Source organism: Hakea prostrata, chromosome 1 (genome assembly GCF_041222555.1).
Source record: "Hakea prostrata isolate BN-2017 chromosome 1, UWA_Hpros_2, whole genome shotgun sequence".
Taxonomy (NCBI): domain Eukaryota; kingdom Viridiplantae; phylum Streptophyta; class Magnoliopsida; order Proteales; family Proteaceae; genus Hakea; species Hakea prostrata.
In genome coordinates, this window is record NC_142600.1 from 71,509,492 (window position 1) to 71,618,912 (window position 109,421).

Sequence of the window (109,421 nt, forward strand, 5' to 3'; positions counted from 1 at the left end):
AGTTGAGGAAAGTGCAAAGATGGAGCCGTCGCAAAGGATCAAGTAGAGGCAGAGGAGAAGTTTCGCTTGTATTTTGTTAGTTTAGCAAAGTTTCACATGAATTTTGCTAGTTTGCTGGAAAATTGCGGCAATTTTCTGGTGACATATTGCTATATTGTTTTTGGTTGTATCCAACAATTTCCCTTTGGTGAAACAACCGAAATTCGCCGAATTTCAGGTGAATATCAGTGAATTGTTTTACCTTACTCCTTCCTCCCCACATTCTTTGGTGGTCTTGGCTCTCCTACTTCCCCTTCTCCTTGCTATCTTCGGTAGTTGGATGTTTATTCTCTGACCTACCCACATAATCAAGCCCTTTCCTTCCTTCTTCGCCACTCTTTGGCTTTTGTAACAACATGGTGGCTTGGCGCAACAATCTATCATCTAGTATTGCAACAATCTATCATCTAGTATTGTAGTACCCCTAACCTTACATTTAGCTATTTTCCTTTTGACTCCTTTGCTTGTTTTCCTACTAGCTTTGTCATGGTTGGTGAGGTTCATGCATCTTTTATCTTCACGCCCCCAAGGTACTACAATTATAACAGACCATTGGGAGTTCTCGAACTTAACCTCTATCACCTCGGATCCACCACTGCTCCTCTTGCATTTAATGTGGGTTTTCTATGGCTTCCTTATATCATCATTAACTCTAGCTCTGTAGAAGTGAATGTGTTCCCCAAACTAGGTTCCCTTAACTTCCATAACTGAATCCATATCATCATTCATGCTCGCTATCTCCACTAAAGTGTTGGTCTCTCTCATCTCCATAGGAACTCCATGCAATTGTATCCAAAACTTACAATGCTAAAAGGTCCACTGCTTCTCTTCATTCTAGTGCTCCATGACCAAAAGTTGGCCAGACATTGCCCATGGTCCTTCCTTCATAATACCATCCCTGTCCATCTTTTGAGCAAACTCAAAAAGATATAGCCTCTCTTCTATCATCGAAATTTCCACAACGGACCTTGTATTCCAAATGCGTGATAGACCTTCTAGCACTACTTGCCTCCTGTATGGTTTGGCATCCAAAATATATCCAACCAAAGCATTATCATTCTGTTACAAGTATCTTGCATTAGTTTCCCTATCAGTAACAAAATCATCCTTAGAATCTGAAGAATGCTAGTAGTCTGATGAGTCCTCCGATGTGAATATTTCTTCCGTCTATTGTAGATTCGAGATGGGAGGGAGTGACAGTAGCTTGTTATCACTATGCCGGTTCCATTCCATCAAGCAGATTAAGGAGCACACTGAAAAGACAAAAGAAAGAAAAACAAATGGCACGCACTCAGGCCAGGGGGTTCACGCACTCAAGCAGCAATCTCGGGATCTAGATCTTCTTTTGCATTGGTAAAGGAAGTTGTTATCCGTTTGGTCCTGTGCCTTCAATAGTAATGACGACAAATTATAACTACTACCCCCCCCACACACACACACACAAAAAAAAATCACTCAATACTTCAATGAACCGATGGCTCATTTTGTGTCTATTTATATAAATGATCATCTTAAACAATAAAAAGTAGTGTACTAACCCTCTACAAATTATTCTTAACAATCCTCCCCCTCTTAAATGAAGTCAAGACTATAGCTAGAGTTTGGAACAAAACCCCAGAAATTGAGGACTTGGGAGAGCTTTAGCAAGAAAATTGGCCAATTGCCTAGTCGTACAAATGAAACGTATGAAAAGATCCCCTTTAGAAATATGGTCCACTACAAAATGAGAGTCTATTTCAATGTTTTTTTTTTTAGTATAAAACAATAGATTAACTGAGAGATAGGTAACTTCAATATTATCACACCATAAGATAGGAGCATCCTGAATAAAAATCTATAACTAATGCAATAGGAATCGAATCAAAATGAGCTACCCAAAAAATGTAGCCAAAGTTTTATGTAAATTGGCTTACATGAACTTCAAATAATTTTTTTTTTAGAAAAAAAAAATGCCCAACTTTGACAAACAATTATCGCATAAGATCATTGTTTTTTTTTTTCTTTGGGAAAATGAACTTTTGTGCATGACAAGAATTTCCTTGCCGTAGAAAGGAGAACGGAGGAATGGAAGAGAAAGTGTTAAAAACAGAGACTCAAAAGAGAGGGATAAAACAAACTCTCTGTTTTATTCTTTATTCACAATCCCCTATTTATAAGGTAGCAATCCTATACAATCATCGACATTCCCACTTACGCAAAACAATTCCCTCAAACCCTAACACTCCCACTCACTAACTGAACTCTACTTCTCTACCTTACACAATATAATCCCTAAGAAGTGTCTATGGCTTCCCAACATGAGCAGAACGACGAAGAGATGCCCCAACAACCGCACAAGGAACTGAGCCTATGTCTCCCATATTAACTCATTGGCCCACATGACCCATCTCTACCGTATCATTCCTTCCCCCATGGAACTCAACCTTGCCCTCAAGGTTGAACGCATGATAATGACATTGGAATTCCTCACAATCAACCTAGGTGGCATCCTCCAAAAGCATATAAGCCCATTGCACCAATAGCTGCTCAACAGAGAGCCTAGCACGTAAAACACGTCGAACACCCACTACAACAAGAAGAACAAGCTCTTGTGGAAGCAAAGCAGGAGGAACAGCCGACTCCTCGACTTGATCAACACAAAGTTAAGCACAGAAATGTGAAAAACAGGGTGACTGCGAGAACCCTTCGGCAGTGCGAGGCGTTAAGCCACCTTCCCAACATGTTCAATAATCTGAAAAGGCCCATAAAACCGCTTACCCAATTTGGCATTCAATCGTAAGGCAACAAAATTCTGCCGATAAGGACGCATTTAGATACACCCAAGCACCCACAACAAATTCTCAATCTAGGCGACGACGATCAGCCAAAGCTTCCATACGACCCAAAGCAAACACCAAATTTTGATGCAAGGTTGCAAGTAATTGATCCCTATTGCGGAATTGGTCATCGACCATGGCATTCTCTATAGCATTTGGCAAATATCATCTAAGAATAGGGGGTGTTCACCCATATAGTTCCTCAAATGGCGTAGTTTGAATTGCAGAATGATAGGCAGTGTTATATGAATATCCAGCCCAAGCCAAAAATTTCACCCATTCTTGTGGTTCATCGGAAACAAAAGTTCGCAAGTACATCTCCAAACAACGACTGAGCACCTCAGTCTGCCCATCGGTTTGGGGATGGTAGGTTGTACTTAATGCCGAAGTGGTTCCCTACAATCTATGCAACTCCATCCAAAAATTACTAACAAATAGAGGATCCAATCTGAAACATTAGACTTGGGAATTCCATGGTGCTTGATGACCTCAGTTTAAAATACCTTTGCCACCCACCGACTAGTGAACCCTTGTGATAGAGGGAAAAAATGGCCATGTTTGGTAAGTCGGTCAACAACCACCAATATAGTTGTCTTCCCCAGGGACACTAACAAACTTGTTATGAAGTCCATTGCAACATCTTCCAAAACTTTCATAGGTATCAGCAATGGCTGCAAAAGTCTGTTGGATTAGTGTTGGAAGGCTTGACTTGCAAATAGACATGACATTGTGCCATAAGATCCTTTATCTCGCATGACATGCCCTTCCAACAGACATTTGTGGAGATATGCTTCAAAGTGCGGTGATACCCAACATGGCCCCCAATTGGAATATCTTGAAATTCCTTGAAAGATGTAGTTTCAAAGACGAATTGGGTTGTAGAACCAATCAGTGAATGATGGAAAAACAATCCATCCTTGTTTCTATAACCCAAATATAGCAATGAATTCCTTGCAAGCTCTTCTTTAATTGACTGGAGTTTCGGAGAAGTAGTAGTCTCTATTTTCAATGTTTGCAAGAAGCTTGAAGGCAACATGGCAAATGTAAAAGTGAAACACAAACCATCAGGTGCTCTAGAAAGGGAATCCACAACTTGGTTCTCCTTTCCCGGTTTGTATTGAATCTCAAAATCAAGTCCCAACAACTTAGTTAGCCAATAATGTCATTCAAGTGTTTGAATAACATGGTAAGCTCCTTTAGACTTTGATGTTCAGTGTGTATGATAAAACACCTTCCCAAAAGATATTGTCTCCATTGTGCTACAAACTGTTTAATAGCAAACATCTCCCTAGCATAAGTGGAAGCTGCCTGAAGATGATTGGACAATTTCTTACTATAATAAGCCATAGGACGTCCTTCCTAAGACAATATTGTCCCCCACACCTCTGCCTGAAGCATCAGTCTTCAACAGAAAAGGAATCTGAAAATTCAGCAAAGCCAAAATAGGAGCTTGGGTAAGACTTTCTTGCAAAATCCGAAAAGCTCGTTGGGCTTCCTCTCGCCAACTAAAGGTCCCCTTTTTCAACAACTTGGTCAAGGGTGCTGCTAGATGTGCATATCCTTTGATGAAACGGAGATAGTAACCAATAAGTCCTAACCCCCCCCCCCTCGATTTCCCTTACATTGCTAGGCATTGGCCATCCCAACACCGTTGCTACCTTGTTTTGGTTCACCTTCAAACCATTTCCCATAACAATATGTCCCAAATACTCAACTTCTTGCTGCCCAAAAACACATTTACTTCATTTTGAAAAATTGATGTCATTGTAATGTCTTAAGTACTGCTGCCAAATGCTTCAAATGTTGATTCCATGTAGCACTATACATCAAGAGGTCATCAAAAAATACCAGCACATACTTATGAAGGAAAAGGCGAAAAACCTCATTCATCAGTGTCTAGAATGTTAACGGCACACGTTCGTCAAACTGAAAGGCATTATAAGAAATTTGTAATGTTCGTCATGTGTTTGAAAGGCAGTTCTAGGCACATCTTTAGAACAGATGCAAATTTGGTGCTATCCAGAGTGAGGTCAAGCTTCGAAAAATATGATGCTCCATAAACCTCATCAAACAACTCGTCAATTGTAGGAATAGGAAATTTATCGGAAATGAGCTTTGTAATCTATGCAAAACCTCCAAGTATCATCTTTTTTTTTTACTAGAAGCATGGGCGAAGAAAAAGGGCTTATACTATGCTGTATAATTCCACCATCCAACATTACTTGCACTTGTCTTTCAATTTCACCCTTTTGAAAATGCAAATATATGTACGATGTAACACTCATAGGAGCAAAACCCGGTTGGAGATGTATAATATGATCACTTTCCCTGTGATGGCAACCCTTGAGGTTCCTCGAAAACCACAAAATACCGCTAGAGGAGACGAAGCAAATCTGGGTTATTGTCCATTGCCATAGGCAATTCATTTTGTACTTCAACGTTGGATGTGGCCCCCTTCTCCATAGTTATTTTGAATAATTCCACATAATCTTGGGCCTCCAATCCATGTCTAAGCCCATGATAATGCAATTGGGTTGGAACTGGCATTGTCACCCCTCTAAGCACCACCGGTCGATTTGCATCCTCAAACTGCAAGGTTAGTTTATGATAATAAAGAATAATCGGTCCTAAATGGACCAACCACTCGACTCCCAAAATGATATTCGCTCCAAAAACCGGCAACATGTAAGATTGATAATTTTGAATTACAAGAGGAATGTTTGAAGCATACCTTCGGAACTGCATGTGTTCCCCATTTCCCACCAAAACCGACATTCCTGAGACTTCCTCAATTTCAAATCCCAAACGTTTGGCCAACCGATTCTGAATGAAATTATTCGTGCTGCTCCTCATCAACAAGAATTTGAACCAACTGACCTGCTATTGACCAGGTGGATTGTATAGTGGTCAGCAAGGGTTCTCCGATGAGCAAATGATAAGACATAACTATCACTATCTCCGACTCTTCCAAGGAACCACTCACTTGAATTGTCATCTCCCGTGTTTCAGATCCACCAACGATTTCCTCTTCATCATCCTTCTCATACTCCAGGAGCAATAGTTGTCACGCCGCCTTGCATCTATGACTAGGAGAAAACTTCCTCTCACAATTATAAGACAAGCCTTTCTCACACCTTACTTGCATTTTGGCCGGAGTAAAGCGTTTGATAGGTAAAGTAGTCTTTGGGGGTGCTGGTAGTTGCATTGGTTTATTAAGCGGAAGTACTGCAGGGGTTGGCAACAATGGTGGCCGTGTCAACACTTGTATAGGCCGCAAATATCCTTTCTGAATTTCTTGCAACTTTGACTCATACAACCTTGCAAGTCCAACCATCTCTGCCATCTTCGTAGGTCGGTTTACCATAATCTCATGTCAAATCTCCAACTCCAATCCCAATACAAAACAGATGATCAAAAACAAATTTGGAACTCCAATTATACGGTTTGCAAATACTCAAACCTCAACTGATACTCTACTACAGAAGTAGTCTGTATCATTTTGGTCAACTCAACTTGTGCATCATCATATGACAATGCTCAAAATTGGAGATCCAAAGCCTTGATAAATATTGTCCAACTTCTAAACTGTCCAGTTTTGTGCATCCATTGATACCATTGAAGTGCAGCTCCATCCGTGTGAAAAGATGTCACTTGTAAGCATTGTGCATTAGGCGTTCCATGATATTCAAAGAATCGCTCAGCTTTAAACGTCCATCCCACCGAATTTGTCCCGTCAAAGCGAGGAAAGTCAAATTGGATCATTTGCATTTGGATTCCTCCAATTTACGTCGGAGTATCAGGTTCTGACGAACTTCCTGCTCTCCACCGCTATGCTGGCGAAGAATACAACCACAAAGTCTTCTCCAACTTTCCGTCCATCGAAGTGATCTTCAAAATTAGATTTGACAAGTTTTCTCTTTGTTCAGTGGCAGCGGTCTACAGAGCCATGAGTCTCTCCCCGTGCCCTATCAAAGTTGTTCCAAGCTGCTTCACTACCTCATCGAGCTGTTGAAATCTAGTTCCCTCCGCTATCGTTATCCGGCAGGTCGGACCAATTGTTGCATGACAAGAATTTCCTTGCCGTAGAAAGGAGAACGGAGGAACAGAAGAGAAAGAGTTAGAAACAGAGACTCAAAAAAGAGGGATAATACAAACTCTTTGTTTTATTCTTTATTCACAATCCCCTATTTATAGGGTAGCAATCCTATACAATCATCGACATTCCCACTTACACAAAACAATTCCCACAAATGCTAACACTCCCACTCACTAATTGAATTATGCTTCTCTACCTTACACAACATAATCCCTAAGAAGTGTCAACGACTTCCCAACACGAGCAGAACAACGAAGAGATGCCCTAGCAACCACATAAGGAACTGGGCTTATGTCTCCCATATTAACTCCTTAGCCCATAGGGCCCATCTCTATCATATCACTAAACCCTGAAATCGGAAATTAACCATTAGAATCAAGCTTATACCAGAAGAGGAAAAAAAAACCACCCATTAGAATCAAACATTGAGATTACTTCAAATGATATAAGCTTTGGGCATGGTGCATCCAAGCCGTCACATGTGATAGGTCCCACTACGGTCTGTTTGGCGGCCTAAGAGTGTTACGTACAAATTTACGTGCTATTTGCTGGACTCTGATAGAGTAGTTGCCACATGTTTTTGTCAAAATTGAAGAAGAAATTGAAAAACCAAAAAAAGGGATAGCAAGCATGATTCTATTTTTACCCTTTAGAAAAGATGGAAACCCGATTTTGGGAGTCTCCTCAATTGGCGACTCGGCAACAATATGTGATTTGCCCTTCAAGTTCACCTGGTTTCCCAATGGTGCGCATACAAATCTAGGAGCTCTACTTGGGTGTTGTGCAATAAGTATGCAGTACAACGCAGCCTATGGTTGAGATCGAAACGTAGTCGAGACGAAATCTTTACCACTGATTTTGCAATTAATACTTTACTCAAAAAAAACTCTTTTGCAAGACAAGTGGTTGAGATTTCGTCTCGACCACAAGTTTCGATCTAGACCATAGGCTGCACTGTTTTTGTGAGCAATCTTGCGAAAGTAAAGAGTCACCACTCAAGATTCTCTTCTCACATGAGGTTGGATCTCATTTTTGCTTTTCAAAGAAGTGACGAAGAGTCCATTGTACTTTGTTGTTAGAGCTGCTGAATTACACGCTATTCTAAACCCTAAAGATCAAAATGAACTAGCTTTTAGGGTTCATCAGATCAGGTTGTTAATTTCAGCTGTGCGTTTGAGAATGGTTCTGAATTCTGATCCAGCCTGTTCTCGCGTTCAGAGTGTCTTCTCTGTTTGGAACTCTTTGTCATTTATTTCAATGAAACTAGCCGTTGGCCGCGTTGGAAATGGATCCATGTTTCATAGGGTTAAGTTGATCATAAGCTCACACATTTATTACAACAAAGAATATAGGTGGAGATAACGATACCCATTGCACTACTTGCAAATCACAAAACAGAGATGAAGCCTCAAGGGTTAGTAATAATTGGAAGAGAGAGAGAGAGAGAGAGAGAGAGAGAGAGAGAGAGAGAGAGAGAGAGAGAGGAGCAGAAATGGAGAAATAAATGAGTGGGGGAAGGAGAACGCAGGTGTTGCAGCAAGGACGGCAGAAATGTCTGTCTGGGTTTTATATATCAGATAGGAAGGCTGCCTTCAATTTCTGCAGGCACGGTATCTCCGTGCCTCTGATGATTCAGTATTTAAATTTCTCAGAAGAGATGATGAGACAAGAAGGGTTGGTTAATGGAAGAACCCAATCCCTATTCCCTCCTGATACTTTTATCACTATGTATAAGTGACATAGTAATTGCTACTTCTTCATGGAAGTCCGTTGACATTAAAGTGAGTAAGAGAGAGAGGTTAGGAGTTGGATCCTCTTCAGACTCTCATTGCGTTAATAACTTCTGATGAAACTCTGCTCACCCTGTTTTCCATCAGTCTTCTGGTTCTTTCCCTTTTCTGTTTTGTTTTTAAGTAGGAACCCGATTTCCATCTCTGGTTCTGTGAGAGTTAGATATTCTCTTAATCGATCTGCATGCATGCAGGCTTTATGGTAAACCGTTTGAGCTGCAGCCATGCACGTTTTGTTGTCCCTGCGTGACACTATTAACTAGAACTTGAAATCCTAACGGCTAGTAGAGAAGAAAAGCTAAAAAGCCATGGAAAATAAAAACTGAGAAATGAGATAATTTTTTTATTTCTCCATGCAAGAATCACCATAAACTGTTTTTATTATTAAATTAATCCTTAACCCTTTGATCAAGAAGTTGTAACGACCTAGAGAATGAGGCTTTTTGTGTTCATATATTTTTAAATATTTTGAAGTATGAATGTAATAAATGGGATCCATTCCCCTCTGCTCTTCGTCTTAAATCGCTCTCTTTCTTCTTCTATAATTTCTGCAGCAAAATTAAATTGCACCACGAAGAAGGTATGAGTGAAATACATGCGGTTCCAAATTCAAAATATTCCCTTGCAAGTTGAGTTTAGGTGAACTATATGATCGTCGTTAGTCCCGTTACACACCGTTAAGCTATGGATGATGGGATCCACCGTTGAATTCACTGCTGTTTACCTAAAAGAGAAAACAGCCGGCAGAAGTGACGGAAGTTATACTTTGCAGATCCATTGAATATATATGCTCTGAGTTTGTGATGGATATAGATCAATAAGAGCTATTAAATGAATATGGAAGCAATTGATAAGGATTCTGGATACCCCACTTGGATCTTCTTGAATTGAGGGATTTTGGTTTTTGTCACTTTCGCTCTTCATTCATTATATTTGCAGCCTTTTGTGTTCTTCTTAGATCCACATATATCTCTTCATAGTTGTTGGCGGCTCCCTCGATCACGGCCAACCACCATGGATGTTGTAATCTAATGAGGTAGGTGTGGTCGCTAACCTGGAATTGAATTCTTAGAAAAGGAATCCAATGTGGGGCAAGGAAGACAAGCCCAGTGTCCACACATCCTCTGCACAGGTGCACGGTGAACCTAACTTTTCCCACCTGGGTCAGGTGGGCCCTAAGAGGGAAAAGTTAAAGTGCACCGTGCACCATGCACCTGGCTGGAGGAAATCCAAATCCACAAGGTTACCTCCGCGTTGTTATCCTTTTAATTGCTTCCCTTTTGGTCTAGAGATCAAAACCAAGTCCTTTTCTCACTTAATGCCTTTTGATTACGTTAGAGATTTTCTATTACAAGGTGAGACTATTACATATTACATAGAGAGAGTCGAATACGTGACTTTTTCACTAATAGGTGTCGGTCTACTGATTGACCAACCCTTTGTTAGTAGTCACGTTAGCAAGTTATACGAGTCCACTTGGTAAACTGATGAAGGATCATACATCTATATGTCAATTTGCCACCTAAAGCCATTGGATATCATTCAAGTTAAAATAATTTAATGTCCTTTTTAGGGCAAGGGTGTTCTACGCCTGGCTGACTACATTCTCAAGTAGTTTTATATCATTTAAATACCCCATTAAGAAGAGTCGAACCTATGATTCGAAAGGTACAAGGCAAAGTCAAGATTCAACATTCGAGAACTCCAATGACCTTTCTACCAAATTATCTTTTCCCAAACCTTTCTCCAATAAAGGAGGGGCCACGTGCATATATTTCTCATCGAAAAGAGGGTCAAGTGACCAAAAAATTAAAGAAAAAAGGCCAAAAAACATTTATTAACAAATTTAAAAAAGAAAATTTGAGGTGGAAAGAGGGAGGCCATGGCCCTAGGGTAGCTCCGCCACTAAAGAGGCATTGGTAACTACCAACATGGTAAGGTTTCCCCCCCTTTTGCCAAGTGTTGGACTCATCATCCGTTCTTTTCATCAAAACTGTCCTGTTGATCTGTTCTTTTCATCAAAATTGTTCCCCAAGAGCCCAAGACTGTTATCAAAGGCATGGCTGAAAATTTTCTGGGTTTTAAGCCCATGAATGTACCTAAGCCCATGTATGTCCTAAAAGGTATAATGTAGTGGACCTACTAGCCAGTATGGCCCTTTTGGTTTGAAGCCCAACAACATGCCCATGTTCCTCTGAGAGGTTGCTTGAGCTTTGTTTGGCTTCCTCTCCTGCTTGTGGTGAATTAATCATTTTCTTACCACCCCACCCCCCCCCCCCCGCCCAAAAAAAAAGAGAGATAATTATCAAAGGCATCCGGAGTGTTTGTAATCCCTAATATTTGTTTAATCTGGATAAGCTTCACGTTAGGGAGAAAGATTTGCTCACTCGATGGTTTTGAACCACACAGTACCATGTGGGGCCCACCAACATTTTTTATTTCTAATTTTTTAAATATTTACCCCACCTCCTATTGTGTGGTTTAAAACCCTAAAGAGAGAACAATCCGGGAGGGGATCTAGACTCTTTGTGTAGTACTCATTTGCATAGTACCTATTAGATTGAAACCGAGGAACAATATTGACACAACAAAAGAAGAAAAACGAAGAACACAAAGGATTTTTATGTGGGAAACCCTCAAAGGGAAGAAAACCCATGGCCACCAAACAATCCACTAATTTTTGCAAAAAAAAAAAACAAGTTACAATGGAGGAAAATTACATATTTATATTGAAAACCCTAAAAAAGGATATAAATAACGCCGTCCATATCTTAGGGTAATTTGGGCTGTTAGATGAATTTCCATGTAAATCAAGTACAACAAATTAATTTTTTGAGCAAAGCGATCGCTGGCTTTGTAAACTCGATCGACCCTCACTCGCTTTGTTCCCTGCAAGGGGTTGTCACCCCTACCACCCCTCGTAGTCACGCAGAGTTGGGCCCATACACATAACAAATCTCCCACTTGGGACTAAGTCTCAATTGTTTCTTCACGTAGTGGATTGAGGCGATGTCTTGCCAAAATTTACTTAGCAAGACCAAAAGAAGTGGAACAAAACTCCAACTTCTCCCTTGAAACTAACTTTGTAAGCATATCTACAAGATTCTTACCTGTGTGACTTCTCTGACATGAAGGAATCCTCCTCAAGCAAAGATCATATGAAGTGATATTTGACATCGATATGTTTGGTCCTCAAATGGTATGCAGAATTATTCGCCAAGTGAATTGCCCTCTGGACGTCAGTGTGTAATCTGCAATCTACCTGCTTATACACTAGTTCTGTCAACAAATCCTATAGCCAAGTCATCTCCTTACAAGCTTCCATTGCAATAAAATACTCAGCCTTGGTAGTTGATAAAGCAACAATCTTTTGCAACCTTAACATGCAAGAAATTGCTGCATTACCTAGAGTAAACACATATCTTGTAGTACTCTTTCTTCCATCAACTTCTCCAGCCATGTCAAAGTCAACAAAACTATGCAATTGTATATTAGTACCTGAATATCACAATGTCACATCTTTGGTACCTGCAAGATATCTAAGAATCTATTTTACTGCATTCTAATGCTCCAAACCAAAATCAGACATATAGCTACTAATAACTCTCACTACATGATAAATATCTGGTATTGTATAGACCATGGCATACATGAGGCTACCCATAGCTGATGCATATTGAATTTTTGTCATCCTTTTCTTTTCTTCTTCAGTCTTGGGACTATGCAATTTTGAAAGATTTTTGAAATGCTCTACTAGAAGTGTGCTAATTGGCTTAGCACTCTCCATGCCAAATTTCTTTAATACCTTCGAGATATACTCTCTTTGACATAATTTTAGCAACTTTGTCTTCCTGTCCCATTCAATCTTCAGCCCAAAATTTGCTTTGTAGCACCCAGATCTTTCATTGAAAATTCTTTGGACAATTGTTTTTTGAGGTTCCTAATTTATGTCATGTTAGAACCTGCAATTAGCATATCATCCACATACAAGAGCGAAATAATGTATGAATTTTCAAACTTCTTGAAATAACAACAATGATCTGCACGAGGATAATTATTTCCTGACATAAAATTTCATATACCATTGTCTTGAGGCATGCTTAAGTTCATAGAGACTTTTCTACAATTTGCATACAAGCTACTCCTTGCTAGTCTCTGTATATCTCTATAGTCGTTGCATATATAGATCTTCCTCCAGATCATCGTGGAGGAAAGCAATTTTGACATCCAATTGTTTTAAATGTAAATCTTTAGCAGCAACAATACTTAGAATAATTCTAATTGTAAACAATTTAACTACGGGGAAAAAATGTAGATAGAACCATTGCTTGTTCATTAATTAACTGTCTTGGAAACCTTTGCCCTTCACCTGGCCTTGTATCTTTAAGAACCATCATGTTCCTATTTCAGCCTATACACTCATTTGTTTTGAATTGTCTTCTTCCCAGCTGGAAGTTTAACCAATTTCTAAGTCTAATTTGTATATAGAGAATTTATCTCATCATCCATGGCTTTCTTCCATTCCATCTTACTATCAACCTGCATCCATCTTACTATCAACCTGCATCGCCTCATCATAGCAACTAGGTTGACCATCTTTGAGCAATAAATAACGTAGAGATGGAGATTAACGGGTTGAGGTAGTAATAGTTTGTCTCTCACGCCGAATTGCAATGGGTGGAGTCACTGGTTCCTCCTGAGTTTCCTGTTCATCAACCTGTTCTACATCAAACTGTCCAAATCATTAGAAGAAATTTCATCAAATTCAACATATTTTGGTTGCTCAAATTTGTTCTTCTCTTTGACCTATCCTTGTGTAGAACATTCTCATTAAATATCACGTATTTACTCCTGATCACTTTTTTCTTATTATAATCCTATAGCCTATAACCAAAGCTATCTCCTCCATAGCCTAAGAAAGTACATATTTTTTTTATTTTACATCTTACTTAGATATATTTTCAGCATCAACATGAACATAGGAAATATAACCAAAAATTTGCAATTGTGATAGTTTTCCCTCCTTTCCTGTCCAAGCTTCCTCAGGTAATCTGCAATCAATTGTTGTAAATGGTCCTCTATTGATCAGACAGCTTTACTTACCTTTAGTGAACTTCTTAGGTAATCCAGTATTGAACAACATGCTCCTGTCACACTTTGTAATGGTTCTGTTCAAGCGTTCAACTATGTCATTTTCCTATGGTTTCCTTGGAATAATCTTCTGTCTTTTTATTCCATTCACAACACAATACTCATCAAACTCCTCACTGCAACACTCGCCTCCATTATCTGACCTTAAACATTTCAGTTTTAAACCTGTCTCATTCTCAACTAGACATTTCCACTTTTTAAAAATATCAAATACTTCAAATTTATTTATTTTTAAATAAATCTATAATTTTCTAGTTAATTGAATCATCAATGAAAGTAATATAAGATTGAGAACCTTTAAGGGAAGGTACCTTTAAGGGTCCCCAAACATCCATGTGCACAAGCTTTAGCTTCTCAACTTTGGGAGTTCTACCAATTCTAGAAAAACTGACTATCTTCTACTTTCCAAGCACACAACGTTCACAGAAAGGTTAGTCAACATATAACAATCCGTCTAACTTCCCTTTTGGTGCCATTACTTTCATTCAACTTTTATTCATATGCCCAAGACGTTGATGCCACACCTCTGCACTAACCTTCGAAGAAGTAACACTAATGCAGCTTTCACTAAGAACCTTATAGAGAGTTCCCTCTCTTTGCCACTATGCTACCACCATAACACCCTTGATGATCTTCCAAGATGTTTTAGTGAATTTTGTGTCAAGTCTTGCATCATTAGCTAATTGACCCATTGAAATCAAATTTCCTGTAAGTTTTGGCACATGTCTGACTCGTTGCAATGTCAATTGTGTCCCATTTGGCATTCCAACCTGCACATCTCCTCTACCAATTATGTCACAGGATTCATCATTACCGAGATATACCTTGCCAAAATTTCCTTGTTCATTATTGAAGAAACACTCCCTATTGGAAGTAGCATGGAATGACACACCAAAGTCTACTATCCAACAGACTTCATCTTTTCTATCACAACACAGAATCAAAGTTTCATCTTCAAAGCCTGATTCATTGGAGACGTTCACTGATCTATCACTTTTGTCATTTTGTTCCACTTCTTTGGTGCTTTACAATCACGTTTGAGATGACCATTTTTCTTACAATTCTAGCATGTCGACTGCGGACCCCTTGAATGACTCTTCTGGGACTGTGATCTTCCATTTCCTCTATTGTTGCCCTAGTTTGAAGATCTACCACGTTCTTCAACATTTAGGGCAGAACCAGATGTTTTCCCAAACGAGTTATTCTCCCTTCGTGTATCTTCATCAACAAGAAACCCTACCACGTCCTCAAACTTGAAAGTAGTAGATCCTGAAGAGTTACTCGCAGCCATAACTAGACAGTCCCAACTATTAGGTTGATTCGGCAAAATTACAAGGGCTAAAACATCATTGTCGAAATTAATTCCCACAAGTTCTAACTGACTCTTGATGGTGTTAAAATCATTCAAGTGCTCTTGCATAGACTTTGTGTTAGATTTCTTAATATTAAATAATCGTTTCATTAGGAATACCTTCTTTGATGCGAAGGGTTTTTCGTACATCTACACTAGAGCTTTCGTCACATCCCCTGTAGTCTTCTCCTTGGAGATGTTGAAGGCTACCGACAGTGACAATGAAAGACGAATCACCCCAAAGGCTTTCCAATCCAATACCTCCCACTTCTTATTGTCCACATCTTTAGGCTGATCTTTCTTCCTGTCGAATGGCAAATAGAGATCTTTCAAATATAGGTAGTCTTTGATCTGCATCTTCCAAAATCTAAAGTTTGAACCATCAAAATTCTTGATCCATAATTTTCCTTCTTCCATCATTGCTCCCACTTGAAACTATGACTCTAATACCAGTTGGTAGGATTGAAACCGAAGAACAATAACACGACAAAAAAAGAAAAACGTAAAACATAGGATTTTTACGTGGCAAACCCTCAAGGGGAAGAAAACCCATGGCCGCCAAAAAATCCACTAATTTTCACAGAGAGGAGAAAAACAAATTACAGTGGAGGTGAGTTACATATTTATACCAAAAATCCTAAAGCGATATATAAACAACATCATCCATATCTCAAGGTAATCTGGGTCATCGGATGAAGAATTTTCATGTAAATCAGGTACACAAAAATAATTTTCGGTGCAAAGTGATTAGTAGCCTTGTAAACTTGGCTTTCGCTCGCTTTGCGGCAACTCGCTCACTTCACTAGCTCTATTTCCCATGGGGGGCTGCCTCCTCCTCCACCCACGCGGTCACGCTAAATTGGACCCACATACATAACAGTACCATTCACCATAATCATAATCACCTGGCTTGATGTGACAAAGATTACACAGCAGGGTTGGACTGGGCATTGGCACTAACCACTACCACTGAATCCATCCATGCATGGGTCTCTATGGACTTGGATTTCTACAAGCGGCCCAAACCCATTTCTACCTGGCCCCTCTTCAAGGTGGATCCTTTTCAAAGTACAGAGAGTAGAAAAAGTCAAACATGATGAAAGACAGGCATTTTGTTTTTATTTAGTTTTTCTTCCCTTGGTGAAGAAAATCCCAGCTATGATGATTGCTTCATGATAAAATGAAAACGCTAGGTCTGTGTACTAATAAAAAAAGAGGTTTTTTCAAGTCACATGTTTTCTTTATGTTTTCCATGAAGGAAGGGTGTACATGTGTCTTCGACGTGAAAGGAGATAAAGAAATATGAAAGTGACCAACCAACCTATTAAACAAAGCTATTGTTCCCTAATTCCAGCTGATATCATCCATTTAAAAACAAAAAATTCATATGGCATTTCTATCCTAGTCTGAAAAAAAAATTAATTAATTTTTAAAAAAATTAATTAAATTCATATGGAGTTGAAAGATGCATAATTATCACCTATTCGCATCACCCATGAGGTTTGGTTTCACACATTAGACCAACCACACGAAGGTGGTTGTCGCATCTAATGTTAAGAATCAATTTCAATACTTAAAATATTATTAAATTAAGAGAATTTAGAGCTCAATCGTAGAAAAATATATTTAAAATAAATATAAAAAAAAAAAAGAAAAAAAAAAGAATTGAAAATGATATGATAGGGTTAGCAACTTAGCACCAGTCAGTAGAACAGTGAAATACAAGGAAATTATATTGCATGCGTTGTACTAGAGTTACAACAAATAATTGAAATGTTATTTATGTTATTTTTGGGAGAGGGAAGATGAAACAATAGTATTAGTACCAGCCATCATAATCTTTTATGCTTTGATGGTTGGTATGGTGTGAAAACAAGAAGATCACAAAAAAAAAAAAAAAATTAGAAAAAATAGAAGACTTTGAGATGACCTTGCTTGTCTCTTTCTCAATCATGTTTGGAGGGAGCAGTGCTCCTTCCTGCAATGATATGGTACCCAAGTGGAGGTGTTAAAAAAAAAAATTAGGTTAGTCATGACCCAACACTGTTAGGCCACATGAGGACCCTTCTAGAATAAGCAACCTTTAAAATAGGGTCAATGGAGAATAAACAAAATATAATAGGATGATCTGCAATATTTTCTCACCAGTCATTGATCTTTACTTGGCAACTGCTCCATAATTCCTCGTATTGAATTAATTTATCAAGCAAGAGAAAAATAATTTATATGATTAACAAATGAATGTGAAACAATATGGAATACTTTGCTTGCACATACAATTCTCTTTTGAATATACAACTGATTGAAGAAGCATAAGACTTTCATTGTTGAGATACTGTTGAGATATGATATCTTGTATTTTATCACATATGTCATTATGTTTATCCTTTTTATCATCAATTTAATCACAAGGATCAAAGTTTATAGAATCAGGGGAGAGAAGAGGGTGGAGACGAGTAAAAGACATGGAGGGTCAGAGATTTTCAGCAACTTTCTTGGTCTTCTTGCCTTTATAGAAGAGGTAATTGCCGCCAGTGTGTAGAAACATGTCATTGAGAGAACTTCTTCTGGATTGTAAATATGTGAAATTTCTATACAGGATTTCACTCTATCTTTTTTTTATTATTCATTAATAGTAAAATTAATGGACCTCACTTCATAGTGGATGTAGGAAAATCTATTGATGAATCACAAAAATCTTTGTATGTGATAATTGTGAGATTAATAGGCCAATTACTTATCAAATACATATCATTTAATTTCTAAAATAAGATAATCTTCAGCCCTGCACTGTAGCAGCTTAAATTATCTGTAAGTGGAAACATGAAAGCTCTAACAAAGGTCTAAAAATAAGCCAGCAATATCCAAATTATTTGTACTTAATATTGTATTCTTCATCGTCAAGTTAAGAAGATCAAGAAGAAGATCATCGAAGGATTGCTTGTAATGACCAACTTCTCTTTGTGAAAAGGTTAAGAATTGGTATATAAAGTGGTCTCTAATATAACAGGTATCAATTCCTAAAAAAAAGGAAGATCAAGAAGAAGAGCTAAAAGTGAAAGAAGCCATTAACATGATCTACAAAGCTTTGAGCTCATCTGCTTTATCTGTATGAAATCTTTACTTCATACAATTAGATTTTCTGAACAAGAGTTTAATTAAAGCTTAGATTTATACATACCAACAGTCAAGATACCAATTATTACATAAGAAACTCTACCAAAAAGAAAAATTATTACATAAGACACAACATCCAACCTTCCTGCTACTTTCTAATCTAGTGAATCCCACAGAACTGGAGACAACACAAGCCAGATAATCCAGTTTAAACTTCAAAATATGAACAAAAGATTAATTCTCTAATTACCTAATCTGATATGTGAAAGTGAGATATCATCATCTGAGGTACTAACAAGTAACAGTGACGACTAGGATGTTAAGCACAGGAAACACCGAGTTGAGTGGAAGCTGTAAATCGTTGAGACGCAGCTTTCCTCGGTAATGAGTCAAAACCCATCTCAGGAACCTCTGGAATCGTTGAAAGCCCACCAGAAACTGAACCAGATAGATCTTCCTCCACCCTGAACAAGGAACGTGAAGCCTGTTTGGACTTGAAGACTGAGCGAATCAACTTTTGAAGAGATCGAGAAATCTTAGAGGGAGAGAGGGACGAAGAGGAAGGAACAGATGATCTCTTATTAGCCGGCCGTGGCTGTGGCTGTGTCTGTGTCGGTGGCTGTTGAAGTGAGCGAGAAAGACGACCATGATCAGAATCAGAGGACAAGTGAGGCATCGATAAGGTCCTCCTTGAAGTGATGATGGCTGATTCAAGGTGGGCTTCAAATGATTTGAGCTCAAACGAGTCATACAGAGAGCTTCCACAATCCCAAATTGGCTTCTTCTGTTGCAGAGCTGATTTCTCCATCTTCTCTTCTCTGGAACTTCACGCGGAATTGGAACAAGAACAGGTTAAACTTCATGATTAGTTTCTGATTATAATAAGATATTTAAATAAGAACGGTGAGACGTTGACAGTTTGACCCAATACAATTATTTTTCCACGTAATGATATGGTAGTGGTTCTCAAAAAAAAAAAACAAAAAAAAAAAAAAAAAAGAAAAGAGAGGGAGGTAGTTGTTGTAATGTTGGATCTTTTTGGATCTCTCTTTTTCGCCTACTTTCACATTTGTTCCCTTGGTTGATTTATGATTTTCAACATCAAATCTTAGTTACCATTCTTATAATTAATATTTGGACCATATTTAAGGAGATTGATCATGTATCTAGATCATTTTCGATGATATATAACCATCATAGTGTCGTAAAGAACTTTTTTTGTTGATTACCTACACGTTCCCAGTTCCTCCTCCACTCATTTGACACACTTAACTGTGTGGATTCAATTCATTCATGAAAAGGCAATAACTTCTGCATTCTATTCTAGTTGCATTAATGGTAGTTCATTAATGTTTTCTTCTTTATGCTTTGGGTAATTTTCATTTGGACCCCCTGAGGTTTGATATACGTCATTTTTAGTCCAAATAAAAGATACTGCCGAGGTATCAATAAGATCAGTTAATAACAAATTATAATTTTATGACTAAAATACCCTCACATAGTGTGGATTCACTTGTAGAAACAATTTTTTTTTTTTACATCTAAAGATTTAAAGTTTCTTAATTTACAAAATCAACTCCTTATTTATTCCCACTCCCAAATCCCTCTTTCATTGGCGGCAGATCCCCCCCGGAAAGAAAGGATTATCTGGAAAGTAACAAGTGGGGCTCCGGAAAAGAGGGAAGGGCAAAAAAGCAAAGAACAAAGAAGGAGCGCAGAGGGAGAAAGAGGGGAAAGCACAGAAACAAGGAAACGACAAGGAGAGCAGAGCAAAAAGACGAAAGCAAAGACCAAAAACAAAAAGAACGACAAAAAGAGGGAAAAAAAAAAAAAAAAAAAAACACACAGAAACCCAAAACCAAAAAAGAGGAAGAGAACAAAAAAAACCAGCCAAGGAAAGGGACAAGCAACAAAAGAAACAAACAAAAAAGAAAAAAAGGCCAACGAAAAAAGAAAAAAAAAAAACAAGACGGGAAGCAAAGAAAAAAAGAAAAAAAAAGAGGAAACAAAAAGAAAAAGGCAAAAAAAAAGGAAAGAGAAGAGAAGACAAAAAGGGAAGAGGGAAAAGAAGGGCAGGTTGAAGGAGAGAGCAACAAAGGAGTAATGAAATAAGAAACTAAACAAAGAAAAGGAGAAAGAGTGAGGGATTGGCAAAAATACATTGCTAATTAAGGAACCGGGGGCAAAGCAAAGATCAATTTATTGGTAAAATGATGAACCAATGGGTCGGATGAAAATTACCCTTATGTTTTTGATAATTTGATACTTAATTATTTAGAGCATATGGAATACGTAAATAATGATGTATGAGATTCCATCAACCACATAATGGGAATTTGCTAAGTTGTGATACATATAACAGCCACTCTTCTCCCATTTTTTTATCGCACATGAGGGGAGTAGCCAACAAGAGTCTCGCATTTTATTTATTCTGTTAGTACTTAAAAATATATTATGTTCCTAATGTGTGATGGAGAAATGTAAAGAGGCAGACCATTACCTGGATGAATAGAGGATTTGGACTCTAGTTGGAATCCCAGAGAGTTGATATTGAGAGAAGTTCTAAATTAGGTTAGATTAGGTTAGATTAGGTTAGTAAAGATAAGATCAACTTGCATGGCATTCACGTTAGGGTCCATTCTCTTTAAATGAGAGACAGAGAAATGCCCTTCTTTAAATACAGATGGGTCTCATGACCTGAAAAAGCTTAAACTTTTGCTAAATCCTCCTCCACAAGATCACATATGAGTCATACCATGCATTACAATGTGCTGGAGATCTTGGGGCAAAATACATAAAAGCAAGATATGGGTACATGGGTATTTTTCTTAATTCACGGTGGTCCTGTGTTTGGTACAGGAACCATACCATCAGTTAGGTGTTCTACACATCTGCCAACTTTATTCGTGTTCCATCCAGGGTCTTCTTCATATAAATGATAAAACCTTCATTATTTACTGTGTACAAGTATCCAAAATTAATTCACCAGATTTAATGATCTCATGCAGAAGAGGCTTTTGTCTCATACCCATTAATTCTGGAATTAATGGTACGTCTTTGAAGACATGTTGATCCATTTCTGCAATTTTCCTCTCAATTTCGTGGTTGTTGAGACGTTTTAATTCTCACCCAGATGACAAGAGGAGCAACTGCAACTACAACTTCAACAGACCTGTTATTTATTTCTTTGTCTTCTCGCTTCTAGTATTTTCTACACATAGTCACAAGTTGCAGTTAACTCAGTAACCCTTAATACTGGCCAAATGAACCTGTTAATCTGAACAACAAGCTCAGAGAAATACCTGTTCATCTGACGAACAAGCTCAGGGACATATTACAGACTTGATAAAATTTTCTTTGGAAAACTAAGCTTCAGAAGAGATAACTCATAGTTAAAATGTCACAGTGCTACTAAAGATTTTGAACAGCAGTTTCCTTGCAGAAGAGAAGGTGCCTAAGAGGCCTGGTCTAGTGAAGACAACCATGATTGACGCATTAAGCCAATGGTTTTTGGAGTAATAAAAAGAGGTCAATAGTTAACATCCTTGGGGCAAAGTCTCATCTCATATTTAAATTATATGTAACAGTTACTCTTTGAGGATGTAATGTAGGTGCGCGGAAGCTGGAAGCTGGCCTGGCAGAACCTCAGTTCCAGAAGGGGAAAAAAAATCTCCCAAGTCTGGATTATGGGCCTCAATTTATGAATCTGAAATGCGCCATGATTGACCCCAGCCCAGCCCATTTCATGCCTCTAATCCCTACCCAGTCTTCCTTGAGTTGGGCCGCCAAGTAATTGGCCGTTGGGCCTTTAATAGAAATATACATAAAACTTGAAAAGTAAAAAAAATTATGACCCTAGTCATCTTTTTTTTTTGACTCACGTAATCATTTCACCCTCAAACAAAGAATTCTTAGTACTCAAAACTTGAGCAACTAAGGAGTTGTATGACAGCCATTCTTATTTGTTTCTTTATTTTTGGAAAACAAACAGTTTTTCTTGTTTCTATACATTTTTATTGTTTGTTTCTGCGCGCTAAAATTATGCATAACAAGGAATAAAATGTTTTGATATGAAACAAATAAGAATGGCCTCTCCATCTTTTCAAGAGAAGCTTTTTTTTTTCTTTGAAAAAACACCAGATCAATTTCTCAAAGCAAGCCCAAAACTATGCAAAAGCACCAATTCGTTTCAAAAATGAAAATAAAACCGAAGAAAAGAAATAGACCAGGTTGCACATACATGATTTGAGCTGTTTCTATTTTGAATAAAATAAAAATAAATAAAAAACAAAACAAAACAAAACAAAAAAAAAACAAACAAACAAGGAAGAGCAAGATTGCAATACAATTAAACTCCTTTAATTTCCTTGATTCAAAAGAAAATATTATCCCCTGAGAGAAATATAGCTGCAATGCCAAGAAAGAAAAAAAAAAAACCTTTAGTGTTATAATAGTAATCTAGATTGGTTGGACGGATTTTTGTTCGCGCATGGTGTGAAAAAAATGAACGGTTTTAGATTATTTTAATAAATTTTTATATTTAAAATATTTTACAAATTTTAATTATTCGTCCCTTATACTCTCTAAATTTACAAAAATAATCCTTGCTCATGTTGATGAGAACAAAATCCTAAACCTCATCTGGATTTACATGCTCCTCTAACCCCTCCAGTGTTCACCTTGACTTCACCGAAAAACCACCGATGGCTCCTCTGGACATCTTGCTGCTACTTCCGTTGCTGCACCGTTGCCCCCAAGGTGGGGTCCGCCATAGTAAGGGTCTGGAACTTCAGTTTTATCATGTCTTTTACAATATGAGCACATTAGGCTAACCTGCACATCCAATTTGCAGAACCGGTAACTATCCACCATCGGACCTCTAGGAGGTTCATCTAGGATAAACACAAGTCAGAAGCTATGCGAGTAGAGACCTTATGGGCATCGAATGGTAGTGTCTCCTTGAGTTTACACTTGTTAAAGGCTTTCAATATGTCATCTAGGGAAACAACAAAAATTGCTCGATGTCAAATTCCAAAGAGAGCAAAACTCAACAATTGTGAAAAAGAAAAATAAAAACAAACCATGCATACAAACCATCCAAGGTATTGTATGATAGAAATTGAATATAGATTGGTTCAATGTCTTCCCTCTGTTCTGCTTGTCCATAGCTAGAATGAGATCGAAGTCTAGGAAATCAGATGGTCGTATACGCCTTGATATGGAAGTTACCTCAATCCCTCGCCGTTTGGAAGCTGCTGTGGGTCAGCTGGGTTACCCTTTCCCAGGAAAAAAAAACAGATTTTTAACTGAACCAGAAACTTTCAAGTGCTAATAAAGATGGAGACGAAGCAGGAACAACGCCTCATGAAAGTCAATTGTGCCAACAGAGTCGATGAGGAACTTGGATTCAAGCCCCCTTCTCATGACGATCTCCCTGAAGACGGCCTCTGCAGCAGGGCTTCTACAGATGTTGCTAAGGCAGACAAAGAGAATAAAGAAGGGTTTGGTTCCTGTCTCTGTTGATGAGTTAGAAACCATTGCTGACTCCAGAGGGCAAGTTCTAAAAGATGAACAGGACAGAAGGAGGAGATCCTCCTAATACCCTGCCCTTTTATGTTATTGGGAGAGCAGGAATGGCAAAGCTATAGAGGAGAGGACAAATGTATCGTTGGGAAAAAAATTTTGGGGATTTTTAGACTTTTAGAACCATAGTTGCCGTTGCCGTTGCCGTTTTCCTATTCAAGTATGTGGTCGGCGTCGGCGCCGTTGCCTTCACCTGAGAAAGAGCGGTTTATCACAACATTCTAAAAGCTTGATTTAACGAAATAGGGTTCTGAGTGACGAAAGAATGCTTTGATCGATTTTGAGGAATTTTAATGTAAAATTAGAAAGTTTAATACTTCACTTGTAAATATAATTACGTTACGCTTCTTTTAATAATAACCGTTTGATTTCATTCTACAACGTGTTGCGTTCGCGAACAAAAATCCTGTTTGGACGGATTCATATTTGATTATTTCTCACGTATGAAGCAACTATTTCTTTCAACTCTGGAATCTGGATTCTGAAGCGGCTAAAGAAATATTCCAAATCAGAAAGAGAAATGATTTAAAGCAGTAACTGCTTACCCATTACAATGGCGGCGAGTTCACGGAAGCTGACATGGCGACGATCATGGTGCTCACAGTCATCGAGAACCTTGGACAGAAGGTAACGAGCCCAATACCATCACCTTCTCTGGGTTTTGAAGCTTTTTCCATTAATTAGTTCCTGCAGACCTGAGCATGCTTGTGAATTTGGGGTAAACGCTTGGATTACTTGAGTTGTAGTTCAAGTTCGTACTGTTTCCTTTTTATGCATTAACCCCTCCAGAAAAAAGTTTCAGATTCTTAAAAACAAATTGTGATAAAAGCCTAAATTCTTTTAAGCTTTGAATTGGAAGTTTCTCCGGACAACAATGGCTACAAGTAAAATTTACAGGGAAGTAACAGCCAAACAAATTAAGAATACAACATAGATTATAACCAAAGCAGAAATGGACCAGGAAAGAATGGTTGGAAGTTATTCACAGCATGAGCCAGTTTTCCATCACTCTCTCAGCTTCTTGATCTAATATATGCAGAACCTGAGAATCTCCAAAAACCTTAGGATGCTAAGGCTGAACTGAGATTTCATCATCGATAATCCATAGCTACAGCTTCAACTGTTTACCACCAATTCCATCACCAGATCATTCCAGGCATCAATAGGCCCAGGCAAGCACCAATGCAAGCAGTCATTCTGAATTCCGGAATTTTTCCCCTTTGCAAATGGGTTTGGGTACCTATAAGGCCCTGGATGGCCATCAGGTCTGAGCAAAGAAAGACGGGTAGTGTCCAAAAACTTTAGTTTCAACTCTGCCTCGGATCCCAGGGCTGCCACTGCCTTCTCATATTCCTCAAGTTCAATATTGCGGAGAACATTGTCTACATCATCCAGATCAACCTCACCTTCTTTAAAAGGTTTTGTTCTATTGCAAGTCCCACCACTGAACCATTCCCCATTCTCAAAGTGGTCCGGGGTGCTGGACCTCAACAATATGAATCCCTTGTGATTGTTTGTTATGAATAAGTTAAGCACCTGTTGAAGAGCTCTGCGATATGCATACTCGTATCCCAACTCAGTCAAGTTCTTCCCAGGACAGTAGTGGCAGCCCACTATAGTCTCGTTCTCATAATAGATTGAAGTCTTGAGAAACCATTTGCCTCCAGATATGACAAAATAATCAAAGCCCTGATGAAGGTCTGCCCATTTTTCATCAAGTTTATCAAGATAAAGCTGGATGTCACCTGTTGACACACCATTATTATCTTCAAATGTAATGGCTTTTATAAGGAAAGGCGACCAGAACACTGCAAGGGTGACATTGTTGGATGGAAAGTGCCACCTTCTGGATTTGTATTCCTTGTCGTGGTAGACTTCAACTGGTTTTTCTACCTGTACCACCAGAAAACACAGCATGATTACAAACCCTACTTCTTCATAAGAAATAAAGCTCTTTTGTTCTTGCTCAAGTATCATTGATCAACCATTACTCTATTTTACATGGGAATCACACATTCAGTACAACATAGTGATATTACCCAATGATGACTATCTAAACCTGCAATAATTTTCCAGGACGAGGCTTGGACTGTCAAGTAATTTTACAAAAGACTACCACCTGACCCAGAATATAATTTAGCACAACCAGATTTCTCAAAAATGGAAAATCTGTAGAAGGAAGCAAAGGAATAACCTGCAGACCTAACCACTGGGGAAACACCATGGCAGTGTAAAAACAATACATAAGCAAATATCATCCCATAAGGTTGATCAATTGTGATGACAGTTGTGCTGTATAGCTCACGTGTTGTAGCCGAACCCAATATTTTGGACAAGGCTTTTCTTTTTCCTTCTTGTTGGTTATACCCCCAAACCCAACCCCTCTGTCATAGCCATATCTTGCAATAATATGAGTGTTACCATGGCCCTAGCTTGGAGTATGGAAGCATAGATAGGTCAGATGTTGTATGGTGCTGGAAATGAACACACCAGTGGTTTTATGGGCAGTCATAATGTTACTCATTCATGTGGTCTTTGAAGTAAGCGGACACCTAGCAGAACATGGAAGTTACTAAAATCATTGTCCCTATTCAACCCTCTATAGGCCTCAGGGATCCTTGTCAATTAAGTTCCAAGGAACAAATATCTGGCTCCCTCCCTTGCTTGCATTAGAAATAGAAAACAACATTAAGGAATTAATAGGAAAAAAAGAAGGTGGGGAGGGGGGAGGGGGAGGAGGAAACCAAGCTTGCTTTTCTATCCCTTTTTAACATATGATCATGTATGCACTAGTACATGTGAGTCTATGAAAGACAGTGTTTCCTATTTGTTTGTGGTTTTTCAGTCTTCTTCTTCTTCTTTATTTTTTTTTTTTGGGCAACTGAATGGGGACCTGTAGTAAGTTATGTGGAACTAGAAGAAATGCTGTCAAATAAGGTGGCATGGTACCTGTCCATCACTTTTATCATCACCCACCAGAACACACATACACAAAAAACAGTTATCCTATTTTTACTCCATGACTACAACTGATTCTGGAAGATTAAATAGCAGAAGTAGACGGAATTTCAATATTTCATGTAAACACAAGTATTATTTAAATGAAGACAAAAAAATATCCTTCCAAGATAGAATTAAAATCACATGAAGACAATGTGAGCCAAATATGAGAAGTTCCAGGTTCCAATAAAACAGAAAAATCTTGGAAGAACTTTCAGAAAACCAGCCGTGGGCATGATGATTTTTTTGGAACCGTCAATCCCATCTCCCCATGTATAGACATAAATAGCCTTGCAATCCTCACCCAACAAATGAAATGATAAATAGCATATGACCAAGTTCTTACCACAAGACAAGTTGTCAGAGAGAATGGAAATTGTTATTGCATGAATATTTCAATTCATTAAAAAATGCCCCATAAACAATATAAACCGGGATTATGACTTGAAAAAAAAAAAATCCTTCAAATGATGGATTTAATTGAGACAAGATTTAATAATGAAACCCTACATTAAGATCTTCAGAGAAAGAAGGTAGCAGATGCAAAGAGCTGACAATTTCAAAAACAGTCCCAATTTCTTCTTCTTTTTCTTTTTTTTTTTTTTTTTTTTTTTGGGGGGGGGGGGGTGTGGTTGGGGTTTAAATTTTTCATAACTCTTCACCATGTGACAAGGGAAGCAACCGATTTCACAGAATATGAAGAGATCGTAATTTCAATCGTTCCTCCATTCCTTCTCTCTCTGTAAGAGTAGTTCATTTATAGTTTGGCATTAGGACTTAGGAGCAAGGAGCTTCTGAAAACATAGTTTTATTGCCAAAAACCAAATCTAGCTGCATCTAGGATTCAGAACGCTCTAGAGTCTAAGATCCATTTAACCTTTAGTAGACAAAGAGCAAGGAGCTTTGGAAACTATAACATTGGTGTCAAAGATAAAACCTTGCCAAAATGCCAGATAAATCAGACAGGTATTGCTCATACTGCAATACTACCTACCTTGGGGAGGAAAAAACACAAATGCCACCATAAGGTAGTATGACTCAAATAAGATTTAAATAAAGTAGGAGTGAAGCATTCAGTCAACTGCAGTGGAGACATACTTTATCTCTTTGCAGCAGAATGTTCAATAGTCATCATGATACTCGAGTCCATTGGTTCCTAAATCACCAGATCGTTAACCTTAGGAAGCAGCATAATTTGGTTAAGCTACCTTTCAGGAACTCCTTGGAGTTGTAGAAAGAGGGGACATCAATTATTGGCTGATTCAGCAGAATTACTGCCTACCATTAAAGCATAAATCACGTGAGTTCTATGGTTACTGTCAAGTAAGAAGCAGGGTAAAAGATGGTTGGCAATAGCATTTAAGACATACATCAGGAATGGGAAACAGGGTTCCCTGATAGTACTACTTACCCTGTTGACCACTTAAAATGGTAAGAACCTCAACACAGTCTGCTAAAGTTTCAAACAGGACTAAAGTAACAGATCATTTTATTCAGTTGACCGATCACAGCCAATTCATGGAGTGATCTAGTGCCTTCATTTGTTTTTATAACTAAACAGGACTGCAGCTTTTTTGAGTATGTAAGCATTGTCATTAAGGATCTCAAGCCAATTCAGAACAGGATAATATTGCAGAGGCTTATACACTATGTTTCCGTGGCCAGTTTGAAAGAGAGAAATGTGAGCCTTCACAGTTTAACTGGAGACGGCAGTAAATTCAGTAAAAGGCATGGTATATCCAATCTGGTCTATTTCCTGGATCCATCTTTGTGGATTTCAAAGGTATCGATACTGAATTTTCCAGAGACAGATAGGACAAGATTATCAGCACAAAGAAGTACTCTGTTTGATTCTTTAGAACCTTTGTAGAAGATCACTCCCACTACGGCATATCTAATGTACTCTGTCTTCTTTCCTCTTTTTTTCCTGGAGGGGTTAAATGGCTTCTTTTCTCTCATTTTGAACAAGATCTCCAACACAACTATTTAAAAAAAATAATTAAATCAGCTTATGCTCTGCTGAATGTGGTCTGATTTCTTTAATTCAAGCAAGTAGTGGCATGTAAAAGCAGAATAGCATAATTAAAACCGAAAAAATGGCCACTAAAACAAAATTAGCTAGTCAAGAGCATACCCTGGAAAGAATGCAGAGCAAGGACTGGACATGGTTGCGAGAAATTGAATCTCCAATAAACGCCCATGATTTATGTCTCATTAGCTCAAAAAACCTTTCTACATTAAAAGAAGGCAAGTCGCAATCTCTTGGTTTCCATCTCCAGTATAGATACCCAGTATCAGGTCGCCCATTTGACATGCAATTCTGATGTCCTTGGATGTCAGGGCAAGTCTCGTTAGTGTAAATCGGACCTGATGGATCTGGGATCCAATCTCCAGTGAAAAGATCACATTTTTCTGCAAGGAAATCTTTCCCCAAAAGAAAACATGAATGAGGACTAGAATAATCATCTGAAAATAAATATAGCCAAGCAGCTGTTCCTGGAACTGGAAGGCCAAGAAAAGAAAAAGAAAAACAGAAACAGGTGCAGTAAGCAAAACCACAGCTTTCATTTTGATTTCGAGTGTGTTACTCGAACCTTACTCATTAACCCAGAAGCTGAAAAATATTTCTGAAAAATGGTGTACCTTTAGACGGTTCGAGATCTTCAATCTCCGGTGTAATCACAGGAGGCGCCGTCACAGGTGGGTTCACGACAGGAATCGTAGTCTCATGAACCCTTGTTCTCTCTAGCAGTGTTTGAGTGACGGGTGAAAAACCGAACGAATCAGAGAGGAAGAGACGAAAAGAAAGACCAACAAGAAAAATTGAAACGGCAATCTTGACTAGTAAATTATTGTGCTTGCGAAGGGAGCATGGCATCCCATCTAAGTTCATTTCCTTCACCATTTCCGGAGCTTCCAGACTAAACCTGAAACAAACTAACCAAAACCTAATTGTTATTCTTCCAATGTTAACAACAAAAAATGAAGCTTCTAACAAAACCCAGTAAATATCGAGACACAAGTCACACAACAACCAGAAAAAGAAATGTAATAATGCTGACCTGTTTCTGGTTTGTAGTGACCTTGTGAGTGTTCCTTAGCGAAAGATTAGTTGCAGACAACCAATAACGCCAATGTATATTAACTGTATATTACTCGTCTTCCATGCAACCTGGAAAAAAATTCCTTTTATTTTTTGGGGAAATTTCAATGAAACATGAATTCCACGACAGAAAAGGGTGAAGGTGTTAATCAAATGTCACTTTTCATGGAATAATTTAATTAAATATTATTTCATGCATTTATTTTTCTTATCCCTTGCATTTGGCTCCGGGTTATTCTGGTTCAATTCTCTTAGCAGTTTTATTGAGTCTGGATTCTTTATCTGTTAGAATTCACTCACAAAAGTCTGGCATAGGCAGGATTCGTCTAGATTGGGTGGAAAGAATCTCCAGATTTAGTAAGAAAAACACAAACCTCTAGTCTAAGGGTTCCAACTTGTTTTATTGAGCTCCGTTTGTTGAATATGGCTTATACTTCACATTGTGTTACCGACAGACACGAATCCCATATTGAGGTGAACCAAAGTAAAATTGATATCTTTTTCTTCCTTGTTTTTTATTCAGCTGTGTGTGAATAAAAGACCAAAATCATAGGCCAACCACTTATACAGTTGATTCAATTCAATGGGCCCAAAGGTTTTGGTTTGGGTGAATTACTTAATGTGGGTGGTGGGGCCATAATTAGATCGCATGAAAAGGAAATGGGTACAGCTTATCTGGGCTTACTTTTTGCTTTGGGGGAATTTATAATCACACATCACAAAACCATGATGAGCTTCTTTTTTAACCTCAGAAGCAAAGTATCATACGCCACATGTTCTTCTTAATTCTTATTCCCTTAATGTGTCGGTTACCCAATTCTTTTTTCTTTTCTTTTTTTAATTTGGGATTGTGATATAGAATATACGGCTAGGTGAAAGTGAAACATCAGATCGTATTTTATAAGCTGGAAAACGAAGAACCCTACAGGGACTTCGCAACATCAGTCTATTTCTCTTTCTGTATAAAAGTCAAATTAGTCTACGGTTCTAGAAATCATGTCAAGATTTGCGGAATTACGTCAAAATCAGCTGTATTTTATTAGAATTTGCAGTGGTTGATCCATGTGTGGTACCGCAATTTTAGTTTTTTCAGTCAATTTCAGGTTTTTTACAGCCTGATCAGATTGATTCCGTTCGGAAAAGGTTTGGTCTTCAACTTTATTCTCTTGTCTTCCTTGACCTTAATGCTGATAGGGAGAGATTTCCCCACTATATCAATCAATAAAATGTTGAGTAAAATCTGCACGTCATGAAACCTTGAATGGATTGCAGTTTGAAGAATTGGGATTGGATAGGTTGATTCAAATCGACATTTGCCTGACAGAATCCCCATTCACTGTCAACTTGGAGAGATTGATCTGTGTTAGATTGCTAGCATTCAGCCAATCTCTGGATCAATTCAGAGTTAATTTGAATCAGAACTGGGCAAAATCAATTATATTTGAACCTTGATTGGATCGCCTAACTGATGATATCAACTTTCCTACAGGGAAAATCACAAAGGAACTCATCATCACTTGCAAGTTACAACCAAGGCAAACTCCATATTTCAAAGAAAGAAAACAGCAGGGGATTTTGCTAACATTCGACAGAAGAGAATTCAGAATCGCCATTTCAATGGTGGAAATTGGCTGGAAGAGTGAGAAACAAATGCATGGAATTGACAAACAAAGGATTCCCTGTAGGAGATAGGAGTACAAAATTTCAACCTGAAACTGAGAGCAGAAGGCAATAGCAACAAAGGGAATGACAAGGTACTTTTAAGGTCATTCAAAACAGTAATAGTATTGGAGCTAGGGTTCCAAATGTAGGGCCTCAGAAACTTGGGTCTGGTCTAAGAACAGTCGTTCCAACCACCCCCAATGTTTACAATGCAGCAAGCATGACGAAGACAAGAAATACATGAAAGGCAGAGTAGTTGAGAAGATCACAAATCACACAATATCTTCGAAAGAGATGCAACACCGGAACATAAGATAACCCAACTTTGTTCATCTTGATATGGACTTCAATGTGATGCATTCACCTACAAAGGAAGCAATTTTACCTAAAAAGATACTTTTGATGGTGGGGATCATTTTTTGCTCCAATTCTCAAGAGATGGAATTACCTAGTCAACATGTCTACCTCAGGCTCAGATGCAGGATAAGTAAAGGAGGAAAAACTAACTTAAATACAACCTCACCCAAAACTAAGCGGTTAAAGGCTCAATCTCCCACGGGGAGGTCTTGGGTTCGCACCCATTCGGCGGCATTAATTATATAAAAACTCCCTTGAGGATGTAATAGTGGTGCGTGCAAGCTGGACCAATCCCTACGCCTTTTCACCCTGAAATGAAACAAAGAACCCACCAAAAGCCCCAAATGCTTTGAGATTTACATCGAGTAGGGGTGTCAACGGTGCGGTTTTGAGCTGAAAAACACCTAGCCCAAACATGGCCTATTAGCAAAATAACGGTTTCGGGCCGGTTTTGGTTTGGGTTTGGGCTAATGGTTTAGATTTGGGTTAGTCCGCGTTATGGTGGTAAGAAAATGAACAAGCAGAAACAGTTGAGCATCCTACAAATGCTGAGATCCTACAAATGCTCTGAGATTTACATCGAGTAGGGGTGTCAACGGTGCGGTTTCGAGCTGAAAAACACCTAGCCCAAACATGGCCCATCAGCAAAATAACGGTTTCGGGCCGGTTTTGGTTTGGTGCGGTTTGGGTTTGGGCTAACTAGCGGTTTGGGCTAACGGTTTAGATTTGTGTTGACTAACGGTTTATGTTGTGTAAGAAAATGAACAAGAAGAAACAGTTGAGCATCCTACAACAAAAGCAAAAATTATATGGAAAGCAAACTTGCTAGTGGTCAATTTCTATTAAAAAAAACCCACCCATTCTATAGAAATCAAGAACCTAGATATTAAATAGTAAAATGACTATTTGATCTTTAAATTCATTCTTATTTTTTTTAATTGTCTATACCAACTGCCTAGTGGTAATATAATGATTCAAATACTATTTAATGTAAAATTATAAAACGAGTTGTAAACGGGTTATAATGTGTGCGATTCGGTTTCGGGTTGGTGCGGGCTTCACAACCCTCAGCCCAATTACAGCCCATTAAGGTTCGGTTCGATTTTAACGGTTCGGGCTATAAATTGACACCCCTAGTGATGAGTATTCCAAACACAAATAATTGCCCCCATTGGATGTCAAAAACCTGAAGACCAACAACTAAGGCACCTACCACCAAAACACAGATCAGCTTCAAGTTTTTACTTGTGTCCATGGCAACTCAAGCCATTCGGCAGCCCACATGGTATCGGTATCTACACGGCAACACTTGGAACCCGCAGAATCGGGATCATCTCCCCGTTAGGGGAGCACACGATGGCTTCCCAACCACAAAAACACAGTGGGGGCCCACAAGTGAAAAAATGAATTTTGTTTTCTTTCTTCCAAAATATGTTTTTCACCTATGAGCCCCACTGTTTTTGTGGTTGGGAAGCCGTAGAGCTGATCCCAACTCAAGCCCACATGCTGAATCCATTCTTTACCTTCTCAATTCTGTCCAAAATTTACAAACTAAAATTTTAGAGATGGTAGCAGCATCAAATTGCTTCAGAAGCTCAAATCACACCTAGAATGTCAACTAAAATGAGGTGCTTTCAACAGAAAATGTTCACACAGAAGGAAGTAATGGCAACACCTCTGAAAGAATTGAGATAATGATGGGCTTGGCCATGGTTGGGAGGTGGGGTGAAGAACCGATTTTGCTTGAGTCCTGCGCATTTACGATCAAGTGGGCCGTTGGATGGGCTGAAAATCATCCTGGCTATTGATTGGAGTTAGAAGGGTTGAGTGAGTAAACTGCTTGGGTTGCCCTCTACAAACCAAACCAAAGCAGGACCAAACGAACCGAGTTATACAAATTTCAAAATCGTTTGAAAAATACAACCAAAAGGGGCGCTCGTATCCTGATTTCATCTTGTAACCTAATTTCAGAAGAAATGCTCTGGAGAAGAAGAAGCTCTAAAGAAGGTATGCTGCTTTGATTCGTCTTCTACCTAATCTCCCAACTCGTTTTTTGAATATCGTTGAAGGGAACCTTGGTTTTGTCTTCTTCCATTTGATGGAGATAAAACGAAGAACACCAAGATGGTGAAATCACTGCTCGTGAAGAACCAATGGAAGCTAAATAATGCTCCTACCTGATTTCCTCTTATACTCTTGTTTCAGAAGAAACAGAAGCTCTGAATAAGGTATGTGTCGATTTGTCTTCTACTCTTATTTCCCAACTCGTTTTTGAACGTTTGTCATAAATAATGTTTATTTATGAATGTCCATTATCCCCAAAGAGATCATATTTCCCAACTCGTTTTTGAACGTTTGTCATAAATAATATTTATTTATGAATGTCCATTATCCCCAAAGAGATCATACCAAAATATGTAACTTCAAAATGAAGATCTCAGCCATCTTAGCGTGCGATCTTGGCGATACGTATTTCCATATTAATCGAAGATATTAGCAATCCATCGTTCCATATCAACATCATCTTATTGTGTATGAAATCAATATATTGTATTTCTTTGCAAGCTCTCCCGGATTGAAAACTGTAACAGCTAGCCTTTGTAGCATTCTAAAAGAATCAATATTTTCTCAAAAATAGAAACACTCGTAAAGAAGAGAAGACTAATGTATTTTTTTATCAAAACTTGTAATGAAACCAATTGCCATTAATAATAGTTTTTCCACTTTTATTCACCTCTAAGACTTCAAAATACAGACAGCGACCACCTAGATCTACATGACAAACTTAACCAATAGCTGCATTACAAGGGAACCCCACTGAAACATTGTAACAAAATTTGAAAGCCAATCACAATCCAGAATATTTGCAATAATATATGTAGGATAAAATAAAAAGGAACAACACCACATAACATATATTTAATTAAGCATAAAAACATTAAAAAAATATAAATAAATAGCACTGAAAACTGAAACTATTCATAAATCCGCTTCCTCTTCCCTATCGAACAATGGGAGCAAACCAAATGGGTGGAGATGCATAGGAATGAAAAGAAGTCGGGTAAAAATCGAATTTAATGCTGTTATCTTCCAATTGAAAGACACCCAAATCGTCACAGGCTGTAAATCTTTCACTAATGGCAAACTTACAATGAAAGTAATCATCTGTGAAATATATGGAATTTCCTCTAAATCCATGATAGTGAAGTGCTGAGATAGAGAAGCCAGTATTTGTGCCAATAAATAGCATTTGGTCACCCAAGTCTTCAACCTTAACCCATTGTTTATGGGGTAGATCTAACTTGAATATCCAAAACATGTCAGTTGTGAGAGACTCATAATCAAAATTTGGATCATAATTCATGTCCGCTGTGGGAGGAGGTGAATCATTTAAATCAAATCAAACCATCCCTTCCCCATCTATCTATATATAGATATATTTATCAACAGTAAGCTTCTCAGATCCTTCTCCGACTAGGGTTCAATCTCTTACCCACCAGAACATTCCATTTGTAATAGAATTCTGTACCGAATTTCTTCAGATGAAGTTACGGTGCAACGACGTCTCTCTCAGATGATAACTAGTAATTAGTAACCTAACGAAAATGCTAAAACCCCATAGGAGGAGAGTAGAGTGGAGTAGAATAACCAAACTTACAACGGCTTTTATTTAATGGTTAAAGTGTAGTTGAATACTTGAATGTAGGTGTGAATAGGTTAGATGAACAAATTCAAAATATTCATCCTTAGATTTGTTAAACTAAATCTGAATCGTCAAATAAAATACCAATGTTGTGGATCTCGTGGGCGGTAACGTCTCTTTCTTCTTCCTTTGTTCCTTCTTTATCGGTTTCATTAAAAATCCTTTTACCAGCATTCATCAAGATAGGAGTTTATCACTGAAAACCCAATGATTTCAGTAGTTCTTTTGTTGTCATTTTAAAGAAGTGAAAAAAAAATAGATACCTCATTTTCTCTCATTTCACTTGCAAACATTTTCAATGACAAAATATGTTAGATTTTTTTTATTAAATTTCAAAATTAATTTTTGTATTTTTTTATTTAAATTATTTTATTAGTGTATAGGACTCATGAGGTAAGGGTGGTAATAAGACACCATGAGTAAAGGAGGTCATTCATGACTTTGATTATGAGGCTTTTCATGACATTGGTCATGGGTCTTAAAGATCTTGATCATGGTAATGAGATGGGCTTACTTGTAAGGTGGAATTTATTTAAATTCTAACTCATGATATTTATTTACCCCAGAGTGCTATTCCTCCAGTTTCTGACATGGAGAGATATCGGTTCCACATAAACCGATATGTGACATACTACAGTGATGAGTTGACTTGGAAGTCATATGTGGCCACCGTTTAGAATCAATTAATGCATAATGCTGAGTGATACTCCTGATATCCTGTAGTCTTGTAATCTTGTTACTCTTGTACACTTGTGATTGTGAACTTATGGATTAAGATTTATGACTTACTAGAAGTCTAAAACTTCTTATGGTTGTAAAATTTTGAAGATATTGAAATTCTTTGATAGTTTGATAGGTAATGTATTTGATAGTTGATAACTTGAATTACTTGATATCTCTACATTACATGTTGTCTAACCTTGCACCTCACTATATTTCGATTTTACACATAGGGCCGACTTAGAAAACCTACTTAGAGTTTTTTTTTTTTTTTTTTCCCTTTCACAAATCTAAGGTCACCGGTGTGCTCAAAAGGCCTTAAATAGTCTAAATACCAAGTTTTAGGCCAATCGGAGCCCTAAAACCCACCGAGATGGGCCACCAAGTTTACGGACGGAAAATCTGATATCTCGACCAAGATCTCGATATTTTGAAGTGGCGAGATCTCCCACCATGGGAGTGATATTATCCAGATTAAAGGAACTAGAAGAGTTAAGGGCAAACTTAAGATAACCTTAAGAGAAGTTATGAGAAAGGATATGCATTGCTTAGGCCTTGTATCTAACATGGCCTCAAACATAATTGATTAGAAGACAAGAATCCATGTAGCCGACCCCATTTGTTGGGACAAGGCAGCCAACCATGTCATGACATAAAAAGAGTTACAGTATTGAAAATTAGAAACTTACAATAAGTACGCAAAGTTGAAGAATTTGCTCTTTAAGAAACCCCCCAGAAGATATCTTCTTTGTCAAACTTGACAAATTTGTTCCTTATGATCATGGCATAGATGGTATAATCTCTTTAGTGAAAATTTATTAAATGAAGGTTATAAAAATAATTTAATTTATTATTATACATTTATTAAAAGATATGGATCTAATTTTATTATAATAAGTATAAATATTGATGACTTAAATATCATTGAAACTCCTGAAAAGGTTTAAAAAACAATCGATTATTTCAAAAAAGTTGAAATTAAAGATGTTGGAAAAACAAAGTTTTGTCTAAGCTTGCAAATTAATCATTTGCGAATAAAATATTTGTTCACCAATCAACTTATATAGAAAAAAGTTTTGAAGCGATTTTACATGAATAAAACACATCCATTGAGTATCCCGATGGTTATGAGATCACTCGACATAAAAAAATATTCATTTCGACCCCAATCAATGAAAAATTTCTTAGTCCTAAAGTATCATATCTCAATGCAATCGGGATATTAATGTATCTTGATAATAATACATAATCGAATATAGCATTTTCTATAATTGTATTAGCAAGATTTATCTCTTCTTCAAAATTAAGACACCGGAATGTTATTAAACATATATATAAGTATCTTTGATGAATTATTGACATGATATTATTTTATGAATGTGGACATCAACTTACTAATTATGTAGATGCAGGATATTTATCTGATCTACATAAAACTAGATCTCAAATAGGCTATTTATTCACAAGTAAAGGTTAGTTATTTCATGGCGTTCAACAAAACAAACAATAACTGTTCAATTTCTTCAAATCACGCAGAGATAATATGATTCATGAAGTAAATCAATAATATATTTGGTTAAGATTAATGATACAACACATTCAGAAAACTTCTAGTTTTCTACTAGGAAAAAAGATTTCAATAATATTATATGAATATAATGTGGTATAGTTGAATTGAAGGGATGATACATTAAAGGAAATAGAACGAAACATATTTCACCGAAATTGTTCTTCACTTATGATCTTCAACAAAATGGTGAAATCGACGTTCATTGAATTTCAAGTGATAATTTGACAGATTTATTTATTGAGGCATTACTTACTTCAAATTTTAAAAAGCTAGTATATGATATTAAAATGTGTATACTCAATGGTGTTATCATCAGACGGAGTAAAATACGTGTTGCATTCTTTTTCCCTCCACCAAGGTTTTGTCCTACTTGGTTTTCTTGGTAAAGTTTTTAATTACGCAGTTATCAATACATATTATAGATATATATATATATATATATATATATATATATATATATATATATATATATATATATATATATATATATACATTCACTAACATTTTTTCCCACTATTTTTTCTTAGTAAGGTTTTAACGAGGTACATTATCTATTGATGAACATCCAAGGTGTAATGCTATAAATAATATTTATTTATGAATTTTCATTACCCCCAAAGAGATCATACCAGAATATGTAGCTTCCAAATTGATATCTCAGTCATCTCAGCGTGCAATCTTAGCAATCCGTATTTCCATATTAATCAAATATCTTAGCAATCCATCATTCTATATTAAGATCATTTTATTGTTTATGAGAATTAATATATTTTATTTTTTTGCAGGCTGCGATATTTCCATATCAAATAATATGTTAATTCTATTATAAACATATAATGAATAACTCAATTGAAGAACTGAACTCATTTTGCCCTGATTCTCTTTATTGTCTTAAATATATTTCTTCATTTTATGATACATATGAATTTTAATTTTTTTTGGGTAAAATATTTCATATGAATACATCTTATAACTCCTTCCAAGGAGAGTGATTTAAACCCGTTCCCTTTCTCACTTTTTGATTAACCTTCAACTTAAGCTTTCAACTCAAGTTAAAAGGAGAGAGTTTTCAATAGGGGTAATCATCGATTTCTGAATTTTAAACGAGAATTCTATCAATGTTCTCATGGAGTGGTCAAAACATCACAAGCAAGTATCCTTTCGCTTGCCAAAGGTGGTATGTTAAAACGGTTAAAGACCCAACTTCCCTAGGAGAGGTCTTGGGTTCACACCCACTTGGTTGCATTAATATAAAGCTCCCCCCTGAGGAAGTAAATCGTGGTGCGCGCAAGCTAGCCCGGATGAACCTCAGTTCCAAAAAAAAAAAAAAAAGTTTCCTTCCGCTCACCTTCACTGCTCAAGGGGAGAACTTATATCTCTCATTAATCTACTTCTGCTAGAAGTTGCTGCCCAGCAACTTCACAGATGCCAATCCCCCTAGGATAATAATGGAGTCTGACTCCTACATTGAATAATCTACTTCTGCTAGAGGTTGCTGCCCAGCAACTTCACAGATGCCAATCCCCCTATGATAATAATGGAGTCTGACTCCTACATTGAACACTCTCGGGCAAGGAACGAAAGTTCGCATTATTCGCTCAAAACTCAAGTCTCGATCTCTTCCAAATTTCAATATTCATTTCGATCAACCCAAAGTCACTGACTCACTATCAAATCAAATTTTGAGTTCACGTGGTATGTAAGTGGTATGTAAGAGAAAGTGATGGGTCCCATATATAGTTAATGCTTTGTCTTTTGTTTTTGTTTGATAAAAAAGTCTTCCTAAAAAGCTACAGAATGGCGGTGGAGCTCTTGCTTATGCAAGTTCTCTGCTGCTTGGGACCGGAGGGGGCCATGGCCCCCCCCCGGATTTTTTGAATTTGTAAATATCTTTGTTTTTTTACTTATCTCTCTATCTTTAAATGTGAAATACCACTATTTGGCCCCCCTCCAAAAATTAAAAATAAAAATTTAAGATAAAGATGATGGGTACAAATGTCATTCATAATCTTTATCTAATGGTTATCATTAAATCCTTAGTTTTAAGGAATAAAATGTTAAATTCTAATTAAAAACTAACTTAAAAACTAACTCATGATCCATGAATTTCTCCTTATACATCTTTTCTTATTTTCATTTCTATTTATTCTCTCGTGAATCTCCTCTTTTATTCCTATTTTTTCTCTTTTTTTCTCACACGCTCACAAAATATTGAAGGTAGTTAGCAAATTTTGAAATTTCCTAAATCTCTCCACACGGTATTCACTCTCTCTTCTCACACTCACGAATTTTCTATTAATTTACCTACTTTTAATGTAAACTCCACATTAAAATATAAGAATATATTCGATATGGGACCACGTGGGTCCACATTGGCACATACATTCGGCCCCCACCCCAAAGTCAACGGCTCCCGCCCTTGCTTATGCAACTCTCCGCGCAAAACGAAAGCATGGAATGTAAATTTCGGGATTGCGGGGCAAATACAGTGTGAAAGAAGTCGTACTCAAGGTTTTCAAGAGCAAAGCGCCTCAGCCATGCACGGATCGCCGGAAATTTTATCCGAAATAATCAAAGCGGACAACAACAACAACTAGAACCCCGGTTGATGCTTCAACAACCAATCTTTCTTTCTTCTTCTTCTTCTCCTTGGAAAGTAGGCCACGCTTGTTTCTACTTCAACGATCCGACATCTTTCTTTCTTCTTCTCCTTCGAAAGAAGCCGCGCGCTGTTTTCTACTTCAACGATCCCCCAGCAACGATGTTAAAATGGTTTGAGTCGTTTGACGTAGTAAGTAAAAAGAAATTCGAATATTTCGCCAGAAAATCGACAAATCTCGCCGAAAAACTTAGTTTTGCCGGAAAATCGTCACCGATATTTCGCCGAAATAACTTTCCATGCTCTCGGGATTGAAAATTGTAACAGCTAGCCTTTGTAGTATTCTAAAAGAATCAATATTTTCTCAAAAATGGAAAAACAAAAACTTAAAATATTCAAGGAACACTGAAAAAAAGAGAAGATCTAATGTATTTTTATCAGAACTTGTAATGAAACTAATTGCCATTAATAGTAGTTTTTCCACTTTTAATCACCTCTAAGACTTCAAAATACAGCGACCACCAAGATCTACATGACAAACTTAACCAATAGATACATTACAAGGGAACTCCATTAAAACACTGTAAAAAAATTTGGAAGCCAATCACAATCCATAACATTTGGATTAATATATGTAGGATAAAATAAAAGGGAATGACTTCACATAACATATATTTAATTAAGCAAAAAAAAAACTTAATATATATATATATATATGACTGAAAACTGAACTATTCACAAATTCGCTTCTTTCTTCTCTATCAACCAATGGGAGCGAACCAAATGGGTGGGGACGCATAGGAATGAGAAGCAGTCGGGTAGAAATCGAATTTAATGCTGTTATCTTCCAAGTGAAAGACACCCAAATCATCACACGCCCTAAATCCTTGACTAATGGCTAACATAGTGTGAAAGAATTCATCTGTGAAGTATATGCAATTTCCACTAAATCCATGGTAGTGAAGTGCTGAGACAGAGAAGCCAGTATTTGTGCCTATAAATAGCATTTGATCACCCAAGTCCTCAACTTTAACCCAACGTCTATGTGATAGATCTAACATGAATATCCAAAACATGTCAGTTGTGGGAGACATCAAATCAAAATTCATGTCCCATGTGGGAGTACGTGAATCATTTAAATCAAATCTAATTCTTCGTATAATCAATAGCAACTCTCCACGAGATTCCACCAAATAAAGAAACTTCTGATGATGAGGTCCAAAATCTATTGTAGGAGGAGCAATGCCACAACTTCTTTCTCTTATCTGAGGAAGTAATTCCAAGAGTACAAGATCATAGTCAAGCATGACGGCGTACAGTCTTCCATCATAGACAATAAAGTCTTCAATTCCATTAGGTCGAAGATCCAAAATTGTGGAGGAAGTCCACATAGTATCCCCTGGCGAACAGAAGGTTAAATGACTGGTCAGACAAAGAGCTACGACCAAACAATCATCTGTTGCAGCCATTGAGGTTGAGGATACAACCTTGTTTTCATTCAAATTAAAGTTGTTGGCAGCAGCACCAGGCGACAACAGCATAGCCTTGCGAACGTAGTTTCGGCTCCGTGCAAACCGATCGAATAGATTTTCTGGAGGGCCAACACGAGGAAGAGTAGATTTAGGTGGAAGGTCAGTGCGAACCCTAGTAAATGGATTGTAAAGAAACATACATCCCTCAACACCACTCAACATTATCAACCATCCTCGATTAGACCCACAACACCGAGCACCACGGACTTTAGGGATATCTAACTTATAAACTTTGCCATAAAAGGCACTGAAAAACCCCTGATGATCAATATCACGCTTTGTTTCTGAGAAGGAAAGCATCAACCATGGGAATTGGGGTTTAAGGAATTGAGGCTTAAAGAAACATTGACGCCATGATCTACAAACTGCATTGATACGATGAAACTCCACCAAGTCTAATTTCTCCAGTATTAAGATCAAGATTTCATCCGGAAGTGCTGCAATCGAAGTTATATTATTCTTGAAACCACCAGAGTCGCAGTTTACGGTTGATATCTTCAACCGCCTCCGCCTTGAGGGGTAGCTGGGAAGGGATGCCATGGTATGCTTAGTTACCAGGAAGATGGGATATAGAAGACAAAACAAACAGAGAAACAATCGAATGGAAGATAAAGATGCGGAAATACTTGCAGGGATCGACTGATAGATTGATGTCGAATAAGAAAGACCCACTTCACCCTTTGGCTTGATCCGATTATCTGTCTCTCTCTGCGTCTACGAAAAAAAATAAAAATTTCCGCCTCTGCTTTTTTCTGAAAAGTTTCAAACCATCCCTTCCCCCTATCTATATATAGATATTTATCAACAGTGAGCTTCTCATTTCCTTCTCCGACTAGGGTTCAAACTCTTTACCCACCAGAACATTCCATCTGGAATGGAATTCTATACCGATTGTGATTCTTCAGATGAAGTTAAGGTGCAACAACGTTTCTCTTGGATGATAAGTAGAAGTCAAATTGGTCTACGGTTCAAGAAATCATGTCAAGATTTGCGGAATCAGTAGTTGATCCATGTGGTACCGCGGTTTTAGTATTTTCAGTCAATTTCAGGTTTTTTTTATAGCCCAATCAGATTGATTCCGTTTGGAAAAGGTTTGGTCCTCAACTTTATTCTCTTGTCTTCCTTGACCTTAATGCTGATAGGGAGAGATTTCCCCACTATATCAATCAATTTAATGTTGAGCGAAATCTGCACGTCATGAGACCTTGAAAGGATTGCAGTTTGAAGAATTGGGATTGGATAGGTTGATTCAAATCGACATTTGCCTCATTCACTGTCAATTTTGAGTGATTGATATGTGTTAGACTGCTAGCATTCAGCCAATCTCTGGATCAATTCAGACTTAATTTGAGTAAGAACTTAGCAAAATCAATTATATTTGAACCTTGATTGGATCTCCTAACTGATGATATCAACTTTCCTACAAGGAAATTCACAGAAGGAACTCAGCATCACTTGCAAGTTACAACCAAGGCAACCTCCATATTTCAAAGAAAGAAAACAGCAGGGGAAATTGCGACAGAAGATGATTCAAAATCGCCATTTCAATGGTGGAAATTGGCTGGAAGATTGAGAAACAAATGCATGGAATGGACAAACAAAAGATTCTCCGTAGGAGATAGGAGTACGAAATATCAACCAGAAACTGAGAGCAGAAGCAACAAAGGGAATGACAAGGTACTTTCAAGGTCATTCAAAACGGTAACAGTATTGGAGCTAGGGTTCCAAATGTAGGGCCTAGAAACTTGGGTTTGGTACAAAAACAGTTGTTCCAAGTTAATGGTTTGTTGCCGGATATTAATGGTCTTTATTTTGAGGTTGCTTCAACTTCAACCACATTTGGAGTGTTTGGTTCTAATATGTTGATTGCTTCATCAAAAGTTGATGATACCTATTTTTTTTCATGTTTTCTCAGATGGGTCGTGGGATCCAACATATTCTCGTAGTGGTCGTGGAGGGGTTATCAAGACATCTTCTAGGTCTTTCATCGCTGCTTGCATGAAAGCAAGATGGGCTCTACCTGCATCACAAGCGGAGTTGGAAGCGATGTATGACATCCTTCAAGTTAATATCACGCTCTTCTCTGATTGTAAGGCAGTGATTTCTAGTTTACATGGTGATTCCATTGCTCTGGATTGGCGTTATTCTAACTTAATTTAGCTTATTAAGAACCTTTTGTTGGGGTTTGACAATTGTAATGTATTACATATTTCTTGCGCAGACAATGTTTCTGTCGATTTGTTAGCTATAGGGGCCCGTTGTTTGGAAATGTCTAAAGTTTGGTGGATGCAGCCAACACATGGGCTGGAGGATCTGTACAGTGTTTCTGTTGGGAGGATCTCCCCATATTTGTTTCTTTGAATGAAGTTTTATGTGTTTAAAAAAATATAGAAAAGGGTAAAGGTGTTAATTAGGAATGGTTAGAACATACCTCACTTTTTCATGGAATAATTCAATTAAATACTATTTCATGCATTTATTTTTGAGCAAATTGCACTGACACCCCAAAATGAAAGCTTTAAAGCACTGACACCCCACTTTATGTTTAAAAAACACAGACACCCCAATTCAATAAACACACTAGTCCATTCTGTTAGTAAAACTGTTAACCCACTGTTAAAAAAATTTTAATTCCAAAAATACCCTTACTAAAATCAAAATTCATGGAGTGGTTGGTCGGCGTTTCTCCACCGCCACTCTCTTGCTATGAAACCTGATCAAAATGAAACTCTTTAAATATGGCGATTTTCTGGGAATCAGTTAAAATCGCCGGCGAATCAAACGAAAATGGTGAAGGAGGAGAAGAAGAGAGAAAGAGAAAGAAAAGAGAAGCAGTGCCGCTGCTGGAAGAGGAAGAAACAGAAAATAAACCAAGAAAAAAAGAAATGGAGCCAACGAAAATTGACTGGAAGACATCAGAAATTGAAACCCAAATCAGAAATGACTCTGTAATCATTAATTGAACAATGAAACGAATTCACCTGTAATGATGAATCTTGGATTTGTAAAGTTATCTGAAATTCAGATACATTCTGTGATTAACGGAACTGTTAAATCTTGGATTTGTTAAGTCAAGGACACTCGTTGGGTGTTCGATTTTCTTGAGGGGTTGGGGTTTGATTTATCATACAGCAAACGATTGGCATCAGTACTCTGTTTTGGGAAATGAGGGCTTTTGTCGATGTTGGGAAGCGAGAATAGAACACTTCAATGGAGAAGAAGGGAGAGGCTGATTTGGTTTGTTTTCTTTGGGTGTCTTTGGTTGGTCAGTTAACTTCCTTCATCTGCTTTGAACTTCTTTATGTTTTCTATTAATTTCTCTTCTTGCGTGTGAGACCGGATTTCAGATTCCTGGAGACAATCACCATGGTTTTGAATAGCATCGGCGAGAGTTCCACCAGAGATATATTCCATGAAGAGATTGTAAACCTTCCGACCATTCTCATGAGTTACATCGCAACCAAGGTAACCAACAATGGGAGGAGAGTTGATCAGAGACAAAACACTCTGTTCTCTTTGCAGGAACTCAGACCTATTGAGCTCTGCAAATTTCACGGTGAAAATCTCACCGGTGAGCTGGAAGGAGGTAGTTGCAGCGGAAAGAAAGAGAGACAGGGAAAGAAACAGAGGTAGTAGCAGCACCGGATCGTTGAAGGAGAAGAAGAAGAAAGAAAGAGAGAAAGAGAAAGAAACCGAAGACTATGTTCGTCATCTCTGCTGAAGATTTTTATCTGATAGAGCTTCAAGCCGTGAATTTGAAGTCGACTAGCATCACTGTTTTTTTTTCCTGTTTACGAGTCCAAATCAGAAAATTTAAAAAATGGAACTTTTCAAGTTTTAGCAGAAGCTGGAGACCTGGAAAGGGAGAATGAAGGAGATGAAATGAGCCGGTGATGAAAATGAGAATGAAGGCTCATGATTTGTTAAACCAGAGAACTGATTAGTTCCTTTGCCGTCTATTTTATTCTTCCGGCGAGAGTCTAACACTCAAGTGAACTTTTTCTTTAATCGTTCCCTATTCGCCTCCATTTTCAGTTACTTTCTTCCATTCTTTTTTTTTTTTCTTTTTCTTTTGGGTTAATGAGAATAGATTTTTTGAAGAATAAGTAAGGGTATAATAGTCTTTGCAAAATTATAATTAATCAAGTAATAAACATTCTAACAGAATAGGACCTATGTGTTTTTAAAACATAAAGTGGGGTGTCACCTCCCACCACCAAACCAACAAAAAAAAACCCCCCCCGGGGGCGGGGGAAAAAAAAAAAAAAGAGGGGGGGCCCCCCCCCCACCCACCCACCCCCCCCCCCAACACTACCCCCACCCCCCCCCCCCCGTGCTTTAAGGCTTTCATTTTGGGGTGCCAATGCAATTTGCTCTTTTTTTTTTTATTCCTTGCATTTGGCTCCGGGTTATTCTGGTTCAATTCGCATATCAGTTTTATTGAACCTGGATCATTTTATTTGTTAGAATTCAGGTCTTCTGCACCCAACATGTACGTGCTCTTATTCTCTCACACTCACAAAGGCCTGGCATAAAGTGGGTGGAAAGAATCGTCACACTTACCCATATGGATAAACGTTTGTATTCTCCTCACATTTTTTCATCACACGTTTAAAAAAAAAGCTCATCGAAAACCTACATCTATTATTCTTATCAAAATTAAATATAGGTCTTCCTCTTAATGTGTGACGAAAAAAATGTGAGAAGATCACAAACTTCTAGTCTAAGGATCACAACTCATTTTATTGAGTTTCGTTTCAAAAGATCAAATCAAGGCTCGACTTCAGTGTTTTAATGAGCAGTATTGTGTTGCGAACGGTCGAGATAGAGATATCAACTGAGATTTCAATCTCCGTTTCTCAAAAGTGTAAAAATATACTTTTCGAAAATAGACAGTCGAGGTCGAAATTGAGATCTCGACCGTTCGCTACAGATGCTGATGTACACATTAATTACACAGTACTCAAGCAATTCCCCCAAAATCATAGACGAACCATTTATATGGTTGCTTCAATTCAATGGGCCCGACGGTTTTGGTTTGGGTGAATTACTTAATGGGTGGTGGGGCCATGATTAGACCGCATGGAAAGGAAATGGTTACAGCTTATCTGGGCTTACTTTTGGCTTTGTGGGAAATTATTGCTTCGTCTTCTTCACAAATCACAGAACATTGATGAGCTTTCCAACCCCACAAGCAAAGTATCTTACATTGCATGTTCTTTCTTCTTAATGTGTCAGTCACCCAATTCTTCTTTTCTTTTCTTTTCTTTTTTAATTGAGATTGAGATATAAAATAAATGGTCAGGTGAAAAATCAGATCGGATTTATAAGCTGGGGAACGAAGAATCCTACAGAGACCTTGCAACATCAGTCTTCTTTTCTGCTTTTTGGGTAAATACTAAACAATAGGGATTTCTCTTTCTGTGTAGAAGTCAAATTGGTCTACGGTTCAAGAAATCATGTCAAAATTTGCCGAATTACGTCAAAATCAGCCGTATTTTATTAGAATTTGCAGTGGTTGATCCATGTGGTACCGCGATTTTAGTCTTTTCAGTCAATTCCAGGTTTTTTATAGCCTGATCAGATTGATTCCGTTCGGGAAAGGTTTGGTCCTCAACTTGTTCTCTTGTCTTCCTTGACCTTAATGTTGAGTGATTTCCCCACTATATCAATCAATATAATGTTGAGTGAAATCTGCACGTCATGAAACCTTGAATGGATTGCAGTTTGAAGAATTGGGATTGGATAGGTTGATTCAAATCAACATTTGCTTGACAGAATCCCCATTCACTGTCAATTTGGAGTGATTGATCTGGGTTAGAATGCTAGCATTCAGCCAATCTCTGGATCAATTCAGACTTCATTTGAATCAGAACTGGGCAAAATCAATTATATTTGAACCTTGATTGGATCTCCTAACTGATGATATCAACTTTCCTACAGGGAAATTCACAAAGGAACTCATCATCACCTGCAAATTACAACCATGGCAAGCTCCATATTTCAAAGAAAGAAAACAGCAGGGGAGTTTGCTAACATTCGACAGAAGATAATTCAGACTCGCCATTTCAATGGTGAAAATTGGCTGGAAGATTGAGAAACAAATGCATGGAATGGACACACAAAGGATATTCTCTGTAGGAGATAGGAGCACCAAATTTTCAACCAGAAACTGAGAGCAGAAGGCATAAGCAACAAAGGGAATGACAAGGTACTTTCAAGGTCATTCAAAACAAACAGTAATAGAGCTAGGGCTCCAAATGTAGGGGGCCAGAAACTTGGGTCTGGTACAAGAACAGTTGTTCCAACCACTGAAGAAACCCAACCACCCCAATGTTTACAATGCAGCAAATATGAAGAAGACTGATAAGAAATAAAAAAATCAACATGAGAGGCAGAGTAGTTTAGAAGATCACAAATCACGCAATATCTTTGGAAGAGATGCAACACCAGAACATAAGATAACCCAACTTTTCATCTTGATATTGACTTCAATATGATGCATTCACCTGCAAATGAAGCAATTTTATCTAAAAGGTACTTTTGATGGTGGGGATCATTTTTTGCTCCAATTCTCAAGAGATGGAATTACCTAGTCAACATGTCTATCTCAGATGCAGGAGAAGGAAAGGAGGGAAAACTAACTTAAATACAACCTCACCTTTACTACTCATTTGGAGAAAACAAAAATTACATGTGAAATACATTTCTTTACTCCTCCCCATCCCTACCCCTCCCAACCCTTTTTTACCCTGAAACGAAACAGAGAACCCACCAAATGCTCTGAGATTTACATCGTGACCAGTATTCCAAACACAAATAATCCCCCCCCCCCCCCCCCATTGAATGTCAAAAAACTGGAAACCATGAAAACATCCCTAAATTGATTCAAGACCAACAAACTAAGGTATTCAGCAGCCTACATGATATCAGTATCTACACAGCAACGCTTGGAACCCGCATGCCGAATCCATGCTTCACCTTCTCAATTCTGTCCAAAATTTAAAAATTAAAATTTTACAGATGGTAGCAGCATCAAATTGCTTCATAAGCTCAAATCACACCTAGAATGCTTAAACTAAAATGAGGTGCTTTCAACAGAAAATGTTCATACAAAAGGAAATAATTGAGATAATGATGGGCCTAGATCTACAATGAAAGAGAACTAAAAAAAATTGTTAAATAATTACACTGGGTTGGCCATGGGTTGGGAGGTGGGGTGAAGAATAGGATAAGAGGTTTTAAGTTTGGGCGTTCAGTCATATGTCAAATCAAAGGCTAATAAGGAATTAAATATTCATTAATGTAAAGGTAAAGGAGCTTGTTCTGTTGCATTCAGTTGCAGCCTTAAATGTTCGAGAGGTACATGTGGTTCTCCCGAGGCAGCACCAGGCATGAGTTTCAGGGAAGTACCTACTACTTCCACCACTCAGAATCCAATTTCTTCAAAGGTGAACCAATTAACCCATCTATTTCAGGACTCTCAATGCAATATACACAAAAATTATACAGCATGATCTTTACAATGCCCAACCTTAACACAATAACTACCATCAACATATGTGGTTGGTTGTCAAGCCCACATAAGGCAATAACATAACAACATGATAAAATAATGCCAATTAGGGATCAATAACAAATAAAGAAAATTTAACCTTATACTGGAAGGTATTGGAACTTACGTTGGGGCAAGTTTTCCAAGGCCATCAAGCTCTTCTCCAGAATCCTCATCCACAACTTTCCCAGAAACCTCAACAAGGTATGATTTATCACGAGTAGTTGGAAGTCCTCTACCAGCAAGTAAATTCAGATCTGTCTGATGAAGCTCTCTCCCATTAACAAAAACCCTAGTATTTCCACCAGCACAGTTTTTGGGCATTGGATAGTTGAATTCTGCAATAAATGGCTGAGCAACAAATAACATGCTTAGTCAATACAGTCAACATGCTTCTAAACCAAATACTAGTTAGCTACCATATGCAAATTAATTATCCAATCTTACTGGTATTATCCCAAGACAAGGCTGACCAATCACGCCCCAAAATCCAGCTCTGAAATCATACCTGTTACAGGGCAGATGAAAGAACAAAAGAACATGACTTCCCTTAAGGAAAAAGATGGTGCAACTCTAATAAGAAATTTCCAGGCAAAATGCTAATCATTTGGACAACAGTAACCTTCTAACAAAATCCTGAACATTTGCTTTATAAGGAGAAACAGGATTCCCATAGCTATCTTATAATAAGAATGCCAAGATGGCTGTTTGGAGCTTATCCATGCATAGTGTGCTACTAAGATAAGATGATTTAATGACTTCCATAACACCTATACAAGGCAAAAATGCTAAGATAAGAATTGATCTTAAGGTGCATGTGTTGGTGCGCTTACCAGTATTGTCCAGGATGAACAGGTCCAGCTAGCTTTTCAGCCTTCCTGACTAGACGATCTGGAATAGGATGTCCATTAATAAACACATGAGCTTTTCCATTCTCTGCTGTTTGATTAGATCTAGAGAAGTCCTTAAAGCTTTTCTTGATAAGGCCAGCAAAGAATGATTCGCCCCCCTTGCTGACCCTTGGTTGATATTCCTCTTTGGGTGCCTCCCCAGAGTCGTGAGACATTCCAGTATTTGGATATTCATTGAATGGAAGCTCCATCTCAGTAGCTACTGATGCATCTTTCAAAGAATCTTGTCTGAAGGTAACCTTATTCAGAACCACCTTTTCCTGATCCAAACGTTTACTCCTACTCCCCCTTTCCAATTTGCTCACCACATGATTGGAAGAAGCATTATCAGGGTACCCCCGGAGTGGTGATCCTGGAACTACAGGAGTCACATTTGCTTGTACAGGCAGCTCTGCTGGGTTCAACATGTCTCTCCTGGTAATCACACTGTCTGGGCTCTCCTCATCCTCAGAGGGACTCGAGCATGAAGAAAGCAGGTCATTCAACTTTGTGGACCCAGTGGAATCCAATCTATGATCTTCTGCTAACACAGCATGCTCAGCATCTGTAAACTTAAAGTAATCAGAATTATCATAGTCATCGGAGGAGTTCATGCTCGTCTGATGTATGTAACCATTGCGTCGAGAAAGACCTCTTGCTAACTCATTAGGTCCACTGGGGAACTCCAAAGGAGTTTGTTTGGTGTCATCAGGAACAGAAACAAACAGCCTATTGTTCTGAACTGCAATTGGGATTTCGGTGGAGCAGGCACCACACTGAACCTTCCGTTCATTCCCCTCCAGCGAAAGAAGTTTCTTAGGTAGCCGCAGCAGCTCAAAACAATTATGGCATGTTATAAATGGGGCGCCACCAGCAATGGGACGGTAATGGCGTCCATTCCTATTTGCTATCACCACCCTTTTGGGACAGTATCGATTAAAACCACCCGTATCAGAATCAAGTACACTGGCTCTTCTTGCATGGTTATGTGATTCACACGAATACACAGGAAGATTGAAGGCTCTAGGGTTATAACCCCTTGAACCAAATGGAATAGAAGTTTCAACATGAGTAAACATGGAGTTGGTTGGAACATCTGGGTACCTCCTATTACAGTACGCAGGAGGAGGGATTTGCCCAGGAACTTGCCATTGTCTGTTGTAGCAATGTGGACAAGAACAAGTAGCCTGATCAAGTAAGGAATTATGCGGATGTAGTGCCTGGGGACCAGAATCAATATCCACATAGTGTCCAGAGAAGAATGCATGAGATGGCCGTTGAGGGTAATGATGGGGAGGTTGATGAGGAACTCTCCTGGGCATCTGCGCCCGGAATGGTTCACTGTAACCTGGAATTTCATTTGGGGTATGCAATGGAGGATGGAAGTGCTGCTGCAAATCTACATGATTCATCAAAGGAATAGATTCGTGGCCCTGACTAAAATAAGGACGTCCAGGGTCGTGCTTATCTGGATTAAAAGATCCCATGGAAGCTCGACTTGGTCCTGCAAGGTTCTCTGGAAGCCAAGCACCATGACCACCATATGGATGGGAAGGAGGAGGAGGAGGAGGAGGAGGAGGAACCGGTCTCCTATCCTCAGGTACCCTTTCTTTTGGTATCCCTGCTATGTTGCAAGACCTAGTGAGTTGATCTTTCAGCTCATCCAGCTTTTTCAGAAGCTCTGCTCGATCTTGTTCAAGGTACTCAACTCTACTGGGTCCATCAAGATTGCGCTGACTCTTTATTGGCTCGCCATAACCAAAAGAGGAACCCCGGTGGTAGTTTGATGGACCTTCGTCTTCCATAATGGCTTTGGCGTCTCTGCGAAATGGCATAGGCCCTTCCCTCTCACTATTTCGCTTCCCAGAAATTTGCTCGGGTCCCCATGACCTGCTAGCACTTGTAGTTTGAGCTTTGGGTAGACCAACTTCTTTCCCCATCTGGGTTTTAGCCAATTCGTCCCTTTTCAAGTTCATCTCTTGATGATTCACCACGACCCAGTCCTCTGCTGGAGCTTTGGAAGGATACCTATAGGTTGGTTCTTTTCCCACCACAGTATCACTCAAAGTGGTAGCTCCTTCGTCAGAAAATCGCTCTGGTTTACTGAAATCGCCTCTAGCTTCGATCCTTTCCTCCTCAGATTTTTCCGATGCTTCAGGGGCGGAAGTTTGGTTCTTTGCTGTGTTGGAGAAAACCAGAATATTAGTCTTAAATTTCTAAAAACAGAAAAAGGTGCAAAAGAGAACCAAACACAACAGGAAAAAGGAGGAATACAAAGAGAAAAAGGGAAAAGTGATGATTACCCACCTCGAAGAACAGCACCACATCCACCACATTGGTAGACAGTGTAATCAGGTAGCTCCGGCAGTAGATTCTCACACTTTGGGCAACGAACCACCCGAAAATTAGTTCCTTCCGCCATGTCCAATAATCCGGAGGAAGAGAAACAGAGTAGACAACGTAGCAGAACCGCTATGGGTGCTTGACGAACAGTAGCTTCCTAGAAATCCAACATTCGTTTACGGGGAGAAAACCCAACACAGAAACGATTCCACCAGTGCAGTTCACCCCTTTTTTTGGTTTCATGTCCCCTTCCCCGGATTGAAGAAAGAAGAACACGACATTCTACAGGAACCATAAATGGAAAAGAATAAACCAGAGAAGATTAAACCAAGCCTCGTTTTGGGATACTCTGGTGAGAAGTTAGAACCCAGATGCCAGAGAGTTCTGTTCTGGAAGCTGAGTAAAAGCTAATGCGGTACCATGTAGCAGTACCAATCTACAAACAGGACTAAAACACGTGTTGATCTTTTCTATTTCTTTGTCCTCTGTATACTCATTTCATGGCCAGATGAACGTTGCTCAAAGATACCCATTTCCTTGAAAACTCTTTTCTATTCACATTAGCCTCGTTTAAAGCAACCAAAGCAGAAGCCCTCTTTTTTTCTTTTTCAGTTTTTTTCTTTCTTCTTCACCTTCCCTTGTTTTCTTTCTTTCTGGTAAACACCTTCCCTTGTTTTCTTTTTTTCTGGTGAACACCGTCCTTTGTTCAATGGTTCTGGTGCGTGAGAAAGAGACGTTACAGACTTACCGTAATTGTTAGTAAATAACAACAAATGCAAAGAAGCTTTTGGGAGCCTGAGTGCGAATTTCCTAGGATGGGTTGGAAAAAATTAAAGTCTGACTTTGGTTTGGAGTGCGTTCAGTAGGACCATCATAGCCTCCACAAGCCCCAATCCCAACGTTCAATTATGATCTTAGATGTGGAAAGGTAAAGACAAATAAAAGCTGAGAAAGCAAAAGGGAAACACTTTAAAGACAATCCTTTCTGCGCGATGGGTTCATGATTTGGCGCGAATTGTTCATCTGTCTTGACTCGGGAAGTCGAATGGTATGAGAGAACTTTGTAAGTGGGTTAAAGAAGGAAACAAACCCTTCAAAAATGGTTCGATTATCTAAAATTTTTTTAGCCAGCAAGTTTATATTCTCCATTTATGTGATTAAGAAGCTTGAGATAAACATATTATTTTTTCGTGATTCAAAGTCAAGATTTAAGATATATCAACAATATAATCATGTGAGTTCTAAATTTTCCTCTCAAGTAGGCAGAACCGCAGAAGATCAAATTGTCGTGCCGTGGAAATCCAAAAAATGAAAAATCACACTTTCGTCAAAGGAGAGAGAATGTCTGGTGAGCCCAAATTAAAAAAATAAGAGAGAGAAAATGTCCGGTGGAAAGATATGTGGGCTCCAGTGGTCCAGTTGTAGCCCACGAAAACATGAAACGGAAAGTAAAATACTGAAATTTTTTGCTTTTTGACTTTATTACCCGTCGCATCCCAAAAGTAATACCTGATTTAAGCTTTAAAAAATTAATTAGTAGCAATTAAAGACGAGAAACGAGGTCCTACTGATATGTAAACCGGTTTAAATCAACTTAATCTCTCCGTAATATGCTTTTTGAGTCCATCCACCGGTTCAATGTGTGTGAAAGTGAAACCCAAATGATATCAAGAATCATTTATGATAAGGAAATTAAAGCTGCAACCCTCCTTAACTAAACTCTCTCAGAACAAAATTGATTCATTAATCAGGACTCATCAGATTTCCAAATTCGGAAACAGCATTTGGAGTGACAAAAGAAAAGCCATCATTTGGCAGTTCTGATTTCACAAAGTCCTCAAGAAGGAAGTGAGTGAAAATGATCAGCTTTTTACCTTTTGACTGGGTCAAAAATGATTCACTCTACATTGGTTATATCAAATCATAGACTCATAAGGATCCATAGGTTGTGGGCCCAACATTTTTTAGGTTCCAAGTGGGCCCAGGTCTTGCCATATTAAAATCTCTCTCTGATTATATTACTGGCTTTCCATATTATAAGATAGAGCACATAAGACATGGATTGTGACCTTGTGGTGTGTTTGGGAACCAAGACTTACATGATTCCCCCAGATATTAGTTTCTGTTTTGCACTTTATTCCATACTTAATGAATTGGTTTAGTGGGCATCAGAATCTAACCTTTATTAGGTCTCTGAAGTTTCCCCTGCCCACTTTGTGAGGTAAATTAAAAATTCAAAAAGTAAATCAGTACAAGTCATAAAGACTCATAACCATGAACTGAAAATACATTCTCAGTTTTTTCTTCTGATCAAATTGTAGCAATGCCTAAGCTCATCATCAAATAATAAATACAAAATAATTTTACCTGCGAAGAGACGATAATATTGAAGATACGACATGCAAAGAGCCTGTAGCTACTATGACACCTGATTGATCCCCTGTTCTCATTTGCAGAATCCTACTTGCTGCTTTCATGGAATCCTCTACTGAATTAACAACAGCTATTACAGGTTCATGTTGCAATGACCCTAAAGAGCAACCAGTTTGGTCTTCAAGATACTTCATGTAGTCTCTACTTCCAATGTCCACAAAGCCGGAACCCAATTCCATGGAAGCCTGAATCCAGGCATCCTTCAACAAGGAAGCAGGTGTCGTTCGAGATCCAGCCCCGGCAATGGTTACCTCAGTTAAGACTACTACTTTAGGTTGTACAGCTGAAATCGAAAATTTTCTCAATTCAGTAAATTAACTAAAAGAACATGCACATGTATACAGAACTACCCTGAATTACAGTTACATGAACACAGGCACAGCATGTCATCAATAAGATGATAACATAAATGTAATGTTGATAAAGACAGTCAAATAGTTACCCCACCACAAAAGAGTACCTGCACCTAAAACTATCTTAAATATTCTTCAGAAATTTTGTGTGGGGTCAGAGTTGCCACAACCACAAGTTCTTCCTCCAAACTCAAAAGAATATCAGAGTCAAGATTCACAATCACAAATAAATGGGCCCTACCAAGGAGATTAGCAATCAAAGACAAATTATCATTACGGTTGGCTCATTTGGGAGTGGAGAGGTTGGTAGGAAGCAACAGATCAATGCGTCCTACCCCTCCTTTTCCCCTTACTGGCATCACAAGAACAATTGTCGTTGTTCTATGTCAATTCACTAAGTAATTAAGACTACATAGATCTCTAGGGGTTATTGTTGGGTCCCTAATCCATGTGTAAAAGCATATTTACACATTCTTGCATAAAGGCAGTTGCACATAATCAATACTATCCCCATATGAACTCTCACATGAAGTCTTCTATTTTTCTCAGTGATGTGTTCCCTTTCTTTTCTTTCACTTTATTTAATTTATATCTTTCCGCTTTACATTCCCCAACATTCTTATGGCAGAAGACTGAAGACCAGCCAGCCAAACCAGGGAATGGGAGCAAATGAAATGTAAAACACATCCTGGGAATTTTGCTCGGCCCTAAAGAAAACATTCTTAGCAGCATCTTAAGACTGTCAATAGAATAAAATATACAGAAAAGAAAGAAATCTGGATGCCGTACCTGAAAGAAGTTCTCTTGCAAAAGCCAGGTGGTCTTTGTCACTTGCCATTGCCACCACAAGAGCCCGTGGTACATGTGGATGTGTCATAAGAATCGTGTCTGCTAAAGCTTTGGCAGAATCTTTAGTGTGAGCTGGAAAGTTTTAAAGAAATCAATCAGCACTAGCACTGACTGCAACTTCCTAGACCATAAGTACCAACGAGATAGCATCCATCAAAGAAGTTAAACCTAGAAGTTCAGGATTATACCCAGCCATTATTGTCAGTATCAGTATACAGAATTCCTTCCGTATTTCAAAAACCTAAGCTAGGACGGGGAGCCAATCTTGTTAAGTTACTAGCCCAAACATACTGTAGAAGGCTGAACTAATGAACCGAATGACATAATGAAACCTCAGGTCAATAACATCAAAATATATGAAAAAGAATACTAATATCAGGTCTGATTTGATACCTAAGTAAACGAGGTAGGTAGTTCAACCAACCAGCTTGATTTTGAACCCAGTTCTGCTATATAGTCAGGTCTGGCCTAAAAGGTTCTTTTATCCACTTCACCCTGCCTCTCCCACTCTCCCTCCAAACCCAGAAAACAACAAAAACAAAATAAAATAAAATAAAATAAAAAACGGATGGAAAATCCATTCTAAGAATTCAAAAGAATGAAAACAGTAAAGTTATGATAAGCAGAAATCCCTTTCTAAGAATCAAATGAAGGAAAACACAAAAGGTCTGATCATCTACTCAGGTCAATCGTGAACCTCAAACTGTACCTAAGATGAGGATAGTAACATGCAGAGAGGACAAGTGAGTCATTGTAGTAACACAAGATGAACTCAAAAGGTTCAGATTTAAGACAACAGAAATTTTAACAAGGCAGCAAAGATTAGATCAGAAGACCTCCATCAAGTAGTATTGTTAGCCCAGGTAATCCAACAGCTTCTGACTCCTCGGATGTTAGAAATTGGCTTCTTCCTAGCAAATATGTACGCTCTAAACCAGCCTGAATCGATCCATCAGACAATGCCCAACCTAACTTATCAAAGCATACATCAGAAACAGGATGATAATGCTAAGTTGATAGCAAAAAGTACGCTGAATAACTGCAGATATTAAACAAAATTGACTTATAAAGTGGGGGGAAATCTGCTAGTTCACAATTCAAGCAATAAGTTTTCTTGTTTTCTGTTGTTTTGGTAACAAATGGATTCAATTTCTGAGGACCCAACAGTTCTACTATAGATTACTTTCTGCTGAAATTGTGAATAAAGAAACATGTGCGTACCTTGACCACGTAGACAAAGTGCAGTACAGGTGGCAGTTACAGCATTTTGAAGCTGGTGATGCCCCAGCATGTGCAGTTTGACATCAAATAATTCAGCAAACTGCAGGTAAAAATTTCATTCCATATAAAAGAACAGTTTTAACAAAATGTAAGTAGAAATTTATTAAATGATCTTAAAGAAAAGTAGAAAATGCCCACTTATATCAACCAACATAAGAAGGCTTAGTGACCTCAATGGTAAATGATTCAACTATCCTTCAAAGCCTACGCTATTAATGGAACAATCAAGTGCATACCAAATGCATGTCCTTAATATTAATGACAACGTCACATAGCTGGCAAGGTCTTCCTTTGTGTGTACAAATGCCTCCAATCGTGCTTCTATTTCCAGCATCAGATGCAGATACAACAGGAGAACTCATCAAAGATGCTTTATCCCGAAAAATGCGCTCAATATAAGGAATAAATGGCCCACCCAAAACTACCTGTTTAGTTTTTAAAATCTAAGAGTCAACATAAAATATTGGAAGGAAACAAGAGATAAATATTAAGCATGATTCTGTTAAATGCTTAACTTCTTAGCAGGAGAAGAGGTGATGCATTGAATGAAAGATAGAACTCAGAGGCCCCAACACCCCACAAAAAAAGGGGGGAAATTCGCAGGCAATAAACATGACATACATAATATATAAACTGGGTTAGCTAAAGGGTCAAAAAATAGCAGTAGAAAGAAATTGGATGATTAAATCATCCATTAGTAAATCCCCCTTTGCTGGAGCATTCCAATATGTCTAATCATTTGAAGATGGTAAATATCAATTCATGAATCTTTCTCATCAAAACAACCCTTTCAGCTCACCATAGACAATGTGACTGGCACAAATATGCCGTCTCCCTTTATCTGTGTTCCAGTGTATAGATACGCTGTCACTAGACTCATGTTACAACAAAAGAAGTATAACAGATTTCTATAATAAAATTTCCCCTATCCAAACAGCATGCATGTATGCTAGAATGTTGAACTCTCTGAATGGGAAAATGTACTCCTCCCCCCCCCCCCCCCAAAAAAAATCCCTCCCACAACCAAAAAAATAATGATAATAATAAGTAAAGAAGTAAAGTTACTCCACCGTTATTCTCACTTCTATCAAAAGAAAGATAAAGAAGAAAATGAAACTGTCTAGTCCCCATTAGTCCTGAGAGAAATTAACAGATTACAATCAATTGGATTCAATCTTTCAAATATTCCATGCCTTCAGCTTTATAATCCAAATCTGATCATCGAACTACTCAGGTAAAAGTCTAAATAACTCTTTCACATTGCACAAACTCAGCTTGAAAAATAAATATGATTAAGTCCAAATAACTCTTTCACATTGCACAAACTCAGCTTGAAAACAAATAAAATTAAGGGAGGGGGGAAAAAGGAACAACAACAAGGCATGGTTGTAAGGAAGAGCTAAAGTAATCATATGATTAAATACACACAACGATACTAAGTCAACATCAGTGTAACCAAGGGATTCACAGATTTCCAAATTTTCAATCTTTGGATATAGAGCTGAAAGGCCTGTAGAAGATCTCCATATCAGTAAATGGGTGTAAACATCCAGTCTGTAGCTTTGTGTAGGACCAACAAAAGAAATTGTTTGAAGTCAAATTAGTCGGTAGCAGAGCTGCCCATCATCATCCATGAGGTGCATATTGAACAAGGATTCTTTTTCCTGGATTGTACCCTTTACACGCACAAGCATCTTTGCTCTTTTCACCTGGCTGTAACTCACAGGCAAGGCAAACAAGAAAGAAAGGCACAGAGAGAGAGAGAGAGAGAGAGAGAGAGGTACTGAAATCATAAATTCAACTCTCAGCTACTGCAAGTGTCACAATGACATTTTCGCCAAGTTATTTTGGACTTATAAACACAACTAGAATAAAACTTCATTCAAATCTGTAGAAAGAAAATCAAAAGTGGAAAATACATAACTGGGCGCCCATGTTTAATGATCCCCGACTTTGCGACCGCAATGCTTTCTATTGAGCCCCCAAGCGCAGCCAAGTGCTCCTCACCTACTGTTGTTATTACTGATGTGGCAAGTCCCAAGCTGCTGATAACATTTGTAGCATCTCGTGCTCCACCCAGTCCAGCCTATTCATGGAAAGTAGGTAGTGTAAGATCAAAGTTTAATGCTCATCCTGTCAAGGCTGATTATGTAATTGTTTTCCCAAAAATATTAGATCAAGAAATATATCCAAATGTGCCATGTCATTGACATGTTAGAGCTAGGTGTCTGATAACAGATCTATATGATTTCCCACTTCTTTATGATGCAACAAGAAAAGAAAGACAAAGCACTTAACCTCCACAACTGCAATATCAACTTTCTCCTGAGCAAATAGAGCAAATGCCATGGCTGTAAGAACCTGCAAGTTTTCTCATATGTAACCATAATTGAAGTGATAAAAGTGTGACACTTACAACATATGCATGAATGCAGAAACTGTATATGAAAGAGAGACCACATCTATCAAAGCATTTATATCATTTTCACCTAGATGAGAACAACTTTTTTTTTCCCCTGAAATTCAGGCAGAGTTTTCAATAGAAGGGCATACCCATTGCATAGAGGAGTCGGGATCCTCTGGACCTCTAACCTCGAGGGTAGCCCCTCGACCACTTCAAGGGCCCACCTCTAAACACTGACAAGGTGGAACCCCCCCCCCCCCAAAAAAAAAAAATTTGTATGGTGGTGGGGTTCAGGGTAGGGTTATCCTCTACCCCCGAGGGTGGAAGAACCAGACTCTGCACTGAACTCCATCACTGCAGGGTTTGGGGATAATGCACCTGCCTTACCCCTACTTTCACAGAGAAGCTGTTCCAAACAAGAAACCACATAACCACTTGGACACCATGAAGCAATTTGAACCATTGCACCCCTGACCACTGTGCAGAGTTTGAATATCTGAGAATAATTCAAGTGAAAAGAAAATCCTCTAGTTCATTCCTTCTGTTATCTTTGTTTCCTTTTTTCTTGCATCTGTAGTTTTCCAATATCTTCTCTATTTATTCCATTTTATTTCTTTACATTTATCCTTGAACTGGGGAAGCAATCTAAATACTCATTAGTTCAAGAAAATTTAAATTTGCATCTCACAGGATACACCCCCCCCCCCCCCCCCCCAAAAAAAAAAAAGAATGAGAAAATATGTTTTTTGACAATGAAAATAATGCTGAATGAAGCAATTAACATATGCTTGGTTACTTGAATCCACTACATTTGTTCACAAACATAAGCTCTCAAGTTGGTCCAGAAATATCCCTTAATGTTTTGTGCAACTCCTCTGCTTGTCAATGCAAACTCAAAGGTACTAACCAATCTTCAAGGTGATGATATGTTACTGCCAAATAAAGGATCCCATTCCCTTCTTCCAACAAAGTCCCATTTTTACAAATGGAAAATATACAGATGAACATTGCCATAACTGAGCAACCTTATCCTCATTGTCAAACCGTTGTTAATGCTCTAAATGGGCAGTCTCAATCCCTTGATTGGGCTAGTTACAGTCTGTTTGAGGAAATACTCAAGCTAGGAGTTCATTGTACTGATTTAAGCTTTCACTTTGTTGATAGGTCCAATAATGTCCAGGTCGATTACTTGGCCAGATTTGCAAGAACTTTTTCTCTGTTTTGGGTTTGGAGATCAGTCCCACCTTTGTTCATTGTAGATAATTCATACTTGTCATCCAGAAGTTTGTTTTTTTGACCAAAAAAGGGAAACAGTTGTATTGAATTGTCAAAGTCATCTTTAACCAACAGAAGCAAATCCAATGGAACACTTGAGACCAGCCCTCCTCTCTATCCCAGTGAAATTGGAAATCTGTATTGTTTTGAATGAAGTTTGAAAAAAAAAAAAAAAAAAAAAAAAGGAAGGTCGTATGTAGAGTTTTCCTTCTGCAATAATATGTACCTCAAAATGACTGAGAGAGCCATTTTCAAGTTCTATTGACTTATCAAAAATGGGCTTAGTGCGACAAAAAAGATCATTCAACTTCTTTGCTGGAACCGGGTCTCCTTCTCTTCCCAACGACATCCGTTCCCTGATGCTCCAAAGATGTGGACTGGAGAGATTAAATAAAACCAAAAAAAAAAAAGGTTCTGTCATCACAAATTTTTTTCTCAGCCCCTTTAAGATAAAACGTAGTTGACTATTACAGTCCCATCGAAAAGGTAAGCATAACTATAACGCACCTAGTGTAGCAACCAACAGAGTACCCGCCTTCCCGTAAAATATTGGAGAGAAAAGCCGCTGTTGATCCCTTTCCCTTAGTCCCAGCGATGTGTACAGCCTACAATTACTGTCATACTTGTTAATTTCATAACATAAGTGATCAGGGTTTAGAGAAATAGAAAAAAATTTGCTCTTTTGATCGAAAAGCTACAACAGTTGCAATGGATAGAGAAGACATGGCGAGAAAACAAACAAAAGACAGACGATATGAAAGCCCAAACCTTGAAACTGAAATGAGGATTCCCAAGCCTTTCCATCAAGCGGTTCATTCTGCCAAGATCAAAACCCTCATTTGAATCCGTTCCTGCACCTTTGGGCACCTCCAGTTTCTCGTAATTTTTCAGTCTGTCTAAGTAATCTAAGAATTCTGCAATTTCAGTATCCTCCGAGTACGTAGAGAGTCCTCTTTGAAACCCTATTAAGTCCCTTCGAAATCCACCAGTTGCAGACATTATGGCTTTGATTCTCGATAAACTAGTGCAACGTTGAAGAACACTCCAAAGCTTCATCCTTTTGATTTCTGGTTACTGTGGGAGACAGGCAATGGCATGTAGCCGAGGGCACACGGCGAACCGAGAGATGTTAAACCCAACCGGAGCTTGGAACTTCTAAATTGGACCAGACCGGGCTTGTTGACTGGAGACCGGACTTCAAAATTGTCAATACCATCAAGGGAATGAATTTTTTTTTTTTTTTTTCAGTCACCATTAGATGTTTGCCACATCATCAGGCTTTTTAAATCCAAAGGGGCATAAGAGTAAATAAAAAAATGTTATTTTACTTTCTTTTTTAAAAATTTTTAAAATTTATAAACAATACAAGTTATTTGCTCGTAAAAATTTGCTAGTACATTATAAGTACAACTACATTGATATTATTAATCATCTAATAGTCTATGCACGGTGTTTTGGTCAAAATTATTGATGCGACTTAAAATCATCAAGTCATTAGAAGCCTACAAAACAAGCGTCAAACGTGGACCGACTTGGTGCTCAGGAAGCCACCTTTGATAATGAAGTCAATAAATACACTATCAAAAAGCCTTGACAAATTGTAGAGCTCAATTGAAAGATTGAATAAAGGGAAACCATTTAGTTACATTTTATTTATGTATCATTTGATTTATATAGGGTATACCTCTTATTTATGACTACAGGATCGCTTCACAAGTTTATTATTTAGTCATTCGTATGTAGGGTTTAATTGCCTTAATCTGAGCTAGTTGGGGTTTCTATATGGGGCACGATTTTTTATCCGGACCTTGGTTGGATCACTTTTCTTTTTATAACTGTCTAATTTATTGAAGCTCAACACATTTATGGGTTAACCTTTAAGACTGGTCCCGACCGGAGCAATTGAACAGACCGTTATTTGACTCAATTAGTTATTATTTATACTTATCGATTACTATTGTATCAAGAAGTCAAACTCCTGCTCTATAATATGTAGGAGTTGTTCTTTTCTTTTTGATGATAAAAGAGATGTAGGAGCCTATATGTGAGTGATTCCTACACCTAGGTATATATATCCTATCTGAAAATGAAAGCTCTCCCCACCCTTAAAAAAGAAAATTTGGAATCTCCAAATTGGCTCATTTTGCTTTTTTAACTCTTTGGCATTTATTTGGTGGTAATTGCCTCTTATCAAAAGAAAAAGTTTTGTGGTAAATATTAATCTTGGCTCCTATGCCTATACAGAGAAAAAGTTTTTCAATTTACAGCACTAGATTCATGACACATGTTTAATTTAAAAATAAAAATCTTTAAATTGAGTTAGGGAGAGAGAAGATTCGGATTCTGCATTTTTTTTTTTTAAGTTATCCAAGTACATCAAGGGTCCAAACTGGTAAATCTCTGCACAAACTTATTATATTAAATATATATTCTCTACCCACATGGGTATAGACATGGGTATAGGATCCATATCCAATTGATATGGAAATGTATTCCAACATGTACTCATTTAGATAGAGGATTTTAATTCAATCATGTAATCTATTCACTCATCACCTCCCCTATAAAGATAAGGATGTTTTATATACATTTGATAAGGAGGTTTTAACTTTCTTTCCCTACTCAATATATATATAAACTTATCTCGTATTCTCGTTCATTTTCAACAAAGCTTTCAACTCAATTCATACCCACTCGTGTAACTCACAATCTTTTGAATTAAATGTTTCTTACGAAAAAAGTCTTAGCTCATTTTCAACAACCTATCCTCTTTTTTTTTTCTTTTTTTTTTAAAGAAACACAATGAAGGGGATTCTATTCTAGGAAACCTTTGATACCCAAGCACTTCTTAAATCATGATCATGGTACCTTATGTTGGTGATTTATCACCGACACGGGGCGAAAAATCGTTGAGTCGCTGGGGGCGACACGAAACCCTCTAGTGACACCGACTTTACCAAAAGTCGATGACATATCGCCGACGAACGAATAGTCGAGCGATCCACCATTCCTCCGGCTGCGGTGGTTGTTTCCTCTCCCCCTCCCCCTCCGGTCTCCCGTCTCCCGAACCCATAAAGGTCACTATTGCAGTCTTGCAGAGCTGAAAGGAAAGAGTAAATTTCTGAGAGCGAGAGAAACAAAGAGATTTGTTTCCTCTCTCTTTCTTCAGATCTGAGGGAAAAATTGAAAAAATCATAATAGAAAAATAAGAGTCTGATCGATTCCCAAGCATGTACATAGCCGCGGCAGGCAACCGACGACCCTGAGACTAGTCTTGTGCCGCCATGGAAGGGTTCTCGACTGCGGACTATGGTATCACAAGTTCTCGACCCCAAACCCTAATGAAACGACTGCATCTGTAGCACCAATGAGAAGACCCCACCGAGGCTGTGTTCTAGATCCGATCCCAAAAAGTGAAACCCCAAATGACGATCAAAACGCCACCATCCACTGCCAAGATGACCTTGAAAAACCAGCCACCGGAGGAGAAGGAGGAGATTGGGTGGTTTGGGATGGCTGATGGTGAGTATCTGGGAAGGAAAGAAAGTTGCAGAGAAACGACGGTTTTAGCATTTAGGTTTAAAAAAATCGGGCGACATGTCGGCTGTGTCGCCCGTGTCGCCGTGGTCGGACCATGGCGACACGGCTCGACCGGACCATGATCATGATACATGATTTTCTTTATATCGACATCAATGATTACAAGAATGGAAAGATCACAACTTTTCAATCTAAAAAAAACCAGATATCCCAAACCCAACTAGGTAACCCGATCTGTTACCCATTTACCGTCTGAATAATTCATCCTAATAGCAACGAGTTCAACTTCAGTGTTGTATCGGTCGTTTCTCAAAACACTTTCGTGAAATTCGTTGCAGGTACACCCAAGCAATTTCCAATGGCAACAGGTCAGCGAGCGTGAAGCAGGCCAATTCGAATATTTGAACGTCAATGCTACGTCAGTGCTCACCACTGGAAAGGAGAGTTACCCATCACATAATGAGTTCTCCAATTCATGCTTTTAAGTGCTCATAAAACTGCCAATTAAAACCACCTGTTTCATTCATTACCATCTGAAATTGAAATTTCAGTTTCAGAAATGAGATCTCCATTCCTCATGGAAGCCATGAGAGAACCCATATATCAGTATATCACAAATTGCAGGAGGAGGTCCCCATAAAGAAACTCAAATCTGTGTAACCCGTTACATGTAGGAACAACTATCATAATCCTATTGGATCAATCTTTCAATCTTCCTAAGAGAAAAAAGAAAACCAAAACAAGTTTCTCATAATCTATTCATATCAAATTGGGTTTCTTTCCCCAAACTGTTATCTGTAACTAAGCAATCGAAAGCTATTTGAATCAATTATTTCCTGAAGAAGCGAAAAAAGTTACGAACCGCACGAAACAGAGTCTTGATCTTCTTGGCTGGTTTGGTTTTGTTGTTCGCTTTTTCTGCAATTGATGTCCACCTCCACGAGATGTTCTTCTCCACAAACACACTCAACGTTGTCTTCAAAGAACCCACTTCATATAACCCTTTGTTTTCATCCATGGATGGATCAGAAAACCTGCTACTGCCTCTCTCTGATCTGCCGACCATTGGTGGCCAGGCCATCATATGCCGATCGATTATATGACTCAACTCTGCTAATTCGTAAGAATCATATAAAGGGCTGCCACAATCCCAAACGTTTAGCGATGAATTCCCTTTTTTTCCTCTTCCTTCTTCTTGTCGTGCTTCTGCTTCCTTCATTTTGGAGTTCCACTGAAGCTTCGGTTTCAGTCCTGGGTCTCTGCTCTGTTAATAAAAAACAGATTTGGATATAATAAATTTACAAACAGGGAGGTTTCAGACAACCCAGATCGACATGATGGAAGAAGAAACGACAGTTTGGCTTTTTTTCTGTGGAGGCGTCTTTGGATTTTATGGCCAAGAGATGCTCTGTTTCGCCATTAAGCAGGATTCTAAAATCTATTTGCGATTTGTTTCTTGGACGGTAACGTTGATCGCATGGAGAAGTTTGGGTTTTGCTAATGTGTATATTTGTTATACAAATCCAATGTTTGTATAACATACAGGTATGTTGATCAAACCATGCTTTAGATTGATCCAATGGTTATGATTGTCCAGATACCCTTGTTTTTTGTGTGAAAATTATGTTATTTTTCAAGGGATATAATTAATGTTGCCTCCTTATAATGTAACTAAATTGCATATTTATCCTTTGTATAATTTCTTATTTTTAATTGTCTTTTTTTTTTTCATTTTCATCGAGCCCAAATCCTCTATTCGGGTCAAGGTAGAGGTTTGTGCTCTCCACACACCTTTTCCATCACATATTATAAGAAAAATACGATTTCAACTCTTGTCAAATTGGTCAATGTTATACAATCAATATCAAGTCTGAATGCCATATTTTTGGAGGAATAACAATTCTCATCGCCCAAAGTTTGGAAGAAGTCTACAGTTAAAAGGGGTAGAGGTTGCCATTTATGGGATCTTGAAGGTTGATACCTATCAACAAAAGCAACAGTCGGTCTTGATTTTCAGTGACTTTGATCCAACTTAAAGCAATAAGTGATGCCCTTGAGAGGTTGGAAGGAGAATACACGTCAACTTGCCTTTGATTCTTTTAAAGAGAGGTTGGCCCTATGTATGGTGAAGAAATGTGAAGAAAGAGACACCTATACGTTCCTCGATAATCTTTTCACCTTGCCTTTCGAGTTTTGACTTTAAATATTAAAGGTACAATTAGGAGGGGAAGAAGTATAGGAACCAAGCAAGGGAAAGAACAGTAAATAGTGTGGGACTCATGTTTTATGAGTTCTAATTTTCATTAGTTGGAATATTAATGCTTTAACGGTTGTCTTCTTTGAAAAGAAAGAAGAAAAAAAGGCAAAAATTTCTTTAATGAGAAGGTTGAAGTATTGTATTCAATCCATGACATCCAACTAACAACTTTCGCAAATGTTGCTGTTTCATACCCAACAAAATGTCATGTCAAAGTCATTCCAAACCCTTTACACCCAAAAAATTGTCATGTCAAAGTCACTCCAACCCTCACATTGGTTCAGCCACTTTAAAACCTTTACTGTTTCACTTTTAAAAAAATAAAAATCACAAATTTCGTCTACTCATGCTACTGACTTAAATTAAACCGTAAAGAAGGTTTCAGTCTTGATTTGGCTTTTCTACCCAAAAAAAAAAAGAAAAAAAGTCTTAATTTGGGTTGGCTTGATGTCAACATAACGAAGTTATTTGAAAATTCTGCAGCTCATTTTAGGTGCTTGGATCTCCATTTATATGAAAAAGAAATAGTTTAACTAGTTAAATTCATGATAAAGTATTCAATTTCTTTTTACTGAGGGATAGAGAATAGTTTTTCTTTGTTCTTTCTGGCCATATTTGGATTCCTATACTTTTAGGATTTTCTTAAAATAGAGAATTTTATTTCCAAATTGGATAAGTTTTGTGAGTCTACTCATATGGATTGAATTCCTTGTGAGTGAAATATCTAATCATATGAATTGAATTTGTTTATCTCTATGTGAGTAAAAGATCTAATAACCTGCTCAACATTATAATAGAAAGAATTGACAGTAAAAACCCTAAAATTATAAACAAATGGATAAATACCTAAAGATACACAAGTGGTTTTGCTGCATAAAAAGGTAATATAGTAACTTCATTAGATTTAATACTCAAAATTCAGTTTTCTAATTTTCGGTCCTTTGCTAATTTAATTCTTTTGCATTCAGCCAACTACAATTGGATCTGATTACCTCCAAAAAAGCTACAATTGGATCAAAACTTAAATGTAGAAAATATTTTTTATTAAGGTTTTGTATTTTTTCAGTAAGATTCAAGGCTTCTATTTCTATCAATTTACAATGTTCATATCTTTTTGATGTATTGGCCCATTAGCTCAGTTGGTTAGAGCGTCGTGCTAATAACGCGAAGGTCGCAGGTTCGAGACCTGCATAGGCCAAAGTGTAAATGTTTTTTTTTTTGCATAAACAAGTTCTGCAGCCTAAGATTGAAAATTCCAGATCTCTTGGAAGTGTTCTAACAAACCATTTCTCTTTTCAGCTGATATTACCTAGTTGCAAGAAAATCACATACCACCACCAATGCAAGGAACCTAACCTTCTTTGGTAATTCCTTCTTTATTTATTTTTATCCTGATCCTTCTCTCATACCAGTCTGAAATTGCAGGGAGGACTAACACAGGACAAACCCTACATACAGGATTAAGGAAAATTACAAGTACTATTCATCTCATGGAAAAGCATTACTGAAATACCTCTCAACCACATTATCACACAGGATCTGCAAGACCCTGGTGTTTGTAGGACCAACACATCTTGGGGTTTTGAATTGGCTGACAGCAGCCCCAAGCCCAAGAAAATGATCTAGAATCTTCTGGAAGGTTCCCTTCTTCACCAATCGGAGTTCAAGTGCTCCAATTGTATTGATCTTGCGAGAGCCAACATAGCCTGCATCTACGAAAGATTGATCCAAACAATCGCAACATTTACTAAGAAGTTCTTTACTTGCCTTATCACTGAGCTCCCAGAAGATAACATAGTGACCAGGATCTGTGGACAACTCCACATGGCTTGTGAAGTCAACTACCTCGATCTTATCTTCCAATAGCAGTTTGCTTGCTTCTTCTACAGCTAGCTGTAAATCTTTCTCAGTGTTCTTGTCTATGTTGATTGTCAGTATCAGGTTACTCCTACAAACAAACTGCAGCTCTGGAGTAGAATTGTGGAAACCTTTCACCTTCACGACATCTCCAAGCCTGTACCGGTACAAACCTGCATTTTATATCAACAAGAAAGATGAATTAAAATTTCTCAAAAACCAACTAACATGAATCATAGCTACCCCATCTGAGGTCCCTAATATTTGAGAACTACAAGAACATAGTCTCAGTGTCTATCAGTCACAATGAAGGACAATTTATCAAGGTAGGTAGGACAGATAATGAAATTAAGTTTACAAGCACATGTTAAATGAGGCAAATTTTATTAGAAAATTGAATTAACAAGTTGCCCCCCATCAATGGCAATTTCACAAACTGCTCTATGAATCTAGACCTCCTTTAAGAAATTGACCAAAATTACTGTGCTGCAATACATTAAAATGTGGTTTATACAGTGCCCGTGCTGCATTTTGTATACCTCTACAGTTGTAGCTTGGAAACTGATTAGCAACTGCACAAACGCACATTGCAACAAATAAAAGTGCAAAAGCAATTTGTTTTCTTAAATAATCATCTGGATGTATTGCAACACAAACAGTTTATCTCACATGTTCCCATTCAAACTTTTCAAGACACAGACTCAATACAGTTAACTAAATGTCCCATGGGGATTTCACCTGGTTCCTTTTCCATGTTTAGTGTTTCTATTCAATATCCCAATCATGATAGTGATAGATCAAATGAACACTTAGAGGGTCCACAAGCAACAGAACAAACTAAAAAGGAAGAATATCTATCAATACAGTTAACAAGTTCATAAATAATACAACAATCACTTCAGGCACACATCTACTAACTTTAAGCTAAGAAGCATGGTAAAGGTTTCATTATCCCTTCTATCGTTCAAATACAATCATGATTGTTGGTCAACCATCCAGCCCTACGGTCTCTACAACAACTAATCCTACAACCTAACTTCCAGGGATAAAAGATATGATGAGAACTATAGATACAGTAAAACTAAACAAAGAAGCAACAAACTAAACAAGCAATGAAACAAGTGCATCAATTGGAGAAATAATCTTTAAGCATATAATATTAAGTAAGTAGAATGTCCCACCAGAATCTTTCAAGATTCCATTTCTTAGTGGATTATATCAAAGTTCCATCAAAATACACTAAACGTTTATGCCTTACATTTAGCACATAGAAATATAAACACCAATATAAAACCCCCGCCAAGAATTTTTATTAGGCTGGTCTCTCTTTCCTCCCATTGTTCTGTGATCCTGAAAACCCCCACCCAACAACCTTTCCAGTTAAGCTATACATAATGTTTTGGCATTATAATGGAAACACAACAGTAAAGACCATCTCATGAGTCAGATGCTTGGCACCGTCAAGGCATCAATCATGTTCTAACATGAGAAACCCAAAAAATAAAAGGTGTCAACAAAAGGAAATGATATATGACAGGATATTTGGGAGAAAAAGCAGAAAGAATGGATTCTTCAAGTTCTAATAACAGAGGTGACTAACTCTAATAAAATGTACCTGCGAAATTTGTGATTACGATCTCATACTCTTCTCCAATCTTAACTTCAGTTAGACCCACTGGATCTGATTCACTAAGATGGCTGTTGGAAGTATTCTTATTAGGTCCCTGATCCCTGGTTCTCTCCCGAAGAGGGATAAATTCAAAATACCCAATATCAGGAAGCACTGCATAAGTAGTCTGCTCAGGGGGTAACCTAGGATTGATATTGGCACCAATCCATCCTTCAGAAGATCCATAATCTGCACTCACTAGAGGTAGGTGACCAGCATAATGTCTCAATTTCTTCAAATAAGGCTCCATGGATCCAGTCAGTATCCCATATATGTATTTAACATTAGGAAAAAGTTCTGGTATTATGCCATACCAGTTACTTGATCCTAAGATTTTCCCAGAAATCAAATCGGCAACAGTGGGGTTTGGCTTGAGGATTTTTTCCATGGCATCTCGCATAGAAGGCACATTGACTCGGCTGCTGAGCACGCCTTCTCGAATATCAGTACAAAGTTCCTGCCAGACTTGTTCAAATGTCTCAAATGCAAGGACAATGCTGTGTGCAAATGTAGAAGACACGACCTGAACTTCATCATAGTAGATAAGCCCACATAAGAGATGGCAGTACAGCGATTGGTGAAAGTCAAGCCCAAATATGACTTCATCTGGGCTGCAGTACAGGGATTGTGTAGATTTCATTGTGTTCTTGAACTGTGAGCTTCGATAAAGATTTGTAGTAGCAGTGCCTGCTGTCAGACCTCCTGTTGTTTTAAATTGCTTGCCGCTATAGATGAACTGTAACGCTTTTCCATTCAGAATAGGGAACTCTCTGCAACAAGAGTCTCCTTTTCCATAACTAAGGAACAGAAAATATTTTCGAATCTAAAGGGTGTTCGTAACTTGTAATTCAGCAGTTAAAAGACCTTTGATGAACGTGAATCAACTCAAATTGAAATAACCACCAGAACTAAGGAATTCTAATTTCTTTTTGAGGGGAGGGGGTGGTGAAGTGACTGGAGGATTTCTTTTGGGGGGAGGAAAAAGAAAGTCCCAATAAAAGTGCTGCTACCTATTTCTGAAGACGAAGGATGTACGGAATATCTGCATTGATGAATTTAACAGCTCTTCATTGAAAGGTACATACTTGGGTTTTCCCTGTGTCGTTCCAGAACTGCAGAAGGCCCCAGACTCTCCATTGTTAGAGACACGTTTTTCATGAATTAAAGCTACCTAGTAATGACGAAGACAAGCATAAGCTACACACCTTAAAGAGATGGATGTAATTGGTTTTCCGGTAAGAATAGGTGAAACGTCTCCATCGGCAATTCTTTGAATATAAGGATCCAAATCCTTGTGAGTAATCAATGGAACACAGGATTTGAAAGTCTCTGGGTCAGTTCTTCCATTGAGACCCCATTTCTGCAAATACTCTGCTTCAGAATTTTGTGTTAAAATTTGATGGAGAATTTCTCTCTGAACTCGTTCTGCATTCCTTGTCACCTCCTCAAATTCCTCTATCACCTTATCTTGATCAAGCTGCTCAACTTTCTCCAACATCTTAAGAAATATTTGACAACTAGCGTCAAAGCTGGGTGTACTTGACTGCAGAGAAACAAAAAGAATTCAGTTAGTCTATATCAATTCCAAACTTCAGAACTACAACAATAACTAGCTATAAGCTCTGAAGTGGCTACCCAGGGAGGAGGAAGAAGAAGAATTGAAAAGGAGATCGATCAAGATCTCAAATGATAATTTCAAAATTCTAACAGAACTAACAGTCACTTAAAGAGCTGCTCAGAAAAGCAGGAAACCTCCGGGCCTTCCCCATAATGAAATTCGTCTTTCAGAAAATTGTATGAATTGGGAACCTTTTTTCTTTTCAAACAAACTCATTCATCGACACTTGAAGGAAAAAAGTTGCACAGGAAAAGATGCGAGATACACATATAATCCATACCCTCCCGGTCCAGCCAAAGTAGAGCAGAAGGAGATAAAGAAAAGGTAGAATCCTAGTGACAAAGAGCAGGATCAATTGAAATCTTCCATTGAACTGCAATATTGTTTGCCCAATTTTAAGTGCGGAATGAAGCCGAACGCACTAAAGGCTGAAGATCAAAATGAATGCTGAACTCGAACGCACTCGATTCTTGCCTTGCAAAAAGTAGAACCCAGCAGCTAAATTACTGAAACAGCAAAGTGTATACAACGCGTTTTCGAGAAATATGCCATGGGGGAAGTATTAGGAAGTGGAAATTTCCGGAGCCGGAGCCAATATTGACTTTAGCCAAAAGAGTCAATGGCTAAAAAAAAATTCATTCTTTTGCAGAAAAAAAACTGATTACACGTTGAACGCGTGAGGAGTAGGTGCATATAACACAAAGTACTTCTGGACTACATTCAGAGCATAGTCGAGCCCTCTAAGCTCTGAAATTTGTTGAAGAAAATTTCAAAGCAAAATTTATAATTGGGAAGAGAAAGGAGGATAAGGTCTACCTCAGCTTTTCTTCCTCTGAGTCGAAGGGAAGATTCGCGGTAGTGGTAGAATGCTCTGATAAGCTTCACTAGATTGAAAGAACAGAAATCTCGAACTCGGAGAGATTCATCAGCTTTAAGTAACCAATCTGGACGAACTCTTCATCACGGTTTCGATGGCAACTGCAAGTTTGATTTGTCAGCTGGACAAAAAGAAACAACACCACAGCTTCTCGCCAACGAATTGAAGTGAGCTGAAACCGTACGAGCAGAGAACGAGTGAAGCAGAACTGAAGAACATTTGTTGGAGCTAGAAAGAGATAAAGAGGAGAGAGCAAGATGCATAAAGGCAAAACAGTCCAAATTGCAAAGACAACGGAAATGGAAAAAGATTCTGTTTGTCTTTGCGCCATATAACGAGCCGACGAACCGAATCTGATCACCTCCCCGTCAGATGAGGGGAAAAAATCGTCACGTGTGCACCACCATAGACTGACACGCGTAAACTATCCAAATGAATGGATGAGACTAAATTAAGATATCAATTCTCAGTGGAAAAAAATAGAGAAAATTACTTGAATAGCTAGTTTTAGGTTTTCATTTACAAAAATAACCACTCAAATTTTCACTTAACAAAACTAGCTAAAATTGAGTTTGGATTTACAAAACCAGTCAAAATAGTGATTTTTCATCCATTTGGACATTTTTACCCCTAAAATTAATCATACCAATGTATGAATAAAAATGTCCAAATTGATGAAAAATTAGTGATTTTTTCTTTTCAAACAAAATAGTGATTTTTCCTTTTTAATGTGGTTAATTTTAGGGGTTAAAAATGTCAAATGAATGAAAAATTACTATTCTAGCTAGTTTGTAAACCCAAACTTAATTTTAGCCAGTTTTGTTAAGTGAAACATTTAGTGATTATTTTTGTAAAAGAAAACATAAAAGTTGTTAATCATGTAATTTTCTCAAAAAAAAATCCCAAAACAATCAACAGATTATTAGTATTTTGCAACTATTTAAAATTTCTATTTTGTAAAATACATTAAATAAATAAATAAAAAATAAACCGGAGGGAGTAGTCAAAAGAAATTTGGAAAAAAAAAAAAAACAAGAATATGTTTCAAAAGGAAAATGTTCCCATTATAAAAAAAATTAATCATCTTGTCTTTTCAAATTCAGATTTTATTTGTCATGGTTATAGTGTAAGTGTAGAATGATCAGGAAAGTGTCGTTGAAATAAGGTCAGGAGTTAGAATGATATTGTGAGACATGGGTTTAAGTTAAGGAATACAAGAGAATATAGGGGTAGAGAAGCCATATGATTATCATTCCTAACTTTTAGAGATCATACAAGTAGTTTATTGAAGTCTATAAACATAAATACTTGTTAGGCCTTTCCTTTGAAATGCAAATCCAGACATCATCTTTGTAAACATATCACCAAGTTGGTTTATTGTGGTTAGGAATGTAGTAGTGACTAAATGATAATGCTATCACGAACAAAATGATAGAAAATTTCAATGTGGTTAATTCTAAACATAACACCAAGTTGGTTTACTGCAGTAGTGACTAATTGATAATAGCATCACAAACAAAATATTAGTAAATCTTAATGTGGTTGGTTCACATTGATTCTCTCATAAGGCATTAGCCTACTTGCAACATAAGTAGCAGTCTAAAACATGTATGTCAGTTGAGTCATAGAAAATCTTATATCTTGAAGCAATGGCATTTATTTTTTTGAGCTTCAATTTAATTTTTTTTTTTTTTTTGTGTGTGTGGGGGGAGGGGGGCTAAGAAACCATTTCCTTTAATTTGATTCTTTTGAGTTTCAATAAGGGCTTGGCTTTGCATTGTATTGGATTTAGATTTTCAAAGACCCGAAACCTAGCTTAGTTATGAACTTAATTATAATAAAATGTGTGAGGATAGTGCTATCTTTTTTTTTTTTTTTTTTTTTTGGTACAAAGGGGTTTTATTAAGCCAGGTGATAGGGATTTTAATATACCTCAGCGAGAGACCCACGACCTCTTCATTAAGAGATGCTATCATTTATCTTCAGTTCTTCACACATAGAGATTTTGAACATGTCAGTTGCACTCCTAACTCAAAGACCCTACGGTCCCACAATTGGTGGTGAGTGAGTCATACATGCTTGCTTTTGTTTGTTTAATTTTTTATTTCAAATACTTAAAGAAGCTTGCCTTTTTAATATACATCGTGTGATCTAACTAAGCTTACATCGCACTAATTTGACGATCGCATGATTGGCAATTATGTGATCGGAAAAAGAAAAAAAAATCCCATGTTTACATCCAAGAAAGGTCAACAAAGGAATTATATGGATAAGACTTACAGATAATAAGGAGTCACTGTCACCTACAACTATCTAGATGCAACTGGAGATTATAATGAAAGTTGCAAATTCAAAAGGCAAGGTTGTAATAATCAAGCAACCTTGTAACCATTCTTACTTTGGAAGATATTATAGTTTTAGAAGAGCCTCTTATCATGAGTTCGGATCTTCTATCCCGACAATTGGAGGACTGTGCTACTCCCAAACCACCCCATCATATATTTAATGTTGGAATTTACCAACATTTAAGAACGGGCCCACCTTTGAAAACACGATTTTTATAATTTTATATTTTTATGATAAATCACGATTTTGAGTTTTGTCAGCACACGATTTAGTTAACTGTTTGGAAATATAAATCTCATTTAGTTATTTGACAAATTACATTTTTTTTATATTTATATTATTTTTGATGACTTGTTTAGTAATTTTAGAAGGTAGGGGTGTTTTGGGAAGTGAAATGTAGCCATCCTTCCTCAGTTCGTGCTTTTATAATAGTAATATGATAATATGATAGTATGATATAGTTTACTTTATTTGTATTTAGTGATAAATGATCATTATAAATATGTAATAGAAGGGTGTGAGGGAAGTACAATCCTCTACTATGACGAATAAAGGATTTCAACTCTCTTATCACTTATACTAACAAATGTTCGATTGAAACAAATCATTGTCTATCACCTATAAACCAACAATTATAAATGACTTTAATATATACTCATATGGATGTCTCGATGGTGTTGAAGGGAAGTACAATCCTCTACTATGACGGATAAAGGATTTCAACTCTCTTATCACTCATACTAACAAATGTTCGATTGAAACAAATCACTGTCTATCACGTATAAACCAACAATTATAAATGACTTTAATATATATTCATATGGAGGTCTCGATGGTGTTGAAGGGAAGTCAGAAAAATGGATCCGTAACTTCCGCGCTCTATATGATTTGTACACTCTTCTTTTTTTTTTCCCCACTAAGCAAACATACTCCTATCTATATATAAATAAAAGAGATATAGATCATCAACATTCACAAATGGGCTTAAACGAGATTTGGTGACAATGTCATTTTCAATAAATGACAAAATATATTGTGTACCTTTTTTTTTTTTTTTTGGAATAGCCATATATTATGTACATTTCAAACCATACATTTTTCTGTCAATTTCTTACCTCCCAGAAAAATATCCTTTCAATTGAACCCATAAAAGATATTTATAGAGACCAGAGTTTCAGACGACTTCTTTTATCTATTTATTTATTATTATATTATTATAATAACATGAATGATCAACAAAGGAAGCGGAAGTTCATTGGCCTTAACGAAATTTATGTAACTAAATTGAATTAAAGAAATAAACTTTAATTAAAAAGCTTAAAACGGCCCGAGCGCGGGGACCGTGAAGACGCCGTGATATTAACTAGAAAGTATAAACTAGGTTTCCGTTTCATAAAGTTAAACGGAACAAACGGAATTCTGCCACTCTCTTCCTCACGGTCTCACGTATTCATTTATTGCGTCATTTAACCAATTATTACGTAATCTAAACCCTCATTAACTCATCTAATCCTTTTTCCGTTTTCTCTCTCTGTCTTTATTTTTGGTAAGGTTTTCTCTCTATGGCACAGTCTCTATTTCACTTCGATTCGATTATAAAAGGAACATTTTATACGAAATTCCGCGCGTCGTCCCTGGGAATCTATCCTCCATCGATAAAGGGGAACAGTTCCCAGCTTGGGGCGAGAAGGAATCATTTCTCGCTTCTCTCCCACTTCACAGGCATCCATTGCAGCCGTCATAGTGTGATAAGAGTGATATGGAGATCGCTGCCCTCAGACAATTTATGTAGATCGTATTATTGATAATCTTCGACTTCGACCGAGAATTCTTGCAAGGGATTCTATTAGTTGATATAGTTCAAATGACTTCTGAAGATGTGGTTGGCAAGACAACAAGCGAATCCGCAGTTAACACGTTCGTTAATCTAGCTGAAGAGGCAAAGCTTGCTAGGGAAGGAGTTAAGTCTCCAGGTCCCGCTTTGCTTAGTATATGCAAGTCTCTTGCTGCTGGAGGCATCGCTGGTGGAGTGTGAGTTACTCATCTACTTCTTTTCTGTTGAAATTTTGTTCTTACTAATTTTCGACTCTCTGAGTTTCATCAGTCCAGATCGTCGATGCATTTTTCGTTTATGTGAATCCTATCATGTTTGAAGTCTTTGTTATTATATTTTAAGATCACATTGGTACTGTTAACTGGTTGCATTTTTTTATTTTTTTGTTGTTCATCGCATCCAATTATTTATTTTCTTGATAGCCAATGCGTATCTAACTTTTCCTGTGATGTAACTCTCTTTCGTAAACCCTAACTTCGGTTTTCGAGCTTGCTATACCCAGCCCAGTATACCCTTTTAAGTATGGGTATTCTTTGTTGAAATGTTCTTTCATGATTTGTTTTGAAGATTTGTTATTAAAGTCCAGCCTGTTAAGAAATCCCCATGCCCACTTTGTTTAGTGTTGTGAATTGTGTAAATTGTGGTGCATTGCTAATTGTCACTAGAACTGGGAGTTTATCTAGTAATTTGACAAAAGCATATTAGCTCGAACTGCTTTTGACTGTAGAGTTGAAGAATCTTGTGTATGACAAGGTTGTGCTTTTGTGGTATCAATAATAAATGTTGCTTCTTCAAGTGCCATGTGAACTTTGTTGTGTATCATATCTTATCATTGCTTATTTTGATACAGATAGTTGTTTCTCCAGTCCTTCTACCGATGTGTTCTGACACCTTTTCACAAATTCATGGATGTCCCCTAATCCATATGATGGCAGCTGAAGCCTTTGCTATTCATTATTGGCACGAGAAAGCTTGAAAAGTATGCCAATTCTTTCCTTTTGATTACTTCCAAGACCTAATGCCTCTTGAGATCAAGGAGTTGGGTCGTTTGGCTTTGAAGAGGCTGGTTGTCTTTTTTCAGTCTGAAGTCTGGGACTTAGCAAAATCTCTCAGAGTTCTCTCTCTGTGTTTTTGTATTTGTTTTTGGGTCATAAAACACATAAATTGGAAAGAAAAAAAAAAGCCAATCTTTCTGGATTTTCCATTGCTAGTACCCTGTCAAGAACCAATGTTTAAGTAGCTGATCCCACAAACATTAGGAATATTGGTCAATGCTCATTTACCTTTAACTAACCCAAGCCCATCAACTATTCTGGGGGCATAGTAACTTCAACATTATTGTTATGCATTGAGAAATTCTTCCATAAGAAATTATCATGCATTGTTATGGATTCTTCCATAAGAAATGATAATGCATTATTATGGTTATATCTCTAGAGTCCCATCTTAGATTTCTATTCCAGTGGTTGACGGGATGTTTTATGTTTCTTTCCTGTTTATGCCCTCTGTTTTTTTCTTACTAGACATCCTGAATTATGAGGGGTATTTAGGCCCTTCCGGCAAAGTGTATTATTTCCATCTCAAAGAAAATTATAAGTTGGTATTCATCTATTTTTCTTTGCCATTTTGGGACTTCAGGATTGTTATAGTGAACAACCCTTATACTGTCATCATTTATAACCTGTTACAATTTGTCAGTGCTAGAGTAGCGAGTATTTGTTTCTTTATTACACATAATATTTGTTCATAAATTGAGCTTTTCTAGATCTATCATTTAGTTGCATCGTGCTTGTGTTATGCTAAATGTGTGCTGCATTTTATGTTGCAGTTCACGTACTGCTGTTGCTCCGTTGGAACGGATGAAAATTTTACTTCAGGTATTGTTTTTTATTTTTTATTTTTATCCCAAGTCGATTTATAATGCTTTATATCTTGTACAGTTTCTATGTTCTATTTCTTAATCTGTAAAACTCAATTTTACCAAATGAATGGTGTTGATAAAAAATGTGAAAGATGTTACATGTAAAATTGAATATAAAAGGTGCAAAGCTGTTTGTAATACAGATTGATCACTGTGAATCTGCAAGCTATGGGGCTATCTCCGAGGTCTGTTTTGAAGGGCTGAAAATTTCTAGTCTGCCTTTATAATAAGGACTATAACAAACAGCTCCACTTCTAACCCATTGACAGACCCCATTTAAATGAGCTGACAATGGAAGAAAAATAGTGCCAGTAAACCACCTCTTAGAAATCTTCTTTTGGGCTCCATGAACAAATTCAAAACTAAAGTATTTCTATTTCACTCACATCTGATGCTCCTGCATTAGTTTATCGAGCATCAAGTTTATTGATATAATTTTGATGTCATGGATCTGAAAATATTTTATGTAATATTTACATTTTGTCTTCATTCTTTGGATCCTGTAATAAGAATGTAATTTTGTTAAGATCCTTTTTATACTGGAACTGGAAGCAGTATTAGAGTCCAGATAAACTCCATTTCTGATGTGGAATTGTCTAGTCAACTCTGCATTCATGGTTACTGGAATGCATGTAGGAAAAAGTTTTGATCATTTAGTCTGTGATTTGGAATTTTGAAACACAATACTTAGCATGGACAATTTTGACTGAGTAGGTTTATCTTTTTCTCTTCACTGAACTCATCCTAGGGTTTTTATCAAGTTAGCCCCCTCTGGCTTATTTACCTGTAAAATTTATATACTTCTTCCCTGTGCCTTTCCGACGCTTATCTAGGAAAGAATAAATCTATCCCCTGTTGAGAAAGTATTGAATAGGCATTTCTGGTTCATGTTATGGCTCTACTGTTTGCAACGATTGCAGCTGCATATTGGCCATTTGTAACTGGTAGATATTTTTTTCAATTCGTTGTTCCATCCTAGCAGTTTCGTTGGATAATGGAGTTCACAACTTTTTCTTTTTTATGAATAAAGAATTTATTAACCCAAAAGGGAAGAAAAAAAAAATTGTGGGGGGGGGGGGAGAGGGAGAACAAGAGTACAAAGGCCAAGCCCTACCAAGCCAATGAGGCACTAAAATAAGCAAACAAAACACAAGGCCGAAGCAAGAAGCCAACTAAAGAAGCCAGGACCATTTTTCCCTATTTTTTTCTCTTTCGTTTTCCTAGAAGCCCTCAGTGTGGGGTCAATGATAGTTGTTTATTTCTTGAATCCTATTAAGTTGTGTTGCCTTAGGTTTGGAATTTGGTTGTTATCCTTGGGATAGTTGGTTATATCAACTATTCATTTTTATGCTGTGTCAATCTTCAGCCAAACATCTAAACACTAGACTACTTATGTACATTGTAGGCAATGTATGGTATTTCTATGAAGTTTATTGGGGTCTATACCTTATTCAACCACCGTTAGATCATGAAGAAGCCATTTGAGGATTTATAATGCAGTCAAACCCAAGGTCCTCATATGCTGGTTAAGTGGATGTTTAATTTGCATCAATCACGTTGATTGGAGGCCTAAGTGAAATTTCATCCTTATGGGATGATACCTTTCTTTCTCAAATTAGTAGTTTTGTACCAAGGGTGTGTTAGAATCTATGACATTGAATGGGATGGTGTCAAATCATTCTCTCTGTAGGACAATTGCATTAAAAATTAATAAGATTTCTGTAGGGTTTTGTCTTTTGGTTAAACAACTGATTCAAAAAATGCAGGTACAAAATCCGCATAGCATAAAGTATAATGGAACAATTCAAGGTTTGAAGTATATATGGAGAACTGAAGGTTTCCGAGGACTGTTCAAGGGCAATGGTACCAATTGTGCTCGCATTGTCCCAAACTCAGCAGTCAAGTTTTTTAGCTATGAGCAAGCATCCAAGTATGCTTTCTCACTGGCAATTCTATTTCTTATCTATTATTATGGCATGCTCTTTTTACTTTATAATGGGGTGGGCTATAATATTTTTGCACTGCCTGTCTGCATTTTGTGTTCCTAGTCACTGTATATATTGGGTGTTCATAGCACTGTTTTGCAGCTTTTATGGAGGCTGTTGACCTTAAATATCCAAATATCATATTCAGTAAACAGTCAAGGTAGGGGTTGACTTTGGTACAGCAAATCATTGTCTCTCAATTTGACAAGAGAGTGGAAGAGTCTCTATGGGCTGATACATGTAAGCAGACTCAATGAATGAGTCAAAGAAATAAAATAACAGTCTCTTTTTTGTCTGAGAATTGGATTATGAGAAATGGAACACAAAATTGATGAAGTTGCAAGGAGAAGCTATGTTAATTATTAAGAGAAACTTAAGCCTACATTCTAATTCTTAAACTTGAAGTTAAACTAGACTTTCAAATCTCCATGCATAGGCAAGATTGACCCTTGAAAAATAGTCTTTGCATGATCAGGACTTGGTCCTCCAGGATCTTCTAGTTAGTATTCCCACCTGGGTAATATGTGAATGGTGTTTTGGGCCTTCTTTCCATCATTGTGAATTACATAAGCTTCTTCCATGGTGAGATCTGTCCATCATGCTGCTGCACTTACCCACGTGACCGTCATGTTTGACAAATGGAGTTCTGTGGAGCAAGGTTGTCAAGGCGGGGTGACCAAAGGGATTGGGGTTCCGCCTAGAGCGGAGCCTAGGCGGCAATAAGGCGACCAAAGCGGTTGGGTCAAAATTTTTCGATACAACTACTTTCTATAATAAGCGAAACAAACATTCAATAGTCACATTCATCCAAAAAAGAAAGCATTCAAGAATCATAATTATGAAAATTATCCAAAACAAGAACACAAACATAAGTTCATCTCATTAAGCATCATAACAATGACTATGTACTAACTGGGCCAACACGATAAATTAATAGATCTCATTATTCCGATTTTCAAGTCATTGTCCATTTAATGATTCATTGATTCTTGATCTTGAGTATGGCTCATGCTTCACATTTTGTTGCTGACGGGCATAGGGGTCCTATGTCCACTTTAGGTCTTGATTCCGAAATGACTAAGCTGTTAAATTTATGTACGGGTTTGTAGAATAAATTTTATTTAAAAAAAGTTAAGAAAAAAATATTATGTACAAAATGTCAAAAAAGCGGCTGCTTTAGCGTCTAGGTGGCAATAAAGTGCACAAGGCAACAAAGCGGCAGCACTTAGGTGAAAAAGCAGCAAAAAAACAACACCTCAATTAACCGGTTCAAAACAAGGTGGTTGAAAAACCCCCTTGCCACCTAGGCGGACGCTTTGACAACACTATGCCGGAGTAGGATAGATTGGTCCTGGTAAAAGAATCTTTGCGACACTGCTTTGGGCTTGCAGATTCTGATTCTTGAAATGCTGATGATGATGAACGATTAATATATATATAGAAAAGCTGTCGCAATCTTGAAAAATAAACTGTCGGTCATCCTCTTTAGTTTTTTGAGAAAGTTAATGTATATAGTTGTTAGCTTCCTTGTGGTGAAATTATGTGGATGCCCTTTTGTAAGTTTCATCTTACATGCCATTGCGATTAATCTCTTGCATGCCACGTCCGGTTGTTTATTTTCAAAAATTCTCATGCAATTTTTGGACTGTGTCTTCTATGTATATTGTTATGCCATGCAAACTTTGTGTGCGGGCGCAGGGGTTGGGGGATTTGCATACTTTCATGGCTGTGAGCTGTTATTTTAGATTTTTAGTTGGCATCGTTACAATACACATTCATAGAACTTTGGGTACTGTTTGGTTTCTATGGCTCTCCACTATCCTTAGGAATGTGATTTCTGTCTATGGGCATTAATTTAGTGAACTGTTGTTTCCTTGTTTTTTCTGTGGTCTTTACAACAGGGGCATTTTGTGGCTTTATCGGCAACAACCAGGCAATGGTATCTTACCCTTTTTCTTTTCTATTTATTATGACTTTTTTCCCCTGAGTTCTCCTGCTGTTTGTCTAATGCCATCTCATGTTCAATGGATACGTCTGTCTGACTATTTATTGTTACGACCATTAATTTAAGAGATCACTCAAGCCTGCCTGTTCAAAGCATGTCATTCATGTTATGTTCTGAAATTGATTAATTGGAGTCTAAAGTAAGAAGAATTAACTCAGTTGCCAAGGATGACCACCTAAAATTTAAGAGTTCATGAGTTGAACTCACCTAACCTACCAATCAGGGAAAAGAAAAAACACCAGCTATGGTAACTATGAGCCAAGATTGAATTCAACTAGGATGGAGAAAGATATAAAAGGTTTGTTAATTGATTAGTGATTTGATGAATAAATGATGGAGTTTCAAACTGGCCTAGCCATCTCTAGTGTATTGTGTAGCATTATCAATTATTTGGGCTCCTCATTTGATAAATATAGATGTCTTACATTCTTTTGGGTTGAATATTGGATTGCTTTTCATTGTTACCTTCTCACAGAGGATGCTCAGCTGACTCCTCTTTTACGCCTCGGAGCTGGAGCAACGGCTGGAATTATTGCTATGTCAGCAACTTATCCGATGGACATGGTACGAGGCAGGATCACTGTGCAGGTATTTTCTGCTCTGAAGAATTTATTTTGTGGTTCTTGCTGGTTATAATGTCTTTAATTCGCTATATTGAGTTTGATGTTGCAGTATAACAGAGTTCCTTTTTCAAACCTTAGTGTATGTTTTTCTTTTTCTTTCTGGCAGACAGAGAAGTCTCCTTACCAGTACAGAGGGATGTTTCATGCCCTACGAACTGTCCTCACGGAAGAAGGCCCACGGGCTTTGTACAAAGGCTGGCTTCCTTCTGTAATTGGAGTTGTAAGTCTATTCTTTCAATTTGTGCTTCCTGCAACCCAAACACCCCTGCCCTGCCCTCCCTCCCCCCCCCCCCCCCCAAAAAAAAAAAAAAAAAAAAAAGAAGGAAAAAAATGGCCTTTCTGATTTGTCAATGTGCTACTAAATTAAGAATTAAGTTCAAGCTCCAAAGAGGTTCATTGCACAAGAAATTGATTTAAAAATTTTTGTGCATAACCTACTCTTTTATTTAGATAAATGTATTTTCTCTTCTTTTCCCTTTGACTTCAGTGGTTGTCGTTAGATAAGTAATGCTGGGTGGATTTAGGCTTTGTCTCGCCACAAGAGAATGTGGGTGTTTAGACTATAAGGAGCAATTAGGGTTTTGTGGCTCTTTCAGCAAGGGCCAGTAGGTATTTGGTCTTCTCCATTGCTTCTTTTATCAACTAGTAAGGTCTATTCTGGCATATACAAGTGAAAATTGGAGAAAAGTGGTATAGGCTTTGGATGGATAAGATATTGATATTGTTCCAGATTGCACCCCTAGACCATAGGGGTCGAGTAAATGGAGAAGGGAACCAGAAAACCCAACAATATCCCCCACCAATCTCACCGGAAGGATGTTACTATTAATCAAAATTATAGCTTTAATGAATTGCTAACAATAATATTACAAAGCATACAGCGAGCTTGTTATGAGAATTTGATTCTTGAGCTGGGAAAGGCTTGCAATGGCTGTCATTTTTATCTTCCACCCTCCCACGCCCCCCCCCCCCCCAAAAAAAAAAAAAAAAATAAAAATAAAAAATAAATGAAAAAAAAGGGAAGAAAATTTTCATTTATAAGAACAGCTCAGCACAGTTGCTACCATTCCTAATTTTTAGGAATCATACAAGTAGCAATAGAAGTAATACCCAATTATAGAAATCTAGAAACATAAATACTTGTATTTGAACTTCTTCAACACTCCCCAAGGCCTTTCCTTTGAAATGCAGTTCCAGACATCAGCTTTGTAAACATATCACCAAGTTGGTTTATTGTGGTTAAGAATGTAGTAGTAACTAAATGATAATGCTATTACGAACAAAATGGCAGTAAATCTCAATTTGGTTGGTTCTAAACATGTCACCAAGTTGGTTTATTGTGGTTACAAATGTAATAGTAACTAACTGATAATGGCATCATGAACAAATGTTAGTAAACCTCAATGTGCTTAGTTCTCTCATAAGCTACTAGCTCACTTGCAACATAAGTGGCAGTCTGATTATCACAAAACATGTATATTAGTTGAGTCATAGAAAACCCTATATCTTGAAGCAATGACATTTACCCATGCTAATTCAGCTGTAGTCTGTCTCATTACCCAATCTTGGACTTTGCACTTGATGTGGGCTTGTAGCAGCAGTAGTTGGTTTCTTGTTTTCCCAGATGACTAAGTTACCACTGTCGAAAGTCTCATTATAAGGAATTGATTAGGTCGACTGCCACGACAAGTGGCTTCTAGTGCATTTTCTTTAATGTGTATATAAACTAGCAGATAATGGTGACAGGAAAGGTCTAATCAATTATTAAGAATAAGATAAATAAGTTTCCCAACTAGACTTTTGTGTCTATGTACGTCTGTAAAATTCCCAGTCTCGCTGGAACCCAGTTTTTATGAGGATCCATGTTGAGTATCTGCTGGCTTGGAAGCACGATTCGAGTTTCAGAGTAGACATTAAGGGCATAGTTACTTTTTGATAGTTTAAAACCTTTCTTTTCTTTGTTAACAGTTTTTTTTGGGGTAGATTTGTAACACTGCAATGCCAAGTAAATCCTTATATCACCCAAGTTTTTCATTTGAAAACATTGATTAAGATAAGGTTTAACTAGAACAATGTAGAGGCCTTGTTACCAAATATAATAATGTCATCCGCATACACTACCATCACAACTGACTTTGAGTTATGTCTATACACAATTGCAGAATGGTCCAAATAGCATTGTGAAAACCCAAACTTAGTTACAATGGAACTGAACTTTTGAAACCACTCATGTAGACCTAGATTGGAAGGAATCAACTAGAGGCACGTGGATCTGCACCAACCAAGCTCTTGGAGATTGTTTCAACCCAAAGATGGCCTTAGGTGATGTGGCTTCAAATATGATTAAGGGTCAATCGTGAAGATCCGTATAAGAACCGACTCGAATTGGATAGAAAAAGGGTATGTTTTGGTTTAGGGTGTTGGGATATGAATTTGGGTCTCTGTTTTGGAGTGGTTGATATGAGGTATCTCCTTTTGGGTTTTGGGTAGCCATATCAAACAAAGAATTATGGGGTTTACATAATATGAGGCAAGACATGGCTGTTTTCAATTTAAAACAAATAGGATGGGTAGAGGATGTAGCCTCACTGGGATGAGGACCAACAAAACAAAGAATCCTTGATGAATAGCCAGGCAAATTAGGGTTCACAAAACTTTGCGGCTAGGAGATTATAGGCTGTTTAGGGTTTTTAGGAGGGGAGTACTAGATTCAGCTAGGGGTTCTGGGCTTTGAGTTGTTGAACCCAAATCTGAACCTTGTTTTGGTTTCAGATTCAAGTTCCAGAGGTTCTAGGGTTTCAGAATGTTAGGGTTTCTAGGGGTGATTGGGGCTGCTACTTGGAATCGAGTGATAGGGTGAGTGAGGGGGTGGTGATTCTAAAAGGGGAGGGAATTCAGCAGTGGGGATTGGGAGTTTTGGAATTTAGAGTTTTGGGGAGGAAGAAGAAGGGTTGAATGGTGTTGGAGGGGTTTTGGGAGAAGAGGGAAGGCTAGGGGATGATGGCTTACCAGTTTTGAGGCTGTGGAGGAAGAATGAATTAAAGAAAAAAACACCCAAACAAGCTGATCCAGGAATACCCTGCAATTGAAAATCCTAGAATCCTACTTGATCCCCTGACCACTTGTTGCAAATCCCAAATCTAGGGTTTATCTTCTGGTTTTACTTAAGTCAATATGCATTAGATTAAGGTCACCAAAAATGACCAAAAGGCCCTTATACTAGCCGAACTTCCCTGGGTTGTTGGCAGGGCTGCAAGGTACTGGTGATGCGAACACAGGGATGTCCTGTCCGAAACCCTAATTGGGGCCCCTAGGACGGATTCAAGAAGCCTCCATAGGCTGGCCGAACCCTACAGGAGGGGTATTTTGGCATTTTAGCCCTCAATTTACTCCTGAAATTTAATTTTGATTTATTTCAGAATTATTTCAAGTCAGTTAGAGTTTGGTTAGGAGTTGGTTTGAGTAGTTTGTCATGAGTTGGGAGTCTTCTATTGTGAGTTAAAGAAGTCCAGTTTGTTTGTAATTTGGTTGCCTAGGCCTTAAATTATCTAAATAGCATGTGTTTAATTAGATGACATGAAGTGTGTGAGTGAGATCTCAGATCCAAGGGCTGAGATCGTGTAGTAATTTGATTCCTTTTGATGAGTGTTTTAAGACTTCAATTGAGTTGTAAAGGAATCCTTATCTGATAAGGAAGTCCTAAATTAAGTCCTAGTCTGTTACTTAGGCTATAAATAGCCTGTCATTATAAAGTTATTTTCAGTTTTGATGATTAATTGAGTTGATTAAGTTAAGGACTAGTGTCTCCTTCATTGTGTGTGCCTTGGTTGAGAGTTTTGAGTTCGGAATTTTTTTGCTTCTTCTTCAACTATAGCAGCTTCAAGAGATCTTCAAGACATTCTTGCACATACCAGCTTTCCAGCACCTTCCCAAGTAAGTTACAAATCATCCCCACACCTCCCCCTTGCTCACGCAACCCTATGAAGCCCCTCCCCTGCAACCGTAGGCTTCCCAGCCCCTTCCCCCTCTTGTTGAGACCTAGAATTACCTCTAACCCCATTGCAACCAGTCCCAGCCCCTTTCCCTTTCAATTCCCTGCAACCCCAGTGTTGAGAAACACAATGTTGATAGAATGACTTGATTAATCAGTGTGCTCTCAAGCCCTCTATTTATAATAAAGTGAAAAGAACACTATTACATAAATACCCTTAAATTGGGTAACAAGAAATAGAAATTTACATGAACAAAAACTCTAATAGAGTTGGACTCCTAGTAGAACTCAACCAACACTCCCCCTCAAGTTGAGGCATAGATATTAGTCATGCCCAACTTGCCTACAATAGGAAGAAAATCTCCTTCCTTCAAACCTTTGGTGAAAACATATGCCACTTGGTCTACAGACCTCACAAAAGGCATGCAGATAAGCCCTTGTTCCAGCTTTCCTTTGACAAAAAACTTGTCAATTTCAATGTGCTTAATTCGATCATGTTGCACAGGGTTATTAGCAATACTAATGACAGCCTTGTTGTCACAATATAACATCATAAGGTTTGGAACTTGGACTCCAATATCTTGTAGCAACCCTTTCAACCATAGTAGCTCACAAACTCCACGAACCATAGCTCTATATTCAGCTTCGGTATTGGATAAAGCTACCACATTTTGTTTCTTACTTCTCCAAGTAACTAGATTACCTCCAACAAAGGTACAATAACCTAAAATTGATTTCCTGTATGGAGATCCAGCCCAGTCTGCATCAATGTATGCTTCTACTCTTAGATTATTAGTGGGTGACAAAAGTATTCATTTTCTAGGAGTTCCCTTCAAATACTATAGTATTCTAATAACAACCTTCATATGAGCTAAATATGGATCATGCATGAATTGACTCACTATCCCCACGGCATAAGCGATGTCTGGCCTGGTGTGGGACAGGTAAATAAGCTTTCCTACCAGCCTTTGGTATCTTCCTTTGTCCACTGGATCTCCCTCTTTTTCTTTAAGTTTAGCTCCAGCTTCAATAGGGGTATCAACTGCTTTACACCCCAACATTCCCATTTCTGATAATAAATCTAGGACATACTTTCTTTGGGATAGGATTATACCCTTCTTTGATGGAACCACCTCAATCCCTAAGAAGTACTCTAACTTCCCTAGATCTTTAATTTCAAACTCTTTGTTAAGAAAGTCCTTCAAATTTTGAATTTTCTTTACCATCATTCCCTATGATGACAATATCGTCCATATAAACAATGAGAAGTGTGATGTTAGTACTTGACTTCTTGACAAATAGTGTATGATCAACATTGCTTTGCTTGTACCCAATAGAAGTCATTGCCTTCAGGAGGCGTCCAAACCAGCATCTAGGAGACTGTTTTAACCCATAAATTGACCTCTTCAACCGATAAACTTTCCCTGTAGTATTGTTATCGGAGATACCATGTGGGATTCCCATATAGACTTCTTCCTTTAACTCCCCATGTAAAAAGGCATTCTTTATGTCTAGTTGGTGCAAGTTCCAGTCTTTGTTCACAGCTACAAACAACAAAACTTTGACAGTGTTCAGTTTCGCAACAGGGGCAATAGTCTCCTGATAATCAATATCATAGGTCTGGGTAAACCCCTTTGCAACTAGTATAGCCTTCAACTTGTTGACTGATCCATTCATATTTTGTTTAACCACAAACACTCATTTGCAATTGCAGCCCACTGGTTTTTTTCCTGGAGGAAGTGTAACTAGCTCCCAAGTATCACTTTTCTTCATTGCTTGCATTTCCTCTACTATAGTTGCCTTTCATCTCTTATTAGCATAGGCTTCTTGCCAACTTTTAGGAATAGATATAGATGATAGAGAGGATATAAAAACATGGTAAGAATCAGACAAAGAGTCATAAGAAACATATTTAGCCATGGGATGCTGAATACAAGATCCGACTCCTTTTCTAACAGGAAGATCATAGGAAGATCAGAAGAAGAATTTGATTCTGGAGCAGGAGACTGAAGTGGTAATGTGTCACCTTTCTCCACTTGCTTTAGCCGATTGTAATTCTTCCTTTGATAAATCTGCACCTCTTTATTCTGGCCAATCTTGTTTTAAAAGACCCCAGTAGTGTGCCTCACAGGAATGGTCTCCCCCTGACCAGGTTCTTCACATGGTTTAGAAAATGGAGGGGGAGAATTAGAGTCCGGATACCCGACCCCCCCCCCCCGAAAAAACCTTAAACTCCTAGTTGTGTTGTGGTAGTAATGTGACGATTTGAATGATCAAACAAAGCCAAATAGGACCTTCACGGAATCAACTGATTTGATGACTTAGATAGATAAAATTCAGATAGGACCGGTGGGACAGGTATTGGTTTAGAACAAGGACTAACTAGGTGCCCGGGTGCTTAAGAAGAATGGTGGAACAATATAAGAGAATAGGCTAGGACAACAAAGTAACATGCAAGAGGGGTTCTTCACATGGTGAAATGGATGGGGGAGAATTAGCAGCGGAAAGTGCCAAACTAGATTTAGGCTTAGGTCAGACATGAAGTTCAAAAAGCACTTCTTGAACTCCTAATTTGTGTTGTGGTAGTGTGATAGAAAGGTCTAGAGTTGGAAAGAGCACCTCTCCTTTAGGACTTTCCCTTTGGAGAGGTGTATAGTAAGGGCAAGACTCATTAAAAATTACATCTATGGAGACAATGGTTTTCCTGGAAGGAGGTTGATAACATTTGTATCCTTTCTGAGTAGTAGGATACCCCAGAAAAATGTAGTGTAGGCCATGGGGAGCCAGCTAACTTTGATGGGTTGTGATTCTGGCATAACATATACATCTAAAAACTTTTGGGGGAATAATAAAAGAAGAGGCTCCGTGGAGAAGCTCATTAGGACATTTAAAACCAAGTATTCTATTGGGCATCCTATTCATAAGGTAAGAGGCAGTGAGTATAGCATCACTCCAGTATTGGGCAGGGACATTTATAGCAATCATAAGTGAATAGGCTATCTCTAAAAGATGGCGATTCTTCCTTTCAACATCCCCGTTTTGGGCAGCTGTATCAACACAACTAGTCTGGTGTATTATGCCAAAGCTAGAGAGATATCTTTGAAATTCACCATCACTATACTTTGTGCAATTGTCACTGCAAAGGATCTTCACAGTGGCATTGAACCGAGTCTTAATCATATTATGAAAATCAGGAAAACATCGAAAAACTTAATTTTTTTTGTTAAGATATTCTTCATTTTAGGGGTTTTCGAGTTCTTTTCTAAAGTTATCTGTTGATCAGTCCGTGGTGCTAGCTATTGCTGATTCATCCGTAGTTTGATACCAATTCATGTAAACCCCAAATGTGGGGTTTATCTTCTGGTTCTACTTAAGTCAAGTTTGGTTTGACTTAGGGCACCCAAAATGACCAAAATGTATCTATGCTGGCCCAAATTTCCCTTGGTTGCTGGCAAAGGCTGCTGGGTACTAGTAACCTCCCTGGGCCTTCTTTGGGTGGTCCTGGATCTGGTTCACATCATGTACCGATTCCATACCTACCTTTGCATACCAATACTGTACTACGGTATCAATATGAAATCGGTATGAATACAAAATGGAAAACTCTCCTTATCAACTCAACCTCTATTGGAACCCAGAAACCAGAATTAAATTATAGAACAGTGGAGGCAAGAATACCATGAAAACACATAAATGGGAGAAGGATTAACTTACCAGAAATGTGGGTGGTACTTGACTACTTGTTTCTCAAATTGTTTATTCTCCAAGTGGTAGCATCAGGCAGAAGAATTCTGCACCTCTGCATTTATAGGCCAACCTAATTGGTGATGCCGAAGATGATTCTTCCAGGCTGTTGCTATTACGCCATTCTTCATTAGTTGTCACATCAGATGCAGATGTATCGGAGCTGTAATTGCTCTCTCTGCACTCCTCTAATCAAATTGGTGAATGACTCACTTTCAACTACATTTGCATTGAACCCATCTTTCTTGGCTTCTGTTTCTTGACTCTTGTTGACCAAACCTTCCTCCATTTTCTTCTCCTTTGACTCAACAAAAAACCCAGCAGCTGAACCAAAGAAAACAGTGCCTTTCACTGAGTGCTGAGAACTGCTAATTGCTAACCTCAACCCTTGTTGCAAAGTCTGAAGTGAACTCATGAAAACCAAGGCTTTTCCACTTTTGCAACTTTTAGTCATTAGGGATTTAGGGTTTATAATGAAATTACATTTTTACCCCTTTATGGTATGATTCAGTGCAGTTTTTTGGGATGTAAATGGGAAAGTGAAAAACAAGAATCATGTAGCTGACATTCACTCATTCCAACCCATCTTGAATATTACTGTAAAGAGTAACATTGCTGAAGTCTAATTTGATGATTGACATTTTCTTCCTAGATTTTATCAAATTTCACTTGTAGTGCAACTTTTGACTAGGAAATCCAGAATAAAAATGTTCTGCATCACAAGCTTATACTGTTTCATGCTTTTTGCAGATTCCATATGTGGGTCTCAACTTTGCTGTATATGAATCCCTGAAGGAATGGCTTGTTGAAAGTAAATCATTTGGACTAGCGAATGGTTCTGAGTTAAGTGTGGTAACTAAGCTTGCTTGTGGAGCTGCTGCAGGAACTGTTGGCCAGACAGTTGCTTACCCACTTGATGTTATTCGTCGAAGAATGCAGATGGTGGGATGGAAGGATGCGTCTTCAATTGTCACTGGTGATGGTGGGGGCAAAGCATCACTCGAATATTCTGGCATGGTAGATGCATTCCGAAAGACAGTAAGAAATGAAGGCTTCGGAGCCTTGTACAAGGGTTTAATCCCCAACTCAGTGAAGGTCAGTGTCATATCTTCACTCTTATCTTGGTAAACATTCCCCCCCCCCCCCCCCACACACACAAAATAATATAATAAAAATAAAAAAGAGCAAAAGAAAAACACCATGGCTTTGGGGGTGGGGAGGGGGATGTACCTGATTTTGCTTGGATCTTGTGACCTGCCATTTCTTCATTTTGATTTGACAATCAAAAACATTCTCATCAAACGACACATGGTTGGACCAAAGTTGAAAGTAGTATAGCCTAGGCTTGAAAACTAACATGGTCTTCCAGAAGTTTGTAGCTCATTGCATTTAGTTGCTAAAAGGCTCACTTGGAACATTCGGTTTATAGTGGAGAACCAGTAGAGAGGATGAGAGGTCATAACTGTTGTGTGAGACAATAGTAAACATGTTTTATTGGTAGCAGAAACTGCTATGCATGGTGGTTCATGGGGTGCAACTATGTTGACTCGTTTTGCTGCATGGAAGAATGATGCTGTTGAATTTTTTTTGTTGTTGCTTTCCAGATAGGCCACTTTCAAAATTCAGCTACAAATTTAATAATTTGTTCTCCTTCCTTGTGATTCCTCAGTAGACCCATGTGCCTTGAGACTTCATTGACATTGATGCCAATTTCATTCCATTTTTTGTCTGTGCCACCTCTATATTTGGTGTCTTCATGTATCATCTTTGTGCTCATTTTAATAGTCATATAGCCTCCCAATTGACTTCAGACTTTACTAGCACATCATGGGGAACGTGGGGTCTATCTTTCCATGAAATTCTTTCTTTTCTCCAACTGCGCTGCCTGCCGGGTTACTGAATTACTACATAGTTTATATGACACTGATCTTTTCCTTTGAGATATGCCTAATCTTCCAAACCAAAACACCCCCCCCCCCTTGACACACATTGGGGAACTTGGATCCATCTTTCCACAATATTTTTTTCTCCAACTATGCTGCCTGGTTACTGAACTACTACATGGTTATGAAAATTAAATGACACTGATCTAATCTTTTGAAATACGCCTAACAAACTACCTGTCCCCAAATGTCACTGCTTTGTTTCCCTGCTGTTTGGCTAGAAGTGAATTGTGAGTTGCCATCTAATTTTGTTTTATGACAGATTCTACCTATTCCATTCGTTCCCCCCCCCCCCCCCCCCCCAAAAAAAAAAAAAAAGAATAAAAATTTAAATAAATAAATAAATAAACGACACTTTGATTTGGAGAAGTGATAAACGAGTAGTACACTTCCCATTGCAAGCTTAACCTGTTGTCTTCTCTCTTTTTTTCAGGTGGTTCCATCAATTGCAATCGCATTTGTTTCATACGAGGTGGTGAAGGACATGCTTGGAGTTGAGGTTAGAATATCAGACTAGAGCATGAAGTTTAAGGATATCTATCGGACTGCTAAGTTATTTTTGTAGACAAAACAAGTAGAGGAGGTGATACAGCAGTTAGGTCGTACAGAATGTGGAAAATGTGAAGCCCATTTAGCTACTTTCGATAGTATAGATTCCATCTTTTCACTCCCTGCCTCCTTGAATACATGCTTTAGTGTTTTGTAAGCTTCTCATTCATCTGCCGTGGTAATAAAGGTTTGTAATGAACATAAGATGTCTCGCATTTTCATAAATCTAACCCTTCAGTGAAATGGTCAATGCTTCCTTTAATTTTGGGACATCTGGACGATGGATAACAGATGAATGCTGAGTTTAAGCTGGGCAAAATTGGTGCTTTTTATTTTTCTAATGTTCAAAATATGGATAAAAACATTGATACGGCCTGGGTGGCTAAATATTTATACCCATGCTTCTCCACGGCTTTGGATAAATATAATCGAAGAACTACAAAGAAAGATTGAACGCATCTGCTATGCGATGTTTATGATTGAAACAATAGTCTAATCCATTGAGCTGTGCTTCAAAACCGATGTGTACTAGAGCTGTAACAGATCACAACTTTCAAGGAAGATATCAAAGCACAAGTAGGAATCGGTTGCAAATTGATTTTCAGCAGAGTCAATACAACAAGTTAACCTACAGGGTTGGCGACTCTCTTGAAACTTTTCCAACCGTTTACGGTGATTCTTCATGGTGTAGAAGAATAAAAATGGAAATGAGCTGATGAGCTGGTTCAAGAACAGTGTATATCTGTTTCAAGTACTAACAAAATTAAAGCTCCATGTTATGGCTATAGTCCATCTCTTTGGAAAGAAAACATAAAATCAATGTGGTACAATGTACATTTTCTACAACATCTGCTGCCTATATCAGAAGATAACTAGTTTCAGTAAGATTGAAAAACTAAGACATTAGAATTATAACAGGATTGTAAATGCAAATGAAAATAAATGATCAATTTAAATTACAAATAAATATAATGAAAGAAAAATTGTTTCTTTCAACAACTATTGTCCCCCACTGGAAGGGGATAGTAAAATCTTCACAAACAATACATCAACTGAAAGAAAAAGCTAAAATTTCTGCTCACTACCCATCAGCTAATTGCTTGACCACACAATTCAGTTGACAACCCCTGGGGTAACATGGAAAAGTTTTGAAGACAAGAAGACTGATTGAACCACATCAATAGAAATAAATAAAAAAAAGAACTGAAATCTAGGTTGCCCTCTGTTTGCTCACTCTTGCTTTCAAGATCAATGCTTTCAGAAAATCAATTTGATCACGGTGGTACTCAATCGAAATGCATAACTGCCTAATAGCTTCTTTCTTCTCTTCCTCCATACTGACCATCATGTCTTCTTTTGCTTTGAGTCTCTTTTCCAATTCTCTTGCCTTCTTCTGATGTTCAGTTAGACTCATCATCAGTTTATCCTTCTCCTCCTCCCCCTCTCTTAGCTCTATTTCCAGTTCTTCTTTCTTAACATTTGAGCCCCTGACCCAGATCTTTGCCATCTGAAGTGCTTGTGAGACTTCAGCAATACGGTTCTGGCAGGAACTATCATTTTCCTGAGACTTCTGGAACAACAGTTCCAGTTCAGAGAATGAATAGCTAATCTTCTCAAGGGTATTCCTGAACTTTCTGAGATGACGCTGAGCAGTGTCAATCTCACCATATAAGATGGAAACTTTATCCTCAAGTTCTCTGGTTTCTTCAAGGTACTTTTCTTCCTTCTTCCTGTAGCTTTCATCTCTCTCAGTGAGTAATTGTTCAGTGACATGTAGCTTCCGGCTTGATAGCCGTAGTTTAACTTCAATAGTATTGATTTCATCCTGTAACCTTGCAATCTCTCCTTGCTGCTCTCTTTGAATTCTCTGCATTGTTTCTGTTGTTTCATACTTTGCTCGTAGAAGCTGCTCCTTCTCAACGGTCTTATCCGATTCTGTAGAGTAAAGCCTTTCCTGAAGATCTCTATGATTCCCCTCCAATTCACTCAACTCTGTTTTCAATGCGGTAACCTCTTCTCTTCCAATTTCTACCTCTTTCTTCAGCTCCTCAGCCATTCTTTCCAACATATGAATCATATCATCTTTAGAATCAATATTTCTCTGGTACACTTCTCCCATTTCTTCAATCTTTTTCTGTGCCACTTGGAGATTCTCTTGTGATTCCCGATATTGATCCTCAAGTTGTTTGTACTCATCAGATAACTTGCTGATGCTGACTTCCTGCTCTTCCAGTAATCTCTTCTGGTCAGCAACCTTGCTAGTTAACTCCATGTTTATATTCTCCATTTGGGTCTGTTTTCCCTCAGCTTCCTGTTTTTCTTCCACAATCTGCAATTCCAATTGGCTTGTCTGGGAGCGCAAGGAGTCCAACTCTGTCTGCAGTTCTTTCATCTGTGACATCAAGTCTGTGGTTATAACTGAACCTTCATTCTTGCTGTTCTCAAGTTTCTCCAGTAGAGCAGAGAGCTCATCTCCCCTCTCTGATGATGTTCTCTCCAGATCTGAAATCTGATCTTGCAACTTGGTCCTCATGAGCTGCAGTGCCTGGTTTTCCTCCCTCAATTCCACTTCTTGCTGATTCTTAATTTTGATCTGCTCTTCTAATTCACCTTTCTGTGACAACACAGACTTCAACTCCAGCTGAAGGTCAGTTACCTGTGCTGCCAGATGGCCTTTCTCATGGTACAGGTTTTCAATATTCTTCTCATAATCTGGAACTTCTTGTTTTTTCCCCTCAATCTGCAATTGTAGTTGGTTTTCCTTGGTGCGGAAGGAATCCAATTCCAGTAGCAAGTCATTGATCTGAACAGCAGTTTCCTTCTTTCTGTCCTTCAGTTCTTCATCAAGAGCAGAGATTTCACCTTCTTTTTCTTTCACTGTTCTCTCCAACTCAATTACCTGAGCTTGCAAGCCAGTTAGGGCTTGCTGCAGTACCAAATTCTCCTCCCTCAACTGTTTATTTTCATCACTCCTGCGTTCGATTTTCTCTTCCAAATCACTTCTCTGAGTGTGAAAGGAGTTCAACTCCAATTGCAAGTTTTTCAACTGTGCTGTTAGAGTCTCTGTCTGAGTTGATGCCTCACCCTGGCAATTCTCAATTTTCTTCAAGAGAGAAGAAATTTCACTTTCTTTCTCTCTTGACATCATTTCCAACTCTGAGATTTGGCCTCGTAGATCATTTTGAGTAGACAGCAGCCCAAAATTTTCCTCAGCCAACTGTCTAGCTTCCTTTGATTTGTCTTCAAAGTTTTGTTCCAGATCCCTTTTCTGGGCATGCAAAGAATCCAGCTCTGACTGAAAATCAGTTACCTGTGCTTCCAAACCATTTATTCGAGCTAATGCTTCATTTTCAAAATCATCGTGCATCTTTTTTTGTGCAGAAAGTTCAGCTTCACTCTCACTGGATCTCTGATTTAACTGTTGAACTTCTTCTGTAAGTTCCTGTATTACTCTCTGTGCCTGAGCCATTCCATTTGAAATATCTACATTTTTTGAAGCCAGAGCAAAATTCTCTTCCTGAGCAGAACTCAGTCTCTGAGAGAAATCTGCAGCCCTCTCATTTGTAGATTCCAGTCTTTGCTTCAGATCAGAAACTTCCCCTTTCATAGATTCCAGTTCATGTCTTAGTGATTCATTCTCAGCTGACAATGTTGACTTCTCATCATTCAACAGATCAGCTTTAGCTTGCAGCTCTTCAGATAATTTCTTGCCCTCATCAGTACTACTCAAGGCAATATCCATCTCTGCTCTCATAGCTTCCTTCTCTCTGTTTGCATCTTCCAGTCGTTGCTTCAGGTCAGCAATTTGATTATTTGCAGCTTCAAGTTCTTGTTTAAGGTGTTTGCCCCGCTTTTGAAGCTCATTTCCCTGTTTCCTGTTTTCACTGCCTTTCTCTTTGGAAGAATTATCTGAATCAGAATCAGAGCTGGAACTTGCTGACAAGTTATCATCCTCTACTCGGAAATGAAGCTTCTCCTGTAAATTTGCAGTAAGATGATCATAATGTTCATAGAGTGATTGATACTGTTCCTGGAAATCCTTGACAAGGTCAGAGAGTTCCGATTCTCTGTTCGAGTTTACTATGGCATTACCATCTTCTCCTTCATCCTTGATCAGGTTCAAGATCTTTTTCACTTTATTCTCAATTTCTGCAATAAACCAGACGCTTCTCAATCAGATACTTGAGCATCAAAAAAGTTGGATAATATGAGATAGCCAACTTAGGTTCTAACAGAACACTTCTGAGAATAATTGATAGCATGCCATTTACAAAGTAATAAGGGGAAGAATCAACAAGAAAAATCAAGGTGAAAAGATAAATGGCATAACTTGAAAACACGGGTAACTTACATTATCTAGTTTTTTTTTTTGGGATGAATAAATAATAAAATTACTAGAACAACAAGGGCACAGCTACAAAGGCACAATTACAAAGAGAGGGGCAAGAGAGGGGGGGGGGGGAGAAACCAGTCAAGTATGGGGCTGGATAGAAGAGGTGAGTTTTCAAGAACTAACAATCAGCCTATTCCTTGGAGAGTCAATAATAGGGGGGTGGGGAAGAAAGAGAAGTCTCGAAAAAACATCAAAATAGATGGCGTTCCAAATCAAATCACGAGATCGGGATTTGGAAGTCCATTTTCTCATGTTACACTCCCACCATAGATGGTGGACAGTGGCAGCAAAGAAAAGCCTACCCACATGGTGGCAAATAGTGGATCTGGTGAAGTTTCTCAGGATCCAGTTCTAATCTCGGGCAAAGCCAAAAGAACGCCACGATCGGGGCCAAATGGAAGCCATGGCTGAGGTCCAAACTGAGCGGGATAGTGGGCAAAAGAAAAATAGGTAGTCAAGGTCCTCTGAACTATTCCAACAAAGGGTACAGTTGGGACTGACAGGGATATGGCGGCTAATGAGGAATGTTTGGGTGGGGAGGGCAAGGTTGAGGGCTCTCCAAAGAGTAAGTGAGTGGCGAGGGATGTGGCCTTTGAACCAAACAAGTGGGGCCCAGGGGACAAGGGGTTCAGAGGTATCCATAAAGTAGTTATCCAAGAGAACAAACTCAAGAGATCAATAAGCTGAGACATCCTGAAATAAATAATTAAGTTGGAAATAATACAAACCATTATATTGAAAATGGCAGTTAAAAAAAATAGCAACCATTAAAGTGATGGTCGAGAGGTGCTAATTGAGTCATCTGTGTAAGGTCGTAAATGACTAATTAGGGTGCTTTATCTGCAAATTAAGGTTGTCTATCATCTTATCTAGTTTCTCAAGTTTAACCAATTTTATTTTGTTTAATTCTGAACTTGGTAGGTGTGAGGATATACTAGCTAGTCACCTGAAGATAAATGATTCATGTTGGTTTGTGACAGATTCCAAGTGCCTACAGACTTCATTATAAAATAAACCCCATTATGGGAGATCACTAAGATGTGAATTTTGTAATACAATCATAGATTTGTTTCAGGGGCAGGCCTTGGCACAATAGGTCGGTGGACCATAATTGAAGCCTGAGGTCAAGGTATCAAAACAGCCTCCCAGCAAAAATTTATTAGGGGTAAGCCTGCATACAAAAAATTGCCCCCTCGACCTGCTTGCGTGAAGCCTTCGGCACTGGGTTCGCCCTTTAACCATAGAGTTGTCCCCCGGTTCTTCACTTGTCATTACAATCTGAATATTTATACATTCCATTGAACCAAAGAACATTTTACACATATAAGAGTTTTACTTTAGTGCAAGAGAATCAAATTATTCTGCAGGTAGCTCTCTCTGGCTGTTGGGTGCTGTTCTATAACAAATACACCACCATGGCGTTAAAACTATCGACATTAGCATAGCGTCTACTTCCGCCATGTACTTAGACAATGCTAGTTAACTAGTGAAATGTCAGTTTCAGGAGTGCTAGCAGTCTAGCACTATGCTCACTAAAAAAGCACGTGACCATACGCAGCTGGTATTCTATTTGAAAAGTGAGTTACAGGCAGGTAGCCATTGCCCAGCTGGACTTTCAACCATGCCACCACCCCATTATTGGAAGTTAAAAAGTGTTGGCGTTTTCTTTCTCTGTTCTTACAGTCATAACACTGAAAAATGTTACAATGTTACAAGATAAAATGATGACAGATTGAGCAAGTATAAATTGGTTAATGATTGACGATTACTAAACCATAAGATTGTGTGCATGGAGAACAGGAAAAAATAGAATATTGCAAGATCATTTGTTTGATTTCCCTGTGCTGTTTTAGTACTATTCATTAAAGGAAAAACTATGAATATCTTCAGTAACATTTGAAAAGAATAAGACCATTTTCATGAAGATCTGGAGCAAGAAAATCACCATTTTTTGTCTCTTTAAGCTGTTCAGTTTTCTCAGAAGAAACGTGAGTCCCAACAAAGGATTTTATTGAATTCCTCCAATGATGTTTCACCATTCTTGGTATTTTTTGCCCTTTCCAGCAATCCTTTATAATCTAACTTTCAACACAAGACCACCTCCATGAAAAACTCAGATGGAAAATTATCTGGAACAAAGAAATCAAATATCTGTCATAATTTAATCATGCTAAATTAATTTTGAACAAGAAATACAAGGATATGATAAGCAAACTTCCACAGGTATAACACAGTACAGATACAAAATCAAACAGTTGAAATTGGAAGTGAATGATTTTGAACTTAGATACTTCACTGCTAACCAATATGGAGAAAATGTACTTCTCGCAAAACAAAGAAGGATTGTCTAGGGAAATGAAGAAACCATGTATTCCTAGTCTTCACATGGTAAACTTCTTTTGTTGAGTCTCTTTTTATCTTTGTGGGGAGGGGGGTGTTTGGGGAGAAACCCAGGGAAACTAATGAAAGACAGTTTTATCTACTTTTGGCATGTTGGGAAGCTTCATATGCATACTGCTAGATTCAGGAATCACATGTAATCCCCCTCCATTAGGATGCAGTTAATTTCCTTTATACAACAAGATCCTAAAGAACATGAATAATCCCAGTATTTACAACACCAGCAATAATAATAATAATAAGGGACCTCAGGAGATGGCAAATCTCTAGACTTGACTTGGAAAGGCATCTGCTTTGATGTCTCTACTAGACTTCAGTTATTTCCCCATCCCCTCCAGTTTTGGATACCTCAAGGAACAAGTTGATTGTTATTGCCAGGGGTCTTGGATCCCCTTTACTTCCACCTAGTCATCTGAAGCCCCCTTGTCTCTTCTTCCCCCCCCCCCCCCACCAAAAAAAAAAAAACCCTCCTTGTACGTTGTTTCCCTCTTCCTTTTTTGGAGTTCTCTGGTAATGAACCTTTTCGGCGGCAGACCTTTGCACAATGGTCAATGGACCATAGTTGTAGCCTGAGGTCAATGTATCGGAACAGCCTCTCAGAAAAAATTGCTGAGGGTAAGGCTGCATAGGAAAAATGCTCCCTTAGATTCTGCTTGTGGCGGAAGCCTGCAGCAAGGGGTTTGCCCTTTCGCTCTAATAAAGTAATAATAATAATAATAATATGGGAAAAAGAACACTGTTGTGTCATGTGGCTCCTGTGCCCAGAGGCTGGAGCATGCAGAATTACCTCTCAGCCCCTCTTGAAATAATATATCTCATCTATGTAGCTGCCCATGCACGCATCTTCATTGAGCCCCATGCTGGTGCATGGGCTAGATGACCAAACAGGGATATGTTGGGGATACGTTGCCCTAAAAATAATAAGAACACCATAGAATATTCACACACAAAAAGAATAGCACCATGGGTAGTAAAAAATCTTAGATTCTTACTGCAAGGGGGGAAAAAAGAGTTAATGCCTTTTGACTATTACACTTTTGAAGAAAGCATAGCACAAAGGGCATTATGCTAGCCCAAGCAGAACTCAGGGGTCGGTCTTGGGGACTGGATACTTATCCAGTCTAAGTTGAGCTGCACTTGCCAGAATCTGTTGAGTTTGGGCAGAAAAGTAATTGTCCAAACTTATCATAGATCATGTCCTTAGAGTGCATTTGGTTACATAACTTCACTGATGCTTGCATGAATTCTGAATTTGAATCCACGGAATCAACAACCATAGAGTTGCAGTTTATTAAAATTAACCATTTGGTTACCCTGATCCTCTGAACAGATTCATCCTGAAAAATGTAAGACTGATTAGGAGGAATCAATAGGAGTTAACCTGAAATGGTGAAATCTAGATGATTCCATTTTCAAAGCAAATTTGACAGGTCTATGGCATTATCCATTCGGATGCAAACCACCTAAACAACTAACTAAACGGTCGTGAGCAGGTGGACTAACAAGCAACCAAACACATTCATAGGAGCTTGGACCACCGAGTCAACTTAGATCAGCAGTGGTGGATCCTGTATGATTCAATCACTTCAAATGATTACATCTGAAGCAGGTAAGTCACCTAATGGGCTTATTTTATTACCAATAAGCACTGGGTTGCGTTATATTTGTGATTGGCCTTCAGTCTAAAGAGTTTTCAATTTCTCATTGCAATGCACCCACTTTACTGGGCATATAATGTAGACAGAGGCTGGTCATATGGGATTACTTAGTTAAATGTCTTTATTTCTTTAATTTTAAACTAGTCCTGATGTGTTTTTAGTTAGGCTAATTCTATATGTCCAGTCCTATTTGATTAGTTATCCTTTATGATTTAAGTTTCCCAACTTATGTTAGCTTGGGCTGTCTTCCTTATTGTCATGTAAACCTGTTTTTAAGTTTTTAATTAGTGCAAGTACAAATAATCCACAGGCCAAGTTACATTGTAAGCTTTCGCAATTCTTCTCTTCCTTACATGAAAAAAATCTTTGAGGAACCTTGCATTTGATCGAATTTCATCCTTCCAACAACCTTGCAGTTTCCATTCCTGTTCTGTGCTTATTTCTTAAATTGAAACCTGCTCTCTGAATAGTGCATCTTTTATTTCTTCTTTTTTTGACCTTGCCTTTGCCAGGTGGGCTACCCCTTGGAATCCTAGTATGTCCTTTCTGAGAAGTATATTATATATATTCAAGATTGATTGCTCCTCATATTCCTGCTATCGGTGTTTCAATCTGATAAGCAAAATTGCTAAGATACCCTTGTGGACTGGTTTATATTATAAGATCCAACTTCTGGATCAATTTCAGAATTTCAGCATCTGATCTATGCTTGTTTACTGAACTTGACCGGAGTTTGATGTTCATCTGACCATCTGCATTGCTTCTATTGATTTTTCCCCCCTTCTCAGAAGAGTTCCTATTTTGGTACCATGTTGATTATTAGATTATGGTAATTACATCAAGATTAAATATGAATATATATCCAAAAGCCCAAGCATAGTTACTCTTAATTTGTTGGCCATATAGAGCCAATGCTGTGACAGTTACATCCATGTCTACTAAGCTGGACAAAGGTTTAATCTTATGAGCTGTCCTGTATTAGTAAACAATCTACATATCATACCAAGTATTATGATGCGCCACAATAACGCTTCAAAATTTATAGAACGGATGGTGAAGAAGCAGGTATCAGTCAAAATATAAAATAAAAGGGTCAAAATCCACATCAGGCAGGCCATGCGATTGATTTGAACTACCAAATTTGACAGGTAGACACTAGACAGACGGGCACCTTTTTGCGAACCATTTGTTTTGCCATGTTTTCTAATTATAAAAAATCTAACCATTAAGCATGACAAACCCACAATCGTATCGGTCATTGACATCGTTGCGCAGGTGCGTCCCCTGAAAAGCGATTGTGATAATGTCAGACTGAGAGATGCCGGTTTCACAGGGCAAATCGGAGTCGGGTTCAATGATAGAATTCTTAATAGACTAATAGGTTCCTACTTTACGCTAACATACGCACTGTAATTATACTTCTTATCTGGCGCCATCTAAACAAGCTCTGCCAGAGTCGGACTACTGGGCCCCAATAGGGATCAACATAGACAACTCGTATCTCAGAAAGATGAGCTGTTCTCATTACAAATTTTTTCCTAAAAGACGAGATCTGTAACCAACTCACCAATTCTATATTCTAAAATGAGTTACCTTAATTCCTTGAAGAAAGTGTAGGAACGAAAATTAAATGAGAAATTAACACTGTAACATACACAGGCATTCATCACCGAAAAAAGAAGGGAAAAAAAGAAGAAGAAGGAATTGAAAGCTAAAAAACTGAAGTTCAAACATTGAAACTAAAGATCTAAAACATAAAAAGGGAGTGTTCTGCTCGCAATTTTAAGAAAAACAAATAGAAAGGAGATACGACGACCGTTAAAAGGAAGAAAAGTAGGGATGAAGATTCACCTGAGCCTTTATCTTCTGCTTCTTCTTCTTCTATATCCGTGATGTCGTTTCAGGACCGATCAGTTGCCTCGCACACGAATTTCAGCTCTGGTTAAGAACAATAAAAAAACGTGCAGTCAAATTAAAAACTGAAGCGAATCTAAATTCTAGTCGACAAGTAAACTTGCTCATTAAAACTTCATTCAGCGACATGAATCTCAGGAGAGAACTTAAGGAGGACACAAGAAGAAAGGAATCATAGAAAATAAGAAAACAAAAATTGCTTTAGAAGGGATAAAATAGAGATCCTTATTTAGCAAAGAACAGAAGGGGATAAAACTGCGTATTTTAGTCCCCACGCAGGCTTTAGAAAACTAAAGAATAAAGAGAAACTAAGTCCACAATCGATGCATGCATAGTCAGTAACGACACTAAGAATACATTTTCTTGCCGACATCATCTGTTCCGGAGACAGGAGAAGGGAGGGAAAAACCGAAGAAAAACAGTGAGACAAACCAAAATCTGCGCCGCGACAAACAAGTGCGTTCAAGCAAGTTCGAAACGAGAATTTCGAGCAATCTAACCTAAAATCCGGGGAAAGAAAGAAAGATAAACGATCAAAAAATCCAGAAGTACCTGCAAATTCAACCACAGAGTATTCAATGTCTTCGCCGAGAAATGATGCGAGGTTCGTGAAAATTCGAAGAAGATTACAAGATCTTCCGATTTGAGGTGGTAAATCAATAACATACGGACATTGAAGGAAAACGCATTGGAGTCAAAGAGAGACGGAAATAGAAACGCAAATCCTGGTTTTTGTGGAGAAAAAGTTGTAAGAGATAAGAAAATTGATAAAACAGAATTAACGAAAACTCGCTTTCTTCTTTTTCTCCCACCGGATTGGATGATAAATTTCCATAAAACTTAATGGTAGCGCATAATAGATTTAATTTCTTAGAGAATGGAATCTTTGGGTGCATCTGGATTTTGGTTATGAATCATTTCATAAATACCTTTTACTTTGGATAAAATTACTTCCAGTGCCACTGTCTTTCGTTTGACGTAGGAACGCAATGTGGCTAGATAACGTGGCCACATGACCTGGGAATCCGGTAACCGGTGGAAGTCGTGGAATTGGAGAAGTTTTCCAGCTATGAGTCAATTTGGTCGAACATTTGGTCATCCAACAAAAAAAGCCCCAGAGACCGATAGGTCCAAGACTGTTGTGGCCAATGACCATTGGAGAGGGGGATTGTTAGGCTAGTGTTGTGGACGAGTCCAGATCAGTGACCCCAACGTTTTTTGACTACAAAGATCAGTGGGGCTCACGATAAAAAAACACTTTTTGGAAAAAAAATTTAAAAAATTTTTTTTTCACCTGTGGGACCCACTGATTTTTGTGGTCAGGAAGCCATCGGGGAGCACCCTCTGTGCTCCCCCGACAAGGAGATGATCCGGATTCGTTGGGGACGTGGTGGTATTTATCAGACTCAAGGTCAGATATTTGTTACCTAGTCTTCATCAAATCGGACTGGGTAGTCCCATTGACCACCTGGAAAAAGGTTTTGTTAATCTAGTATTGTTAACGTGGTGGTGCTTTTGGTACTCTACATCGAATGGTTGTGATTTAATATTGACCAAAGTGTGATATTCTTACGAGAATTTCGCTAATATGTAAGGGATGGTTTCGTTTAAAGAGAGCAGAAGTCGTTTAAGTTGCTGCAAGCCTGCAAACGCAACTTGGCTTTTTTAGCTCCTCGTACTCAAACCCTAATACTTTGTTGCCGTCATCATTGTCTTCATCGTTATCCGAAGCAGAATTTTCATTTAGCAAGTCAAAATTTATGTGATCGAACCCCATTCCAAATCAAGAATCTCTTCTTCGCTCCTTGAATCATCCATTGCCCAATAATTTTCGTGAATCGAACTCTTGTTCTCGGCTTTCTTCACTATCCCAAAATTAAATAGCTTAACTTCACTAGCGACTAACTTCGAAGGCTCGATCGAATCATTTTAGACTTACGAGTTGGTTCAATGTTGCACGGTGAATAGAGGTTGAAAGTTGCAATGGTGACATCACTGGCAAGGTGAAAGATGGGGGTATCTGCTTGGAACAACAATGAGGGCAACGAAGTATTGAAGCGTTCATTGAGGATTTAAACGAGAGATCGACGATTCTGCAAAGTTTCGACAATTTTGGCTGTTATTTCATAGCAATTTTCCAGCAAGATTTCGTATATATCGATTTTGCCCTGTTTTCGGTTTCGGTCCTTGTCGAATTCGGTAAGTTTCACTATATTTGTTTTCCTTGGTTTTTGCGTAGGGGTGATTATTCGATGGTGGACAGTTGGGATGTATTAAAAGCCAAGTGACATTCATTCAACGCAGGGCAATAAAGGTACCACCAAGTCACCAGCACTTTTAACCCCAAAAAAAAAAAAAAGTCAGCAGCACTAACCTAGCAAAATCCCCTGGAGAGATTAGTCCAGCGATGACGCCATTTTGTTGAAGTTTTGGTTAACTAAGAGACTGGAGAGTGGGCACATGAGGAAACCGTATCCAATGAGATTCTTTCTTGTTTTCATTTGTTTTTCGATTTTAAAATTAACAGGTCACAGGGTCAGATGCGGTGACGGCTGTTTGCTTTGCTTTCCCGCGCTCTGTAATTTTTGTCTTGTCTGAGGCTCTCAAGTCCACAAATTCAAAAGGTGAAAAAGTAAAGTTATGCCAAAAAACTAAAGTTAATTAGAGCGTGACGTCCGGAATCTCCGTAACCTACAGCTGTCAGTTCCATCAATAGCTAGTGGGTCCCACGTCACGCGTGGGATTCACGTCCTAATCAACCGTCGTTATGGCTCTCGCTCAGTCAGTCAGTCTCAAGTTTTAATGTTGGTTTTTTTGGCGTTTAGATCATTATTAAATGCGTTAATTCCGGTTCGGGTCGCGTTGGATCAAATCAAACCGTTCACACAGCCGGGCATAATTGGTCTCTAGTGAGTAATCTCTAGGTGAGTAATAAAATTGTTGTAGAGGGTTGATATGGTAATTCTGTCATTCAATAGACAGATGGTCATGCTTAATATAGATGGATGGTCATGTTATTAAGCTTAATCATACATCATCTCATTAATGGGTCATTAAATTTAGATGTGAATTACCAATATAAGAATAGGCTTAAATAGCATTAATAAAATAAAGATAATTTAAAAAATTTATATGACCAACTACTAAGGTAGGTTATATTCTGGAATGAGTAGCTTTATATTTAGCGGTAGGAACTCTTACATATATCACAAAAAAGTCGATCTTCGTAATAAGTGCTGGTCATCACCAACTTAACTATCCTTCAATTTTTTTTCTTTTTGTTTTCTATGGGTGGGGCAACCCCGTGTCGTTGCTGCCATCAAGATTTTGACACTTGTTGAGGTGAAATCTGACGCCAATCGCACCCATGGGTTGCATTCAATCAATGTATGCAGAGAAACTTACATGAATTCTTTTTGTAAATTTAGGCAAATTAAAAAGTGTTCAGTAATATGTAATTTTATTTTTTTTTTGGGTCAAGGAAATCTTATATTTACACTTAGTAGTTACTTTTTGTTTTTGGTAAGTACACTTTAGTAGTTTCAAGATACAGTGTGGATCTAATTGGGCTTACGTGGTATGAAAGTGACATAAGAAAAAAAGAAAACCTACATTTAATAGAGCCAACTGAAAAGCAGGTATGAAATGTCAAATGTGAATTGTTTATACACAGTAGTGAACCAACAACTTACAGGAGTACATGACTTGGAGATGTTGACCTCCACCGATTGTAATTTAAAGCTTTTAGCATATAAATAATATTTTCAAAATATTTAGTTTTTTAAATGTATTTCGTGACTTTATTTCTTTTTTACTGTTTTTAAATTGTATATACAATTTTTTTTAGGGGTCAAGGGAATTGATAGCTTTATATTACGGGTGGAAATTATTATATACACCACAGAAAAAGTCGAACCAGTGACCTCCTCACCAAAAGGTGCCGGTCATTACGGCCAAGCAACCCTTCAATAGTAATTGTATATGAATTTTAATATAATTTAAAATTTTAATTTATCATAATATCATCTTTTTTAAATATTCAATATTTTTTATTTTTCATGTTTTCCTATAAAACCCTTATCTCCTACATAAACTTTTTTTTTTTGGATAATTACTGTTGTCTCCTTGTATTATTGTTTAATTATTAAAATGATTCAACTTTTTATAAAATTACTATTGCCCACTTAGTTCTATTAGTATTAAGATATCGTTACAGTTTAATGTTTAATGTCTATTTTGTCCTTCTAAAATCAAAGTTAAAATACAATACATCTTCATTTAGAAAATAAAAGAAAAAAAAACCATATAAAGTACCAGTTTTAGAATTGTATTATAGTTATTTTGAATTTCAAAAAAAGTTTACCTAAATTATTTTTTTCTGTTATAAAAATGAATTTCTTGAAATTGATAACATCAAATTAGATGGTAAATAAATAAAAAATGCAAACATAAACTTCTTAAAATTGATAACATCAAATTGAAAAGTAGATATACAAAAAAACTAACAAAATAAGGAGTTACCTAATTAGGTTTAATTTTTTTCTTAATTACTAAAGTAATAATATATTAATATAAAGTATAAATAAATAGAATAAAATCTTAGGATTATAATTTCGGGATCTTTAAATAAATAAAAATTATCACATCATCACTTAACTAATTTAACTATAGAGGGGCAACAATAATTACACGTGAAGTTTAAGACTGAAATAGTAATTTCAAAAA

At 37.8% G+C, this 109,421-nt stretch overlaps 8 protein-coding genes and 1 non-coding gene across 12 annotated transcripts; 2 read left to right on the forward strand and 7 right to left on the reverse strand.

Moving 5' to 3' along the window:
- Positions 1–18,396: 18,396 nt before the first annotated feature.
- LOC149029769 (Serine/Threonine-kinase) lies at positions 18,397–19,225 on the reverse strand. The gene has a single exon (XM_089151435.1). The coding sequence runs from the start codon at positions 19,166–19,168 to the stop codon at positions 18,680–18,682; it is 489 nt and encodes a 162-aa protein (XP_089007561.1). The 5' UTR covers positions 19,169–19,225; the 3' UTR covers positions 18,397–18,679.
- Positions 19,226–24,432: 5,207 nt separating this feature from the next.
- On the reverse strand, positions 24,433–30,150 carry LOC149029770 (protein trichome birefringence-like 24). 2 transcript variants are annotated; one of them, XM_089142114.1, is made up of 4 exons: positions 30,006–30,150; positions 29,587–29,870; positions 29,078–29,367; positions 24,433–25,836 (listed from the first exon to the last, which is right to left on the reverse strand). In XM_089142114.1, exons 2-4 carry the CDS (start codon positions 29,846–29,848, stop codon positions 25,060–25,062), a joined length of 1,329 nt encoding a protein of 442 aa, XP_088998240.1. In that variant the 5' UTR covers positions 29,849–29,870; positions 30,006–30,150; the 3' UTR covers positions 24,433–25,059. The 2 variants fall into 2 exon arrangements, with proteins under 2 accessions (XP_088998240.1, XP_088998241.1); XM_089142115.1 differs by having other exon boundaries at positions 29,587–29,880.
- Positions 30,151–41,418: 11,268 nt separating this feature from the next.
- On the reverse strand, positions 41,419–42,729 carry LOC149029771 (putative F-box protein At4g22060). The gene has a single exon (XM_089143902.1). It carries the CDS (start codon positions 42,727–42,729, stop codon positions 41,419–41,421), a length of 1,311 nt encoding a protein of 436 aa, XP_089000028.1.
- Positions 42,730–49,030: 6,301 nt separating this feature from the next.
- Positions 49,031–53,800, reverse strand: LOC149029772 (uncharacterized). Its single transcript, XM_089142116.1, has 5 exons — positions 52,942–53,800; positions 50,578–52,813; positions 50,192–50,252; positions 49,872–50,095; positions 49,031–49,180 (listed from the first exon to the last, which is right to left on the reverse strand). Exons 1-5 carry the CDS (start codon positions 53,054–53,056, stop codon positions 49,126–49,128), a joined length of 2,691 nt encoding a protein of 896 aa, XP_088998242.1. The 5' UTR covers positions 53,057–53,800; the 3' UTR covers positions 49,031–49,125.
- An 827-nt stretch (positions 53,801–54,627) lies between these two features.
- Positions 54,628–62,646, reverse strand: GLA1 (Folylpolyglutamate synthetase family protein). 2 transcript variants are annotated; one of them, XM_089142117.1, is made up of 10 exons: positions 62,341–62,646; positions 62,080–62,177; positions 61,799–61,949; positions 60,192–60,254; positions 59,818–59,979; positions 58,130–58,318; positions 57,834–57,933; positions 57,449–57,580; positions 56,553–56,684; positions 54,632–55,693 (listed from the first exon to the last, which is right to left on the reverse strand). In XM_089142117.1, exons 1-10 carry the CDS (start codon positions 62,626–62,628, stop codon positions 55,341–55,343), a joined length of 1,668 nt encoding a protein of 555 aa, XP_088998243.1. In that variant the 5' UTR covers positions 62,629–62,646; the 3' UTR covers positions 54,632–55,340. The 2 variants fall into 2 exon arrangements, with proteins under 2 accessions (XP_088998244.1, XP_088998243.1); XM_089142118.1 differs by lacking the exon at positions 57,449–57,580 and having other exon boundaries at positions 54,628–55,693.
- A 5,847-nt stretch (positions 62,647–68,493) lies between these two features.
- TRNAI-AAU (transfer RNA isoleucine (anticodon AAU)) lies at positions 68,494–68,567 on the forward strand. The gene has a single exon. It is a non-coding gene; the product is annotated as a tRNA-Ile (tRNA).
- An 87-nt stretch (positions 68,568–68,654) lies between these two features.
- LOC149029775 (jasmonoyl--L-amino acid synthetase JAR4-like) lies at positions 68,655–73,674 on the reverse strand. Of its 2 annotated transcripts, none has more exons than XM_089142120.1 (5): positions 72,794–73,286; positions 72,101–72,438; positions 71,906–72,007; positions 70,842–71,665; positions 68,655–69,399 (listed from the first exon to the last, which is right to left on the reverse strand). In XM_089142120.1, exons 2-5 carry the CDS (start codon positions 72,391–72,393, stop codon positions 68,858–68,860), a joined length of 1,761 nt encoding a protein of 586 aa, XP_088998246.1. In that variant the 5' UTR covers positions 72,394–72,438; positions 72,794–73,286; the 3' UTR covers positions 68,655–68,857. The 2 variants fall into 2 exon arrangements, with proteins under 2 accessions (XP_088998246.1, XP_088998245.1); XM_089142119.1 differs by lacking the exon at positions 72,794–73,286 and adding an exon at positions 73,330–73,674 and having other exon boundaries at positions 68,656–69,399.
- A 3,630-nt stretch (positions 73,675–77,304) lies between these two features.
- On the forward strand, positions 77,305–94,356 carry LOC149029776 (mitochondrial adenine nucleotide transporter ADNT1-like). Its single transcript, XM_089142122.1, has 8 exons — positions 77,305–77,767; positions 79,399–79,447; positions 81,258–81,421; positions 83,378–83,415; positions 83,957–84,069; positions 84,211–84,324; positions 92,590–92,934; positions 94,216–94,356. Exons 1-8 carry the CDS (start codon positions 77,601–77,603, stop codon positions 94,297–94,299), a joined length of 1,074 nt encoding a protein of 357 aa, XP_088998248.1. The 5' UTR covers positions 77,305–77,600; the 3' UTR covers positions 94,300–94,356.
- A 692-nt stretch (positions 94,357–95,048) lies between these two features.
- On the reverse strand, positions 95,049–105,564 carry LOC149029777 (uncharacterized). The gene is made up of 4 exons (XM_089142121.1): positions 105,249–105,564; positions 104,634–104,720; positions 100,670–100,853; positions 95,049–98,480 (listed from the first exon to the last, which is right to left on the reverse strand). Exons 3-4 carry the CDS (start codon positions 100,761–100,763, stop codon positions 95,542–95,544), a joined length of 3,033 nt encoding a protein of 1,010 aa, XP_088998247.1. The 5' UTR covers positions 100,764–100,853; positions 104,634–104,720; positions 105,249–105,564; the 3' UTR covers positions 95,049–95,541.
- Positions 105,565–109,421: the final 3,857 nt, after the last annotated feature.

Coding starts and splice junctions, on each gene's coding strand:
- LOC149029775 (XM_089142120.1), bottom strand. CDS start 72,393: ATGTTGGAGAAAGTTGAGCAGCTTGATCAAGATAAGGTGATAGAGGAA. Junction 72,008..72,100: donor ATTACATCCATCTCTTTAAG/GTGTGTAGCTTA, acceptor GGCCTTCTGCAG/TTCTGGAACGACACAGGGAA. Junction 71,666..71,905: donor TCCTTCGTCTTCAGAAATAG/GTAGCAGCACTT, acceptor CTCTTGTTGCAG/AGAGTTCCCTATTCTGAATG.
- LOC149029771 (XM_089143902.1), bottom strand. CDS start 42,729: ATGGCATCCCTTCCCAGCTACCCCTCAAGGCGGAGGCGGTTGAAGATA.
- GLA1 (XM_089142117.1), bottom strand. CDS start 62,628: ATGAAGCTTTGGAGTGTTCTTCAACGTTGCACTAGTTTATCGAGAATC. Junction 60,255..61,798: donor GCTCTCTCAGTCATTTTGAG/GTACATATTATT, acceptor GAAAACTTGCAG/GTTCTTACAGCCATGGCATT. Junction 59,980..60,191: donor TTGATATTGCAGTTGTGGAG/GTTAAGTGCTTT, acceptor TTCCATGAATAG/GCTGGACTGGGTGGAGCACG.
- LOC149029769 (XM_089151435.1), bottom strand. CDS start 19,168: ATGGAGAAATCAGCTCTGCAACAGAAGAAGCCAATTTGGGATTGTGGA.
- LOC149029777 (XM_089142121.1), bottom strand. CDS start 100,763: ATGGTGAAACATCATTGGAGGAATTCAATAAAATCCTTTGTTGGGACT. Junction 98,481..100,669: donor GCTTAAAGAGACAAAAAATG/GTGATTTTCTTG, acceptor GGTTTATTGCAG/AAATTGAGAATAAAGTGAAA.
- LOC149029776 (XM_089142122.1), top strand. CDS start 77,601: ATGACTTCTGAAGATGTGGTTGGCAAGACAACAAGCGAATCCGCAGTT. Junction 77,768..79,398: donor GGAGGCATCGCTGGTGGAGT/GTGAGTTACTCA, acceptor TTTATGTTGCAG/TTCACGTACTGCTGTTGCTC. Junction 81,422..83,377: donor AGCTATGAGCAAGCATCCAA/GTATGCTTTCTC, acceptor TCTTTACAACAG/GGGCATTTTGTGGCTTTATC.
- LOC149029770 (XM_089142114.1), bottom strand. CDS start 29,848: ATGGTGAAGGAAATGAACTTAGATGGGATGCCATGCTCCCTTCGCAAG. Junction 29,368..29,586: donor AGATCTCGAACCGTCTAAAG/GTACACCATTTT, acceptor TTTTGGGGAAAG/ATTTCCTTGCAGAAAAATGT. Junction 25,837..29,077: donor TGCTCTGCATTCTTTCCAGG/GTATGCTCTTGA, acceptor CTGGTGGTACAG/GTAGAAAAACCAGTTGAAGT.
- LOC149029772 (XM_089142116.1), bottom strand. CDS start 53,056: ATGGCGGAAGGAACTAATTTTCGGGTGGTTCGTTGCCCAAAGTGTGAG. Junction 52,814..52,941: donor ATGTGGTGCTGTTCTTCGAG/GTGGGTAATCAT, acceptor TCTCCAACACAG/CAAAGAACCAAACTTCCGCC. Junction 49,181..49,871: donor CTTGGAAAACTTGCCCCAAC/GTAAGTTCCAAT, acceptor AATTTTGGACAG/AATTGAGAAGGTGAAGCATG.